General features: G+C 34.3%; 22 protein-coding genes and 3 non-coding genes across 35 annotated transcripts; 14 read left to right on the top strand and 11 right to left on the bottom strand.

The window, feature by feature from the left end:
• Positions 1–8,447: 8,447 nt before the first annotated feature.
• On the top strand, positions 8,448–9,517 carry LOC131667873 (uncharacterized). The gene is made up of 4 exons (XM_058941614.1): positions 8,448–8,558; positions 8,897–9,064; positions 9,133–9,232; positions 9,314–9,517. Exons 1-4 carry the CDS (start codon positions 8,508–8,510, stop codon positions 9,370–9,372), a joined length of 378 nt encoding a protein of 125 aa, XP_058797597.1. The 5' UTR covers positions 8,448–8,507; the 3' UTR covers positions 9,373–9,517.
• Positions 9,518–14,618: 5,101 nt separating this feature from the next.
• On the bottom strand, positions 14,619–14,690 carry Trnah-gug (transfer RNA histidin (anticodon GUG)). The gene has a single exon. It is a non-coding gene; the product is annotated as a tRNA-His (tRNA).
• Positions 14,691–15,594: 904 nt separating this feature from the next.
• On the top strand, positions 15,595–22,679 carry LOC131667872 (hepatic leukemia factor). The gene is made up of 5 exons (XM_058941613.1): positions 15,595–15,633; positions 16,423–16,620; positions 19,340–19,555; positions 21,437–21,624; positions 22,087–22,679. Exons 2-5 carry the CDS (start codon positions 16,512–16,514, stop codon positions 22,315–22,317), a joined length of 744 nt encoding a protein of 247 aa, XP_058797596.1. The 5' UTR covers positions 15,595–15,633; positions 16,423–16,511; the 3' UTR covers positions 22,318–22,679.
• On the top strand, positions 17,389–17,460 carry Trnah-gug (transfer RNA histidin (anticodon GUG)). Its single transcript has one exon. It is a non-coding gene; the product is annotated as a tRNA-His (tRNA).
• On the top strand, positions 21,034–21,106 carry Trnam-cau (transfer RNA methionine (anticodon CAU)). The gene has a single exon. It is a non-coding gene; the product is annotated as a tRNA-Met (tRNA).
• Positions 22,680–22,940: 261 nt separating the features above from the next.
• On the top strand, positions 22,941–27,434 carry LOC131667846 (uncharacterized). Of its 3 annotated transcripts, none has more exons than XM_058941567.1 (4): positions 22,941–23,317; positions 23,753–23,985; positions 24,907–25,042; positions 25,109–27,434. In XM_058941567.1, the coding sequence occupies exons 2-4, from the start codon at positions 23,813–23,815 to the stop codon at positions 25,166–25,168; spliced, it is 369 nt and encodes a 122-aa protein (XP_058797550.1). In that variant the 5' UTR covers positions 22,941–23,317; positions 23,753–23,812; the 3' UTR covers positions 25,169–27,434. The 3 variants fall into 3 exon arrangements, with proteins under 3 accessions (XP_058797550.1, XP_058797549.1, XP_058797551.1); XM_058941566.1 differs by having other exon boundaries at positions 22,943–23,317; positions 23,750–23,985; positions 25,109–27,433; XM_058941568.1 differs by having other exon boundaries at positions 23,303–23,426; positions 23,750–23,985.
• A 5,732-nt stretch (positions 27,435–33,166) lies between these two features.
• Positions 33,167–39,717, top strand: LOC131667794 (uncharacterized). Its single transcript, XM_058941500.1, has 5 exons — positions 33,167–33,961; positions 34,815–34,949; positions 35,591–35,776; positions 37,010–37,356; positions 39,049–39,717. Exons 1-5 carry the CDS (start codon positions 33,862–33,864, stop codon positions 39,511–39,513), a joined length of 1,233 nt encoding a protein of 410 aa, XP_058797483.1. The 5' UTR covers positions 33,167–33,861; the 3' UTR covers positions 39,514–39,717.
• Positions 39,718–39,886: 169 nt separating this feature from the next.
• Positions 39,887–46,590, bottom strand: LOC131667795 (adipose-secreted signaling protein). Its single transcript, XM_058941501.1, has 4 exons — positions 46,424–46,590; positions 42,507–42,621; positions 42,294–42,434; positions 39,887–42,091 (listed from the first exon to the last, which is right to left on the bottom strand). The coding sequence occupies exons 1-4, from the start codon at positions 46,434–46,436 to the stop codon at positions 41,848–41,850; spliced, it is 513 nt and encodes a 170-aa protein (XP_058797484.1). The 5' UTR covers positions 46,437–46,590; the 3' UTR covers positions 39,887–41,847.
• Positions 46,591–47,228: 638 nt separating this feature from the next.
• On the bottom strand, positions 47,229–50,242 carry LOC131667824 (lysozyme-like). The gene is made up of 4 exons (XM_058941531.1): positions 50,144–50,242; positions 48,902–49,093; positions 48,511–48,584; positions 47,229–48,401 (listed from the first exon to the last, which is right to left on the bottom strand). The coding sequence occupies exons 1-4, from the start codon at positions 50,193–50,195 to the stop codon at positions 48,261–48,263; spliced, it is 459 nt and encodes a 152-aa protein (XP_058797514.1). The 5' UTR covers positions 50,196–50,242; the 3' UTR covers positions 47,229–48,260.
• Positions 50,243–52,365: 2,123 nt separating this feature from the next.
• LOC131667865 (general odorant-binding protein 56d-like) lies at positions 52,366–53,789 on the bottom strand. The gene is made up of 4 exons (XM_058941604.1): positions 53,643–53,789; positions 53,394–53,579; positions 53,166–53,271; positions 52,366–53,098 (listed from the first exon to the last, which is right to left on the bottom strand). The coding sequence occupies exons 1-4, from the start codon at positions 53,739–53,741 to the stop codon at positions 53,025–53,027; spliced, it is 465 nt and encodes a 154-aa protein (XP_058797587.1). The 5' UTR covers positions 53,742–53,789; the 3' UTR covers positions 52,366–53,024.
• A 609-nt stretch (positions 53,790–54,398) lies between these two features.
• LOC131667866 (uncharacterized) lies at positions 54,399–56,519 on the bottom strand. Of its 2 annotated transcripts, XR_009302220.1 has the most exons (5): positions 56,246–56,519; positions 56,021–56,176; positions 55,690–55,801; positions 55,100–55,626; positions 54,399–54,842 (listed from the first exon to the last, which is right to left on the bottom strand). XR_009302220.1 is itself a non-coding variant. In XM_058941605.1 (4 exons), the coding sequence occupies exons 1-4, from the start codon at positions 56,294–56,296 to the stop codon at positions 55,526–55,528; spliced, it is 420 nt and encodes a 139-aa protein (XP_058797588.1). In that variant the 5' UTR covers positions 56,297–56,519; the 3' UTR covers positions 54,399–55,525. The 2 variants fall into 2 exon arrangements, 1 of the variants encoding a protein (XP_058797588.1); XM_058941605.1 differs by having other exon boundaries at positions 54,399–55,626.
• A 171-nt stretch (positions 56,520–56,690) lies between these two features.
• LOC131667867 (uncharacterized) lies at positions 56,691–64,382 on the bottom strand. Of its 4 annotated transcripts, XM_058941606.1 has the most exons (6): positions 57,733–57,782; positions 57,544–57,623; positions 57,396–57,477; positions 57,149–57,322; positions 56,964–57,069; positions 56,691–56,888 (listed from the first exon to the last, which is right to left on the bottom strand). In XM_058941606.1, exons 3-6 carry the CDS (start codon positions 57,450–57,452, stop codon positions 56,818–56,820), a joined length of 408 nt encoding a protein of 135 aa, XP_058797589.1. In that variant the 5' UTR covers positions 57,453–57,477; positions 57,544–57,623; positions 57,733–57,782; the 3' UTR covers positions 56,691–56,817. The 4 variants fall into 4 exon arrangements, 3 of the variants coding, with proteins under 3 accessions (XP_058797589.1, XP_058797590.1, XP_058797591.1); XM_058941607.1 differs by having other exon boundaries at positions 57,396–57,480; positions 57,544–57,774; XR_009302221.1 differs by lacking the exons at positions 56,691–56,888; positions 56,964–57,069; positions 57,149–57,322; positions 57,396–57,477 and adding exons at positions 63,479–63,593; positions 63,904–64,077; positions 64,136–64,382 and having other exon boundaries at positions 57,542–57,623; positions 57,733–57,858.
• LOC131667863 (sialin-like) lies at positions 57,894–63,461 on the bottom strand. The gene is made up of 2 exons (XM_058941603.1): positions 60,335–63,461; positions 57,894–59,764 (listed from the first exon to the last, which is right to left on the bottom strand). The coding sequence occupies exons 1-2, from the start codon at positions 60,626–60,628 to the stop codon at positions 58,547–58,549; spliced, it is 1,512 nt and encodes a 503-aa protein (XP_058797586.1). The 5' UTR covers positions 60,629–63,461; the 3' UTR covers positions 57,894–58,546.
• A 2,975-nt stretch (positions 64,383–67,357) lies between the features above and the next one.
• On the top strand, positions 67,358–68,585 carry LOC131667826 (general odorant-binding protein 56d-like). The gene is made up of 5 exons (XM_058941535.1): positions 67,358–67,511; positions 67,841–67,916; positions 67,984–68,075; positions 68,189–68,294; positions 68,391–68,585. The coding sequence occupies exons 1-5, from the start codon at positions 67,461–67,463 to the stop codon at positions 68,468–68,470; spliced, it is 405 nt and encodes a 134-aa protein (XP_058797518.1). The 5' UTR covers positions 67,358–67,460; the 3' UTR covers positions 68,471–68,585.
• Positions 68,586–69,563: 978 nt separating this feature from the next.
• LOC131667827 (general odorant-binding protein 56a-like) lies at positions 69,564–71,138 on the bottom strand. The gene is made up of 5 exons (XM_058941536.1): positions 70,989–71,138; positions 70,713–70,788; positions 70,539–70,630; positions 70,316–70,421; positions 69,564–70,251 (listed from the first exon to the last, which is right to left on the bottom strand). Exons 1-5 carry the CDS (start codon positions 71,037–71,039, stop codon positions 70,172–70,174), a joined length of 405 nt encoding a protein of 134 aa, XP_058797519.1. The 5' UTR covers positions 71,040–71,138; the 3' UTR covers positions 69,564–70,171.
• Positions 71,139–73,522: 2,384 nt separating this feature from the next.
• Positions 73,523–74,813, top strand: LOC131667828 (general odorant-binding protein 56d-like). Its single transcript, XM_058941537.1, has 5 exons — positions 73,523–73,617; positions 73,857–73,932; positions 74,020–74,111; positions 74,235–74,340; positions 74,543–74,813. Exons 1-5 carry the CDS (start codon positions 73,567–73,569, stop codon positions 74,620–74,622), a joined length of 405 nt encoding a protein of 134 aa, XP_058797520.1. The 5' UTR covers positions 73,523–73,566; the 3' UTR covers positions 74,623–74,813.
• Positions 74,814–75,997: 1,184 nt separating this feature from the next.
• LOC131667845 (uncharacterized) lies at positions 75,998–77,042 on the top strand. Its single transcript, XM_058941565.1, has 5 exons — positions 75,998–76,081; positions 76,369–76,459; positions 76,560–76,669; positions 76,754–76,850; positions 76,938–77,042. Exons 1-5 carry the CDS (start codon positions 76,004–76,006, stop codon positions 76,988–76,990), a joined length of 429 nt encoding a protein of 142 aa, XP_058797548.1. The 5' UTR covers positions 75,998–76,003; the 3' UTR covers positions 76,991–77,042.
• Positions 76,717–80,658, bottom strand: LOC131667844 (F-box only protein 21-like). 2 transcript variants are annotated; one of them, XM_058941563.1, is made up of 9 exons: positions 80,359–80,658; positions 79,838–80,107; positions 78,989–79,421; positions 78,798–78,928; positions 78,569–78,725; positions 78,290–78,499; positions 78,128–78,208; positions 77,826–78,054; positions 76,717–77,753 (listed from the first exon to the last, which is right to left on the bottom strand). In XM_058941563.1, the coding sequence occupies exons 1-9, from the start codon at positions 80,526–80,528 to the stop codon at positions 77,590–77,592; spliced, it is 1,845 nt and encodes a 614-aa protein (XP_058797546.1). In that variant the 5' UTR covers positions 80,529–80,658; the 3' UTR covers positions 76,717–77,589. The 2 variants fall into 2 exon arrangements, with proteins under 2 accessions (XP_058797546.1, XP_058797547.1); XM_058941564.1 differs by having other exon boundaries at positions 78,317–78,499.
• Positions 80,659–82,365: 1,707 nt separating this feature from the next.
• On the bottom strand, positions 82,366–87,186 carry LOC131667813 (nose resistant to fluoxetine protein 6-like). The gene is made up of 10 exons (XM_058941520.1): positions 86,904–87,186; positions 85,754–86,096; positions 85,405–85,687; positions 84,904–85,064; positions 84,548–84,716; positions 84,289–84,485; positions 84,100–84,223; positions 83,789–83,978; positions 83,569–83,711; positions 82,366–82,834 (listed from the first exon to the last, which is right to left on the bottom strand). The coding sequence occupies exons 1-10, from the start codon at positions 87,184–87,186 to the stop codon at positions 82,652–82,654; spliced, it is 2,076 nt and encodes a 691-aa protein (XP_058797503.1). The 3' UTR covers positions 82,366–82,651.
• A 7,214-nt stretch (positions 87,187–94,400) lies between these two features.
• On the top strand, positions 94,401–96,605 carry LOC131667812 (glucose dehydrogenase [FAD, quinone]-like; the record flags this gene model as incomplete). The annotated part of the gene is made up of 4 exons (XM_058941519.1): positions 94,401–94,731; positions 94,835–96,111; positions 96,171–96,371; positions 96,453–96,605. Coding segments are annotated over 3 exons (1,749 nt in total), but the record flags the coding sequence as incomplete, so codon positions are not given.
• Positions 96,606–96,932: 327 nt separating this feature from the next.
• Positions 96,933–103,028, bottom strand: LOC131667810 (ankyrin repeat domain-containing protein 50-like). Its single transcript, XM_058941518.1, has 3 exons — positions 102,656–103,028; positions 101,156–102,583; positions 96,933–99,507 (listed from the first exon to the last, which is right to left on the bottom strand). Exons 2-3 carry the CDS (start codon positions 102,514–102,516, stop codon positions 98,103–98,105), a joined length of 2,766 nt encoding a protein of 921 aa, XP_058797501.1. The 5' UTR covers positions 102,517–102,583; positions 102,656–103,028; the 3' UTR covers positions 96,933–98,102.
• A 2,360-nt stretch (positions 103,029–105,388) lies between these two features.
• Positions 105,389–106,150, top strand: LOC131667809 (serine/threonine-protein phosphatase 6 regulatory ankyrin repeat subunit B-like). Its single transcript, XM_058941517.1, has one exon. The coding sequence runs from the start codon at positions 105,389–105,391 to the stop codon at positions 106,148–106,150; it is 762 nt and encodes a 253-aa protein (XP_058797500.1).
• Positions 106,151–107,276: 1,126 nt separating this feature from the next.
• Positions 107,277–109,408, top strand: LOC131667898 (ankyrin-1-like). Its single transcript, XM_058941658.1, has one exon. The coding sequence runs from the start codon at positions 107,558–107,560 to the stop codon at positions 108,932–108,934; it is 1,377 nt and encodes a 458-aa protein (XP_058797641.1). The 5' UTR covers positions 107,277–107,557; the 3' UTR covers positions 108,935–109,408.
• A 1,234-nt stretch (positions 109,409–110,642) lies between these two features.
• On the top strand, positions 110,643–113,468 carry LOC131667897 (ankyrin-2-like). The gene is made up of 2 exons (XM_058941657.1): positions 110,643–110,798; positions 110,976–113,468. The coding sequence occupies exon 2, from the start codon at positions 110,982–110,984 to the stop codon at positions 112,416–112,418; it is 1,437 nt and encodes a 478-aa protein (XP_058797640.1). The 5' UTR covers positions 110,643–110,798; positions 110,976–110,981; the 3' UTR covers positions 112,419–113,468.
• Positions 113,469–116,544: 3,076 nt separating this feature from the next.
• Positions 116,545–122,173, top strand: LOC131667891 (probable RNA helicase armi). Of its 4 annotated transcripts, XM_058941644.1 has the most exons (9): positions 116,612–116,683; positions 116,782–116,807; positions 116,911–116,969; positions 117,143–118,220; positions 118,305–119,193; positions 119,276–119,910; positions 120,108–120,680; positions 120,802–121,047; positions 121,379–122,173. In XM_058941644.1, exons 4-9 carry the CDS (start codon positions 117,291–117,293, stop codon positions 121,700–121,702), a joined length of 3,597 nt encoding a protein of 1,198 aa, XP_058797627.1. In that variant the 5' UTR covers positions 116,612–116,683; positions 116,782–116,807; positions 116,911–116,969; positions 117,143–117,290; the 3' UTR covers positions 121,703–122,173. The 4 variants fall into 4 exon arrangements, with proteins under 4 accessions (XP_058797629.1, XP_058797626.1, XP_058797627.1 ...); XM_058941646.1 differs by lacking the exons at positions 116,782–116,807; positions 116,911–116,969 and having other exon boundaries at positions 116,545–116,683; positions 117,143–117,729; positions 117,790–118,220; XM_058941645.1 differs by lacking the exon at positions 116,911–116,969 and having other exon boundaries at positions 116,662–116,683.
• Positions 122,174–125,900: the final 3,727 nt, after the last annotated feature.

The raw sequence follows: 125,900 nt of genomic DNA, 5'->3' as shown, positions 1-125,900 counted from the left end.
CTAAAAACAAATTTCTTTTTTTCATTTTTCTTCCAACATATCCAGAAAATTTGAAAAAAATTTGTTTTCTCTTATACTTGAGTTTGATTTAATTTTTATATGATTTATTAATTATTGTATTTATAACGACGAAATATTCATAAAATTATTCAAATATACATGTACATCGAATATTCATATATTGCAGAGTAAAGCTATGTAAAAAAGGAAAAACAAAAAAGCTATTATGTAAAGTTTTCTATGAAAAGTTGTTTTGCTATATACAGCAAACTTCACGTTTGTTTTTTTTCTTTGTATCTTGTTGTTTCAAAAAAAAAAATGACGCGACCAAATTGAAAAGTTCATCTAAAACTTGCATGTAACAAGACAAATAATCAAAGTTTGAGAAATGGGTTTCCGCACTCGAGACAGAAAAAACGTAAGGATACAATCCGGACATCAGGAGAGAATTATCGAGAGACGAGGTCAACGAAGTAGTCGGCTATCTTCTCGAAAAGCTTCCGCGGTAAATTATCCACTGAATTGTTATGTTTTTTTTTTTTAAATCGGTTATAATTGAGGATTGTGGTTATTACATAACCGTATTGATTGATTGTATTCAACGCAAATATAGCTTCTAAAGAATTCTATTTAATATAAGAACAAGTTGACAAAATTAGTAAACTCAGTTAAATGATCAAATTTGTAATACATATATAGAACAGAAGAATGCGAAAAATGCGAAGTGCCTTGCGACGATCGCAAAAACAACCTCACTGGTATTGCAAAACTCATCGGCCAACAGTAGCTGAAGTAGTTTACCAATTTTTGGAGCGCGCGTCAAATCGCGGTACTACCAAGAGGCAGAAGAGCAACGCAACCAATCAATTTCGTCAACTTCAGCGACGCAAACGACTTAATCGCGATGTACCGAAGAGGATCAAACCTAAGGCCGAGACTTTGAAAATTTCCAAGGAGGGATATAATTTTCCGTATTCGAAGGTGCCTTCGGATGAAGGTACGTGTCAAAACAGCGTTCACACAGGGTTATGAACTGACCGGCAATTTCCCTTTCGATTGCAGGACAAAAGAGTATAGAGAAATGTATATACGAAGTACTCTCGTTTGGAACAGTCCTGGGTTTACTGATACCAGCTGACAAAAAAGGATTGACTTTCCGCGTATCGTCGGACATTGCGCTTTTCAAAGACGAGCACAGGAAGAAACTGTCACGAGGGCGACATTTCAATAATCGCGATCAGTTGGGAGGAAAGTATAATTGATGTCTTTGCGCGAAAATCTGTTTTGTTACCAACGCAAAGTCAATAAAACGCAAGTGCATTGTACACTATGAAATTTTTTGTATTTCTACGTTTTATCTACGAACTATACACAAAAAGCGTACACATTTGATAAAACAAAAAATGCAATTTCGAACTCAGCGGGTCGTCTAATCCGGTATCACCTTAAACTTACGCCTGAAATTTTTCCTTGGCGCACTCCTTTCTGCAATTTCTAATCCAGCGTTTCAATTCGCGATCTCGGTCGACATCTCCGCCACGACCCCTGAGCTCATGCAACGCACTATCGTTCGATGCAGCATCGTCCTCGTCGTCGTCCCTATCGGCGTTTTGCGGCTGCTGCTCGTCGGGTGCCTCGTACGATTCGCTGTCGTCGTCTGCGAAGTCGATATCGAGGTTGCGCGTCGCATCCAGTAGCTGGTCTTCTTCTCTTGCTGGACTAGGTCGAATAAATACGATTTTAGTTGATGGACTGGTGTCTGGAAGATCGTTATTGGTACGCATTGAAATGGAAATATATCAAGTCGATCACATATTGAGGAAGAAGAATCTTTTCCGTTTGCAACAGTATTCCTTTGTTTTCAATTAAAGTTTTATTGCGAGTTAATTCATTAATTTTTCCATATAATTGCCGAGAGCACTATTCTTAATGGTTTGTCTAGAATTTCATGAAAAATTCAATATTGTAGCGTTGGTCAGGATCTCAATTCCACGTGTCGAAACCCATTGAAAAACAATATTTTGGTGGATTGAGTCAAAATATATTATTTTTATTGGCCTTCCGAATTTGGAGCCTTCCGAATCCTCGATAAAAAAAATGGGTAAAGCATTGATTCATTTAATTCAATGAGTGTAAATTAAACTACAGTAATTTGCTCGAATTAATTAGTCGAGAGAATGTATAACGACCTATTGTTCGCGTCGATGATTCAATAAATTTGAAATTAGAATTCGCGCATTCGCTAGAGTATCGTACTGAACATGATACGGCTTATCTAATAAATTATTGTTTATAAATATTCAAGTTGAACCTTTGTTTCCTTGGTGTACTCCGGTCCGATTTAACGCATTTTCGCTGCCGATCGGCGACAGCGCCCCCATCGAAATTCAGATCGTCTCTCATGCAAGGACTTGGTGCACATTGCTCTCTACTCATATCGAAAGTTCCGTTCGCTGGAGCCTCGTCTGTATCTCGCTGGGTTCGCTCGCGACCGATGGCCTCTTCGACGCTGGTCGGTATCGAGAGCGCTGTTTCGGAACTGTCCTGGCTCGCGCGAACGACAAATGCAAGCTTGGTTGAACGGTTGCCGTGCAATTGTTGACGCGTAGTGCGCGTAAGATTGTGGAAACCTTCGTGTCGGTGAGATTTTCGGAATGGCAAACCGGCGACCTACGACGTGAGCTGCACTCTCGTTTGGCATCGCAACGGGACGCGTTGGGCATCGATTTGTTGGCGTTAGCTTTTTGAGTTTTCCTTAGCTGACAGGCCAACGGGCCGACCAAGCTGTACACGTCTCTTCCCTCGTTTTTCACGAATCTGCCGACGCAACATGGCAAATCAATCGGCTCCGTGCGGGAGTTTGCACTCGGAATGCTCACCCTTGGCAACAAGTTCGCTTGAGAGCAGTGCGAACTTGCGCCTCGACGTCGCCGCCACTCTCGAAATTGTCTTTCACGTAATCGACGACCTCGCAGGCTGTCGCGCAGTTGGTTTGGTTTTGTCGGCCGACCGCGCGCACCGCTTCCATCACGCGTATGGAGAATCGCTTCGAGTGGTTGACTCCGACGTGCCGCGAGCTGCTGTTGCACGGGTTCGGACGGTTTCGTTTTCGATTATCACGCTGTGAGGATCGAAATAACGTTAAGCACACGAGTCACTTGATTTTTACCGGTGTACACTCTCTGCTTAAGAAAAAAGAAAAAAAACCACTTGTTTGTTCATTTGATCGTGACCACACAATTTATTCGAATTAAAGTTTCGACAAAGCAAGAATGAAGTAATTTGAAATTTAATTGCATGATAATACGTCACGTTCTTGAGGTTCCTGGTAGCGTTGCCGATCGTACAGTTTACGTTTCCTCTCTCTGGCTAGTTTCTCTTGACGATCTTCCTCGAGAATGTTGTCGATGGCCGTGTTGATTTCTTCAGAAGTTGTACTCTCCTGATCACGACATTGCATCTTATTTATTCACTATGAATTTGACCATTTCATCGCTTCGCCTGACTCGCTGATGCAGTCGAAGAGGAGAAAAAAATTGTTGTTGGTATTGTAACCTAGTTTTTGTTACTGCCAAAATAAACGTGAAGTGAGGTAGTTAATGAAATTGGTAATCTGACACTATATATTGACTGTAGATCAGTGCTTAGGCAATCGATGTTTTATATTGAGTTGCGACATTATCCTCGAATTAGTTTTATACAAAAAATGATGATTACTGGATCATATATTAAATTTACGAATTGATGTATTTTAGTACACAAGGTTATAGGTATATATACATATATTATTCGATCCTACGCATAAGTATAGTTACTATGGCAGTACTGCTGTGGTGTAGTGACTATAATGAAAGTTACATAATCGTATTTCAAGCGAATTCGAAAAATGTAGAGAAAATTATTGTATTTTTCCAGGTGACTTCTTTTATCGAATTATACATTTGAGACATTCAAAGTGCAATCCTCGAATTTAACTTCAAAAAAGTAAAATTTCATAAGCAAATCGAACTCAACGTGCTCGAGCTCAAACCAAATAACTAGCAGAATGAAAAGCCCTTGGTGCTGCACACTCGACACACGTACGTGCTTTTGCGACGCGCTGAAGCATCGATCATCCGTGAGCGCAGTTTTCCCTTATCAGATCGCCGTCGCGGGCGATCGTTCCATTTTCGCGCGAGCTTCGGGGAAGGTCCGCTGCCGGCCGTAAAAAAAAGAGAGAGAGAGAGAAAGAGAGGGCGCATGATGCACGGCCGTCGGCTCGTTACAAATTGCGCGGCGCGTTACGAGCTTGACGCGCATCGATTTGCAATTTCCGCCTCGCGAGCGCGCCGCAAAACATATTTATACGGATTATAGTGTTCCGCTGGAAGAACGAGAGAGAGAGAGAGAGAGAGAGAGAAGCTACGCGCGCGGCACAAGCTTCGTTAAAATTTCAGCTGCGTGTATACCTGGAAAAATATGTCGAGAAACTACGCGTATGTCTAGTAATAATTTCTGCGCTAATTAAAGTGTGGGTGATCTTTCGACTCGTTCTTTAACCCCTTTTAACGAGTTGTAAGTGGTGGCTCTGCACGCCGAGGGATCGGTTATTATTGACGCTAATGATAGATTCGTTGAGAAAGAGCTACGCCGAGTTTCATTTCATCCTTGTTAGCTACATTTAAACGGTCCGCGCTCTATGAATGCCTATCTATGATTGATAGGCAACGAGTATGGGTTAAGGCATTTGGTAATTAGTCATGTACGGCTGCGCTGCATATTTTATCCACTCGATTGATCGCCATTTTTATCGCCTACGTATCTAATGAAAATTAGTTAATGATGGATTCTCGAAAACTGCATTCTTCAGACAATTAAGGAAAAAACGATTTCTTCAATCGAGAACAAGAATATTCAATCTAAAAATAAAATTCTTATTTTAACAATAATGTTCTAAAATTAGAACCAAATTTCAGTAATACTGCCGCACACTTTTGAGCGAAATACTTTTTGGGAATCGAAAATGAGCTATCATTTTCTATTCTCCAATTATTACAATTCCAAATATATTTTAGAACGCAGATCCAGCAACCACGATACAATCGCATATGTTGGTTCGAATCATCTTAAACGACGTAACAGCCGGTTAAAAATTCGCCGAAACAAAAAGGAAATATAAGATGAACGCAAGCGATAAGAATCTTGGAAAAGGTGCGAGATTTCGTAGAGGGGTCTAATTGCGTTCGCATGCAAAAGCAGCTATTGTGTATATGTATATATACCTGTGTGTTCGGGGGGAGCGAAGACGAGTTAACTTACATGCACGACAGTGTCGCGTGCGTAAAAGCAGACTTGGCCCCGAAGTTATCTCATCAAGTCGTCACGAGGACTACGCCAAAGTTTGCCCTTCTCGTGATTATATTTCTCCCCTACCGCGTTCAAACGACCTCATTCTGATGTTGCTCTGTTGCGGGCGCTATAAATACCTTTTTTTATGGTCTTATCGCTGTTACTTCTCTCTTTTTTTTTCATTTTTCGTTTGCCTTTAGAGTAGAACAACAACTCTAAATCTGAAAACAAACGAAATTCATGAAAATACTTTGCGACGTATTAGACTTTCAGTGGAAAAGCTGAAAGTACCGCGATGGAATGTTCCTTTGTCAATAACGTCACAAAAAATCTGCGATATAGCCATAACAAAATTGATTGACTTTAATATTTCCACTGTTGATTTCACGGCCACCACGGATAAATTTAATTGCAGATGATTTTTCCCGAAGCCCGCGATTGCTTATAATGTGCGTCACATTAAAGTGACGTGTAGACACTGTGATTATTGTTATTAATGTATTAACATGCGTTGCTTCGTAATGAAAATATAAATAATAATGCATCTTTAATATTTCAAACCGACTCACTTACGGGATTTTCTTGTTACTTTTGAATTTTTTATGTCAATTATTGTTGAGAGTGTGATCAATGGAATCCAAGAACTAAAACAACAACAAAAATATTCCACGCTCATGTCGGTACTTTAGAATTCATCCGGAAACGAATTAATTCGGAGCGCGCTCCTGAGCAGCAAGCGGCATAATGGCAGCTGAGATATTCGTCTACAGCAAGCAGGGCTTAGTGCGAAATAATAAGTTGAGTGGCTGTTACTTAACTGCACATCTGACGGTGTTTTCTACCTACGGCAACTTACATTCGTCAATGGCTTATTCTTTCTGCAGCTTAAAAATGCTCTCGACAATCTCTTTCTTCACGAACATCTCGAAGCCCGATTGCTTGGATTTTTGCATAACTTATTTTATTGCTATCGTTTCAGATTACTCGTTAATTGGAACACACGATGTTTACGCTAATATTCGATATAAAAGACACGATGTTTCCCTCATTCCATAATTCATCGATATTCTGAACGATTGCCGTCGAAAGCTGCATAGAGATTGCGAAAGTGTCAATACCAATAATTTGATCCAAATCACAAAAGGGTGCAATGAAATAGGTCCACCAAGCTCAAGCCGCTTCGGGTTTAGTTATAATTTATGAAAACTAGTTTTTCAACGAGTTTCAATTACATCGACCTCCTGTTGTACACACGCGTGTTTTCGATTGCAAATTTATTTGCCGTGACAAAGTACTTTGATCGAGAAGTCGCGGTGCCCTTTTTTTGTGAGTGTCCATTGAGCTCGTTCAGCTATGTATACGATCCTTTAACGAATCGCCTGATGCTGTTTTTCATCGCGGAAAGTTTTATCAGAATAAATTCAGCCGGCACTTATACGTTTGAATGAATATACTATCAAAGAATATGCAATTACACATTTCGAGAATGTGCAAATGCTTCTCAAACATCTTTTAGTATTTTTAACATATTTGTTTTATGAATATAAATAAGATTACATTTTTATCGTATTGTGAATTTGTTTTGAAATACGAAAATACTGCCAGTAATGTAGTTTTTTGCAACTCGCACTGATGAAGTTGTTCTTTCATACATCTACATAATATTTTTGAAATCGCCGATCTTTCGTTCTTGTTCATTTGATATTCATGTCGAAATCGAAATTCCAAAAGAACCTTGATGATAGCAAACACGTAGAATATTTTTAAAATTCTTTAAAAGCAATCATTTCCAATATAAAAAATAATTATTAATTTTTCTTTGCATTTCTTCAAAAAACTTTCTTAAATAAAAAAATGTTTCATTAAATAAAAAGTTAGTTTGATGACTTATCCAACACTTACTGAATCGAATTAAAAGTATTTTCACTCTATATAATAAGTGATTTACATATAATATATTCAATATATAATTTAAGAAAATTAAAATTCTCTAGAAATACTGACAGTATCGTAATTTATAATCTACGTCACGAATCAACGAATTTTCGTGGATAACTGATTAATACAATAATTCATACAATGTTTTTTTCACAGAAACACGTAAGCAAAAAATTATCACGAAATGGATTTATTCCAAATGAAAAACTGAAATATTATGAACAATTCTTGAACAATAGATATATATATCATACAATGAGGAATCGATAAACTTTTACGTAAAATTCTAATTGGTATCAAAATTGGTATCAAAATAATCAAAATACGCTATCAATTGCATTGGTAGTACGCTTCTTTGAAAAGCAAAAATGATATGCGTATGCAAGTTGATGCAAGTAACAGTTTCCAATCGTTTAGCTAAGAAAAAAAATTTAATGCCAGATGCCAACGTCATACGAACGAATATTTTGATATTATAATTTTTTCTGCAACACATACAATTACGGTATTTTATAGCCACTACCGTGTTAATATAACCACTACCTAGACCCACTTTAATGGTCGTTTCTGAAAAATTAGGGAAATGTCAGGTGCTAACGTCAAAACAGACAAAAATGGACACCGGACTTTTCAAGTTTTAAAAGACTCTGAAAATAGTAACTTTAACAAAAATATGATTATTATTAGAGAGAATACTTCGAGATGTACGAGCATAAAGAAAGAGATTAGCAAAAAATGTGAAATCAAAAAAGTTGCTACAAAAGAAAATGTAAAAAAGGCAAAATCACTGTTTCAAAGCTTCCCTGTCAAGAAAGCAACATTGTAATCACTGCGAATTTCAAGCATCGGATAAATAAATCAGCAGCAATTAGGGTCTGTCAAAAAACTTTCTTGGCGCTCGACATACGGTCAAACAAGCTTCAATCTTAGTATTAGGCTAAAGTGAGTACGGAAACTTTTATTTTTTTTATTTACGCGATTACACGCCCTGATGCGGCTTTGTCAGTTGCTGTTTATCAATCTGTGTGTGTCGTTGTCACAACGGTGGGGGAGTCGTGCCGTAGCTTCACTTTCAGGTCAACACCACAATTTATCAATTGAAAAATATTAAAGCCAACGATTATCTCTAGTATATATAAAGAGTCGGGCGTACTACCGTACTTCATTCAGTTACTTGCAGTGCTTGCAATACTGAAGTACACAATTCTTGCTCAGTGATCATAAGCAACGTTTCTGTCAATATGAAGACTATCGCCATTGTGCTTGCCGTCTGCCTTGCCGTCGCCTATGCTGTAAGTTTAGTTTAATTATTTTTTTCTCAAATTTTCTTCGTTGAACTATAATTTTACTTTGATTATTTTTAAAATATTTTCCAAATACAATTGTATTTTGTTTCAAATACGGGACTAATTTTTAGAAAAATATGTCTGTTAGGAAAAACTTAGATTTTTTAAATAAAGTAGTTTTGCAATAATAAATATCTTAAAACGCAATATATATATATATATATATATATATAACAAATTCTATAATGAATTATCGCTTTGAAAACAATTACAGAATAATTTGTTTGATAAATTATAACACATTATGCATTTTCCCAAGTACATGTGATATCTTTTAACTGCAGGACGATCCACTGAAAGACATCCCTAAGGACTTTATCAGAACTTGCTTGATCGAGAATGGGTTCGACGAGGCCCAATACTCCAACGGCTTGAGAAACGTCAAGATCCCTGACAACCAAGAGAAGAACAGAGACTGCTACTACGCATGTATGATGAAGAAGATGAATCTGGTAAAAATTTTTACTAAAATAAATTTCTAGTACCCTTTCTGATATCTTTTCTCACTTGTGATGTATAGATGAGGCCCGACGGTATGCTCATGGAGGACAATCTTAAGACCAAATTCAACATGAACCTCGAGACTCTCCAAAAGGCCATGAATACTTGCAAATCCCAGGGTAAATATATTTATATACATCACAGTTCATTTTCTTCAGAGCCTGTGAATAATCTCGTATCTTTCGTTTTTGGTTCTGCAGTTAAGGGAAACGACAGTTGCAAGCTGGCTGCCTGTCTTATGGCCAACCGAGGAATCTAAGTACTCAATTCAAACTGTCTTTCTTTATTTCTTTTTAAGACTGTCTATCCCACTTGCGCCTTGAAAAATAAATAGTCGATTAAGTTATGTCGATTATTTTCATGTATTGTCATCGAGTGTCAAAAATAAACCCGCTTTTATTATAAGATCGCATACATTGTTTTTCTCACTTGTTTCGATTCTCCAAATAACTCCTACATACGTATATCATTTCCTTAATCTGTATTTGTTAGTATGTATACGCAAGGCTATGAACTTATGGAAATTGCATTCGAACTCAAATCATCAGAATGGACAAAATCTTATTTTCTACTGCAATCGGTTAATTATTCACCAAAAAATGTACTTAAGCGACTGTCAAGAATAAGTGATCATCATATCCATCGCTCAAAAACATAACCACGGAATCACATGTCCCTTCCGCATTCGATCACATTGCATTACAGGTCGACGCTCACGACAGTTAAGGGGGTTCAACGTACACATAACGCGTTCGTTACCAACTATGCGCCGGTTAATTTGCATAATATATGCGAGGATATCGCACGCGGTCTACTCGCGAATCTTTCCATTATATTCGCTTACACGCGCGGGATTCGCACTCGCGCTTATTAAACTCACGAGCCAATTTTCCAATCAAGCGAAGATTGACGGGATACCATCGCTATGGGGGTCGACGAGCAATCTTTACTTTTTGCTGTTTTATTATTGCTTTGTTTTCTCATCTCGCCTGATGCACATTCCCATTGTGTTTGCGAATTGATCTAACTATACATTATTAGATTCGATGGAAAAATTTTGCACAACGGCAAAAACTTCCATGCTTTCTTCAATGAAAAAGCTACCGAGGTATGAATATCAAACCTCAGCAGGATCAAAAGATGAGAAAGGAAAATTTCAAGATAATTTTAGTTATTACGCATTTAAACGATCTCCAGTACAAAGCGAAAAGTAGCAGACTATCGTCGCGTTGCATTCATACGAAATGTGTCAATTGCAAGCGCACCAAACACGCAACTTCATATAACGACGATAGAACCGTCGACCGACGTGAGAGGGGATTTCAATGCGGCGTCAGAATATGACATAATATAGCGTACACAGACGCAGCGAAAAGTTCACTTCGCGTAAAGTTCCGCCGACGATGCAACGCTAGCCAACATTTTATTTTTTTTTACTTTCAAGTCGATCAAGGGCCATTTGTTATGCACTTATCTTCTCTCTATACGTTATTAATTAGCTCGAATTAATAAAACTTACTTCAGAATCTTGATCGTTCTATATCGTCATGTCATTCTCGTCGATGCAATTGAATAATTAATGTTTAGTTATATATTCGTTAGTATACACTCTTCCAATAGATTAATAAATTATTGATAACATTCAAACTATGAAAATCTCGCGTCTCGAGATTTCCAGTAACAGCCGTGAATTTTCGCGGCAATAGCTCATTAGCCCGAATTAATCATTCACGCGTCGTGGCAAGTGGTCCGTTTACCTCATCCGTTTCGTTTAACCCTTCACTGTAGTTTTCGCAATCGGAATAATTCACGAGTCGGCAGGTTACACACGCAATCAACAAAAGCTCGTCCCCTTCTTATAATCGGTTTGCAAGCTTCGTTGCTAATTTGGCATTTCGTTTCGTCTGTGCGCGGGCCTTGCGGATGAAAAACGGAAATGAGAATGCTGATAAGATCATTATTGTTTAATGTTTTGAATTAATGTTTTTTTTTTTATTTTCGATGCTGAATTGATTGTAAATTTTAAAGCGATGTGTCTTCGTAGGATAGAAAGCTTTGTTTTCGCTATTTCGTTAGACACTATAGAATCTTACACTGCGTACAATTGATAAACAGCTTTACTCTATATTATTCATTAGAAGTTGTACGAAGACGTTAAATTAACGTGCTTAATTTGATGTCTGTCCTCGGAGATGTGTGAATAAACGTATATTTAAGAATAATAATTAATAGGAAAAAAAATCCATAGCCATTTTTTTAAGAAATCGTCAAGAAAATTTTCTTCAACAATCGTCAAGAACATCTTCATTCTTTCCATATCATTTTGCGATTGAAAGTTACGAACAGATGAAAAACATCTCCTAGTCTCTAAGTAAGCATTTCGCCACAACAGCTATGCAACGTTATTTTTTTTATATGCTCGTAAAGAAAGTGAAAAACCTTTCGTTTTAAACAATCCGCGATCTACGTCAACCACAGTTGATTTTACTATTCGACATCAAACTTAGCGCAAACTTCAAGCGCGCAATTACAGCCAAATCACATATCACGCAACAATCTAATTTCGCATCGCGCAAGTCAGAGCTGCTAGTAGATCTCAAGGCTCTATGTAGGTAAGTTCGAAGGAACTGATCGCAAAAGGGGTATATATAAGGTATATATGTGCCATCAATCGTATTCGTGTAATTGGCCGTAGGGATGATGCTTTCGCGACGTTTCTATGTCGGTTTATACGTTCGACCCTTAATTGTTCGCGACCGAGTAATTCACCTCATAATAATTATCGTACAGCAACGCGGCACGAGTTGCGTGCCCGAATGAGTTATGATGCCTCATACTACGCAGTTGGATTATAATTCTTATTTTTTACCGTTATAATATTTATCGACGCTTATCCGTGATGGCACAGGATAACAGAGCTTTTAAAGTGGATTTTTTTGTCTAATTGATGGTGATCAGTCTGCGCTTGCAGGACTACCATCGGATCATGAATTCGTTATGAACTCGTAATGCTTCATGTTTGTCTATTCGTTTACCGAAGCCCCGTCATTTGTTTTTTTTATTTTTTGTTTAACCAAACTGTAGCACACGCTCATTGCTTTATTTCGTCAATCAGTTAACGATTCATTATTCATGCATCAAAAAAGAATGCATATCGGTGAAAAAAACATTTAGTTTTAGACCCGAACGGCGCTTGCTCATCGTATCATTAGTCAACCAGTCGCGCACGTGTAAGCGCGTAAGTGTGACAATTAGGGGATCTATCGCGTGTATTGTTGTAGCAGAGCGCACATCCGACGTCAGTGTTGTCTTTTCCAACCGACAGGTGTGCACATCCGGGGTGGTATACATACATACATGTATACGGAGCTTGTTATTTAACCTTCCGAAATGCTTTAATATTTGAGGAGTTATGAGGGGGTGATACGACCCTGTAGACCACGTATGATTTATTTGCAGAATTAAGAAGGGAGAGAACGTAACTGCGATGTTTGAACCAGTAAACGGGTACACAAAGGTCGATTATGCTATGGCGGTTGATTTACCCTTTTGATCGGTTATTTGGACGATGTTTACTAATCTGCTCAAGATACGAGAGAATTGTCGAAGTGTTTTGCGCTGAAATGTTTTGAAGAGATTCTAATAATTATTTTTAATTGTGAAGCTGTGTTTAATTTTGATATACTACGTGTTTTTAGCATAATTTATAAGGTTCTTTTAACACACTAAAAAAGAATCGTTGAATTGTACTACATCAACATTCTGGGTGACTTACAAAAATGCAACCACACAATTGAAAATTATTGAATTATTTACCGGTTTATCAATAATGAACGTTGTAATATTAGTTATTATAGAGACATTATAAGTTCGTTATCTTTTAATTTAATGAAACTCGCTATCGATGTATATGATTTTACAGTGATATCTTCGAACATTAATTATTTCTATCTATCAATAGGAAGATTACAGTCAGGCTATAATATTATGTTAATGTGGCCTTCAGTTCATTTTAATGAATTCGTAAAAATTTTACTCATCAGTACTTCCAGTAAACTATATTCAATGATACTCTTGGTTATTCCTGCAAGCTGAAAAGAGTAAAATTACATTTTACTATAGAAACTGTCTCTGAAGCATACTTGTGATTCGATCATTATACATGCAAACTAAAAAGTTCGTTCACGCGACAATCCAATAAAAGATGCATAAATGAACACTTCAATCAAGTGGAAATGCGGAGTCGTGATAAGCAGTAGAATATAAAAAAAATAGTGTATGACAAATGACCTAGAATAAAATCAGAATTACCCGTCAGCGATGAAGATGACATCGCGCCCTCGCAATCCATTGCGCGAGGCTTTCGTTTATATCACGATCGTCAACGCCCCTTGCCTTCCCCCTCCGCGGCATATCACATACGCGATGACGAGTCGGACCTCGTTAATTATTCAACCGCCAAATCACTCTCAATCGCTTTTTTGTGTTTTTTCTTTGTGCGACAATAAAATTTCTTATCTAGATGCTCGTTTGTTAATTTCGAAGACTTTGTCCATCTCTTGTTTATTCTTATCTGAATGTAATGGTATGTTATGATTCTTTTTATTTTTGCGAATGCTTCTATTTTTATGTTAGTAGTGAATCTTATGATATATGCCCACTTGAGATTATTACGAACGTCTAAATCAATATTATGTATTAATTTTAATCTACAATTAATTATAGAAATTCAGCAACTGTTTGAAATTTTGTATGAAGGTAATTAATTATTCACTCTACTAAGTTTTGCAATGGTTATTACAACTTCCTAATAGCTACAATAATCGAAGTTCAATTGCTTATTTCATGTGACATTATCAGTGACTGAATTTAATCAGTAATAAACGTTTTCAAAACACTTTATACTGTTCATTGAATCATTTGCGTTCGCATAAAAATTCTATAAATACGAAAAGTTGATACCGAGATTCATCTTTTTTTTTGGAGCGTAACTATCATTCAATAATGTTATCGGTTGCAGAACTTTCAATTTCAGCCAAGCTTTTACATGTGGAATTTTAACTGTCGAAACTTTGCCTGTATTATCATTTGAGAGATTCCAAATAAGGTCTACTGCGCGCTGTGTCGAGTGTCCGCTTTTTATCCTCTTCAAAAGTTGAATTTTTTGGCACACTTCTGGATAATAAGATTACCATACCATACTCAAAAACTGCAAATTCTCACAAACAACTATCTTTACTGAAAAAAATGAAACATTAGTTTTTGCATATGATTCGTAGTTAAGCTTCGTGATTCACGCGTTTAACAAATAATTTATAAGAAGTCAACAATTGACAAACATAATGATTATGTTAAAAGAAAATTTTTTTTACAAAAATAATGTCGATTTGCACAAAACTCAGCCGCATACATTTGGCAAAATCTCACAATTACTTGTAAAAAATTATCATACCCGATAGGAAAATAAAAAAAGCTCCACCGTGACAATGTTCTCGAGGAAGACATTGCCGTGACCAGGATTCGAACCTGGGTTACTACGGCCACAACGTAGGGTCCTAACCACTAGACGATCACGGCTATCGGAGCAGATGAAAGTTATTACAAACTTTCACAAATATCTCGCAAAAGTAGTGCACTTAACTAGGTCAATTTATAATACATTTATTATTGTACATTATGCCGTCTATCACTTGTGCAGAGTGCCGCTGAATCAATCGAAACATAAAAAAATAACTTCTAATAATTTTTATAAAAATTGGTCTATCAGTCAGGAATGAATTGATTTCGATGACGGTACAGGTGAAAGTCCGAAATTCCGCGCTCCGTTCGTTGCACTTCCACCAGCACCTTCACTTCCAGCTTCGATTGATACCGATGATCGCTGTATTGAATGTATTGTTGAAATTTACGCACATTCTTACTGCTTTTAAACCAATAGATATGTTTTTACATATATACTGTACGATAGTAATGTGTATAATTATAACAAGTGTTTTGTTTAGATATTTTAAAAAGATATTTATTAGGCTATTACATATAAAAACTAAATTTTAGTTTTTCTCATTCTTTTCGTGGCTTAGACACTATCTTCCTCACAAAGACAAATTTGATAATGAGCAAAACTTTTATTTGAGCCTTTATACAAATCAATGATGATTTACTAATTCTGATTTTTATTTTAATATTCATTTGCGTCTGTAAGCGGAAATAATTTTAACGCATATAGTGAAGATGCATATCAGTAACAATAACCAATTATATAATATCTCTTTCATTTTTATTTTAGCAAAAATAAGGAAAAAAAACAATATTACTTGTTAATTCCTCTTTACCTTTACGTGTATCGTCAAAAGGGTCGTGGCCTGTGACGGGCGGGGCGTTACGTTTTCAAAGTGCGCATGCACGGGGGTGGATCGTGTCTGGACGTTGGGGGCGAGTGTATGGAAATTAGTCGCTCCAACTCGCACGCACGTGCTACTCGCTCGTCTGTCAAAGGACTCTCGAGTTGTCGGTGTCAATGGTGAGTTTTTTTTTTCTTATTCAGTGTAATAGCGCGAATTTGCCGAAAAACATTTGAGATTATTTTGAATGTGGAAAAACTCATTCTCGCGGTAAAATTGAGTGAATAACAGCAAATAGATAAAGTTTACGGCTTTTGTCAAACTTCTATTCATCGTCGTGAAACTTTTTTATAAGGCATGTTTTGTGCGAAGTAAAGGTAAAATAATTGTTCCATTCTTATAGTTCAGCGCGCCAATTCAACTTCTAACGTGACACTTTTAAACGGTTTCTGCACTCAAACATATTTTCGTTATACTTATGATAATAAAAATCAATTTTCCAATTCTTTACGAATTGTAATTGTCTTGAAAAAAATTTATACGTTTTGAAAAATCTATTTACTGATACGTACACAAAACAATGCCGTTTCATCGAATAAAACTTTTACAGCGGTGTATCGAATGCTGACACTTGTTTCAACGTTCAATTAACGCGATAAAAATTTTGTTTAAGAAAATTGGTTTTCGCGATACATTCATACATATTAATAACCGCTGTAACTGTAGTAACCTAGGCTCGAATCCTGGTCACGACAATGTTTCTCTCGGAAACATTATCACGATGAAGTATTATTTATGATACCATAAGACTACAGATGATTCGAGAATTGCTTGAATTGAAAAGTGATGAGACTACATCGACTAATATTAATTATTTATAAAATATATATATGTCATTTCGTAAATGTGAATCATAATAAGAAATGAATCTCATAAGAAGAATATTCGTGAACATATTTAATTTTTAGTAAATGCGTATTGGCATCAAATCAATCCATGTACGGAAGCGTAATAAGTTTCCAGTGATCATAAGAACTCTTAAGCAAAAGTAGTTCTTATGGGATCTCACGCCAACAGCGAAACAATTTCGGAGGGTAATATCTCGAACGCGTTCTCCGCTCTTCATCTGCTAAGAAGTTATAATAGCCTTATATCACCAAATTCAGGTATGTCAAGTAGCTGAAAACGTTTTTTTACATTGCGTTCATCAATAATTTTTTATTCACGTGAAATTCACGATAGTTTTATTTTTTAGAGTACTTGTTGAATGTCAATGTTTTTCTTTTCATTCTTTTCGTTCATTTAATACTTAAAGATTTTGTTGCCCTTGATTGTTCGAAAATTGTTGTATTATCTACACATTGAAAAATTTTCTAGATAATATTTTGTTTCAACTTACTTTAGTTTTCGAATGCACGCTGCGCCTTTCGCTCTGAAAATATTCATCGACAAATATCGTGACAACAATATATTCAAAGGAAGACTATTGTTTTTAAACGTTTAGGTAATTATTAAAACTTGGATAAGTTTTGACTTACGTTTATATTTCTTTATATAAGTGTTTTCTTGTGCTAATCTACCGTCATACATTGGATCGTATATCTAATATCAACAAAATCATTTAACCACTAACTTGTTCTCCGTGATCACTCGTGGGTTTTAGTTACATATATGTTCAAAACGAGGATCTTCAAATATATCATAGGAATAAAATATTACGAAATTATCATCAGCCGCGTAAATCAACTGCGAAGTCTACCTTACCACCACCGAAAATCTACGATAGAAAGAAAGTGATAATACAAGTCGGTTGCAGCAGCGCTGCAGTCTAATAAAATAAGAAACACGATACCGGTCACGCACGAACGGATAACTCGGGCGCTCTCGTTCTCCAACGTTCTCCAAGAAAGTGATTGTTCACAAGACCTCCGATAGCCGTGATCGTCTAGTGGTTAGGACCCTACGTTGTGGCCGTAGTAACCCAGGTTCGAATCCTGGTCACGGCAATGTCCCCTCGATCCCGGGACATTGTCACGGTGGAGGTAATTTTTTTTACTTGCTTCCGCGGAACAGAGTGGTGTTTTTCAATGACATTGACATGCTTTTCCAGGTGGAAGTGGCTGATTTTCGCGGATGTTCGGAGTCATTTTCGAACAAATATTTTCATACATCTTCAATTTTCTCCTCGTTCATTGATTAGTTGCAAATTATTTGATACTCAATTGTTCGATATGTGATTTGCGGTATACGCACCTCGACAACTATACCAATAATTTGACGAATCAATTTATTCCTTGTCAATTAAATGGAGATATGATAATTCCAGTTTCACACAACTTCTTTTTAAGCACGATAAGACTCGCGTTATTGACATACATATATAGAAATTTGACTTCCGAAGAAAGATAAAAAACATATTCTGAGTATATTGTCACACTAAAGTTTTTTTTACATTTTTAGTAATAGTAATTCATGAAGTATTCGTCATATACAACTTATTTGCGCAAAAGTTATGTAATTACAAACTTTATTTTTGCTGGAGCAATATATTCAGTCGACGATTATAGTACTCTAGTTGTAGTTGATTTCGATTGGATCCAATAGCGCTCTGTAAAAGAGTGAACTGAAACAAAAATTGCAGGAATTGTTAATGGCTTTTACATTTGAAGATCGTTTGCGTCGCACATGACATTTTACGAGTACGTGGATACTAAAAAGACTTGCTATGAATAACATTTCTTGTGACATGAAATGTGATTACTAACGAATAATACCTCATCTATTTTACGTAGATCGTAACTGTAGCAATAAGGCTCCTATTCATGCTTACCTTGAAAATAGTTGTCAAAAAATACATCAATCGCGCAACGAAACATTTTTTAAAGGGGCTGATAAAACTTACATTTTCATAGACGAACTTATGTGAAGTTCCCACGCGAAGTAAGAATTGCACGAGTTTACTTGCTGTTGCATATGATTTAGTTCTCTTCTCTCTCTCTCTCTCTCTCTCTCTCTCTCTCTCTCTCTCTCTTTCGCGTGTTTCGTTTCTTTTATCGTAGTTTCATTAGTCGATGTGCACGTTACTTTGAAGTTTACGAGCTTAATTTTTCACGCTGCACTTTTTATTTTCTGCATTACCAAGTTTGTTTGGCAGTTCTTACGTTATTTTCGTCACGGAGCACCGTAAAGGTGCGATTACAAAGTTTTGATGTCTGTTGATATCGGATTTCTTGTTGTCTGTTTAGTATCGTACTCTGTAAGCAGCACATCTACGTAAATGTTATTAAACAAATGTTTGACATTTATTTTTCACAAAATTTTAAACAATACGCCACTTTTATTTCGTATTATCGTTTAGAACTAAAAAATCTGAGAAATCGCCAATTGTTATAGAAACATGAAGATTTCTTGATTCGTTGAAATCGAATTACATATAAGATTTGGCATGCTCATAGTTTATTCGCTATTTCAACTTCTATCTTGACATATGAATTATAGTTTTGCTTGTAAGATATTACATTGTATTAATGATATAATATAATCTTCATATATCTATTTTTAAATGTTATCATTTCACATTATTTAGCTTTAGTTGTGGCCGTTTACTATAATAATGAAAATATTTAATATATTTTCTTTGTGAAAAACCAAAAAAACCATGAAAAAACTTTCATGTAAAAGCAGCACTGGTAATATAAAATAAAAAAAGACTTTGTTATTACGTCTACAAAGGTGTAATTATTGAACAACTATCGAGATAGAATTTTATTTTTTCCTCGAAGTCTACGAAATCTTGAAAAATTTTGAATTAAGTTTTTTTTTATTACAAACACACGTAGCATACCTATACATAAATCATTAGGATGCAATTTTTCATCGTTTCAGAGGTGTGCCGCTACGACACTTTTGGCCGAGCAGACTACCCGTCACAAGAATCAGAGTCGGGGCGCGCCATGCTGACGGGACCTTTGTCACCATTAGCCCCCTCGGCAGCGCCGTTCTCCCTTGCGGGTCTTTTGCAACCACCACTTCTCGCTGCCACGGTACCGCCGCTTGTCCCGCCCGTCGGCATCTCCCATCCCTTTGCTAACAGCAGCGCAGGTCAGTTTCGATTTTTTTCTAATTGGGGTGTTTTTTCTTTTCATGAGCGTGTTATTTTACGAGGGGAAAGGAATCGATATATCTATAAGATGAAGTTGATATTTTTCAGTGTTATTAATAACAAAAAATTGAAATGTACAGATGGTTTCCGCGTGTAATATTTGGAACAGTGAAAAGAAAATATTAATTTTTTGCTATTGCTGTTCTGCATACTGTTAATAGATTACTTGGATAAAACGAAATTTACGTAGTGCTCGATGCGATTGGGTTATTACAAAGAGTTCTTGTTATTAAACCAACCGAAATAATAAATAACAATTTTGTATCTATATTATATATGAATTAGAATTACAAAAAGCTCTTGATTATATAAAATATTACAATATTGTGGTAGTTATTCTGATGCTAGATAGTTGAATTTATTAATTACATGCGATAATGACAAACAATTTAAAATTATTATGAAATAAATTTTACATAAAAACATTCAACCTTTTTATGTGTTGTGTAAAGTGGTAATATTTGGTAATATTTTTATTCAAGACAGCAACAAATATGAACTGTATATGCCTATTAATTCTTAATTAATTAGCTTTTATAAATATAATATACTATAGCAGGTCTTGTGAATTAAAATTTGTATAATTATGACGCCTGTGCCATACTTAGATAAAAAGCTTTTACAAATTCATTTATTTCGTTATTCTGATTTTTATGTAAGTCATAATATAAGAATAAATTAAAGGATTCGCAAATAAATTCAGTAGACAATCCTTCGTAGGTTCGTATAGTGCTTAAATATATCAAACCTCTTATTATAGATTTGCATGCAATATGAGTAAATGGATTTGATACGCGTTGAATAACGACTAGCTATATATTGAAAAAAATATTTTGATAGCTTAATAATATAAAAATATGAAAATCGTAGATAATAACAAAAAAATTTGTGAAGAGAAAATTTGCTCTCATACTTACTTGTGTATAAGTATCCGCTTATACAATTGCAGGACTTTACTATGTAGTTATAGCAAAGTTGGTTAATTAACATTTAATATACATCTAATGTAGTTACCAATATTATAGTAGACGATAACTGACCTCAAAATTCAATGAGTATATAGTCAAAAAACGAATGGTTCTAATAATTCATTATTGTAATACTGCTCATTTAGTACATTTTGAAGTCTGCTTTATTTTTTGATTATTATTCATCATAAATAAAATTATTTAAATAATTTAATTCATATAAAAATTATAAATAGGTTCTGTAATGGAGGCTTATTAAAGCACTGTTGTGTACAATATGATCAAAATTTAAATTAAACTACCTTTTTTCCTGACACTGATATCAATTCTCAATAAATATATATTGTCTACAGTTTTTTTAAACGTATTAAATTTAACTGTACTAAAAGGGATATCTGTACATAGACGTCTACCAATGAAATAGGCTTAAAAGTAACACGAGCACATTGGCCTCGGTAGCGCAGTAGGCAGCGCGTAAGTCTCATAATCTTAAGGTCGTGAGTTCGATCCTCACCCGGGGCAATTCTTTTGTTTTGGTTATGTTAACGATAAAAGTATGAATTACTTATAATTTTAAGGTCGTGCATTCGATCCTCACCCGGGGCAATTCTTTTGTTTTGGTTACGTTAACGATAAAAGTATGAATTACTTATAATCTTAAGGTCGTGAGTTCGATCCTCACCCGGGGCAATTCTTTTGTTTTGGTTACGTTAACGATAAAAGTATGAATTACTCATTGTGCAATTATTTACAGGCTAAGCTTAATATTTTCGACGTTTCGTTCGCGATTTATGCTGACCATTAAAGAAAAACCGCAAGTTAACCCATTATTTTTTGAAACTGCTCTCTTAGTGGCTGCCGTGAGCCGAAATATTCTTGAAAGCGCTGTAATATCGAATATGCATCACTCCCGAAGGCCTCGAAGCGAGAAAAAGCCGATACCTGATGAACAAAAGGACGAAAAGTATTACGAAAGGCGAAAGCGAAACAATCAAGCTGCTAAGAAATCACGAGATGCGCGGAAAATAAGAGAAGATCATGTAAGGAAATGTTTGGGAATAATTATTTTCGCATTAACCATCCTTAATAACGCGTTTGAAAATTGTCTAGTCAAAGTCGAACGCCGGAAATACGCTATTTCTAGCAGTTTATTTATTTATGCATGTGAAAAGTTTGAATAATTTAAAAGTAAATCTCTAAGTATTAACTGAGGTCAATCGTAGTCTCATTAATTAATTTCCATAACACGATAAATAAATATATCAACATTATACATAGCGTGTTAATCGCTTTTTCTGAAACAATATGCGAATACACGCATGAATAATAATTTTGGAGCAGAAACGTCATCAGTGAGCTTGAATTGATAATAAAATTTTTGAAAGCATGCAAGACGGTAATTCGTTAGCATTCTATTTATATGACCATCACTTATTCATTAAAAAACCAACAACAATCCATGAATAAGTATACCATCCTTATCGAAAGGGCATTTGATTTAGATAGCGCTGAAGGCAACAGTACTGGAGCACGAGAACGCGCTGCTGCGCGCACAAGTGCTGACACTGCGGGAGGAATGTCAATCGCTACGCCAGCTGTTGATCAAGCAGCGGATGCCGGTGATGCAGTCGCTAGATCAGCTGAGCACTGGACCTACCGCCAGCGCCGTGTCATCGTCGGTTATGACGTTAACCGCGTCGGCTAACTCGATTGCCACAGCTTGCCAACTTTGAGACCTTCGCGCGTTTCTTTTTCTAATTGCATAACAACAAAGGCTGCTGCTTAATTCCGCGTTCTTACGATTGATCTGTGATTTATTTATACTTATTTGTTATCACGATTCGTTTACATAGTTTCCATTGTTGATATTGATGAATTACTTTGCGCAGAGTGCCTCGATGTGATGATACGCATATATAACAGATAGTTAATGATTTACTTAACACATTTAATAAAAACTGTTGATTGTGTGTCAATGTGCTACTTTTTGCACCAATATATAACAACCTAATTGGTATAATTGTCATTTTATGTTGTGTTTGGTTATTTATAAGATGTAAGAAATGATTATTATTCAAATGTATGCTATAGTAGCGAGCACACGCGAATGTTAAATTTACATTGTTTATTTACTGTAAATACATATGCATTGTTGTCTAATGAATAAATTATTCGTATTTATAACAGATTTTCTTATTCAATGTATGTGCTAATCTTTCGAAAATTGCAAGTGAAGAAAAATGCGTTTGAATTTAGCGCCAAAGAATGCTGATGTCACCCAACGATTAGCGTCACCGAGTATCGTGACGGTATTCAAGAGTAACTACAGAGAAACATGTCGGACTTGGCGGTGGTCCTGCCGCGGCGAGGCAAGAAAGAGTGTAGCTGGCGTTGCGCGTCGGTGCAGCTGTTATTTGTGTTTCCATATCAAGCCACCGCAGACAAGCGCAGAATCTTCTCTCTCTCTCTCTCTCTCTCTCTCTCTCGCTCGCTCTCCCTCTCCCTCTCTCTCTCTCTCTCTCTCTTTTTCTTTGTCTCTTTCGCTGATACACCGTTTTTTGGCGCATATACAGACGTTGCTGAAGGTTAATCATCTGTCGCGCAGCAGGGCAATGCCACCAACAACAGCATAAATCTACGAGTAGTGCGAAGAAGTGTGCGTTAATTTCTCGGCAGGCAAGTGTATCTTCGTCCGGCCGAGTCGAAGAGAGAGAGAGAGAAAGAGAGAAATTAGTGAGTACGACTTATTTCTGTTTGCAATGGATAAATATACACGTATACTTACATGCCAGTAGACTTGCGTTATGCTTTGAATACATTAGCTCCCATATAAGTCGGTAAGGTATGTATATGTATGTGTACCAAAGGGTTATTTATTAACTGATTGGATATGATTCTTATATTTCCATTAATTGGAATTTATTGATTCGCGTCGTGATTTTTCTTATAGTAAAATTGATGTTCAAGTATATTTACGTATATATTGGACTGATCCACTCTATTTTAAAAAGGATTGCATACAGGGGTCATGAACTATGATGAAAATAAATTAGATAAATTATTATGCTTGGACTGACTCATGAAAGTTTCGCGAGAATCTAAAGAAATGAAAAATTGCTTTTTTCGCGAATTATCAAATGAAAAGAAAATATGTATAACATTTAGCAGACTCAACGAGCGGCTCGCCGAGGTGTTATCTTGGATTTGTTCTCGAGGATCAGCCGTAGAATGACACATCCAGGAATAGCAGTGATGCTGATGGTTGGGGTTGGTCTTGGTGCTGTTCTTTATTACTTTTTCGCCAGCACCGATGAAAGAATGGGACAGAGTAATTGCCGGACCCGTTGCCGACCTGACAACAATAATCGTTCTAGTAGTTGTTGGAACCCGCCGAATAGCGAGTAAGTTGATTGTATAAAAAGAAAAAAAAGTAGTCATTAGTGGTTAATGTTGTGGTTACATTTTAACAACATTAATATATATACAAAATGAGAGATTTCTTTGTTATGAAAGGAATTTAAAAATATTCCGTACATTCTTACGTATATAAATTTACTCGTTTTTTAATACTAAACATAAGCTATTATATTTAAACACTGAAAAAATGTTATTTTTTCAAATCAAATAAAAATGCGGTTCTGATTAGGGACTTTTCGAAAAATCTTAGAGTAAATAAAGTTATAATTGCGCTCTTCACGTGATAGTAATTTTTGTGTAAAAAAATAGACGAAATATATACGAGAAAAATAGAATAGTCGATAAATATAATAAAAGAATTATGATTAGATATGACTTAAGTTGAATGCGATTAGATTAAATCACTACATAGAATATCTAAAAGCTTTTTTGGCTGTTTCCGTCAAATATAAACTTTTACGTTTATTGAATTTTAAATCATGAAATCATTTATCACAACATATTTGGATGTATTTTTAGATTTTTTGCCAATAGTTTAAAATGTTTTTGTCAGAGTTTACGTATATAATCATTATAGAACGCAACTATTTATAGTTGTTCAAGAAATCGTGAATTGGTAGAAGATACAATTGATCAGTAGAAATCATCTTTATCGACTCTTGTTATCTCTGTCTCATACAAACTTTAATTCCGGGTGACATTCGCAATGACAACAATAATTAAGCATATTTATATCTATAACTTGTACTTGTAAAATTGCAAAATCTCCGATACAATAATTTTTATGTCATACTTTAGGCGGCATTTAACAAATGAAAAACATTACAAAATTAAATATCTTGCTAATATCAACCTTTTTGTACATCTCTAAATATTTAAAATATAATTCACAAATACATTTTCAGTTTGCGAAATAGAAGACCAGACCAAAGTTGTCCAATTTGTTTTGAAGATGTGGTGAAGGATACAGTTCGAGTGATTCAGTGTATGCACGCTTTCCACAAGAGTTGCATTGAAAAATGGAAGAATGATGGATCAGGAGTAAGTTAATTATTTAATTTTTTTCAAACATTTCTATGAATAAATATTGAAAAAACCTTTTTTCAGAATGCTTGCAATCAATGTCCAATCTGCAGGAAAAAAATTGAGGGTCTGGAGGAATTCTGATAAGTCTGTACCATATTTTATATGACATATAACTTTTTTTTGTATTCTTTTAATATTAAGCTACGTTAAACTTATCTATTGATTAAGTTACTCGTGTCCATTGAACAACAATATTTGTTCTTAATTTGTGTATAATGGTTATAATAGGTCGATTAACGAACGACGATATAGTTTTTTGCTATTTAGGTTAAGTTTTTTTGTTATTCAATAGATTTTTACTGAAAAAATTTTAGATTTAAAGTATAAATAAATTTTTGTGAGTAACAAGTTTCAGTAGACTACTTAGAAGATATACTATTGAATCTCGCATATGAATATAACAAAAATTATCCACATTTGCTTGGTGCCATTGTTAAACCGATTTCAAAAAATTTAAGTAGTGTTTTCCATGCAAGATCATAATAAATAATTTTATTTAAACTATTCGTAATTCAGTTGCTACACATGTAAGAAATCCCGATTAATAAAGATTATATATTAAAATTGAATGTTTAGTCTATTGATATGAGTTACGCAAGTAAACTAGGTCACGAGCAAGTCAAACAATCTGTGTATATCGATTTTGCGAATTCTTCAAAAAATTACACAGGTCGACAAAATTTCAAAACTGAAAAAACCCAGAAAGCAGATACTATATTCCCGAAGGTTTCTGATACGCTAATTTCAAATCTGACCTCAGAATAGATCTATTACGTTAGGTTTCTAAAATATTTTAATCTAAAATGTGAAAAACACAATTTTAAGCACTTTAAGGTTACATGAAAAACAGAATAAATTGTTTTTTTAAAAACCAATTACATGACTGAAAAGTATAATCCTTATCTTATCTTTAAAAATCCTTCTTTTGAATTGAAAAAATATTCATTTTTCAAGATAAAGTTAATTGAAAATTACTAATTCAGGTAATTTCGTATATCATAGTTAAATTGAAAAAATTTGGTAGCAGTTATAGCGTAAATCTACATTTTTAAGAATAAAAAATTCGAATATAACCTTAATATTTAGCAATGGCCTCTTTTTTTAATATTTTCTAACCCAAAAATTCAAGATGTACGAATTACATTTCAACTCAGTTTACGAAACGTTATACCTTATAATCGACAGGCACTGTAATTTCCGAAGGTTAACCTTAGTTCAAAGTTATAGCATATTATGACAAAATACATTCTGCTAAAACTTCAACAAGACAAACTTAAGTCGTAAACCTCAAGTACTCTGGAAGCTGTAGATCCACGATAGGTTAGCCTCAAATGCTGAATAAAAATTTGTTTCTTATCATATAACCTTGAAAAGTGTTAAAAACCGTGTTTTTCATACTTTTCGATAAGAATGTCTCGGAATCCTAGGGTAATGGATCAATTCTAACGCCAGATTCAGAATCAGTGCATCAAAAATCATCGGGAACGTAGTGTCTGCTTTCTGGATTTTTTTCTTGTCGGCCTGTGTTATAATATCTGTGTACGATGTTTGCGAATATCACAGTACGTGACTTATAAATTAAAAAAGATGAAAGAATGTGATCACAGAGGATATTTTCTTAGCACAGCAATAAGTTTACGTTGACGTTATTAAGCTACTGTAGTTTAATAAATTGTATACAATGTAGGCTTTCACGATACTCGATAATTTATTATTAATTATTTGAATTGTGAAAGTGTATTACCCTCGTAGTGATTAGATTTTATAATGAGTGCGATTTAAAGATAAAAAACAATAGTAGTGAGGTTGCTTATGCGATAATTTTTCAATGTTTAATCGTGTAAGGCAACAACGAAATTTTTGGCTTTGAAGCTTATTTTAATCGTGTTAGATTTTATTGATAAGTTTAAAGTTATCACAGTTAGAAATCACGTAAGCTTTGTCGAAAGAACATAAACTGCCTTCAATTATTTGATATTTTAGAAAACAAATTTATTCATCGTATTTTTAAGGCGCTTAAGTCATCGATATGCGCTCTACTTTGCAATCTGTATAAAAAAATACATGTACTGATTACTTGGATCAATTTACATAAGTCGAAAGTAATATTAGCCCTTGGTTAGTATTGTAGCAAATATAATGAGTTTGTAATCGAAATTTATTTCCAAAAAATAAATCTTTTATACTCAAATTGGTAAATGGTAAATTGGTATATTTCTTTTCCTAAAACTTAAGAAACCTATGAAAGGACATCGATTTTCAACGATTGAGGAAATAAAAACTGAATCAATGAAAGAACTCAAGGCTATACCTCAAAAGGATTATCAAAAGTGCTTTGATGATTGGAAAAAGCGCTGGCACAAGTGTATTCTATTTAACGGGGACTACTTTGAAGGAGACAACATAAAGCTTGACCAATAAATAAATATTTTTTGAGAAAACCATAAAGTCACCTTACTTGTTGAACACCCCTTGTACTTCAATATATAGACCAATCAAATATAAATACAATACCATATTACCTAAATGATTCAACAATCTACTTTATTTTGTGATCTATCAAATATCATATTCTGAAATTCTCCGATATATGACATTACTATATACATATACTTATACTAGGATTGAATAGTAGTGTCATATATCGGAGAATTTCCGAATATGATATTTGATTATTATATTAATTAAAAAACTTCAATGAATGTAATATTTTGAGAGTCAACCCTTAGTATTCTTTCCATAAATCAAACATTCATATTGTTCTATGTGGCTGTTTGATTTATTGTATCCTAGTATAAATTATATTTATTATTTTATGAATTTACAAAAATTCAATTAACGCAATATTTTCAGTTAATCCTTAGGATTATTTCAATAAATTAAACGATCATTATTCGAATAACGTTTAACTGTTTGTAGCCTCCTCAGATTCAAGTTATTCAAATAAAAATATAGTTTGAAATATTTTCATTTTGTATTTATCTATATGAAGTTTTTAATGTCGAGAGTGTCTAATATTTTGAATAATTACACATTTTCTCACAGATAATGTTAGTTTCTAGTATTTTTCGTATACAATATAATCACGTTGGAAAAACTAGTTACAATATTTTTATTAGTAAATCTAAAGGGCCTATAAATGAAGACGGCAAAACGTTATTTGAAAAGCATAGTTATTTGATTTGTTGGGAAAATCCTGAGAGCTGGCTCTCAAAACATTACGTCGATTGAATTAATTTTTTTAAATGTGAAAAGCGGAAGAAATTTTTATTTTATATTCATTATCATTTTACATAATTAACAACATGTATAATTAGGTTAATTTTATTTTGATGTTTCTTCATGAAGTATTTTTCTACTTTTAATAACAGTAAATGAATATTAAATAATATTAGGCATATATTTTTTCAAAATAATTTTAAGTTTTAAGATTTTCTAACATTTATGAAAAACTGTTTATACTGCATAGTTCAACGCTTTTTCTAACTATCCTAAAAACCCTCATTAATAGAAAAAAACGACACTAACACACAACTTTAAAAGAAAGATTTTCTAATTTAAAAATGTATACGTATTCCATCATTTTGTCCGACAATCTGTGCTCTCACGAAAGTGTCAGTGGCGTTTCAAATTCACAGCATGAAATCAGAAGCTGTTCTTTTACAATATCTTCATTGTTTACGTACAGTTCCATTTTTAATATATAATTCACAACACAATTAAACATACATTGATCATTAAATTGTATACCTCATAATTTGTATAATTTGTATACCTCAATAAATAATCTTTACCTTGAATGAATTCTACAATACGACAGTAGGCATTCTGCTCTCTGAAAGGAACTGGCGGTAAATAGTCGTCTTGCTGATACCAGGAGTCGTTCCATGGTATAAAAAAATTCACCTGATAACTAAAGGTTGATATTTCATTATCGAACTTATAGATAGATGCTTACCAAGATTTATCTATGATGTATCTTCAACTGCTACAGTTGTTTTTACTTTTCCACTTGTGAGTGTGTATCAATGAAGGGACGTCTGCGTGATATAATACAAGTCTAACCATTAGGGTGATTTTAGGGATAATAGGTCAGTTGAGCTTTTGTCCGTAATAACGTCTTTTTACGAATTTCTGATGATTGTTTGTAGATTCTTGTACACAAATGAAAAATAATGTGAAGGGTGAAGTACTTGACATTGATATGTCACCGCGTTGATTCGTCTTTGGAAATAATTCTTTGTAATGAATTTGTTAAACAAAGGCATTTTGCAACTTCCAATAAAAGAATTAAATCTTTAGATCACGGATATGCCTGTATCAATGGGAAATCTCTTTATACGTAGAAATATATAAGTGAGTGTAACTGTACCATTTACATAAGAACATGCTGTTTTTGTCAAATTGCTAAAACGTATGACAATTTTGTAACGAATGTAGCGTCTAATCTAAGCATTAACCCTGATAAGAATAATATGAAAAATTCATTAAATGTGTCGTCATTGACTGGATTATACGTAATCTTTTTGCAAGTTTGCTAACTAAGAAGAAGCTCTTACAAGACTACTTTTACACAAATAACATAAAAATCTGAACTTCAACAGCAACAGGAAAATATATGTAGTTTACAAAAAAATGGAAAAAAGTGAAGATACAAGCAAGTGTAAAGACAATTAATAATAATAAAAACCACAGGACCTATCAAATTTTCAATCTCTAATGAGCAATAAAGAAGAAAGACAGCTACATATGAGCTACCTATGAGGAGCAGAGATCGTTGCACCATACAGTCGTCGTCGACGACGCGTCGGTGTGTGCGTGTACATCATAAGCCCATGATTTTATCATGCTGTATATATGCAACACACGAAGGTCGTGATGATATGTAACTTTCACGGCAGCTTGCACACCGGCATTCGCGGGTCATAGTGAATATCACGCTGTGGGTTTCACTTTCGCTCGCGCGATCTCATATATATATATATGAGAGAGAGAACCATGGCTATTAAATTGTCATGCTTTGGCTCTCGCTTCCTTCCGGTCTAGACGTGGGTTAGAGACGTTTATTTTTCAAGCGCGGATCATCATTTTTTAATTTCACATTACTTCGGATCTTGCATTCGGTATTCTGCCCCGCGCGAAAATTGAGCGAGCGTATGACGAAACGATAAGAGCTCGAACAAACGGTTGATCCGTATCAGTGTCCAAACGCGTAAACCTCAATTCCTCGCGAGCAGAACAGCATCGTCTTTCACTTTCTACCGTCCTTTCGAAAAAGAACAAAGAAAAAAAAAAACAAACAAACAAACAAGATCCAAACGAAACGAGAGATCCCTCATCGCGCACCGCCGACGCTCATCATCCGAGCGAATCTTAGTAGCAACGCGAGAGAGCTGCCCCGTAACGATCTCGCGATCTCTTTCTCTCGCGGGCTCGCGCGTCGTTACGCAACGCGCGCGCATGCTCGTTAAACAATCTCGCGCGGTGCAACGACTTCCTAGGTCCTTCTCTTTCCTCCACGCCGTAAATCACCGCGGCGCGCCGGCACACAATGAGATAATGACGCGTTATGCCGCGGCGCGCGCTCGTTTCTGTAATTCTCGCCACCTTCCCGTTTACGTGGACGATGCACGAGGAAGTTCAGCTCTGGTTATTAGTTGAACATATTTTTTTTTCCTTTCTTTTTTCAATTGGCCGTTCGTCGTGTCTTTGACATTCGTACCGTTATTAATTACCTCGCATGGAGTGCGACCGTTATTTATATATGACTAAACAACTAGTGCACACGTGCTTCAAGTAAAACTTACCATTACGCATTTGTTGCAAATCTGTTTATTTTTTCATCTTGAAACGTGGAAGTATAAGGAGAGAAATTCTTATACGCAGATATATTCCCAAAAGGTATATCGATATCAGTTTAATGAGTTCAGTAAAGCAAATAAGAATAAAAAGTGTATAAGGTATCGTTTCATTAACGGAAGGTATGTCAGGGTCGGAAACCATTTGTAATCATACCCACGCAAGGTAATTATTTCGGAGCGTATGTGTACGTATGCGCGAAACGTTTGCCTCTCGGCTTGTTTGGAGTGGAAGTATAATGAGCCGTTACGCAGGTATGACAAAATATTGTCGCATCCCATTGCGAGCAAACGCAGTTAGTTACGAGACTGTCGTGAGAGGAGACATTTTTGTTTAAAAAAGAAGCTCTGATGCTTTCATTTTGCAGAGTACGATTACGTGAGATTTTTACGAAACTTTGATCGCGGCTCGCAGAACTTTTCCCCCGTGTACGGCAGTTTTACGATTGAATTTACAACCGCAATTCCATTTCGATTAGCGCTCCGTCATTAGCGCTGCCAAAAAGTACATTCATCGCGCGCCCGAACCCACGGCCGGCGAGAAGTGAAATTTACACGTGGACAATCGCAGCTCGCGGCTTTGAAGTAAAAGCGAGTAAAAATATCGTACACCTCGGCGCGGTCGACCCGCGCGCACACGTGTACAAGCGGAAGTCCACGAAATTCAAGTCCAAGTGCGCGTATGCAGACTTTCCTTTTCGCCGTGTAGCCTTTCGGAAATCGTGACTGCGATGCAATCGTCGCGAGTTTTCCTTTATGCAATCGTCCCAATTAGAGTCCCCCTCCCCCTCTCCAAAAGAAAGAGAGGCGCGTGCACACATGATTGCCATCATTGTCGGGAAGAGAAACTTTCAGCGAGCTTTTTTCTTTCTCCTTGGCTCTGTAGCTTTTCATTAATTCTTTGCTTCACCGAATTGATGATAATTGTTCATTATTGCTTATCGCTTACAAGCCAAATCGATGACTGTGTCGCGAATCAATGTATACGCTTCGGTTGCTTTAGCTTTTTACATTACAAAAGATTATTGAATTCAACTATTATTATTAAGTAATACTTATCATTTAGTATTGTTCAAGTAGCCCAATTTTAAACGTCAAAAATATAATACGATGTGTGGCACGATTCCTTAAATTATCTATAAATAATTTTTTTAAAAAAGTTGCGTGATCAACAAAAGCACACGATTGAATTGATTAAATTACCTGTTGTCGGTTCCTTTATATCGGAAGCAGTAACAATCAATTTGCTTACATTTTGATTCAAATTGAACAAAATAGCTTTAAAGTATTTTACATAAATCATTACAAAAATGAATCGCAAGCGAAGCAATCTAGATTTTCTAATTCGATCGACGAAACGGAAGTGATTTTGAAAGAGTTTTCATTATTTACTGTATGGCAATCGAATTTCACTTGTCCAAAAACAGTAAGTACAATTGAAATCGATTTATCGTCATGCCTTTGTCTCGGCAAATCTTCCTTTATTGTGCTCGCGTCGTAAATTAAAATAGCTGGATCTTTATAGAAACGTAAGTTTAACAATAGACATAGGCGCGCAAAAGATTTGTCACGCGATGGACATTTGAAAAAACACGTTAGACAGTCAATAATTCAAATTCGCGTTTTTGTCCTTTTTCCGTGCCTCATTTACAATAAATTGTTCAAATACATTGTTACAACGAGTGCTAAAATTGCTGGAAGACAATCGTAGAATATCATTGGTTCCACAAAACGCCGCGTACACCTCCTTATCGCGAGAGAGCTCGTTAATTTTTGCGATCGCACTTTTCTCAATTGACGGCGATTCCCATGTCGCGTGATTTTCCACGGGACCAGCCTCAAAACGGGTTCTCGTATATTTGGATGAAACCGTGGGCCGGGAAGTAGCTTTCGCGTACCGATCATCGGCCGCGCGCGAGACACTTTTCGCGTCGTAGGTGATCACAGCCGAACTTCTCACGGTGCTGTCGATCTTTGATCTTGGTTCCGGTGCGCGTATATCGAACGTTCGCTCGCACGCGGAAAAGGCAGCTCGTAGTTTTTCAAAGTTACGTATCGGCGCGCCGATCGTTTCCGCATTATTCGCTAATACATTGGTCCAGCTCCGCGGTCTTGAGCTGCGAAACGCGCCCTGTAATTTTTAACATATCTGCGATTAGCGCGAATTCGTTCACTCGTAATAACTCAATATCTCGGCAACGTCGTAAGTGTACCACGGCGCTCGCTGTAGGTCTTGGGCGGCGCTCGTTATTAACTCGCGGACAAAGAGAGAGAGAGAGAGAGAGAGAGATGGAAGAATCGTACGACTGCTACACACTTACTTACTTACCGAGTTTGTTTCTTACATATACGTCGCACGGCGCACGAGGAGCACGCACGCACGCGAAGTCTTGGGAGAGATGGAAAACTGGGCCCGATGTGGAATATACTGCATAGTAGGGGGGACCCGATCCAGTCGCCGACTTGACATCAAACGGTTAACAGGTGCCCCGTGCACGGCGAACTTGTACATTGTTTACTTCCGTGTTCGTTGAACCGAGTGCTGCTGCGCTCTTAACTGTTTCATCGATTGACTTTTCGTCGAGCTTCACTGCACGCGCGAAGTAGTCAGTTTTCGGTCTAATTCCAACATACAGACGCACGGCTCAGGGTGATTTCGAATGAACGATCTCCGTGCGTAATTTCTTTGCTTTAAGTCGAGGAAAACGGCTCCGAAACGTCAGTGCGCGCACGACATACCTCACTGAATAAATCATGCCTATGATTGATCTCATACCTGCTTGGCGTGAAAGACGGAAGTGCCAGTAACCACGAATAATCCATTTGGAAATACTTCGTCTGCGATCACAATGAGTAGAAGATAAGAGTGAGAAGCGAAAACGGCCAGCAAAATGCAACAAAAGTGGCCGTTTGAGGATGCATCACCCTCTGATAATGTTCTCTGTCGTCGGTGTTTTTCTCATTCTCTTGTGCTTTGTTTGTGCTTCTGTTGCGAACGACCCGGAGGACTTGCGAGGTCAGCGTTGCTTTTAATTTCAGATTCATTTTTATAATAGTTACAAATCGAGTTTTTTTTCTCACTTTAATAAGTATGATTATCTTATCAAAAGCCTTTGGTAGTATCTGAAGTGTAGTGTAAAAACACACGACAAACCTAAAAGTTTATAAATTTTTTGCATGCTTGTGCGAATCTACATCTCGAACTAATTAGCTGTACCTCAATCTGTATACTAATAATCACTTCATGAAAAAAAATCGGTGAAAACTAAGACGGACGATCATCTTCTCATAATCAAGCTTTAAATTTTCTATCGATTCAGATTCCTAACCGGGCGCTGAAAAAAATTCGAGTTTTTCACAAGTTACAGAGCGCGCACGCGCGACAAAACCTTGACCCGAATAAGAGCAGTCGTACTAACCCAAATCCTGTGTCCCGTAACGCGCGCGAGGAACGAAAGAAGATAAAAAGTAGAAGTGTAACAACTGTAACCGGCTTTTGTACGCTATTCGGCAGTGTCGTTTAGCGACATTATTCTAAAATGGCATTGTCCTCGTTTTTTTGTTTCTTTTTTAATTATCACGTTTGGAAGCTCAATATCGCATCTCGCTTGAAATTATTTGCGTATACGTCGATTGAAAAGTCAAATTACACGACCCGATTAATTGGAAAGGTTTGCGGTCGCGTGAGCCGCCGATTGGTATAAAGTCGGAACTGTATACGTTGAGCGTGAATTACAGGATGTACGTTTACTCGAGAATGCCGCATGTTTGCGGAAACTTGGTGCCGATCGCGGTCAAATCAAAATGCATTCGGGTAAAAGAAACATAAATGCTCGTAAATACTGAAAAATCATGTCTTTAAACACCAGTGAAACGACTGATCCACGATTGGGCACCTATGGTATGGTTAGCACCAGGCGAGCGCTTTCTACCACTTGGTGTACCTGAATTCTTGGCCAACGTGGAATCCGATGACAATTATCTTCGCACACGTCTCAGTTTGCGTAAGTGATAAAATCTGTTTTTATATTCATTCCTACTAATCTATAAAAGCTATTTAATGAAGAGCTTATCTCTCGAGCAATCAATTAGAAGATAATTGACGAGATTGAGAGAGACGAATTGAGAGAGTGGCACTGGATGTACCACAGACACACACGTGCGCGTGCTACTTTGACGTGAGAGACTCTCGCGGTTGTTGCATTAACTGACCTGCAAGTCGCCCAGCTCGCGTACATGACCCTTTTCACTGATCGATTCCGCTGGGGAATTCTCTTGTTTACGTGGGGAAATTTATTTGCTGTTGGGATCGCGAGGACGAGAAAATATAGAACGAAAACTTTTCACGGTTTTCTTTTGTTAAAAGAAATGTAAAATTTATATTTTTTTTTCACAAATCAAAATTTTTTTTTTTTTCGTTGTAAGTATCTTTGCGTTTATCCTAATTATTTTATAAAATATATATCCGATTTCCAACTGAAAAATTCACGCGAATTTCTCCATTTTAAAGACGAAAAAAAAATTCTTCGTTGAGTATACAATCGAAGTCAGGTCATATACGTTTTTCCCTTTAACATCGATGATACATTTTAACTTTCCTTTCTTTAAAACCAGCACATATCACACGCGTGTTTCTTATTTCCAGAGTTGCTGCTACAGAATCGCTCGTCCTTCTTACACGGACGTAAGCCGGCCGGCGATGTACCTATTTATGCCTTAGTCAAGAATTGCCTGCACGACGACTTTGATAGACCTGCTACTGGTGCTGCGGCTAACCCTAATGTGCTTGTCGACGATTTTGTTAACCCCATTGAAACTAATAATGTGCCTGGTAAGTTTATTTATTTTTTATGATACTATTATTGAATTAAAATTTGCAATTAAACGTAAGAATGTTGCAAACAACTTTTTCAATACAGTAAATTTACTGCGTATTTTATATTTCGCTAGAATGATATAAATATTCTATAAATTATCTCGTGAAATATTCTATGCTGCATTTCCTTCGTTTTATTATTTAATCTTTTGTCCAATACAATTAATTTTATTATCAAATAATGATTATTTTATTAGAAAAAATTTCAAAATTTTACAAATAAGTATGTTAGTAGGTTGTATAATTAAGAAGCAACGTATCAATTTTAAAACGAACAGAAAAAACAAAATTTAGTCTTATTGCTAACCACTTATGTAAAGAGATTGTGAAAGTCGTGCAAGTACGTATGTATATTTGAAATCCGGATAATATTAAATAAAATAATTAAGATAATATTTTGATGTAAAGAATAAATCAGATTTTTGTAAATATTTTCACTTTAATATAGGATTTTCCACTTTAGATTATATATAGAGTTTCCTTGTAGAGGAATAGTCATAAATTGCTCACTATAAGTGAACAAATGATATTCAATTTGATTGACTTTCAATTGAGAGAGCGTGCAATGTGTCCGTAAAACTCAGTAGACGCAATTTTAAGCCAAATATAAAAAATTTGGGAAAATGCGATCGTGTTAAAGAAAAACAATTCAATAGGATTATTAGGAAATCAATTATATGTATATACTTAATGAATCTAACTTAAATGAATTTTATTGAAAAACCTATTGATTATTGAAAAATCAAAAGATCGAGTTATATTGTTTATTTCAAAGTTCGAATCTACATTTTACATAGTAAAAAAACTTTATTTCATCAAATTATTACTTATTTATACAAAATTTTTCTTCATCTTTTCTATTTTAACGTTCTAATTCTGTTTCAACTTACATTCAATCTGAATAAAATATTTGGAATGATGAAATCACTCAAATTCATTCATATTTCCAATTCGAGTTACAGCGTTTCACCATAGATTGCGACAATTTTACATAGGTGCTGATTTATGTTCCGATATAAATTTTAAATGTTCCAATTAGTGATCAAATTGAAACGTTATCAATTGATTTATAATGTTATTTCCCGCATTCTTCAATTCACTTTACAAGCTATTCGGTATTTTATTAAAAATAAAAATGTGTTAAATCTTGAGAATGTTTTTGGATAAAGAAAACACCCGTAATTATAGGTAGCAGTGCTGAGTTCCTGGACTCGTTGCCACCACCAATAGCCATGGCACGGGGATTCTCACGCAACCGTTTCAGCCAAGACGTGAATATGCAAACTTCGCTAAAACTCGATGCACATAAACGGAAGAAGCTCAAGTTGCAGGCGTTGCGAGCACAGCCACCATTGCATTTCCACGTGACCTACTGGATGTTCTATCCGTTCAGTGAAGGCAAAGCCGTGTGCGTTTTGGATCTTGGCTTTTTAGGTAGTTGGCCTATACCGAATATTGGCGGAATGTGTCTTGGCAAGCAAAAGGAATATGGTAGTCACGTTGGTGATTGGGAACACGTCAGTTTGTATTTTAAGGTATCGTGAAAATTTTTTGGATCAAATTAACTCGACAGATATTATTTTATCATATCACAGATCTCCCATAAACGAGGCGACTTGAGTTAAGTCATTTTAAAAAGTTCTCGACTTAATCGAATGCTAATATTGACAAAACGATCGCAATATTTTCTGATCATTCTACGATTTCCTCAAATAATCTGTACCATAGAATACAAAAATTCATCAATATAAGAAGTATGGTATTCTATTTTATTAACTTTTATTCTATTTAGGAAATATATCAATGAATATTCTACATTGAATGACAACTTTTTTTTATATTTCTTAATAAGCTTGCTTTACGTTCCCGTGACAAGTAAGTGTATCTCAGCTTTTTCAAAAAATGGATCCAAACCTTCTCTCGCTATACAGATTCAACTTAACATTGACTCAATATAATAATAATCCTCTCGGTGGATGAATTGTCCGAGCGTCGCATAAGTAATGGATACGTAATCTCCTCTTCACGCGTTTGCGCAATCAATAAGGATCGCATTTATTTTAAATCGGCGCTGCCCTGACACTGATGAGTCGAAAATAAATGCCCTATAAGAAAATAAAGCCTCCTTGCGTAAATCATCGTCGTGTACTTGATGGCTTTCCGATACATTTGCTTATAGCGTAAATCGATCCCGCGATGCTTCTGGTCACGAGCTCAGCTTTTGTCGCTCGCAAAAGAGCGCCATGCTCGACGATAATTTTGATTACATGTCACACGCTTCTTATGAAAATTGCGCGCTACTTGCAATCAAATCGTCCAATAGCCATTTGACCTGTATTGACTTACGATGTGCTTCTCCCAAGTTTCTCTGACGTCGTGTGAGCGTGCCCGACTTTCGATAAAAGCTCGCCTTCAATTTTGTGCTTTTCAGCGTCGAGCGACTCCCCCTTTTTCTGCTCGTTCCGCGGAACGAGAAGCAGATACATAATAATAAGACGGGACGATGACGACGGCGGATATTACTTCTTTCTTTCTATCGCTTTTTTCTCGCCTGAGATGCTGCGATGCAGCAGACGTTTCCCGGGAGAATAGTTTTTTTTCTCTAGTGTTGTAACGACGAGCGCAGATACCGTAAAGTTCAAAAGACGGTCATTGTTTTTTTTCAACACAACAGAAGAGTTCAATTTTAACGAGAACATTCCAAGGAAATATCGGTCTACGCAGTCTTAAAATATTTTTTAGATGATTATAAAACTGTTTTATACGCTAGTGTTGAGAGAATGAAATTCAATACGGTAACAGAAACTCAGTTTTCAATTTTTGCGATTACAAAATTTCTTTATTGATCTTAAAAAAACATATATTCACGCACAAATTAACAAATTTATTTTTCGTAACCGACCTGTTTTAATGTTACGGAATAACCAGAAACAAGAAAAGTTGAAGTGAGATTTATAATTCTTGAAATTCCTTGAAAAACAGAGAACGCCAAAGTGAAAAAAATCCTGCTTATCTCTAATTTAGAATGTTTTTTCGAAAAAATACTATTAAAAAGAAAAAAAAAAATTTCATTCCTTTCTTATTCTTCAAAGTCTAGACTTGTTATCGAATTAAATAATTATAAAATTGACAAAACGTTTTGTGTACATACACATTACGACACCGTAGCGATTGATTTTAGAACATTAAAAAAAGAAAAGCAAAAATGACAATGATTTACATTCTAGGGCAAGGATCATCCGGCAGCGATGTACGTATCAGCCCACGATGCAGGCGCATTCTATCGCTACGAGTCACGCAGCAACACCTTCGTCTACGAGTCGCAAGAGACGCGTAAAGGTATCTTTCAGAAGCCCATTTTCCCGGAGCGAGTGCACACGTCCGAAGGTTCGCATCCCGTGCTGTTCAGCGCGCGTGGCTCGCACGGGCTATGGACGGCACCAGGTAAACACAAATTCGTACGGTTACCAAGGCTGTACGACGAGAGCGGTTTCGGCACGCCATGGCCAACTTGGCGAAAAGTCGAGATGCTATCCGATGAGAGCGCGCTGCCGACTTGGATGACGTTTACCGGCAAGTGGGGCAATAAGAAGAGCAATTGTCATCCTCTTGCCAAACTTGGTATTAATATCTGTGAGTTTGTCGACGGACCTACGGGCATTCCTACAAAAAAGATGAATTTCCGATGCTGAGTGCGTGACTACGTGTTAATGGGAATTTTATTGTTTATTTATTGTAGCTGAAATTGAGAGGACGCGAAACGTCGGGATTTCCTTACGTACTGTCGATGAATGGAGTTCCGACCTTTGGTAAAATGTCAAAAAAGTATATTCTTTGCAGCCCATTTAATGTAATCTGTTTGCCATATATCGATATTCGATCCTACAATCTGATTATCTTTGAAATTCAACGTTTATTTATTTGGAAATTTTATTAGTTGCTGAATCTAGTTAATCGCTGATCTTTATATAACCATATTCGTAGGTACAAAATAGACAAGACTGAAGAGTGGTAAAATAAAACAATCAACGTGATTTGTTCAATGAAGAAAGAACCATTTATTCTTATTTTTCAGTAGTGTTAGCGAGGATGAAGAAATTTTCGATTATTGCTCGTAAGCTCAATGATACTATCTGTGTCATATACAATTTTGGAACGGAATACACGTGTACAATCGTGCGTAGACGTTTTTCTTAATAGCGATTTTTTTGCCATTCAATGTAAAATATCGGTAAGACAAATACATTTTCACAGACGTAATTAGAGTTTTTTGATAGTGCAATAAATGAGAATTTGGCTTTCGCGAAACAATTGCTGTTTAATATACTGTTCAGGCTACTTTGACCAAGGCCCTTTGATTTATTGTTGAAATATGAATGATGTAATTAGCATACCGATTAAACCTAAAATTGTTTCTCATTTTAATTTGTAAAAAAGTTACTGTGAATCAATAAAGTTTTAATTTCGATTCCGATTTTCAGCTGCTTTATGTTTATTATCTTATTCAAGCCTTACTCTACATTTTTTCAAAAAATATTTACGTTTTTCTCTCTGTATTTATATTTGTACTAGGGAGAGCATGACGATTACATTATAGTCCTGCTCGTAAGTCATTTACATGCCTTGGCCAGGACAAGCACCAGTACGATATCGACACGTTTGCACGGAAGGATGTTTTTACAAGGTTCTGCAATCGCGCTACAAATATCCTTCCCATACCATACTGGCGCTTGATTCGCTCAAGGTACGTAAATAACTAGAACATTGTTCTTTTATCTACGTTAAATTACTAATAATAATTGAAAAATTAACTCGTTATTTAGGTTTCTATATCTTCACTGTACCTAAGGAAGGGAATTCTATTGTTTTCCATTGCTTTGTCGGACTTTGGTAGACATTACAACGTTGCGTAACATATTAATTTCTAACAATGTTTTTTTTTCAGTAGCTAACTGTTTTAAATCGATTACAAATATTTTCAAGGTAAGTATTATGAAAATGTAAGATTGAAATTCCTTGGCGACCAATTAGAAAGAGTATTGAAATCGATTTTAAGAAGAAATTTTTTTAGCGAAACAGTATAGAAACTCTTTTTATTATAATAGGTATGAAGATAGAAGAGTATAGGCTAAATTTTTCTTAACTATTATTGATATACAATTATTCAGTATGTTTTCTGTCTTTACTGGTTATCTTATAGTATATTTATTTACTGGCCAACAAAAATGATCCCGTAAAGTACGTTTTTCTTTTAGGTAAAACAATTTATTGTTTATCTACGTTAACATCAAACAGAACACAATTTATCAACTTCACATATCCTTTTCCATAAAAATAATGATAAAAAGCTCAATATATTCAAAAAGGATCACAATGGGACGAATAGAGTTTCAAGATAAATGCGGAAAAAATGCATTTTTCTTTAGAAAAAGCGATGTTTACGTACCAATCATATATGTTTTTTATCAAACATTTGCAGTGATGGTTCGAGATTAATTTTAAAAGGCATTCATTTTCAACACAAACTATATCATGTAAAAAATATACAATATCGTCAAATACTGAAGCTTCGGTCGTATTTTTTTATAAACTCTCAAAAATGAACTATATACGAAATGTATCGTACAATCTAATATATTTATTTATCTATATATTATCGAAACGCATTTAGGCATCACTACTTTGTTAATTATGTTTACTGGATTATTATAATCATCGCAAACTCGAGATGTGAGTCTAACTACTTGACTATTTATTTATTATATAGGCGATCATGAAATATTGTTTTATGTATTAAAGAAACATTTTTACATGATACAGCCACAACAGGGAACGCGCGCGAGGAATGCCCCTTCATTTTTTTGCTTATTGTTTTTATAACGAATATACCGCGTGATATACGATTAACGGCACTTTCATTGCTAACCTACTATGTATAAGTGTAAAGATGGGTGTGCAAGTTGGCAAAAAGAAATTGTCATTTCTCTTTGGGAACTTTACATCGAGGTTTCGAGAGGCGGAGGACGTCAGTCGGGTTTATTAATGTCAGCCGATGCTGCGTCCGCATCGTCACTTTCATCTTCGGCCTCGTCATCTTCTTCCTCGATCGCAATACTACGTATGCCATTGCGCAATATTGGCGTACCCTGATCCTTGCCGAACACTCGGGCATTAAGGTAGATTGTCAGTGGGGCACCTTCATCGCAACACGTTATCTGAAATGGCTCCTTGAGGAAACGCTCCTTGTGTACTGCCAGCTCGACTTTCATTCTGTAATTTTGATGTTTATTGCTTTGCATTGCGAATGAAATCATCGTTTTTCATTTCGATATGTCTCTAAATTTTCAAAAACAACTATTTCTTTTTTTTAACAAAAAAACACGTACAATTCATTGTTTCCATTAACATCGCGCCATGAAGCATTCGAACGACATCGTGCCTAAGAAAATCGTTAGCAAAGTTTTCAAAATACCTAAGATCATCTCTGTCCAGAGAGAAGTCGAAGACGCGGCAGTTGGGGTTCGGCTCGCCGACCATTACAGCCGGCCCCTTTGGATTGCCTTCCGGATGCACCAAACATACGTTCCATGGCACCGTGAATTCCACGTGGTACCTCAAAAAGGAATAAATCCATCAGAATTGCATCAGTACATTCGACATCTTTCGTTACACAATAATGTCTAACCTATGATGTATTTGCAAAAAGCCAAGATGTACGTTCAAGTGTCCGTGACGTAATGGCTGGACGACGATATTGTTATATCCAGCGCCACTCGCACTACTGAAGTGGACATAATGTTCTGAAAAGCCCAGTAGCATATATATACACATACATACATGCGTACGCACAGACACACGCGCGCTCACATACACACACACATCCCTTGCGGTCCACTTCAATTGTCGCTGCCGCGTGTAAACCGATATTCAGAGGGACATATATCCGATAAACTGCCGGGTTATACGCGGGGAGAGACCAACTGTTCACTTTATTGGATTGCTAACAACACTCATTTAAAAAGTTTCTTGCTTTCGCGTTTAATTTGACTTTGTATTCTCGGTGTTTATTTGTACTATACGTTATTACAGAACAATGCAAGAATGAAAAAATTATGATGTTTTGAAAATGTTCACAAAAAAATGAATTACAATCTAGATACTAATATGAGAAAATACAAATAAAAAATTCTTTATTTGAAAAAAAAGACACAAATAAAAATAATCTTTCATATCATTTCATCAAGGTATAATCTTCCATATCATTTCAAAAACCAAATTAATTTTAATCGTGCTCATCGCAATGAGAAAACTTTTACTTAATTTGACAGAGGAAATGACATAAACATTTAAAAGCTTGAAGAACACTTTTTGGTCTCTTATTTATAGCAACCTCTTGTACTCATTTGTGTTGCACCATATTTTAAGAACGAATGTCTTTCAAATGGCTGCGACGTACAAACACCAGACAGAAAAATAAATAAAAACCGAAGGTCGTGCAGCCAAATGACCATTCCTCGTTACAAAAATGGAAAGCATCGCTGCGTCGATTTCATTTCGGAATGGCTTCATAATTTTTCCTCGGGCGCAAAAAGTGCATTTGAATCCCGTCGATCGCCGCCTACCTGTGAAAACTCAAATCTTCTGCCGCTACAAGATCTCGCATATATGAAATCGTAAAGGCGAGGTAGTAAATTCCGAGCTCGCAAGTGATAAATCGCTCGTCGTACATGGAAAAGTGTATCGAGGAGGCAGAAAGCGAAAAGTTCGCGTGTACAGACGATGTCAACCGGGGAAATGTACGCAGAAGCGAATCCATAATCAACGCGACCGATCCAATAAATTTCCTTTCTTCTTCTCTACTTTTATTTGCGAGAAAATTCAAAAGTAGGAAGTCATAGCGAACATCATCGAGAGAGTGTCGTGTGCAGGCCGAGCGTGCAAAATTATACGCCTTCAATGCCTCTCTCCCTTTCTCTATCTCTTCGTATATCCCTTGTGGTGTTATTCGCTTCGCGTACATGTATAGATATAATTAATAGCGTTACGCGAGTTTACCGTCCGCAGCAACTTTTGCGCTCTCTCCTGGCCTGTTGTGCGTAGCACACTTTGTTAGCGGTAGCCACGATCCTTTATATACAACGGATAATTCGATTATGGAGTTTTTGTCGGAATCCTCTAGGATCAAAATTACATTCTAATTGTTTTTCTGCCATGTCACGGATTATCTTCAGCGCAAAAAATTTCTGTCGTCGTGGAAATCAAAGCCACACATCGAAAGTTACATGTTTGATTTACTACGAGCCGTCTGTGAATTAACTGAATTGTTAGTTCCGTGACATGATCAAGTTAACTTTTACAACGTGCACCTATGATATAGCTGACGAAATATTAAAAATAATTCAAATAACAATCAAAATTACCAGTTCTACTTTTAAATAAATTTGATTAAAAAACAGGTAAAATAGAATCATGTGATGGCAAATAAAGCAGTCTATATTCAATTAAATACAGCAACAGACGCAATAGGAAAATTTCGGGATGAAAATCATTTAATTGCCCGTGAACCTTTCATGGCAAACGCTAATATACTGGCCTTCGCAACAGAGAATGCAATTACGTTTGATAAGCATTTTACGTTAGTCAACTGCTGATCGGTATTAACCCATTTGGTAAAAGACTCGTGACCAACGGTTCTCGCTTTATCTTTATTGTCCATAAAACTTTACGAAACGCGATGAACTTGTCTCAAATACGATATAACGATGCGCTATATCGATGAGTTCGAGTTGAAAGCTTTTGGGAAATTTATTGTCTAGCGGTGTCGGTGGGAAAGTTGGAAACTAATAAATTTAAAGAAATTATTGTTTTTATTTCTGTATCGGAATGGAATCACTGTTGATACACATTTTTTTAAAGTGATTTATTTACGTAAAAACTATCGGTAATTTCTTTTAAATGGAAGTAATGTAAAGTAATTCAATATAATTGTCTATACATGCGTTAAGAAATATCGTCAACGATCATTGTTTATTGGATTAAATTGTTCCGAACAATTTGAGATAGAATATGGCGGAAATCCAAATTCTTAAAATGACACAAGGGTTTTTGGAATAAAAAATAAATGTTATTTTCAGTTGAAGATTTTTAACATTTATACATAATTTACTTTAAAAAATTTATATTAAGAGGCGTATATTTTTATTTGAGAAGGTTTCCACTATTTTTACGAAATATCTCATTTAAAATGAGAATAATTGATTATATTTTCTCATTTTTTTTCTTGAAAATTTCATTGATATGAAAGTAAAAACTCCAACAATGCGAAAAAGATTTCTAAAATTTATTGCTTTTTTAACACATTTTCTCAAAAAAAGAATTCCTATAAAAAGAAAATGTCTTCAATCTGAGAAAATAGTTAGTTACTCTAAGATGCATTAGCAAATTTAAGAACATTTCTTTAAAAATGCAACAAATTTGATAACTTTTTACTGTGTTCAAAACTGCAGTATATACTTTGTCATTTTAACAAAGAAAGAATCATAAAAATATCTAATAGAAGATGTACGAAAAAATTAGTAGAAACGTAAACCTCAGCAATCCTTTTTACATGCAGCTTTAATACAAAATAATAAATACAAACGTTAGAGTAGTAAAATATTAAAAAGTAAAACTTCTAGTTTTTCACAACTTCGAATAATCCTGAAACTTACAGTCTCTCCGGCGCGTTTGTTTTCCAACTTTTCAAGAAAATAATTCAATATCTCAAATTCCCAAGGAATATATTTCTAAATATGCACATTACAAGTAAGTTAAAAAGGAAGTGGCGATTTAAGGCGTCTCAAAAACGCGACGCGACACGCGCATACAATGGGCGAAATATAGGACGTGCTAGTTTAAATGTCGCTAATGATCCTATTTATTCCTCGTTCTTTGTTAAACTGTCGTCCAACGTAATATTATACCATCTATTCACCTTGACTTGCATAGAAATATACGAAATTAGCACGCAAAACTAGAAGTTTTAATGTTAAAACAGAAAGAGAGAAGAGAAAAAAAATGTTATTCTATCTAGTCTTATGAAATGTATAACTCGTTCAAGGAATTATTCTTTTCAAAAATCACTATAAATCTCCATGAGTAGAATCTTTAAGAATTTTTTTAAGAAAAAAAAAATTGTCATATTTGACCGCTTTACTTTATCTGACTGATTTACCAGACTGAAATCGACCGAGCTAATATACAAATTTTCCTCCTCTCTGTCTCCTCTTTTTCGTCGCATTTCCCGCAAGCTTCGCTATCTATATACATCTAATGCGAATGCATCAGCTGCTTCATAATCTCGCGCTGCGACACTTTATCATACATAAATGAGATGTCAAATTACTTGAATTCTCATCGTGTTGCAATTTTGTTTTTTGAGAGGCGAGTCGGTGAAAGAAGGTAAAAAGAGTGAAAGACGACAGTTGCAAAAACTATAACCTAACCTCACTTTCGTTACCAACACAAAACAAAATCCCTCGTCTGAATGAAAACATCGAACCACTGTCGAAAAGCACAATGAACAAACAAAGCAAAACAGGCGGTGATGTGTTTGCCGTGTACCTTTTTCTCCCATGCTACGTTAGGGCTGCGACACTGTGGCACCAGCACATGCTAGTATAAAAAAAACGTGCTGCCCTGATCCTCGTCTGCGCGCAGACCAACAACTGGCGTTTTGCTTACCAGAGAGCCTACTGATCTAGGCTCGCTTTTCGAGAGAACGCGCGCGACCGGAACGCCGCCCGCCTACGCGTGCGTAACTGTGTGCATCGTACCTGTGTGTCAAAGCAACGAATATATAGAATATAGGCCTGTGCGGCTGTGCATAAGATTTTCCACTTAAAAATTGACCGAGGGATGGCGCTTCGATGCGTCGAGGAGATATTTCGCGATCGAGAGAAGAGCGAAAAGTAAAGGCTCTCGATGAAAAGTAGAGGAGGTAGCGTAAGCCAACGAATCTTCGTAGCTCGATTTTTCAGTTTTATCGGCTTTATTCACCGGCCAGATTTATAGCGTTAGACTGCTACGAAACATACAAATGTTTCGCGTGTTAGAAAATATTGTTTACTTTTTTAAATTTTTTTTTTATGTTTACGTTTCATGTGTAGGTATAGAATACAAATGTATTCCTTTTTAATATAGTTTCCTTTTTAATATAGTTTTATGATTATTTTTTTCTATTATATATTGTAGTTTATATAATTTCCAATAAATGAAACAAAAATTTTAATATTCTCCTTTAATAGTATCAATAAATTTTAATCTAGGATTATTTTATACTAAAAATGTTCACTAGTCACTTTAAACAGAACTTTTAAAAATATTGATAATTGTTAAAACTATCGCGAAATTTGGCCTCACATCTTTTACACCACATTTCGTTTAAAGTTTTGTAACGAATTGAAGATGAATACATTTAAAATTAAATTAGTTTTAATGGCGATATCGAAGTATTTGAAGCTTTCGTTCATAAAGTTTGAATGGAACACATTTGGATTGATGAATCTATCGACAACTTTTGATACTGTCACCGTGAAACTGAAACTTTACCTAACTAATAAAGTAACCGCAAAAGGTAAAGTAGCAAGCAAATTGATGCTGGAAACTTTCATCATTAAAAGTTTTATTTCCACATAGAATTGTTTCTCTAAATTTTTTTTTATTGAATTAACTACCCTTATCATATTTTGAACTTGAATAAATCAATTGTGCAGTATTGAATAGCTGAATATTTATAAGCACTCTCCAATTTTCGTAATGTTATACAGTAAAATAAAATAAATTTAAATACATCGTAAATCATTTAGAACAACAGTTTTTTTGTTTTTCATAATTATTTTTTTTGGAATAATTAGTTAATTTACTTTGTCAAATCAAGAAAAATATTCTTTTATTTGAAAAATATATATAATAGGTTAACAGTTCTTAATAAGTTTAAGAAATATTTGTACTCAAAATGAGAAATGTCTTGAAATAAGAAATGTGTACTCGTTACGTGATTCAAGAACATCAATGTTTTACAATACAACGGAAATAGGATTTTTTATGTAGTGAAATTAGGATATTTTTACCAGAGAACGTGAATCGCAATACAAAATGAATCGTTACGAATACACGAAAAGTAAAAATTCAACTATTGTTTGCAATCGAAACGGAAATAAAAAGAATATATGGAAAGAATTTGTTTTTACTTTCAAGATTTATTAAGTACTTGATAATCATAAGACAATATAAAAACGCTAAAAAATACGAAGATATATATAATGAATCTCTATTGTATCGTCCAATAAAAAATCATGCTGTCTGAATAAATTACATATGCGAAAATAAATAACGGCAAGATCTATCTAATAGGGCGAGAGAGGAAAACATAAAAGATGATGGAATGGTGAAGATGCGATTACTGAGATGGAAAGCTGTTTCGACAATTGACGTAACCAGCTTCGTACTTCTTCTCCAGTTGTCCAGAACATCCATAGCCACCAAGATAATGAATGCGCGCATAATCGTCGCAGTTGATCTGACCATCAGCATTGCAGTCCTAATAAAACAAAGGAAGAAAAATCCAATAATTAGAGACAAATCGCTCATTTATTCACACTTTATCGTTGGAGAGTATCTGATATTGTGATGCAATATTTATTATTCACCTGGGAGTATTTTTCCATGTAGCCCGTCACTGCCTTGGCTGCGCAGAATGGATCGTTAACGCAATTAGCGTAGGCTGAAGCAAAGTATTTAATAATCAATTAATTGTCCACTATTAACTATTGAGATTCCGCAATATCTACGGATTTTGCAATCATTACAAATAGTTTGCATGACCGATCAGTCACGGACAATTCGAAAACTTCGGAAATTTCATGCGATTAGAGTGAATCTGATAATGAAGAGTAATAATTTTTCATACCGTCGTTAGAATTAAAAGAATTTTGTAAGGAAAATCGAGAAGCTGTAATCTTTTTACAATCAATATCGACATAACCATTTAGAAGGAAAACATATCTATACATCCTTTTTTGAAACAAAATGTAAATATACCATTATTGTCAGTGTTAGGTTGACCATTCAGAGTTGGCTTGCCGCCATCAGCCCAATAACCCCACGTGATGTGGAAAGGTCCGCAGATGTCACCTTGGCAACCTATTGTGGTATTACATCCGGATGCGGCTTCACAGATGCAGCCAAGGCATACTTGAGACAATTCTAGTTTATTTTTTGGAGTTTCTTCACCTTGAAACAGAATAGCAGAGAAAGATAAAAATGGTCTTTACTTCAACTTTTAAGTAAGCGGACATACCCATGTTAAGAATAATATTGATTATTTATAACATCTAATAAAAAATAACTAAGAAGACGTATAGATGACCACATACTCGTAAATGCTCAATCCTGTCTCAAATGAGTATCGTCAACTTTTGAAATTCCCATTAAGTTTCAGTTGCTTTAAGTAGCACAAAAAATAAATTATAATCCATCAATTTTATGATAATCAGAAATAAAGTAAACAAACGGATCGAACTATCGACACATTATTCTTGGTAATCATCCATAGGCATTGATTTGAAATAAAAGCTTGGTAACGTTTAGAACCACGCGAAACCGGTGTAAACAATCTTATGCAACATAGATACCAGATAAATCTTGCGATATGAAAAATTGTGTGTAGACGAACACTGAAGGATAGATTATACGATTAAAAATTAAATCGTAGTTTTCAAGATCAGCATCGATTCTAACATTAACGAACTACGTCTGCGAAAATCCGTTGAATACGTCGATATTGTTCTATTTTCAAATTATTATTTAAAGCTATTTAGTAATAATGTTGCATAAAGTTGGATTTATCGTATAAGTATCATAAAAGTGGCGTGATTTTTCCCCGATGGAATATTTTATTAATTTAAAATGTCGAGTCATTTTTCAAATTGTACGAATGTAATAAAAGTAAAATTCAACAATGGATCCAATGTCAATTTTATGTAAAATTACTGACACTGCTTGCCGAACTCAATAACAAGTCTCGATTTTCAAGTTCAACTCATTGAATATATTATAAACCACATGCTTGTTCAATGTCTCACCACAAAACTAAATCTAACCCACTACTTATTCAAATGACCATCTAGTTAATAGTGTAACTGTAAACTTCACGAATAAATTTCGTTCGATCCCAGGGTCACTGAAATTATTACGTATCCGTCCTTGATAGTCAAGGAAAATTTGTAGCAAAAATAATTGCGATAAATAATAATAAAAAATGGGAGAAAGCGAAGTACTCACTGTTAACGAACGCAATGCAAAGAACAGTGAGGGCCAAATACTTGACTGCCATGGTCAGAAGAATTGATATACAGCGTTGAGCGTCGAGCACCTTGATCACCAAAGACTCACACTCGCGTGGTTCGGTGCGTTTTATACCGGCTAGAAGCCTTCGAGCGTTTCGGTGGGGATTTTATATGTGGTATACGTAAGCATATTTCCGAGAATTAAAAAAAAAGAAAAAGAAGCGATATACGTATGTATGTATTTACAATTATAAAGTGAAGATTCATTCGACGAATCGATACATAAATATCGCGAATTGTTTAAATAAGTTTATGCATAACGATACTGAGGAACGACATACTAAAAATATCATCTCTCGATCGCTTTTCGACTAGGTTTTGATGGATGAGCTAGGATTGTTTGTATGATGTGTTCGAAAATTAGATAATCTAGACTAAAGGATTCTTGATTCGCTCAGTGAATAGAGATAGAAATAATGGTTTACCAATGAAAATGACACTTCAATACAGATGATGTTTGATCCATGTCTTTGACATTTACGTGTTAAATACATTTTTCGACGACAAAAATCTATCAATTAACGTTCTTATCTTACGATACTTGCGTAGGTGACGACTTGTGCGGAAACTATAAATGTGACAGGAACGAAATTGTACACGAAAATAAATTCAAAAACTTAACCTCCCAGTAAAGATATAGACATTTAATATCAGGAATGAAAAATATACGCTATTTACAATTTTTAATTTTTGTGATTAGCGATTAGGATCAACGTTTCGCATAATTAATTAAAAATTACAAAAGATTTTATAACTAAACCGACTGAATTACCAAAGTATACAGTAACGCGTAATTATTCAAGTTACTGTAGGAAAATGTGTATTTAGCATAATATTATCAAGTAACTTTTAAAGTTAATCAATGTTGAGCCAATGACCGATTGTATAATTTACAATCGGTTGATTTTGAAAAAAATTCCTTCGTTTGACATTTTCTTTCGCGAATCAAAATTTATTCTCAATTATACGTCAAAGACTATAACATTCTTTGTTCCAATAAAACTTTGAAGAAGTCAATATCAGATTACAACGTCACGAATATCAAAGTTGGTCCTCCGATCACCAATACGAATTTTAGTTACGACAGGTACGAAAAGTGTATATCATTTAAAAGAAAAGACAAGAAAAAAAAAATATTCGGGGAACGTCATCAGGTCGCGAAAGGATGCGAATGACACGTGTGCGCTCATAAACAGTAACATAAACAACGATACTTACACAAGATCTTGGAATTTCATTTGGATGATCACATCAAACCTAAAGTTTAGGGCGAAGAGTAGCTATTGCAACGATAAAAAGGACGTTGCCTTGTACAAGACATGTGTTAAGAAATTACACGATAAAATCTTTCAGCGCTTTGACGTCAACTAATTCAAAAAGCTTTTAGTTTCAATGCAATTTTCTCGTTACTCGTGGATGAGTTCGGATGTTAAATTTTATGAAACTAGTCTTAAAATTTTGAAGAAAAAGACTATTGTATATGTGCGACTTTATTTTTTCGTATTACTCATTCTTAAAGCAGGAAAGGCATGGACGCAGCAAGGACAAGTTTTCTTAGCAAAAATCGCACGTGAGAAAGAAAGCCATTGTCAGTTAGGAAGTAACTTTTGCAAACTTTTCTGCGAAATACCATTTCGGTATGCTGCATAAGCAAATAAAAATCAAATAGCTACCTGGTGGAAAATAAAGACAAAAAATCATCCGACTTCTAAATGTAGGATGAATAAATATGTTATTTTTGTCTCACCTAAGATGGGGTAAAAACAATAAATGAGACAGTGGCCGGCAATTTGGGCTTCTTTTATATTCATTTGACGAAGGTAAACCGGCTTTGACTGTTGAACTATATGGATCCTAGAGAGTGAATGCACCGTGAGGATGCATGCACGTGCATGTTGACCATATACACGATCGTATAGTTGAGTATGTGCGTTTAAATATTTTTACCATTTTTATCAGATGGGTCCCTTGGAAATATAAAATTTATGCTTATCGAAACGTTTTTCTCGAGTTTTATCATTCTTTCGGTGCCGCGTTTCTGGAGTATGAGTTGTGCACATGTTAGAAAATTAATTTTATAAAAACTGAAGGAATTTGTCTAGTATGTGTATGTGTGTGTGTGTGTGTGTGAATAAATTAAAACTAATATATCTTTAATACTCATCATTTATTTAATTATTTGGCAAGATAAATATTTTCGACTTGCAGAAATCTGCATTTTTTAAATATTGAAAAGGATACTGAATAACATTCGTCGATTAAAGACACGAATAAAGATTTGGCAACCGATAACTCAGATGGTAACCGGAGCTGGCTTTGCCAAAGCTCTCGGCAGTCAGTAACAAAGTTGAATTTGTAAATGTGAAATGTTGTTATCGATCTGATGAAATAATATTCCATCGACACTGTGAAGACTGACCATTCGCAGATATGTATATCATAAACTTACAAACGTATGATGAAATAAATATACATAGATATTAAAATTTATTATACGTACAAAACGCCAATTAAACATCAAAATTTTTGAAACTATTACAAAGGCGAGATTACTTACAATTGTTGATCGAGAAATATAATTTTATAAAGAAAGTGGATAGAAGAATACATTTTTAGGATATACGCTTATAAGACTGAATAATTTTTATGATTTATAAATTCTATAAAGATTTTCATAGGCTTATGGTGACTTTACTATTGAATGATATCGTATCAAAGCGTCACTGTTGATTTTGAAAATTAAAAAAAATTATGTCCGATGCATGATTGTTATGATTATTGCATATCATAATATCATCAAATTATGTGTATTGTTATCAGCACGCACTTAATACAGAGCACATGCATGATTCTAATTTGTGAGCTATATCACAATGATTACTTCCATCACCTGAAATCAACGTAATAAATTGAAAATAGTTCGTTTCAATAAATATAATATTAAAAAACTTTCTTACGAGCGTTTGCAATACATTTCTGAACGGCCACTTTTAAAGAATCAAGTTTGTCACCATGATAGAATTTTATAGCTGCATTTTCATCGATTTTTTCACTGTCCGTTATCTATAAAATCAACACCTTTTTGTACATTTTCAGTAAATTTACTTTTTAATTATTCTTCTATTTGCATTTTCAATATTACGAGAATCTAATATAAAACCTTATTTTTAATTAGAAAAACTTACAACTTTGTAAGCTTTCATAAGGCATCCTCTGAAACATTTAACTTTGTCATCGGCATTTTTGTCATAATTTGTCAACGCAGTGTTAAGCTGTTCCTTAGTAAATCCCGCTTCTTTTGCGCAATTATCCACTGAAGCTTTAATTTCTAAAATTGTTTCTTTAGCCGACGTAGTAGCCCCAGATGCAGTCTAAAATAGTACATAAAATTTTAACGGCTTTCGTAAATATTGAAATATATATTAAAAACTTACTTGCACATTTTTTACGACAATCGCCCCAAAAATTGAAAATAATAGTAAGAAGTTCATCGCAAGCCTTTTAGTTACCAACTGCCTTGGACAGTTATTCATAAATTCTAGAGTAGGAAATTGTTCTGGCAAAGCGGCAATTCGACCAATGTGGTTTTATTGGATAACAAGTTTTAGTACCTCCTCGCACAATATTGCTTCAAATACATTGAACGATATGGAAGAAAAACATTTATCCGATTCATAATTTTTTTTTACCAAAAAATCTTTTGATTCAGAAGTCCTATGCAGTATATAATTTTTTGTAAAATCAAAACGAAGCACTTTCAGTTTAATTAATTTAGATATATTCAATGTGCATACATAGTAAATATTTCAATTAGTGTAATAAATAATAAGTAATTTAATATAATGTACTCATTTCCAGTTGCGATACAATATTCATTTCATATTATTAATAATACGAAGTGAATGTTGACTTTTTAAACAACTACGATTAAAAAAAAGTACGAATAAATTTTATGTACAGTAGTTTCAAAATCTTTAATCTGAATCCTGTGCCATAAAGAAGAATCGCTTAAACGGTAACACAGCCACCGTCTCGATTACCACGTAAGGTCGCCGAGATTCTTAATGCAAATTTGCAATAACAGATGTCAGCTGAGTCTGTAACTATTGTAATATTGTAAAATTAAGTAATAAAAATTTAGATTTTGATATTATTCGTTGATTGTAATAATAAATGCGTCTGAGATTTTTTCAAGAAGTTTGATTGTATGTACTGAATAATTGATTTTATCAATCATAATATAGCATTGAATTCTTATGGTATAAAAAATATAAATTATGAATAAGATAACTACTATTGATTTAAAATCTTTCTTTTTAGTATAAAAGTTAAAAGATTTTGCATCAATATAAAGTGGTTTTACTAATCAAACTTGTTCAACGTGAAAAGTGAAAAAAGTTATTATTTGAAGTAATTTTAAACTGAATATTTCTAATAATGTGTTTCACATTGCCTAACAATTTCAATACCTATATCACGTAATATAATCTCCATTGAAAACATTGTTGAATACACAGCGGAAATACTGTTGTCTTTACTGAAAACCCACAGGAACAAATGTACGAATTGTCATTGAATAAGATCCCATTGATGCGATTGAAAACCTTGATACAATGAGGGCTCTGACCATCGACCTACAAAGTTTTCATCTTTTTAAAATTTATTGCAACCGGAGATTTTGAATTTTCGATATAATTCATTGACTTCGAAAAATATCCTTTTCAAATTTTCAAACGTTCATATTGATGTTAATTTTAAATTACGATGTATTCTGAATCCGGGGTAGAAAATCCAGAATAAAATCTTTATCAATTTTCAATTATTATTTAGCATTCAATGGTAAAATTAATTCATATTAAATGGAAATATTATATTTGTTGTTATAACTCACATTTGTTTGTTTATAAATAATTAGACTGCATATTATCTCGGCCTTGAATAAACGTATGCTACTTTGTAGACTCATTGGTTTACTCCACAGTAATGTGTATATAATGATATTGTAGATCATGGCATCAACTTCAATAGATAACTTATATTTTTCTTGTTATTTAATTCTTTAGAAAAATTTTTAGTAATGTGCGCGAAACAAAATATAACAGTTATATAACAGTTAAAATTATATTAATAGAATGAAATAAGCATATTTAGATAATTAAAATTTATAAATATTCCGAGAGGATTTACACTTTTTATGAATTTGAATAAGGTACACGTTCGTACTGTGCATAGAATACGTGAATTGTATATAACACTGACAAGTGAAAAATGTGCGCGTGCAAAGCTTATTTGGTAAAGTTGTATTATTCTTGTAAGATCAATTCATAGTATTTGAATAGATAGTCAATTGCATTTTTTTCATTCCCTCTACCATGCATTCTCGATGCATTTCCGCTGTATCACAATCATTTATTCCCACTGAAAAATTGTTACAGATTATTAGTTGAAAAGTTATAACTCCTTTGGGTTAACTAAACTTACAAGTATTACTGCATCTTTCTGCTATCTCCATTATATCTTCATTTTTGTATTCCGGATTAATTGATATCAACTTTATTATTTCATTTTTATCAAGACTCCCGTCACCTCGCATCTGTAATATCACGTAAAAATTTTTTACGCGCACTTTTATAAGAAAGTCTCTGATTTTCTTCCGTTTAACTGATACTTTTCAAACAAAATTAACATAGTTGTGAATAGTTCTGTATTTCATAAAAAATAAAACACTCATAAATATTCCGTGCACTAATTTTTGGCAATATAAGGACTAACAATTTTTCGAATTACTAAAAAGTTAATCTAGAATACTCACCGTCTTAGTCTTTTGGTAATAACAAGCGAGAGTGCACTTTTTCATCTCCTCAATTCTATCATCGGTAAGCTTCGAGAGATTTTCAGCTGTAGGCTCAAATGAAATTCCATACTTTTTGTAGCACTTTTCTGTTTGATCTCTAAGAGCTTCATCAGCCTACGAGTAAAGATGTATGTACATTCTAAGCAAAGTAAATATACGTTTTTTTCACGCAAAAATACTTACATTGATTTCACTTATTATGCTAAAAAGCACTATTGGTATAACCAGCTTCATTTTGTATTTTTTTAACAATATTCGATTCGATTTTTATACGTCTGCACGATTTATATACCTTATTCCAACTTAATTGAATTTGATATTGTGTGTGCAAAAATGTTCCCTTATTATTTTCCATTGAAGAATACAATATAAAGTAATTTTCTAGAAAAGTATTCTAAGAGAATAATAGTTACATTTTAATAGTTAAAAATCATGAAAGTTCTATAGAACCTTTCCACATATACAATGAGGCATCAAAAGTGAACAGTAGTCAATTGACAATTATTTATATTTTTCAAACATAAAAAAACTAGAATTAATTATGCATACAATTACTTAAACTTTAATATTATTTCTTTTCAATTGACTTTTAATGTAGTAGGTTTTCTTTTTGAATGCATCAAAATGAAATATATGTTATTAGATTTGCAATCATAGTTATAATTCAAAGTAAAGGAGAGGTAAATTCCATACAATAGTTCTATTATAATATATTAGATACAAATCTTACATTTTTATAATATATAATGAACATTTTAATTTTCAATATCAGATGCACGAAAGCAAGATTCCACGTCTTGAGCTACGTCACAATAGTCATTTCCAGCTGAAATGCCAATAAAATAATTAATTTCGTAGTGTATAAAGCTACGCAAAAGTAATAGATGTGATATCTTCTTACTAGTGCTTGCACTACATTTCAGAATGAGCTTTTTTAAAGGTTCGACATTTTCAACGTGATAATATTTGACCGCTGCATCGCCGTCAATTCTATTATCATCTTTTATCTTTTAAACATAAAAATAAGTGCAAAATTTTAAAGCATCACGCTATGTACATCGAATAAAATGTTTATATAAAACTTACGACTTGATGTGTTTTGAGGAGACAACCTCTAAAACACTTCACTTTTCTATCCGCATTCTTATCAAAATTTCGAACGGCAGAGTTAACCTCTTCTTTCGTAAGTCCTCCGTCTTTTATACATTTTTTAAATATTTCTCTGTCCTCTTCCGTCAATTCAACATTATAAGAGTCTGTCTGGAATATTATCAAATGATTGTTGTGTATGGACTTAACAAAAATTACTTTGACAAATATTTTTCACGCTTACTAGCGCATTTCGGATGAAAAGTGCGCAAAAGATCAATATTACTGTAAAGGAATGCATTGCCAGACTTCACGTTCCACACAACCTACTTTCAACTATTCACTTATTTGATCGTAGAAAATTGTTATAGAGAAACGGATATTTTACTTACGAATTTGATTGAATAATAAGCTCGGCGTTTAACCGCAAGCTCACACGTAGTAAAATGTTCCTTTTACTCCTGTATTTGATCTTTAAAATATCCAGAGAATTTCAAATAGATTATACAAAATAATAAAAATAAATACACGAATGATTTGATAAAATATTTTAATAAAGTGAAGATTTTAAAATAAATTACAAGCTGCGTGCAGACTGCACTAGTGTGCACTAGTTATCCACATTGCATTCGTTTCGGACAAACGCTAGTACGTCCCTACTGCGCACATCATCATATTATGAGCGGTATCGCAATCGTTGTCTTCTTCTAAAAAGAGAGCAAAAAATATTCAGGTTAATTTATGAAAGTTTCTGTTTCTTCTTCTAAAAATATATCGTGCAAATTGCAAAAGAAATTTTTTAAACTACTAGTCTAAAACAAACGAAATTTAATTTTGATGTTACGGACAATTATAATTGGCTTGTCAATCAGAATGCGAAAAAGAATTGGACGTTATTAAAAAAAATTGATAATGTATTTATACTTTGTTGAAAAAAAATTATAAGTTAGATATATTATTTACATTTGCATTATTACATGGTTGAGGTATAAGGTGAGATCGAATGAAGTAATTCGTCAAATTATAAATAAAATTAATAGTTTATTAACGACAATTACAAAATTGAATACTCCATTTCATTTATACAATTTGATCATTCATACATTGGTACACGCATTCCATGAAATACTGTTTCGAAAAGAAAAATGGGAAACTTTAAAATGTCTGCGCTCAATTGGAGAATATATAATACACAAGAAGAAAGACTTAATACTCCTATCGAACGCGAGACTTCTAACTACATTTATATACAGTCGTCGCGCATTAAATATTAAAGTCTAATTTAAAATCAACTTTTAAATTAATATTTGTACAATTGCAGAAAATAGTTATTTTAGTCACTATTCCGAAAAAAATTAAGTAATTGGTCTATAAATCAGTTGTTTTCATCATCACTCAAACTTTTTGTTGAATTGCAGCCTTTTCACTTGCAGCAGTTGTCTTCTGTCTCTTAAGGAATTCGGGATCGTTCCATTCTTGAACTTTGGCACTCCCAAAGATCAAGTAATTCAGATTACTAATCGCCGCGACAATGAACACAATCCAAAAGACCAAGCGCCATTCCATGATGGTTTGATTAGGTGTCAATATTCCAACGATATAAGGAGTGAGAACACCACCAATAGCAGCCACCCCATTGCCGAAAGCACTCAGTGTACCCGAATAATTTGGACTGAGATCGATGTTATTTAACACGACACTTGGATACGAGCACCCCATCAGCATCATTCCAATCATAATCATCGCGATGACCCAAAGTCGATGGCAGTCGGAATACGATGCTGCCATGATGAAGAATGCTGGTCCAGTCATCGAAATAGTCGTGAATAGCTTTCTGACATTGGTCAACGACATCCACTGCTTCTCGGTGATCTTGTTTATTAGCCACGAGCTGACGATAGAATTTATCCACATACACAGGTACGGCAAGGACGACAAGTAGCCGTTCTCTTCGATCGACAATTTCATAATGCTATTCATGTACTTTGGCAAATCACTGGCCATCGTGTAGTATGCCCAGTCGAGGCCAAACATCGCCAGAACGAACGCCCACACCTGTTTCGAGGTAAGTATGTATGACCAAGGAGCTGGAGGTATCTTCTTCTGTTTCCTGTTAAGCGTACTATTCTGAAAGTATTCTAACTCAGGCTCGGAGATGAATGGATGTACGTCTGGACTCTCGTAGCACAGCAACATCCAAAGTGGAAACCAAATGATACCAATCGCACCGAAAATGTAAAATACGCCTTGCCAGCCGACACTCGTGTAATGTATTATCACTGCAGGCAGAGTGAGACCGAAGATTGTACCAACGACTGATCCAGCGAATACTATGCAACCGATTTTCGTTCTCTCAGCTGGCGTTGCCCATTGCGCTATCATTGTACTCATAGCCGGGTACATTGAGCTACTGATTACTCCCATAGCTACTCTCAAGGTTATCAATGCCGATGAGTCACCCAGTTCTATAGCCGATGGTATTAAGATTGTCAAGATACTCGGTAGTAGGTTACCGAAGGCTAGAAGGTGCTTGCCGCCAAAGCGCTCGGACAGGGAGCCGAAGGGAAAGTGCGTCGCTGCGTAACCCCAGAAGTACGATGACAAGATCAAACCCTGTAAAAAAACGAGAAGAATAAATGTTACGTGTTATTAAACGTGCAATCGTCGAGCTAATTGTTCTATAATTGCCAATGAATAAAACTGAATTTTATCGGATTCGTCATCCTCATTCGAAAGCGATTAATAATTGCAAGACAGACAAAAAGAGAAAAGTTGAAACATATTGTTTGCTCAGGCACGTCTACGGATTTTCGGTTCTTGATTCGTAGTTTTTAGTTGGGCGATGAATCGGCTGGGTAGGACCGAAGAAAATTAAACGGATAATACAACCCCCCATGTCGCTTTGTGTCAATAGGGATAATAAATTGTGTGCTCGTGATTGTCAAGCGTCATAAGACTTTATTTGATTGAGATAAGAAGTTCGTATATGGTTCGTTGCCTTTATTGATTTTTAATTTGTTAGCCAAGGCTACACAATTATTATTTCAGTTCAAACTTTCATTTCGCTTACGTAATAACGTCTGTTCCACGACAAACGAACGTTTTTGTAAAAGACATATCATGCGTACCGCGTTGCTTTGATCTTAATTTCAACCACGTTTTATGAAATTGAAGAAACCTCACCTGCGTGTACTCGTCCCAATTGTAGACTTTGCTATTTGACGATGTAACATTTCTAACCAATTTCTCCTCGACCTCAACGCAACTGTCAGCTGCATAATCTGAAGATTCTGTCGGTGGCGGCACCATTTCTGTTATTAAGATCGATAAAATCACACGGATGGCGTGCGTTATCCAAATGCCGAAGAAGGCCATTATGGTGAAGATGCATCTTTGTGAAATTCCTGTAACTATAAATAGAAACGATACGTGATAAACTAAAAAAGGTTTAATTTCATCGTTTTTGAATAGTAACATTTAAAAAAAATGGCATAAGCTTTAAGAAAGAAAATACTTACAGTAACTCTTGCATACTATCAGCATTTTTACACCTGCAGTCTGAAACTTAACTTGCCGCAACACCGACGATTTCGCAAAGTACCAAATCTGCAGATGGCAGATAGGGCGAACAAAGAAAACTTTCCCCCTGTCAAGCCGCTCGTATCATTTCTTTTAGAAAACGAAAGGAAAAGAGAAGACTAGAGCGCGCTGCCAATCCGTAAAGGCACCGGCAAATCGAGTGTGTGCTTGCACACGGTGGCTACTGAGCCCCGTAGAGCCGGGAAAAGCGATCGGTATTGCTCGGCGGTAGGGCCCCGAGGCGGATTTTATACAGGCGACCGACGAGACGCCGCGCGGGCATAAATTAATTTTCCGTAGCGCATTATCAGCGTGAAAGAACACCTCCGTTTGGCCAGAGACAGAGAGCGCGCGTCGCGCGCTTGTTTGTCGTGGCGCTCCAGCGCAAACAGCGACATTTCACGCTGATTGCAGCCGCAGATACGCCGATCGCGTGGTTAGACGTCTCGACAAACGACCAACTAGGTGCGCTAATCCGCTTTCAATTAGACCCTCTTCTCCTCAACGGTACAATATCGTTGTTTGCCCAACAAACAGCCGTCCGTCTGACGTTTCATAAATTCTTCTTAGCAATATGACTTCCCCTTTATCTTTATTAGCTAAATCGAAGGCAAATAACTCAGCCTTCTAATCAAGCTGGACTCTGTCATCTCGAAATTTCGCACCGTCGGTTTTTCATGTGACATTGCAAATAAAACCATTTCATAGTTTTTACTTGACGACGTAGTGTTATAATGTGTCATGTGCCGCGTTGCGCGTGAAAAAACGCTGATGTCTAACGGCTTTTCCAAAGCCAACTTAACTATCTCTGTGTCTTACATGACCCGAACACACACGTTCAATTCAAGAAGATGAGATCAATTGAGTGAAATTATATTGAACGTTAACTTTTGCTTTCGTCCACATATTTTTGAATGAATTATTATCTAAATAGAAATGGTCTATCTACTATAGCAATGGGCTATTTGCGAAGGTATCTTCGTAACGCACATTAAATGATAAATGACTTTACGAACCCCTGCAGATTTCTATAAATCAGTAAGTCATTTAGCTACGTAATTGTGTGCGAAATAACATGTACGTCACAGCATATATATTTGCTCTGATAAGAGTTACGAAATTTTAGTACCTCTGTGTTCTCTCTAATTTGTACGCATTGGATTATTAACTCTTAATTAACCACCGTACATCTGATATTCACGTGATTGGTAAATAGAGTTGAATCTCTTTTAGGCGCCGAATTTCAAGATAAAAAAAATGTTAATCGTTTGCTAAAAAATATCGATAGTGAACGTATTATTTGCGCCGTATATGGATTTGAATTCTCACGATTTTCGGTTCGTGCTATTTTCGATAATAACATGCTCGACAATGAAATAAAATAAAAGTATATCAATGGATTACAGGGTTGGTATTTTTTTCAGTGGGATCCAAGCGACAAAGGCAAATTTCTCAAATTAAAAACTTACTATTTTTGAGACAAACAAACCAAATAGTTGAATGTCATAAATAAGCTGAGGGAAGAGATTCGGAATACGTGACGACGCAGTCTTCATTCGTATTTTCACCGCGTCAATACAGACTGACGATACGTATCATGCGGAATTAAATAGGTCGACTTTTTGAATCAGTCAGTTGAGCCAATTACATGAGTGAGAAAGCTTTTACTGGATAATTGCGTTTCACTGAAAAGTCAACTTCTACAAAATTAAGATAATTATCAGCAAATTAAGCAAATGTGCGATATTTGAGTTTTTATTTGAGATAATGAAAAAGGACAAACGTATAAACAGTAGTCAAAGCAAAAACAGCTAATAATATATCAAGAGTTCAAACTAGAGATAAAAATTGTTTACCTAATTATAATACTTTGTGAAAAATTTCGAAATAGACGAATCATACAGCAGTAAATTCAAAAGTTTGGTAAGATAAATATTTTTCACAGATTCAAGTTTGTTTTATTCCTGTGATTTACAAATGAGATTGTTTCTGTAAAAGCTGACAATAATACTACCACGAATTAAGAATCATATGAAACATTCATGGAAATTGAGTTTTATAGTAATCAAAGGTATTTATGAAAATGAAAAAAGAAATATAGCATTAAAAACCGAAGATTAGAATTTTAAAGAGTTTGTGATTTCTTAGAAATTAGTTATGGATGGACAAACAACACAACTGATAATCATTAACACTAATATCCAGCAAATATCTTTTATTTAATGCCTTAAAGTGAAAAAGACTTTTCGATTATTCAATCAAATATTTAAGTGACACTGGCCAAAAGTTAAGTCAAAACGAGGGGTTTATATGCCAGGAGAATCAGCTCATCTATAAAATACACAGTTATCGTTTTTTTTTTTACGTGAACACGTGGATCGATATCAGCTTGAGTGCTATCATAAAGTTAAGAAAACGATACTTTCAACTGTACATTAATTCGATATCGAATGTCTTTGTCAAACCAAACTTCTATTTTACATTTCAAAATTTAATAATGTGCATTTTTTAACGATACATTATGGAAATTACGTTCGGTCAAGGAGATTACCTCTAAACATTGTGCCATAACAAACTTTAGCGCATAAATTTTTGAATAAAAATGTAATAATTTAGATGGATTTACAAGAAAAAAAATTGTTTTTGAACTAACTGCCAATGGAGAAAAAAGCTCATTCATGCAAATTTCGGATACTTGCAAAAACAGATAATCTATGTGCAAAAATCAAAAGCGTTATTTTTACTTACTCTTCTTACTACACTTTTCGATATTGGTTCGCATAATATCTCGTTGGACCCCTGGTTCTCCAGACAATAAATGTTCTAAAGCCTTTTCAAGATCAATGTATCCATCAGATTTGATCTACAGCAATAATGAAACGAAGCGATTAATAGTATGCCATCGCATAATATTAGCATAATCGATTGAAAGGAAGAGGAGATTAAGGCTACAACGTAACGAATCATATTTGTATGGCTTTAGTTCGTTAATTGGATCCATTCGGAAGGTCAGAGACCAGTATTATATAATATATTATATTATATTAGATAATTATTCACGATTTCAACCGGTAAAAGGTTTTCTTTTCTCTCTTCGTGTTCGGCACATGCCGATAATCCAAATAAATGAAAACATAATTTTTTAAAATCAGTTCATTCCCATCGAGACTTACTATTTTCAGTGACTTGAACATACACAAATCCGCACATTTAGCTTTGTCGTATGCGCCGTCCGTGTTGTTGGTTGCGGATGCGTACGCGTAAATCTCTTCTGTCAGTCCGTGTTCTTTCAAGCAGTTTTTCAAAACTGCTACGTAACTATCATACCGTTGCTCGTTAGATAGGGCCTAGAACGAGAAAAATGTTGACTCGGGATGGAGTCGTTTACAATTTGACAAAACTTACGCTGACGATCGCAGTGATGCCAAGGATGAAAACATGACCGTAGAGCCGCATTTCAAGCTTTTGACCAAGCGTTTCACTGCCTGTATGTCACGCGCTCCCGTTTGCCCGGCGTACAGGCAGAGTTATCCAATTTATCTGCTTTGAAAGCTTCGTCTTAAGTAGAAGATTACTGTTTTGTGAGACAATAGATGCATGTGATCACTGCAATTTGTTCTTTTTTACGAGAGATTTCAAGATACATTCTGTTTTTATTGTTCATTGGAAACGGGTTGATAATTTGTTATATATAACCGTATAGATATTGAAAAATGATAGTACCCTTGCAAGGGCAACGAAAGCTGTTATGTAGCTCGTATATATGCTATTCAGCTAAAATGTTATATATTTTTTATAAAAATGTTCTGTATGCATAACTAAATATTTCACTTTTACAACTCATAAGCGCAATCGTGCATAAAATACACGTAAAAATTTTCTCGCAAATTCGTAAATTCATGAAAAATTTGTTACTATACTTTATGAATAAATGTTTGAAGGATAAGCGTAATTACGACCATTACAAAATTTATACAAGATAGCGATATTTTAATTCACTAAATAATCCGAAAGTCAACGATCTCACCAGTACAACAACCAACGCCCGAACAAACGAGCAAAGTTACCAAACAACTTGCACGTTTGAGAGTTCAAAGAAAAAAAAATAAGCCGCGATGCGGGTCGATAGATAAACCTTTCATTGGCGCGCGTGATTCGTAGCGTATAGACAAACAGAGGCCTCGCCGCGTGAGTCACATCCTGCGAGCGTGAACCAAGCCTACGGAAAGAAGAAGAGAAAAAAAATAAATTAAATCATTTACCAGCAGGTGATGCCTATTCTCACTCACCGGTTACATAAGCTCACTCCATTTTTTTTTTTGCGGACAAAAGCAGTTCGTAAAATCCTTCAGATTTTGTTATGCTACAATAAATTCATCCAATATACGAATATCTTTATTCGAGCAAATCATCTGCGTCAGCTTTTAATAACAGTCGTTGCTTTTTTTTAACTTAACTCACAGAAAGTGCAGTATACTATGGTATTATTATTATTGCAGATCGATTTTTATGCTAAAATCGTTTCGATCATTTGTTTTCTTTTTTCAAGACTCGGGTAATGGATAATGAGATTTCGCACGAAAACTTCTAGAAGTTGAATTATTTTCTACTATATTGCACGCCGTGCATTGTTTTCAGTTTTATTTTACACACGTGATTAACTAAATTATTTTAATCAAGCGTGAATGTAAACAAATTAGCTGCACGATTTCCTCGTGAGATCGGCTATTTTTAAATGCAGAGATCTATAAAATATATTTTAATTGATCGTGTATGTATTTTTTGAGTTTTAAATTAGTAATAAAACGGAGCATTAAGGAAAGCCATTAGATGAAACATTTACGGAAGTTATATTATCAAAATATTAATTGACACTGAATTTCTGTGGCCGATAATAGCTTGACTGATGGTTTTGACTGATGTTTGTTCTCGTTTTGAATTATCCATTATTATTTCGCCTAACGTAATGCATTTTACATTACTGTATTGTTTTTGAAAAATTCAAAACGTTAAGCTATTCATTTTTGCATATAAATCAATTCTTCTCTTTTTTAGTATCACTATATCTTATTTTCAACAGTTGTCTCCCAATGTGTATGATCGTATCTCTTTCTTCCTTGAAAGATTTATATAAATGTCTTTTCGTTCAGTAATCTACGTTAACGCTGATGGCAATTTTTTTTTCAATTCATTAAACCTATATTCTTAAGATAAAGGTATATACTAGATGAGAATCATTCGGTTTGTTGATTGCATTTAGTTTTTCAGTAATAACATCGAACGCGAGACATTTTTACTTGAAGAGAAATCTGCAGAAGAAAGAAAGGAGAACTGAAAAATAATTAGGGAAACGCGTGTAAATGTGAAAACGAGATCGATGAAGGTAAATTTCAGTTTGAATGTCAATGTTGATTAATAGACACTTCTGCATAATACATACGTTTTGAAAGTTATTATATCAAGTATAAATTACCTCTTAAATAAATAAACGTCAGTAACTCTTTGGTACAACTTCAGTCATCATACACAAAGTAAAAAATGAAGATGAATATTTTAACCAAAAATAGAAATGCTACACGGTTTATCTTTTCAGAAATATTGGAATTGCACGTAACATCTTTTTGTCTCTAAAACTTGCAATGGTCCCGATGACAATACGTTGTAAACGTAAAAAACCACAAAAATACGGCAGTAGAGGAAATTTTTAGCGCCGGCTGATTGCTGGAGCAGAATTATAAAGCCGTGATTCCTCGAGTAAAATAAATAATACATTAAATTTGCATTTCCAATTGGCGATGTTAAAATGTTAACATATATCACTGTTTTGTGTATAGTAATTTTCACATTTTTCATTATTATTTTTAAAGCGATGTTTGGTACGTTTGGAAATGACAGACGAATGAAATCCGATAATGTTAAGTAAATAGCCATTCTTCATAGAAAGATCGATCAATGACACTTTTTCTATCCAAAAAATATAGCTAAGTTTAGTCTATTCTTACGGAAAAGTATAATTCATTGCGTCTTCTTATTAGACGAATGCCGATGTGCTATTTAACGAAATCGCTGTTCGTTCAGCGCACGTGACTAAAGTGTGCCTCACGTTTTAGCTGAGGGCGAAACGACTGGAAAAATAATACAACGTTTTGTTTAATCAGCGACAGTGCCTATTTTCAAATGAAGATTTAATTCTCCAATAATCACAACCGTGCAACATTTTTCTAACATAGGCCTTTATAAAATGCCGTATAAAAATGTAATAAAAACAAAACATTAAACATCGCTAATTTATTATTATTTTACGATAAAATACAGAGTTTAAGTTTTCAACCTTATCAAACATAAAAATCCATCCAGCGCTCAAGTATGAGCGCAATTATTATGCATTAGACAGCAATCACAAATGACTATCAGAAACCTTGTTCTCTGTCCAAACTTTGGTCACCTTGGCGGAAGCTAATTTTACGGTGCGGTCACAACGTCCTTAATAATGCTAATTGACATGCTGGTCGTGGCCGGCAAAGCCCCACCGCCGTTGTTTTTCCTATAGGCGTAATGCTGGTCTGCTGATCGAAGAGAAAAGAAAAAAAAACGGCGACCACCGCTCGCGCGGGGGCATCAGCGAATCTGCTGCATAAAAAGGATCGCAATTTAGTTACCGTGTATTCAGTCTTCCGTAAAGCTGTTGCGAGTGCTCGACTCTATTCTGCCTATACGCGCACTCTTCGATATGAAATACTTCGTTGTCGTCTTCGCTATCTGCATCCCCAGCGCTCTCGCTGTAAGTTGTACTTTCGGCTGAGCGAACTTTTTAATTCGTTTTTCGTTAAATCTTTCGTGGCAGGTTCTCATAAAACTACTTCTTTATAATTTCAAACGTCGTTTTGTGTTGTGCTCAATTTAATTAATTTTATTCCAATTATTTTATTCATTGATGACGTCAGATTTGTAAGTATGTATTGTATGAAAAAATCTAATTAAATGCAGTTATCTGAAATTATCATTCAATACATTATGAAGTGTTCACGTTGAATTTTAACTTGAAATTTCTGTTAGATAGAAGTTATTTTTTTGTTTGGAATCTATTAAAATTATGTGTTTGATTTGCAGGGAATCACCGATGAGCAAAGAGCTAAACTCGTAGAGCACAAAGTTGCCTGCGTGGCTGAAACTGGAGTATCCGAAGGTAATATGGCTAGACACATCGATTCATTACCTATCCACTATAAATTTTAATTTTTTTTTAATTTCAGACATGGTCGCTAAGCTTAAGGGAGGAGAGCCTGTGGTGTTCGATGACAAACTCAACTGCTTCTCCGCTTGTATGCTGAAAAAAATTGGAATCGTGAGTAAAATTTGGCATTAAAATGTTATTCATTAAAAATTTAATTTTATCATTTACAACTGAGCAAAGATGAGTTCTACATACGCGATTTATTTGTTACTTCGGTGTTCCAGATGAAAGCTGACAACAGCATTGATGAACAAGTCGCTCGTGCTAAAGTCCCCCAGGATTTGCCTCAAGACAAAGTTGACCAAGTTATAAACTCTTGCAAGACTCAAGGTATGGCATAATTGTTGTTTATACTGAGAAAACTAAACGAAGCTTTTGGATTAATTGGTGAACAATCGGGTGACTAACCATTCAAACGTTTTGCAGTTGGAAAGGATAGCTGCGAGACCGGCGGAAAGGTTTTGGACTGCCTCGCAAAGTCCAAGGCCGTCACCCTTCTCCAGTAAGCTCATTCGTCCCCGATGAAACTCAAATCTAAACGATTGTGATCGCATTTGTATTTTTAAGATGTATTTGTAAATAAATTTAGTTTGTGCACGTAATTATCAGGCGTATCCATTCAATTAACTAAACTAAAATTAACTAAAAGCATTACGTTTTCCTCGATAATTTTCGAGCCGAAAACAATAATTTGGTCGAAGGAAACATTAGTAAAATGTCACATTAAATAGAACGTGTACCCACTAATCGTAAGAGGTGTCATTTTTCCTGAGATTATTTATATAACGAAAGGCAGCTATAAAAATTTATTACACTCTGCCAGTCGCATCAACGACTACTCACGTAAATTTATGAGCATGTATGAAAATAGCATACACTATCAATAGGTATATAAATCAAATCTGTCATTGTAGAAACCAACTCTGTTGATTCAAGTTCGTTTAAGAAAAGAATAGTGTTTTTTTATATTAAAACAGACATTTTTCAAAAAATGAAAACGAAAAAATTTGTGCACAGCTTTAAGTTATTAAAAATATTCTGAAAAGCCAGCTATTACTAAAGAAACAAATGTTTTATTAATTTTTCAATTATATATTTGTTTCTACGCTTTCACGACAACAAATATAATGGTAACAGAAATTAAAAACATTTAACGCCATTCTTCGACCATCATCCGTAGACGAGTATAATTTGTTATATTTTATAATAAACAAAAAAAAGAATATTTTGTTAAATTTATTTTGAAATTATCAAAGTCGATTTTTGGTAATTGACTAAATCAAAATTACACACACTGTACAGCTGTGTACACGGTGCCCAAAAATAGAGGCTGATTGTCATTATCATTTAATATTCAGAAAGATGTCGGGTCAACTCGAAGAATTACAATCAATATTGGAATCTTTCTATACTAGCCACTAAAAGAAATGAAAACTGAAAGTTTAATGTGAATGTATCAATTGTGACTTTAAATTGATCGTTCTAAAAAAATGGTAAATCAGGTATACTTCCAAATAATTAAATGACTGATTTTGCAAAAAATTCTAGTAATGACTGAATTATGTTATTCACAAATTGAAAATCCTTTATTAGATATTCGTAATACATTAAATTATACAATTCATTGATTTATTACTATACAGCGAGTCTAACAAATAGAACATCGATGAACGCATATTTAACATTAATCCTGCATCAAGATTTATCCTGAACAAATGTTTGCATATTTAATTTTATCAGCTCCATAATTACTGACATTTTGTTTTCATTTTGAAACATTAACATATTGAAATAATCGATTCAATGATTATGGCTGATAATAATTCTGATTTTATTGATGCGTACGTGCCGATGTACAAGATGATAAGCGACGAATGTGTTCATTGAAGTTTGCACTGTCTTGCAAGACAGTGTAACTTATTTCGAATTCACGAAAAAGTGCAACATCAGGTATTCTAAAAGATTTATAAAGACCAACGGATTTTTTCAAATATCAATTGGAAAATTGTTAAATAATAATTTTTATACTGACTAGCTTGAGTCAAAAACTTTGTCCCCGACTGAACATTTATTTTTTTCAGAATGAGTCAAATAATAGGTATAAATAGGTATAATTTTTATAAGACAGGTTTATTAACAAATAAACATTAATAGTACAAATATCACAATAATTGTTTTCTTTTGACTATTGTCAACTATGAATGAATTTACTGAACAAGAGCGACGGCCTTGGTCTTTGAAAGGCAGCTTAAAACTTTTCCGCCGGTCTCACAAGTGTCCTTTCCAACTGTGAAACAATAATCGTATTGTTTTTAGTTTCAAATTTCGACATGGAAACTGTTATACAATACCTTGAACTTTACAAGCGTCGATCACTTGGTCAACTTTATCTTGCGGCAAATCTTTGGGGATCTTAGCACGAGCGACTTGTTCGTCGATGCTACCGTCAGGTCTCATCTGGAACGTTGAAATAAATAATATGTCGAAATGCTTGCAGATACGTGTTCGTAAAGTTCAATGAAATCTTCAGCAAAATGCAATGAAAAGTGACACTGGTAAGCAAATGTTACTCACGATTCCAATTCTCTTCAACATGCAAGCGGAGAAGCAGTTAAGTTTGTCATCAAATACCACAGGCTCTCCTCCCTTGAGCTTAGCAATCACCTCTGAAATCAAGTAAATTACATTTCAAAGTAGAGACGTAAGAAGTTTACTCGAAAATATCATCTATATATCTAGCCATATTACCTTCGGTTACTCCAGTTTCAGCTACGCAGGCAACTTTGTGCTCTCTGAGTTTAGCTTTTTGCTCGTCGGTAATTCCCTGCGAATAGAACACGTTCATGATTTTCGTCAAACGTAGCTTACATAAAAAATCTTAAACTCATTGCATCGTGAAAAAAATACACATACAGGATTAGTTTTTATACGATTTAAGTTTTGAATTTTCGTAAGATGGCAATGAACAAAAGAATATTTAAAAAAAATGGAATAATAAGTAGAGATACTGATAGGATAGCTTACAGCGAGAGCGCCGGCGATACAGATAGCAAAAACAACAATGAAGGATTTCATCTTGAGAAGTGTATATAATTATATATATTTATAGAAAAAAAGAGCAGAGTCAACACTTGCGAGAGCTTTCAAAGACTGGATACATCTCTTCAAGATCGCCTGCCTTTTTATATGGAAGATTAGCTTATGCTTAACATCGTGTGGGTCACCTTTCTTTGTCCGACCAGAAGATCAACATCACGTCAATAGAAAAAAATTACAGTGGTGGGGCTAGATCGTCGGCGACCAGCATGTCAATTACTGATATTAAGAACGTCGTAAATATCAAACGTAAAATTCACTTCCGCGAGGATGAAGTTTTGCCAGCAAACAAGACTTCTTTTTACAGTAGCGTGGAGTGGTTTTTTATTATATAACATTCAGGCTTTCGATTTACAAATTAAAATAAGACGGTTGTATATTCAGGAAAGATAAAGAGTTTTACAAAGTATTAACGTATTGACATTCGGTTACAAATGACACCAATAAGTCATGATAAATATTTCAGAAAAATTAGGATATCGAATGAAATATATAGATCATGTGTATTAATACACAAAGGCTTCATTCAAAAAGAGACAGTATCTTCTGAATAAGTATAACTACAATATTTTTCAATTAGTCAAGTGCTTTTATACCATTCATATACCGTTTATTACTACAGTCATATAAGTGTTTTTATAGAAGACAGTTGAAAAGATCATCTATTCGTAAAATAATTATTCTGAAAATAATTGAAATTTTTATTGCTTTTTTTATAGCAGATATCTTATATATTTAAAAACATAACTGACATTTATCTACTTCAATGAATACAACAAAAATGTTAAAATTTATTTTATAAATGAATAATACAAACCATATTAAATGATAATATTGCGTGATCGTGAATTGGAATTGCAAATTGAAATGGATTTTTTTGAAATGATAAATGTTTTACTTTTGCCTTATTTTTGCCGAATAATTATGTCTTAATAATCATAATAGTCTTCATTAAAAACTTCTCGATATACCATTTTTTTATGATTTATGTACGTTTGTATATATTATCACAAAGAAAATGTAAACTCAATTACAATTATTGTTTGAAAAACGTAGTAAAATTGAGTGAATTTTCAATTTTTTCTTCATATTTTTCTATTCTTGAAAATACAATTTGACTTTACTTTTAATTTTGCACTCTTATTCAAAATTTACATGATTCTACCTTTTTTATTATTTGAATAATTTTGTAATATAATTGAACAAAAGGTAGAATTAAAAATAAAATTAACGCAGGTTTTGATTCCTAAAAAGGGTAAAAAGAACATTTATATATTCTTAAAGTACCAACCAATAATTCAATAACCTAATAACATAAAAGATAGTAATAATTATCTAAAGAAACTTTTAGAAATTTAATGTCAAACTACATGATTATCGTCTATTGTTTAAATTATTGCATCTCAAAAAAATTATTACAATAATATTCTTCGGGAAACCATATGAATTTAATGATCAAATACGTACTGATGGGTAATAATTATCACCTTTTTATGGATGTTTTGACACGACGCATTCGAGAAACGTTTCAACTTTTGGTTCAACAAAGTCGAAACGCGTATACAGAATTGTGGGTAGGCAGGACAGAATGACGACATCGAAGGCCAGCTCTCAAGCATGAAAAATAGATTGTTTGTCATTTAAACGTTGCTGTGTTGGGTAAACTTTCATTTCAATGTGATTTTCCATTACAATTTTTAAAAGTTCTTCGTTAGCAATTTGCTTGACAAAATGATAAATACAATAATGATTTTAGGTTTTAATAAGAGGATTTAGTTATTTACTTTGTATTTTATTGCTTACTGATCGCATGAGTTATTACAAGAAGTAAATGATGACCTCGAAGCGTTTGCAAATGTAGAGAATTTCTTAATCCCGAGCCTTTAAAGAACATCGTAAGAATTGATATCTTGTTTTCTATTATTCGCACAAGATCGCTAAACAAAATTCTGAAACTGATAAAATAACAATTAAATTTCAAGGAAAACAATTCATATATCGTCCACACATGTCAATTAATATTTAATAATTTCTTGGATTTACAGTGAATTCATATATGAGGATAAGAAAAATCTCACAGTTTATTTAAAAAACAGTTAAACTCGTGTGTGTGTGTGTGTGTGTGTGTGTGTGTGTGTGTGTGTGTGTGTGTGTGTGTGTGTGTGTGTGTGGATTTAACACTTTTAGTGTGAAGAAGTTCTTTCAAAAATAAATTATAAATTATTTACGCGCGGATTAATAAAATCAAGAACGATCACTTATCATAAAACTGACACGGCAATCATTTTTTTCGTCATTCCGACAAATCCCATCTTCTTTCATTCAGGATTCATCTCCTTGCTCGAGTAGTTCAACAAAAAAGAAAAAAAAAATAGTGACCAGCGCTCGCGTGGGGCTTGGACCAGACATTCATATAAAAAGGTTCACCGTTTCATTAAGATGCATTCAATCTTCCACAGCTTTTGTGAATATCGGACTCAGTTCTCTTATAAACAAACTCACCGAAATGAAATCCTTCGTTGTAGTTTTCGCCATCTGTATTACCGGCGCTCTTGCTGTAAGCTATTCCTTTGGTAGATTTATTTTTATTTTTATTTTAGCAGATTAATTTTTTCCATGATTCAATTCCTCTTAAACACGACGTTTGTTCACTTTCTTCTTTGTTCATAACTATGCCTAAAATCACTGCAGTCTGTCTGGTTACTATTGAAATTAATGAATATCTAAAAGTATACTCAAAATCTTTGTTTCCCGAAAGATCATTGCTTTTGTGTTACACGTACGTTTTATTCCTAGGGAATCACTGATGAACAAAAAGCTAAGCTCGTACAACACAAAGTCGCTTGTATTTCTGAAACTGGAGTTTCTGAAGGTAATATATTCCATTAAAGATATGAAAAAAAATAAAATAAAAGTATTAAGCGAACGTAAGATTTTACATTTGATCATCGATTTCCAGATGTGGTCAATAAGCTTAAGGAAGGAGAGCCTGTAGTTTTCGACGACAAAGTTAATTGCTTCTCTGCTTGCATGTTGAAGAGAGTTGGAATCGTGAGTAAAATTTTAAGCTTATATTACTGTAATTTTAATATAAAAAAATGAATTTCCAGTTTTAAGAACAAACAACGATAAGCTTCACGATATCCTAACGTATTTTCCATTTTAATGTTTCAGATGAAACCTGATGGCAGCATTGACGAACAAGTTGCTCGTGCCAAGATACCCAAGGATTTGCCTCAAGACAAAGTTGACCAAGTGATCAACTCGTGTAAAGTTCAAGGTACGTGCCATGTAGATTTTCATTGTTTTCCTTTAAAGGATGGTTTAGTGTGACTCGCATACAAATTAATTGAGTCTGTGATGATTCCTATTATTTTGATTGAGCGTAAATTGCTTGAGTATTTCGTAGCATTTTATTTATTTTTTTTTTTAATTTATACATAGTATGTAATGATACGTAAACCATAATTGTTTTTCTATAGTTGGAAAGGACAACTGCGAAACCGGTGGTAAAGTCTTGGCCTGCCTTGCGAAAACCAAAGCCGTCAATCTTCTTCACTAATTATTCTTGTTTATACATTAAAAATACTTGTTCGAAAACAATTATAGTAACATGAGTACTTATAAATAAATATGCTTCGTGCACGATCATGAAAATTAGTATGCTTGTTTATTCCGAACGGCCGCCAAGGTGTTTCTGCACGTACAACTTCGACTGTAACCTTGAGCCTCCACCTATTTTAAGTAATGATAATAAAAAGACGCTACTATAATAGGTTGTTATTCCCTCGTATCTTCAAAGCAGTCAACTTGATAATTTAGGATGAACATTTTTGTTATCAAGAAAACAATTATCCTGTTAAAAAATGAAGCACCCGATAAAAAGCTAATATCATTCTTTCGGTCCCTTGATTTAGTTGAGCACAAGTTAATCGATGCAATTTAGCGTTATTTGAAGTGAGGCGATTACTTAACTGACCAATTCGGTAAGCTCCAAGTTAGAAGACTAAACTTTAAAAGATGAAAAGACTCTTGCAATTCTTTTTCTTCTATCTCAATTCCCTTCATTTCACTAAAATTATCCCTGCTTCATTATTTATACTAATACTGCCATTATATTTTTGTATCGTAGTCTTTTTGTCTGAGAACCGAAGGCAGACATGGGCAATGAAATACGGTACACATTTTTTATTAATCATCATAACGTTGTTACTCGGATTTTCTGTAAACGTCGTCATACGTTCAAACAATATAATATACAAAATAAATTACATATGATATATATATATTGGAGTCATCAAATACTTATATGAGTCTATACATTAGTCTTGAATTTTCATTTAATTATAAATGAGAAAGTAAATCAAAATGTTCGTACAAAAAATTATAGGAATCCACACTGTTATTTTTTTAAGTATATATATAACTTTAATTTTAGTTCTGAAACTAGTTTCTTTCAACAGAAGTCTTTGCAAACGTATATCACTAAAATTTTTGTATATTCCAGGTGATATATTCTTTATTTATTTTATAGAACCTTATCAATTATATAATTAATATTGGTATAGTATTATTATGCTGTAAATAATAGATCTATTTAATTACTATAATAAAAGGTGTACAAAATCAGTACGAACTATTGATTATATAACATGCAATGGATACTGAAAATTGTAAATAAAAAGCAATCAAGAGCTTCTAAGGTAAATTTCAAAGCGGCAAATAATAATTTTATACTTGGAATCATCAAATTGCTCTGAGTCAGATAAACGATGCCTATCTGAGCTTCTGAATTACGAAACTGTTTTATAGTGAAACATTCATTGCAAACAATCCGCAGCAGCTAATCTGCTGTGTATCACTACGATAAATTGAGAGGGATAAAGTCAAAGTTTAGTAGTTCAGTTCAAGCTTGACCGTAATAATTGCTCCAATCGGCAACTATGAAATTTTTCAGTGCCATTATGCAGTGGTCGTACTTTGGAATTTTGAATTTTTTCCTGTCTATTGGAGTCTTACAGGTATTTCATTAATTTATTATTTATATACAATTATAAAAATAAGAAAAAGCAGAAATCATGAAATCGTTAATCAATAGTTTTCAAATTTTTCATTTTAAAAATATTAATTATAAAGTATAAATATTAATTTCTTAAAATTAAAGTATTCGACAGGTGAAGTGTATCAATTTGTTTAGTTTTTCTAGTAAGTTAATAATTATAATGTTTTCATTGTATTAACTGTAATTTACTATCATAATCCATTTACTGAAGATTCAATGAGTTGAAATTTGTTGATGGTAAAATAGGCCATTAAGAAAATACATGACCCAGATAACAATATTCGTGAACATGTAGAAGATTGTCTTGCTGACAACGGACTCAACATAAGCATTTTGGGTAAGAAAAAGTATTATCAGAAAACAAAATTTTAAATCACTACAGGAAAACTAAATTTATAATTATCTATTCTAAAGCTAAACTGTTAAAATCTTTACAGGCATCGATAAAATCGAGGATCTCAATGAAAAATCATTCGAAAATCTTAAAGATATAGCCAAGGACATTCGAAATTGTTTTGTAGCTTGCGTTTATAAAAAAAAAGGAATTGTAAGCATGAAATACATCGGAACAATTTGATATAAATTACACTTTTTTATTGCAATTTTAATATTATTGTGTTTTACAATTCAGATAACACCGGAAGGAACTCTCGCGGAGCCTGTTTTTCGAGCAGACCCAAACAAGAAATTTACAACGACTTTCGATGATGCAATTAACGCGTGTAGAGGTGAATAATAAATATACAATTGATAATTTAGTAGAATATATATAAAGTGTACATTAATAATAACGTAAGGTTCGAACATATTTGCAGGTGAAAAGAACTTTTGTAGACTAGGAGGCTGCTTGTATGGAGTATACTTTTAACTGTAACTCATTTAGTTGCTAAACGAACAATAGTAAAATTAGACTATTCATGATCAACAATCTTTTCACGTTAGCATCTAAATGAAATTCTTTTGTAACAAATAATATAATTAGATCCATCTCGTAAAAAGTATCAGTACTAAAGTTTTTTTTTGTGTCTATTCGGTTATTACATATAAAAATTGTCAATTTAATCATTTTTTCTAAGTTTAATTATAAACTGTGAACTCTAAGAACTGGAATATTAGCAATCGTTTCAAACACATGTCAATAATCTGACATTGACTTAAAAACAAATTATCGAAGAGTATTTTACATGGTGATTCTTATTTTCATAGAAAATACTCATTATGTAATCCACGAATAACGTAGTTCTGTTAAATATCAATTTTCATAAGACTATAATACTCTTTTTAAGATGAATATAGAATTTTAGCATTCTATATTACAATAATGAAAAAACCTCTATTTTTAATATGTTCAATTAAATTAGTAGAAATACAAACTTTACAGAAATCAATAATGGCGTTATCGCTTCGTACAATTAACGCAATTATGTATAAATAGTTTTTGTATTAAAAAAAAAACTTCAGTAATCTTTAAAAGTATCTTGTTATAAGTTCGTCTCTAACATTGACATCCTCCGGATATTCTTTTGCTTTTTCATCGTTAGGGACATAGTGCGTTCCTTTGAATTGACAAAAGTACCTTCCAGTTTCATAATGATCAATCCACACGGGATTTACAGCCATAACTAAATTTTCTAAAATAACAAGGAAATGAAACCTAAAATTTTTTATCGATTCGGTATTGCCATTGAAAATAATTCACATACCTTGTGCCGCATATCGTGATGATCCATCATGTGCAAAAACATTATAAAACGGTTGGTTAGCACCATGACTCAATTCGTCGACACCCATTTCGGTTATCCATTCTGGCGATGCTTCGCATTTTAAATCCCAGCCAGTTATAACACATAAGTAATCGTACTTCTGGTGCTCCATTATCATACCTATAGCAAATTTTACATTAGCGGTTCGTTTTTTGACTTCAATTATTTCCTGTAGAAAAAATGGTATAATTATTCATTCTATATCACCAAACGATTTTCATTTTATACGCGTTATTACATACGTCATTCACCACACGTTTCTCGTAATCCTGGAGCATTTGTAGTATATGATTTGCTGGTCCCCTCGATGTTAGCTCAGCATCCTAAGTTTTGACAGACGTATATATGAGTTGATGAAATATTTTATGTAAATAGAAAGGGATATTAATAACACTTATGAATACCCTTTTCAAGTAAGTCAGTACATCTACCAGTTGAGTCAAATCCATTTGATACAACATGTAGAATCGCGCCAAGTGCAGAATCACTCCAGTGTCATGTGGTCGGACCATATATAACAGTTCGAGTGCTGAACGTAATCTCGCTGCTCTACCATTTAAATGGGTACGCTGCCTGCCTGCTACCTCTAAATTGTTCGCCATTCTTTCTACAACCTTTAACACAGATTTATTAAATAATATAATGAAGAATACTTTATAATTAAATATTCATATGAATTATACTTCTATTGCAGTTGCTGGACGATGAATATTGTATCGTTCTATTGGACACTTTGATACTCCACCAAGACGTGGACAATTTTGTCGAGTTAAAAATTGACCGCCGTTAAATACATCGATATAAAAATTTTCAATGCTATCTGTGTCACTATTTCCCGTACTATAATTTAATAATAACCATTAGCTTTATATCGATGTCGAATCAAGATAATATATATAAAGTTTCACATACTATTTCTCTTTCCATCGCAGCAAAAAGTGTGCTGGAAAACTAATCGGCTCACACTTTACCCCGACTCGCCGACAAATACTTTCAAACACAATAGCCAATGTAATAGGAATACCACGTTTAAGCTCAAGTACCTAAAATAATAATTTTGATTATAAGTAAAGTTCAAATGAACATATTTATTATGAACTTACTCTATCGATAAATGAGTTTTCAGCTGAATAATACATCTCGCTATTTCCGTGAAAATCTAATTTATTAAACATCACTTCACATAAAGCAGCCATTATTTGTTTTGTCTCAGCAGGTGCCCACTGATTGTCGTCGATATTATTATTTTTCCAGTATTCTAATGTCTCTGGTGGTGTTGCAAATATAGGATGTGAAGAGTATCGTTCTTTAAGCACTTCTTTAGCTTGTTCTACGATATCATCTAGCATACCCCTTATATAGCTATATCTTACATGTTTTTCTGGTTGACTCCATTGTGCTACCAGAGTAGCTCCTTGCTCTAAAAGTTGTTTCTCGGATGGTAATGTAATAAATCTATGCCATTCGTCTGTCAAATAACTTTGTTTCAAATGTCTCACTATTTTATAAGCATAATACTTATCAGTAAGATTTTGCCTGCAAAAAAAATTAAAATGTTACATATTTTAAAAAGCTAACATGTATAAATTGAAATATTGTAAACAGTAAATAAAATCAATTTTATGAGGATCTTGAAGCACATCACTATTTAGATTTGTTTACTCTTATTTACGTTTAAACTTTTGGTAAATATCTGATCCAGTGACTATTTAAAATTATTTAATGAAGAGGTGGCTGAGTCAGATATTTACAAGAAAGTCAAAATTAAAAGAGATGATGAAATATATAAAAATGTCAATAATCATACAATTCTATGTATTTCTACATATTTCATATAGTCTTCTTCGACTATGTCATCTTTTTTAGTTATTAGCTATTTTCTATGAAAATATTACAAATATATACATTTTACAAAAATTCACAATAAATTATAAAGAAAATTAAGTACTTACATTGTTGGATGCTCAATCAAAGTAATTAGTTCATCTACAAGAAAATGATATGCTAATGGATGAGACCCCTTATCTGGACGGAACAATGGGTCAAAGTCCTCAAATTCAGAATGTGAAAGCTCTTGCTTTTTATAATATTTTGCTGACATTTTGGTTAATTTTTGCATGAGTTTTTTTCTACTCTCATAGCTAGCTTGAACCTCAAGCAACCAATTTTTTATTTTGTTGTGTTTCTCATATTCACAATATGTTTCTTTAAGAAGAGGCCATCTAAAATAAAAATATACTTAATCTAGGATTTTAAAGCAAGTGATACTTGTCTACATAAGTTAATTGTAACTGCGAGATGTAATATTTATTATAAAATGATAAGGAAAGTGATAAGTAAGATAAGGTGTATTTTCCTTGATAAAATTCCATTACTCATCATGCTATTACATAGCTACATAGTAAGTCTCTGGGTATTTGATGAAACATTTATAGTAAAAACAATAACTAGGATGTAAAATGTACAAATTTACCTCATAAAGAACTTTGTCCTCCACAATTTGTTACTACCAAAAACAATCCTGTGTAAATGTTTGCAACTGAGAGAAAAATTGACAGTATCTTGTATGCTTAATTCGTCATTTTCCATGATCAATTCAATAACCTCGTTGGGCATAAAAGTTATTAGAACATCTTCAGCCATTGTTAATTATTATTGTCGCGGTATTGTTCTTAAGATATTATTTGTTGCCGTAGCTGTATTGTATAAAAAACTTCCGAGAGCAATTGAGAAAAAAACACTTGCGCGTTGAGTTGTGCTTGTGACGCAGGAAAATTACAAATACTATAAAGAGAACTGATGAGTAGCGAATGCCGAGCTGGCGAGTGGCGACACTGTGTAGTGTACATATGTAACATTGCAGCGCGTGCTTATGTTATATGCGCGTCTCCACTGTCAGAATAGATGTGTAATTTACTTTATCTACAGTTGCTTACTTTCCATGTTGTGTTATTCTACATTAAATTTTAATAATTTTAATAATAAAAAATAGTAAAAATAATATGTCGAGAAATGAATTCGAGATCCGCGATTCAAAATTTACATTAGTATTGACGATTAGGTATCGATAACATCAAACAAGGTTAAGTCAAGGGCATTCTTTGGTAAATTATGCCTCTATAACTTGCCAGAAAGAAAAAAATCATTTAATACCATCGATGCTTAATAGTCAAAAATAATTTGGATTTTGAATTTGATGGATCATAAAATAACGTTTGAGCAGTGTATACACATATACACGCCCGCGCCCGCGCGTATACACGTATATACCCTGCTAAAACAAGGCATTCAACCAAATTAAAAATCCAATCCGCTTTGAGTCTATTTTTCTGAATCCTACAAATGACAATTGAAATTTATTAAAGTAGAACGAATCTTAATTCACTTTAATATTTTTTTATCCCGAAATTAATTTTACATATTATAATAATTAATTTCAGGATAGAAAAATATTAATTCTCTTTGATTTCTCTCTCTCTCTCTAAGGAATCCGCGGAACGTGGTGGTTTATTTACATTGCGACGAGAGGCGCTAATCTCTCGGTCAGAGCGACGCATGTATATATTGATAATATATCGCAATCAACCTGATCTTTCCATTTTTAATTAAAACGATGTAATAAAGATTTTTTAAATCTTATAACTCGTGCTAACTTTTTTTTTATTGTTCCAGCAAAGGTTATTTTTTTGTATTACGGTACTGTTTGAAAAGTACAAAACTTGAAAAATAGTGTACTTCATTCTAAGAAGATTGTATTTCTTCTGTATTTTCACAAATAAAAATTATTCAAAATTTTTATTGTAAGTCAGAAATTTGAAATAATCAACACAATAGTTTTTAGTAAGCGTATGTTCATTTAGCTATGCCTCGACATCGACTGGCCCATGAGCATTCTCCTCGTAACATTTAACCCCAGCCTATATGTTTTGGCTACAACCCTATAGCCTGTTGCCACCTTATCGCTAAAGTATAAATAAAAGCATACTACATGCCGCTAACTGTCGCCTCAATGTATAAGCTCTTACAAGGGAACGTTCCCAACCCTCCGCCTCCGATTTCGCTGTAATTTAGATATGGTATAGCTTATTGAAAAATAAAAGATACATGTTTTTTTTATCGGCGGAAAAGGCTTTCTAAGGGGTGAAAGCCACCCTCGAAAATCACTCCTCAGAGCAGTTTTCTATCGAAATTACAGCAAAATCGGTGCAGGTATGCAGGTGTTTCTGACGTATCTACTGCACAAGGTACCATGTATAATACTTTCACCTGTATATATCTGTACTTTTAAAAATACATGTAAGCTGTAGATAATCTGAATTATTAAATTGTATTTATCAACATTAATTTTCTGTAAGCTTGACAATGAATGATAACCGCATTTTATTTCTACGAGTGTAATATATTTACGTGAATGATACAGCAATTTGATAAAGAAAAATAATAATATTATTTAGACTCAATGTTGTGCTATGGCATGATTTTAAATATCAAGTCTCAAAATTTGAAATAGTAGTTTCAACATAAAAATTACACTAATAAAATATATTTAACACACGTTTGTCTATCAGACATAGAAGTACGAAATTGCAATTCAAATTGCAGATATTAATCAATTATCCATATAACATTTTAAAAATAATTTTCATTTTTTAATTTCTTAATTACAGTATTATCTAGATTTTTCTAGGTTTTTAGTTCAACGTAAAATAACTTAATATTAAGATGAAGTTTAAAAACAGTCATATCGAGGTTCGAAAGTTCAGTCTTTATTTTTCAGCTTTTAAATCTTCCTCATCGTTAGGTATCAGTTCTCTTTGTGACTCAAATCGAGATTTCCGGTATCTTTGTTTTAGCATTTTTTCCAAAACTATTATTGGCGATTCGAATAACAGACTGAACAAAAAAGCAATCACAATAGAAATCACTAGCGTACTGAAAAAAGAGCGCCACTGCAAAGAAAAAAATGTCAAATTTAAGAATGACTCGTGTTCAAATTTTGTAAGAATGATTATCTATTATTTAAATAAGCCATAAAAAAATGCATTAATTCGAGAAAGTTTTTACGATTTTTCGTGCGCACTTCATTTTTCGGTGTTATCACATCTTGAAGTGCGATCGATCAAAGAATTTGACATATTGCCGCGTATGCTTATGATAACCATTTTTGGTCATGAAAGTCTTAAGATCACTAAAAATAGAAACGTCAATTTTTATAATTTCTTTTTGATTTAATAAAAAAACAAAAATTGATAACGTAAGTTTTGCTTCAAATTTTAATTTTACTGGTTATAAATATAGCATAAACTATTTACTGGTTAATTGAAACATCAATTTCACTTAAACGTTTCACATATACATTTTTATTAGCTTTCAATACTTTATGCATTGCTACGTTTTTATAGACTTTGTAAGAGTCAAAATTGTGAAAGAGCATTTGACTGTTGCAAAGTCACAATTTTTATTAAGATTACGACTATTCTCTACAGTTTATCTTATTAAATTTGGAAAAACTACAAAGAAGCATACAAAATCACATTTTTGTTTTTATTAATGTCAGGACTGTTATGGGTAAAAGAGAGCGTTGAAGGTACGCGTGGTGATATTTCGTGAAAACGTTACTTGAACGATCAGAAAATCTTTCTGAAATCGAAGCATTTTTTCAAGGAGTTATTTATATACTCACTATATAATAAGCTGAAAAATACAAAGACGTCCTCAGCGAAGCAACGTGCACTGTTTGTAATACAAAATGAACTAAATAAATACAATATGAAAGCCTGCTAAGAGGTAGGAATATTCTGAATGACAGAAGACTTGACAGAGGCCCTAAAAATAATATGGAATTATTAAACCTATTTGGATAAAAATGGCTGTTAGTTGGCGATATTTCGCTTTTAAATCACCTGCGCAATTTTTTGTACTGGCATAAATAATCCAGCAAACTCCAAAGGCCCAGAGTGGCCGACTTACTACTGAGAAGAAAGTTTCCCATGCTGCGTTGTATTCGTAATGAGGATCCATAAAAGATCTCGTGCCAAACGCGCAGAAAGCAAACGATACAATCGCCGTCAACCAGCCGGCAACGACGTTCCACTACTTAGTGAAAATACCATCATCAGTTATGTTATCGCGATGTACATATTCATTTAAGTAGTTTAATTTATGTAATGATTGTAATGGTAAAAAAGAATGAACGCTCTATTAAGTTACTCACTCTATTAAGTTGGCGGTCGTGTATTGCTACTTCATAACCCCAGAAAATGCCAACTAACCATGCTGTTGCTCGATGGTAAGGGATTTCATAAATATCATGAAAAATTTCCATCACGATAGTCGTACTGAAATTTAATTATTACTGTAAGGGGCCAGGAAGCATAATTGGCAAGAAAAGAATGACACTTACTTAAGAGAGTGGGTAAATGAAACGATGGGTAGCTTCTTGATACCAATAACCGTCGCCGGAATCACCAGAGAAGCAAAAAACAGCGCAGAAAGTAATATCAAACCGAACTTTGGTGCTCTGTAGAGAGGATATAATATCAGCGGCGATACCCAAAAGAGTTGCATGTCCACGGCCAAGTACCACAAGTGTGCCAAGCACTGCATTTCAAAGAATAATTTTGTAAACCTTGATCGTTCGGTCGAACATTCGAAACTCATACCATTTTATCCTTCTCTACGAAATTCTGCAAATACACCAGCTGAGGCCACCATTTAGTTCGACAACTGCCCAAAATGAAGTTCAGCGTTGCGTCCCATTGAGCTCCCGACCCAAGTTTTGGCACAAATACTATTGCAAAAACTACCAAAGCTATCACAGGGGGAGTCAACCTGTAGCGAGTAATATTTATATCGTCAGTCGTTAAGAAATAACGGGAAAATGTCACACACACACACACACACACACACACACACACACACACACACACACACACACACACACACACACACACACACACACGCGCGCGCGCGCGCGCGCACGCACGCACGCATACATATAGGTAAATATAGGAATTACCTAACGTATCGATGCAAATAGTACATTGGAACGTTAAATCTCTTTTTCTTTGGCATTTCCTTGAAGAATAAATAAGTCATCAAGAAACCGCTCATTGCGAAAAAGGTATCGACGGCGAACGGAGCGATGAAAATGTATAAGGAATTCCAGGATTGAACCCACTGAGAAAAAAACATTCATCAGTATGCTTAAAATAAAATTCACGTACATACTTAGAGATAATAAAGTTCATTTTGAAATATAAAAGTCGTATCGGCTCAGTTATCATTCTCTCTCTCTCTCTCTCTCTCTCTCTCTCTCTCTGTCACTCGCAGTGCAGTAATAGATTAACAAACATCAATATTCTTTTTTATTTTGCAAATTAATTATCACCGAATATCGAATGATAACGATTAACTTAGTTACATGGCCAATAAAATCTAGTTTGAAAAAGTTATTGATCTAAAAATGACATTACTTCTAGCGATGATTACTCAAACTAATTAAGACAAATACGCTTACTTTCAATATATCGAGTGCATTAACATTGGCGGCCCCAATCGAGAGCACATATTCGTGGCCGAGAACGATCCAAGCCATACTGAGAACGCGTATCCCGTGTAGAGCAGGTAGCGTTCCATTCTTTACGTCCATATCGAGAATTGACGCAGCGCTCTTTTTCAATGAAAACGCGGCTAGAGCACCGATCAAGGGATGCCTTCGCTCGCCAGCGACCAAGTTCTTCTGGGTCAGCTCTATTGCCGTACAAGCGGTCAGAAAAGTTAGGAATCCCACCAGAATAGCCCTGCAGATAACGTATGCGTACTGGAAAAATGACAGATGAAAGCCGCTTGCGCGAAATTGGGCTTACAGGCAGACGTTGAATTCTGGGTCCCACACAACCGTGTCGACAGCCGAGCACGTGGCCGAGGCGATCTCGCGCTTGAGATCCGTTATCTCGTTGATCCACGAGATGGTCGTGTTGAAGAACGCAATTATGTTGTCGGCTGAGCACGTTGCAGGAAGGCAGATCGACAGCGTTGGGTTTATTGGTATCGTAGAGTTGCCCTGAGTCGCGCTAATCGAATACATGCAGTGACGTCCACGGATGCCGTTATTCGATGAGTGGACAGCCGAGCACTCGTCGTATTGGCCAAGATCGACGAGATTGCCTTGCAGCAGACCCGATTGCAGCTTCGACGAAGCATCCAACACTGTTCAATTCGCTTAATTAGATCAGTTAGAAAAGCCTTTGTTTACAATAAAAATTCAATTCGTTTTAAAATGGAAATCAAACGTTCATCAACACCATGGCGAATTCCCCTCCAAAACGCTTGAATTCGACGTGGTTTTGCAAAATTTTAAAATTGAGTCAAAGTACGTCGACAACCATATTATTTATTGTTTGCTCGAAATTTCACTGTAGCAGTTACATGAAAACATTTACCACTACAATGAAACTGCAAAATTGACACATTTACGCAAAATTAGTGTTACGGAAGGTCTGCAAGGGAAAATAAGTTGGAAGAACAGGTAAATTAATACTTGCTTAAAATAAATTAATAATAATAAATTAATAATAATAAAATAATTATTAATAGTATCTTAAAATAAATTAATAATAATCGCTTCCACCCGTAGAGCTCGATTTTTCATTCATGTTAACGTTAGATCTTTCGATTGAGAAGAAATATTTGAACGGATTACTGATTAAATCATTATTAATAACAGGCTTTTCTGTGGGTTTTCAACCAATTTCAAAAGAAAACCATAAACAAGAAAATAATAAAAAACACGATTTCGCTTTAATTATTTGTGTCGGAATTTTAGAGTCGAGTTTACATTTTCACAGGCAAACGGAAGATTGACACAAAATAGGAAATAGGACTAACTACAGTGCGTGATGTTAAAATCATAACGTTGAGTTAGAATATTAAAAAAAAATCGGCAACGATGTGAAACATGAACCTACCGATGAAAGAAGTAAGAAGACTTCAACTTCCACGATTATATCCACTTACTCGTAAGCGCCCAAACTTCACGACGTGCGACCGCCTCTGCCAAGGTGAGTAAATCGCGACGGCAGGTAGATTTTTCCCAGTCTTCACTACTATCTGCATAAATAGGGAAGCTGTCGCCGTTATTTGTTAACATCCTATCCGGGGCAAGTAAGCTCCACGTAGATCCGTAGTCCGGATTCTCCAGAACCGGAGCATAATTTTTGTATTTGGCGTTCGCACTGCGACCAGTGAATAACACCAGCAGCGCAACGCTAAAAGCGACGAATTCGACGCGTCGGTACATTACGCTAGACTGACGGCATCTGCCGCTGGGCTTGTTCAATTTAAACGCTCACGATGACCAGCATTTTTCTCATTTTATCTGCACCGCGTTGCGCTTTTCCTCCCGGTCTATGAATCACATCGTATTCATGACTTTTACTTCTGTTAGAGTCGCAGCGCGGCCGGGACATCGTGTGGAAAGCGGCGCTGATTACTGGTATCGTTTATAGGGTCCAACTTTGTTGTGATGACTTGGGGAATTTCAGCGCTCCAGACAATGACAAAGTCCGGCTGAACTATTTCATCGGTTCTGCATCGCAGATTAGTACGTGTTTTTTGTTATCTTTTTCATTACGAACGAATATCTTTAATTGACATTTCATTATTGTTTCACTTTATCTTCAGAAGAATGTAAATTCAGCTAGGTGTACTTAACTCTACGTCGGCAATAAAGAGTTTGTTCTAATTTTTCCATTAATTGTTTAAACATTTGGTAAACGAATCATAACTATTATACTTTCCAGCTAATTCTTAGTATCATAATTCACATATGATGCACTATCACTTTTATTTTGCATGATCATTGTTGCCGAAGCTGTATTGATTTCCGAGGCATTAGCGATAACACACATGATACTGTATGCTGTGGGTAAAGCCTGACAGAAACTGTATACGCCTGAACAGGTAATACTCGTATTGACTGGACCATGGTCGACAATATAAATTATAATAATTCCTTACTGCATGCAGTTATTCCTTTCAAATTGGTCGGACACGCAAGAAGAAATTTAGAAATGTATACTGTTGTATGTCAATGCTTAATATAGAAGGTATGTGCATTAAATCGATGAATTATTTTAGTGACAAATAGCAAGTACAATCATTATTTCTGCTAACAATTTATTCATTCAAATTATAAAAACAGAATGTGTTATTAAGGAAAATTACTAAGATCTTTTAGTAATCTCTGAGAACGGCAAAATGACGTGTTTCAAGGAGTTGCCTGAATATGCCGGATATATACGTACGTCAAGTTCTTTTCCGTGTCAGTAAATATTCACGTGAAATACTTGTTAGCCTTGAAAACGCCTTCCTTGAGTTTACCTAGTTCTATTCGACCCTCGATCCAGTGTTCGATAGTTTTGCTCTGCCCTCGTTCCCTCGGATCATTTGCCACTTTCGTCGTGCTAGCAGCGAGGTTCCAAGCACGTCTCGGCGAGAGACGCCATACGTACGCGCTCGTGAAAACTATTTCCAGCTTCGGCTGGGGAGGTGTTTGCGTCTCGCGAGGCGTGGTTTGCCAAGCAGTGGCTGTCACGCGAATGCTCATACAACGTGGACTAGTGAGACATATATTGTCGAATATTGAATATTACTTGAAGATTAAACATCAGAATTGTTAGTCTTAAATTGTTAACGTCATTTGTATCGCCATGTGTCTTAAGGTCAACACCTTTATTCAATTCATTATTTTTTTAAACCTTCCAGTCACAGGAACCGATATAGCGACTACCTATTTTATTTCCTTTTTCTATCATTAATTTTTGAAATCACGTATAAATTTAAAATTATTTTCATTTTTAGTTATTGAAATACTTCAATATCATTATAATCAATATGCTTTATGAATTTATGCAAACTAATTACTGTTATAAATAAATGTTTACAGAGAAAAGGATGTTTCCGTGAATTTTATTCGTTACTAGTAAATTTTCATTATAAACATATTAAAAATACTTGTAACTTTTTGGCTTATTATCCAATATAATATTACTGCTATTTGATTTACAAAAATATATCTCTGAATTTCAGTTAGTGTGTATGATATTTAATGTAAAAATTTTATTTGACAGATGAAATTCAATATAGTGAATCCAATAAACGGAAATAACTATGAAAAATGACATTTTGTTCAAAACCATAAATTTAAAAAAAAAGCTACACTAAAAAATATTACCAGAAAAAAACGATACAAGAAATAAAATTACCATAACCAGTTCCCGTGTATCGAAAGTGAAGGGTATTTAGAAATATCTGTCTTCATATTCGTAATCAGCGAATCCAAAAAAAGAATATTTAGTTCACATTTGACCAAATTAAAAAAAATTTTGTCTGCGATATTGAATTTACCATTTTGAATTTGTAAGATCTTAACTTGATATTCGTAATCAGCGATCCTAAAAACTTTAAAGTAGTATCTTAAATTGAAAATTAGGCTTGAAAATCATATTGCTTACGTGACTAAAAAGTTTAAACTATGATTCGAATGAAAAATATGTCGAAATTCGGAAATGCACCTTATAACGAATACTTTGTTTCTTTCGGAATTGAATAATGTTGGACAGATATCGCGACAATGAGATTCGAATAATAACTATCATCCCTAGCTAGTGAAGCTAATACCTTTTCAACTTTTTTGTCAACTACGTTGCTAACATTTACTCGTCTTGACTCCGGAAACTTTTGTTTATTGATAAAATTATCCAACGCGTCTTCTACGCAATATAAGCAAAGATCGCGAGATTAACACAAAGTCGTATGCGCTCAGTCTGTTACACGTTGAAGTCTTATGTCACCGCAAATTTCATATATTGAAATTTGCATTGAAAGCTTGGAACTGAGGTTGTTCTGTCGATTGAACGCGTACTATGGTGCATTATGGTATGCTGTATTAAAATATTTGCGCTTTATGCCACTGTAAAATTTCTTAAATTATATAGATAAAAACGGAAAGAGTATAAGAGTAAGTCAATACGACTAACCTCCGTCGCGCGACACATACACGAATAAAATGTGTGCGTACGCGCAAGTGTTACGGGACGTACGCACGTGTGTATTGAGTGATGCAAAGATTGCGAGCAATAATGAAAATACTTATCTTTTCCAACGATTTTCCAACAGCACCTTTTTGCATTTACAATAAATTTTGACGAAGACACGCTAGATATTCACTCCTGTATTTCACGTGCTATATGCACGCACATTTTATACATATATTGCAAAAAGAAATTTGTTTCATGGAATATTACGCAAATTATCTCAATGCCTACGCTCGTGTATTAGGTGTGATATTTTCATCCACGCTGAATCCTCTGCGTTATCTCACGAGGTTTAATCGCAGTTGCTCTGTAATTGTCGTTTCCTCTCTTTCTTTTTCTCGTCTCCGCAGACACGTGACTTCGCCATCACAAAATATCAACGTATCAATATTCAAGTCAGCGCGAGTATCTCACGTACGCTTACAAGTGTAAGAGACGAATAGAGAGAGAAAGAGAGAGAGAGAGAGAGAGAGAGAGACGTGGCGAAGTGATATTCGAATCCGCCGGAAATTAGGCCACGTTGATAGCAGCGAATGAGTCGCGAAGATCGCGCGACAGCATCGTAAAGGTCGCCAAGCTATCCCGGCCGGATAACATGACAGCGCCCTATGGATCTCAGACGCAGGCACAGCGCTGCCCCGCGTTCTCAGGGGCGAAACGAAAAATCGCAGCTGAAACGAATCTGAATCGCCCACGCAGATAACAGCGTCGACTCGCACACGTCTTCTCTTGCAGCGACGTATCTTTTAATTAGTCTTTTGTTCTTGAATATGTTACTCGTGAATTTTCAAGACAGATCTGGACCAGAGTCCGGATCGCGTGCCGTCATCGTTCCCAATCTTGTTGTCTCGCGTCAACGCGGGCGACCTCGATACATAATATAAAGCAAACAAAAAAACAAACAGATACGGAAACAACGAGCGCTTAGCTCGCATAATCGACTAGTTTGCTGTGCGCTCGTAATACTTGACGGCGTCGATGACCCGTGTATACGTGAGCGCGCACACGTTGATCCAAAAGAGATCGGTAGACGATAAGCATCGAGACGTCTATCCTTGAACCCGTAAGCTATTATGGAAATTCGCCGGTATACCGTTTTTATTTTTATTCGTGCAAAGAACGTCGACTTATACTTGTATACTTGTCATCTAACGATCTACGTGATTTGTATTTTGTTTAAAAAATTTTATATAACAAGTCGATGAAGTTGAACAGCAAGCTCAGATGTTTTCCACGAGTTGCTTCAAGATTCAAAATCGAGCAATAAATGCTATAAATCAGTTGTGCCGTATGACGGTGGGTTGCGAAACGCAGGGGAGGATCACGCGACGACGGCAAATCGTTCCGTAGATTGGATGCTTTTCTAAGTAAACAAACAAACAACAAAATAAGACGTAGATATTTACAAGCGTTACAGCACGTGCATGTTGATGATATCGTTCATCGCCATGGTAATTATGAATTATAACGATTTTCATAAAGCTAACCGATTAACAGCCAAAGCACAAGTAATATAATTATTATGACAAAAGATAGCCGTATGTAGATGTGAAACCATCTCATAGATGTAAAACCCAGGACAAACGAAACTAACTATTTTTATTATAATCAATAACAATTAAAAAAAAGATTAATAAAAACCAAATGTTGCTTTTATGGTAAAAATGGTAATTATATTTCATATGTTCCTGTATTAGGTCGATAGCGATCTATCGACACCAAAACTGATCATAAATAAGAAAGACAACGGACAACTCAGAAAGAAAATCAAACCGGTTTGATGACTTCTCACGAAATCCTATAAAGCGGTACTTTATAATAATGTTTCTAACCAGACGCAGGATGGTTATTATATAATGCGATAGAAATAAAATCGATCTAATGCAATTTAAATGGTAAATAAGATAATGGCTAAGAGAGAAAGATTATTTAATACGCACTCTTTCAAGACTTTCTGTTAAAAAAAGGAAAAAGCTCATATGTATCACCGTCGCTTAAAAATTTGAAAGACACGCAATAACGTGAATCAGCAAATCGTAAGAAATTTACATTTGGATACAGCAACAAATGGAAATTCCTTGAAATATCGAAGAAATGTTCACAGAGGTTTAACTGAAAAATTGCAGGCAAAGTAGGGTCAAATTGGAACGTCGCCCGCTCATATAAAAAGTGCGATAGGAGTAGAGCATTAGGCGAGCGCTGGAGCCACCAGAGGGGGGAAGCCCGATCGCAGGATCACAGACGCTGCCTTCGCGAGGTCGCTCTCTACGCTAGAACGGAGAAGTGCGAGATCCAGTGATCTTTCTGCGCGATTATCGACCGCGAGGGCAATTACGCGACTGCCAGTGTCCGCGCGCGAGAAGCCGAGCGACGATCCAACTTCGGGCTGCTCCAACATCTAATTTTGAGGTACCTCGAGCTTGTCACCGTAGTGCGCAAGACGTTTTTCTTCTCCTATTTATACTTCTTTTCCTCTCGTGCTCTTTGTTCATCATTTTATGTGAACTCCCGTTACTCGTAGGTCATCGAACCCCTCGGGTTCCTGGATCTAAAGTACTAAGTTCACCCGCATTGGAACTTCGCGTTCTTTCATACTTTATTCTACAAGTTCTTTTAAGATTATTAAGTCAGTCTAAATACATAAACACAAATACGATTTAGAGCAAAACTTGCATTGTATATCTATATAAACTGAATATATATATGTTACAGTTTAAGTAGATCATTGATTTATTTGGGAACTTAGCGAATTTCATGTATCAATGAGCAAGAGAAAAACTTCATGTGTACTGTATAATTACTGTATAGTTTCTACTAAAAAAGAAGAAAAGATAAAACGATAAATAAAAGAGATACGATCGATTCTTCGGACAGCTAAAGAGTGGGTACAGTGGGCATCTGTGCTTTGCGAGTGTGCATGTTTATCAGTGTTTCAAATCTTCATTCTTGATTTTATCCGGAGTTTGGACGTAGTTCTTGAAGTCACAGTAACTGCGCGCGCGCGTGTATGTAACTGTGACAAATTGCAACAAATTTTGAAATTGGACTGTTTTCGTATAATTAAAGTCGTCATTGACTGGTTTTGTAACTCTTAATGGTCTTATTGAATTTATCATAAAGTCTACATTAGAAGCGCTAAGAAAAAAAAACAGATTTATAAGCGGTATTTTAGTGTGTTTTCTTAGTGGCTTTTCATTCCCGGCATTTCTAAAGTAAGCTTTACTATAAATCGTCATTAAATTCTGTGCTAAAAATCCATTGGAAACATGCATCATATCTTTGAAAATAATTTACGATATCCTTAATATACTAGATAAATGAAATAATATCCTACGCCGGTTAATTCAAGCAGATGTAAAAGTTAATTAAACTGAAATTGATATATATACTTTTTAAAAGTAGAAACATTTGTCTCTAAATCTTTAATCTTAAATTTTAGTGAAAAAGCTAAAATTTAAGTATAAAGACAATCCTAGTTCGACCGTGAATAATAAATTTGTACAATTCAACCGAAAAAGTATAAAACTCACTAGTTAGTAATTTGTTAATAACTTTTTTACTAGATGATTTTTTAAATAAAAGTTTATTGAAGTGTTATTGGTAATTCAATTAAAATTTTTATTTCTTTTTTTAGATGAAACCCTTGGTCTTGATTGAAAATTTACAATAAAAAAGTATATGCAGGAAAGTGTTACAGTATTAGATGTTTTATTCGGCAAAGGTTTATGATATTAATAAAAAAACAATTATGAAAATAATGATTGATATGATTCTACGGAACGTTTCATAAAAATTTTGTTACAGATCAAGGTATGTTAATTAAGTAATTGTAATGTTAAGCAGTGCAATTTTGATTTCATGCATGTATGCTTCAGACATTGTAATACTTTTCGAGTTACTATTGTTCTGCCTTGTTTTCTTATACAATTGTAAATAAAATTTTAAAGTTTTATGTATTGCATATTTTTCTGCTATGAAGATGAAACATAATTTCAGTCACTATATTATTAATTCCTTGTTTTTCAGCAGACTGCTTAGACAAAAGAATTTCAACAATCATTTATATTTTTTATTACCTTCGAAGTAAAACTAATTACTTTGGCTTGTAATACTTATAAGAGGCAAACAATCTATAAACAAGGTGAAAAAGACTGAAGAATTGATGAGATGGGACTTACTCCTGTGAGGAAATTTTCACTTTGAATAGAAAACGTAAAATCACTTACAAAAAAATTTTAATGAATAAAACATGATGACTGTACGGTTAATAGCACCTTGCCTCGCTATTTTCTTAGTACTCTGCGTTCAGGTGAATTCTTTTGGGATAATAAACAATATCGCAAAAGGGATACACGATTTCATTCGATTTACTACTGGTGGTATAAATTTCAAAATTGATGCTATCGACTTTAAAAGAAATGGCCTTGATGATATTACGCCGTCAAATAGGCAAGAATATGACTTTATTGTTGTTGGAGCAGGGAGTGCGGGAGCCACCATCGCCAACAGATTAACTGAAATCAATGACGCAAAAGTACTTCTAATCGAAGCAGGTAGCCGTGAAAATTTATTTATGGATGTTCCTTTATTTGCCTTATATTCAACACTTCACAAGGACAAGAAATGGGGTTATTCAACAGAAGCTTCAGATCAATATTGTCTGGGATCATTGAATAATCAATGCCAAGTTCTGTTTGGTAAAGTGATGGGAGGATCGAGTTCTGTTAATGCTATGCTGGCTGTTCGAGGTAAGAGTGCAATACTTTTTTTCTTTTTGTCGGATGAGATATTGATTTAGCATTTGCGGTAATGTTATTAGAAAATCGTTTAAACAGACATACGTAATTCTAGGCAACAAAAGGAATTATGATACTTGGGCTGAATTAACTGGCGATAATGATTGGTCTTGGGACGGAATGCTTAAATACTTTAAAAAAATGGAAAAATATGACGTCACTCGAGCAAATACAAAAAATGAAGCACATGGCTATAGCGGACCAGTACGTATTGCAAATGCACCTTATCAATCTCCGCTTGCACGTGCCTTTGTTGAATCGGGTAAAGAATTTGGATTGCCGACTATGATTGACTACAACAGTGGTCAACAAACGGGTTTTGGTTATCTGCAAACAAATCAAATCAATGGAGAAAGAGTGAGTACAAATCGAGCATACCTGCACCCCATCAAATATAGAAGAAACTTATTTGTTAGTATGAATAGTCACGTGAACAAAGTTCTAATCGATCCGGAAACAAAAACTGCTTATGGTGTAGAGTTCACAAAGGGATATCGGAAAATAGAAGTGGTAGCGAGAAAAGAAGTAATTATATGCGCTGGAGCAATAGGTTCGCCAAAAATCCTCATGTTTTCTGGAATCGGCCCAGCGGAGCATTTACGTAGTTTCAATATCTCTGTTTTAAAAGACGCGCCTGTTGGTGAAAATTTGATGGATCACATTAGTTACGGAGGATTGTCTTTTATGACCAATGAAACGGATAGTTTTCTAATTACAGATATTTTAAGACCATCAAATCATGCTTTTTCCGAATATCTAACAAAGAGAACTGGCCCATTGACGGTGCCTTTTGGTGTTGAAGCTCTAGGATTTATGAATGTTGATAACTTGAGTCCAGACGATGAAGACCCAAATTTAGAAATCATATTTGCAAATATACATTTTGGATCTGAATTATTAGGTCATACCATTTTCGGATTCAAAGATAGTTATTTTTATAAATTTTTTGCCAAGACAATATTCCACCACGGATATATACTTTTCCCGATACTTATGCAGCCTAAAAGTCGTGGAAGAGTATTTCTACGAAGCTCAAATCCTAAAGATAATCCAAAAATATTAGCAAATTATCTTTCCGATGCTGATGATGTACGGGTGGGAGTAAAAATGATCAGACAAACGATTGAAATCGCAAAAGTTAAAGCACTACAAAAATATGGATCAAGAATAAACGACGTAATTGTTCCTGGGTGTGAAACTCACGAACCAAATTCAGATTCATATTGGGAATGTGCATTCAGAACATTTACCATAACTTTTTGGCATCACTGTGGAACATGCAAAATGGGTGCAGAAAATGATCCATCAGCGGTTGTTAATACAAAATTACAAGTAAGCTTCGTTATGTTTTTAGGTTCTGATATACAATATTCATCAATGTCATATTACAGGTTCAAGGAATAAACAATTTGAGAGTAGTAGATGCTTCAATAATGCCAATGATACCAACTGGTCATCTGAATATCCCGACAATCGCAATTGCCGAAAAAGCGGCTGATTTAATAAAATCATATTGGGGTCATATTGACTAGTCTAATAAAAATTTGGACTTTTCTCTGTCTAGTTTCCTTAGTTGAAAATTAAAAAGAATGGTAAGTTCGATTTTACTTTTATGGTGTGATGTGATAATAAAAAAACTACTGAATTTTTAATCGCATAAAACAATAATTAAGGAAAGAGAAGCTTATCTTACCGTTACGTTTACACGTTGGAGGAAAGCAAATTGACATGATTGGATATCACAAGATCTTCTAGGTAGCAATAATTGAATATCTATACATGCAGTGACCTTCACGGAGATAATTATCCGATAATTTACAATGGACAACCAGGCATTCATAATATTCAATAAAATCAATAAGATTTTCTTGCAAAAGACTATTGTAGCTTCAATGAAGCATCAAATAACTATGTATAATTTATATAACTAGATTAATTATAATATTTATTATGTACAATATTGTGTATAAAAAACTAAAAAGATAAATAAAGAATAAATAAAATTGAAAGATATTTTTTTTTGTAAAAATATAAGAAGCGGATTAACCGTGTAAGAAAATAAATTTGATGAATGTTAGTGACCTTTTATAATAAACTTATAGTGATAACTGTTTAGATAGCTTTTTACACTCTATAAGATATGCTTTCATTATTGTTTATTACGTGTGATCTTTACAATAAAAAGTTTATCAATTTTTTTTCGGTTAAAAGACAATAAGACATGTCTAGTATTTATGATACAGAGTTTATTCACTAATTTTAATTCTATTAGGATTTCCACAATGTTGACTCTTTTTTATGAGATGAATTAATTCACTATTTATTAGACATGTTATGCACTGTATCTAACAATCGATATTAATTTGCTACTTTTTCAAGAGAAAATTGATAACAATTTGAAAGTTAAAACCAGAGAGCGATGAACGAGTTGCTTAGATTGATTAACATCGAAAAGGAAACTTTTCGCATTAAATAATAAATTTATTCAAGAATTAATACAACAAGCTGCCAGTCATTCAGCTACGGGTGGTGACGCCGTATCGCTCCAAAAGGCGTTAGACTACTTGATTTCCATAGTTTTTCGGAAATTTTAATTCGATAATTTATGTACGTTATAGTCCGGAAACTAGGTATGATCTAGTATGCAATGAAAATGCCCCAGATGGTAATTTCTTATTCTTATGTACTTTGCTTATCTGAATTCAAATTCGCCATTAGATTTTTCAAGAAATATGTAGAAAATTGTTCAAATTGCCGAACATTTAAACAAATTATGATGAAGCGATTTTTTCGAACTGGAAAATATTTTTTAATGTGGCTTATTTTAAGATGAAAAAGTTTTTTATAATTTTTCCCTAAACTATATATTTCAAAAAATATAAATTTTCGAAAGTTTAAATTTGACATTTTTTACCAAATTTGAGTGTATATGTGGTCAACTCTTATGGATGCGTATTATTGTTTCCACTCGGCAGATTTATCTTCAATGTTCTTCAATGAACTTTACTCTTAAGAAACTAGTGAATCAACTGTGGGCAAATGTACCAAAAGAGTAAAGAAAATTTCTTATAAAAAATATGTTGTCAATTGAACAACAGTATTTTATTAATGTATAGAATATAGGTAATTCAGATGGTAATGATTACCTATAATATTGTCATTATTCTATAGAACACGTATTTGTTACGGAGATTCCTCTCCGTAAACTGTCTTGTAAAATTTATCGGCGTCGTCAACATCTGGGATACACGTTACGTTGATTTATACTCAAAAATATTTGTCCACCACTAATGTACGTTTATACGTACAAGCTGGAGACGTGCCTATAAAATGTGAAATCCATGGACTAACTTCTTGAGGTCCTTGTCATTCAGATACTCAATAACTTTGCATGCGACTGCGTAAAATAGGTTCTGATTGCTGTTCATAATGATACTGACAATCGAAATCGCCTTGTTTTCCAGTGACACGAAATATTTGGCTTTAGAGACTCGCTTTGCAATTGTACTGCAGTAATAAGGAAATAGTTTCTTATTTTCATCATTCGAAAGGAGCTGCTGAATGTGCGAAACAAAATTATGATTGCGCACGTGCCTTCTCATATTGCTGTCGCCATTCATCAACAATTTAAGAATTGAAGAGTTTTTGAAAACCGCGGTCTTCAAAAATTTCCGACAAGAGTCAACCAACTCTAGAATGGTTAAGCGGAATTTTTCACTGTGGCATTGTAATTTCGAGTCGGGTATCGGTTTGCCAACTTCCTGGAGCATCGTCAAGTAATTAACCAATATATTAATTTTTTTCGGCTGGTTTAAAGCTACGCCCATTCGAAATAAGTCGCTGCTATTCTCGATAATGACGCCGTATTGAAAGAGAAGCTCTAGGCATTCATCCGAGTCTTCATTTGGCAAATCTGCATCGTCCATGAAGAGTATAAACACAGGTGAAAAGTCATATTTGCCATTGGGATCGGCACCTGCCTCCAATACGAGTCTCAATATATCCTTATGTCTATTTTGAACGGCAATTATGAAAGGCGTACGCTCGGTGTCATCGCTAACATTTACGTCGGCACCATGGTCTATCAGTATTTTAGCCAATTCCATTTCGTTGCGCATTGCGACAACGTGTAGCGCTGTCCGTCCGCAATAACCCTTCGAGTTGACGTCGAATCCGCGTTGTAGCATGCATCGCATTACCTGGAAATCTCCCAAGTGTACGGCATGGTAAAAACTACATCCTGCGGTCACCAATTCGTCGACGAACTTCTCGGTGTTCTTAATCTCACCTCGTAGCTTTCTGAGAATCAATTCGAGAATTTCGAAATATGGATAACTCGGATCACAGACCGTCTGCAGCACACTTCTTCCTTGATGATCAGTTTTGTAGATATCGGCGTTGGCTTCTAACAACACTTTGACGATTGAGGACCTGACGTTTTTCCGTACCGCTAGCATGAGACAAGTTTCGCCAGCCTTATTTAAGTAGTCGACCTCAGCCCCACACTCTATCAGGTGCTTGACAATTACTCGATTACTGCAGGTAGTTGCATAATGCAACAATGTGCCGTTGTCATCGCATGCGTTGACTAAATCGTTATTCAGCATCAATTTCGCCTCGTCATTAGAATGAAATCTAATGTGATTCAGCAAGCCTACGTCAAAGTGAATCTCATTTTTGTCAGTCATGTTGAAAGAAGAGAATTGAAAAGTGCGTTCTCGATGGTATCTCGATCACCGGCAGCTTCAAGATCTACCGCTCTCAGTCTGTAATGATCGAATGTAACTAAGGTGATGAGTAGAGCTACTCGTGTCTTCGAATGCCAATTTTTCAACTTACGGTAGGACTGAAGATCGATGGCTTTGGGTAATCAATGGAGGTGTTAATTATTAGTCGAAACTGTTCACCCTACTCAAAGCTGTAATACAAACTGTTCGATGCAACACTACTAACATCGTATATAACCTGATTTTGAGGAGACAAAACTACTTAGGGCTACAACTAGTCACCACTGTCAATTAAATGCGTAAATTGATGAAAAGTAGGATTAGGAGACAACGGTCTAAGTAGATCATAAATATTTTTCGTAAATATTATTACCGATGAAATGTACAAAATAATCAATGAATAACCATATAAAATTCAATATCACTATTTATTTTGAAAAACCCGTTGCAACCCGTGAACACGATAAAATTACAAAACTGATATTTTAATTGTAAAACTTATTGAATAGCAAGCCGATTACAGATCTTAAAATAATAAGGCTAACAATTATTTATTAAACAATACACTTTTCAATATCTTGTCGTGGAATTTTTTAGTAGACTGGTAGGTGTGTCCTATACAATTCACCGTCCTCGTACAAGGAAACGAAATTAACGATTTCCAAAATATTTCAATAAAGCAAATAGCACTTTTTGCTGTCGGACATGCGGATAGCAGTAGCGGGAGGATATACGCGAAACGCATTGTAACAAGAGAGAGAGAGGGAGAGAACTAGTCGAAGTAACCCGACCATAACCAGCTGCGGTACCGCTGAGATTGGCTTGAATTAAAGGATTGTAAAAGTGTACAATATTAATTATGTGAGGTCCAGACGTGGATGTGATAATAACAGTCAAATAATTCTTTACTTTTTTTTAAATACAACTAATAATAAGTGATAATATAATACACTTATTTCAAATAAATTATACCTTTTTAAAATTAAACTTTTAATATTTCTCGTCAAATAACTTTGAATAAAATTGTAAAAGAAACAGCCATTGAAAACTTCAAAATATCAATGTTTATCGTCTCAAATTACCAATCATTACTATAATTCTTCAAGCGTATTATTACACACTAATTTGTTAGCAGTACAATAAACCTTCAAGGCAGTTGAGATTTTCTTTTTTAATTAGTACAAAGTTATTTCAGTTTTGACATTGAAATCCATTTACAACTTTGGGACTGATTATTAAAACTGTGTTTAGCTAAAATCTTTATGTCATGAATTTAAAAATAAAAAGTTATGATTGTAGTACAAGTTGTAATCGATAAATGATCTTTGCATCGTTTCAATTTTTTAATTATTCAAAATGATAATAGATAAAATGATTGGGCAAATAATACCAAGTCAAAAGTTATCATTGTTAAACTTTTGTTTTCGAGGGATAACACTAAAGAATCTGAGTTAAAACTGATTTTCATTCGATTGCGCTTTAAACAACAATAAAGCTTTCTAATTGCATATATCAAGCTCTGACTGCGCAACTTCGATAGCAGATATGCAGGTATAAAAAGACGATTCAGACAGAGCTCTGAATTATAATATTTCAAAAGAATTTCGAACTTAGATGTATATCTTGTATACCGAATATACAATTAGAATATCCGAGTCAAGCGAAGTAAATCGTCATCGTTTAGATAGCTAACAATTATGCGGACAACTATGTAGAACTGATTCAGACTGCCATTCATCATTTCACTGATGATGAACATCGCTTTGTTTTCCAATTCCAGCGAACGCCTGGCTTTCGAAAGTCGCATGGCGAGTGTGTTGCAATAATAGGGAAACAGTTTCTTATTCTCGTCATCCGAAAGCAGCTCATCTAGTTTCGACATTAAATAACTATCGCGCATGCGAGCTTTCATTCTGTCGTCGTTGTTGGTCAAGAGATTGAGCATCGACAGGCCGCCAGACACCGCCATCCTAAGGAATTTCTGGCAGGACTCAACTGACGCTTGAAGAACGGTGAGCAAGTCTTTTCGATTGCAATGCAAGAGCGAGTCGACAGTTGGGTTCCCGAGCTCTTTGAGCAGCGCCAAGTAATTGATCAGCACGACGTAGTGCTCGGACTTGATGTCGTCGTGGGCCATGTCGAACAGCACGCCAGCATTCTCAGGTATGACGTCGCGATGAAAAAGAAGCTCTAAGCACGCGGATACCTGTTTGCACGACGCGCTTCTGCGATTGCGGGCCGCCAGGAACAAAGCTGTGGTTAGCGTGAAGTGAATACTACTGGCATTGGGATCGGCGCCTGCGTCCAGCAGACATTTGATCGTCTCTTTGTCCGCGACGAATCCGGCCTCCATAATTGGGCTGTAGCCTTCCATGTCCAAAGAGTTTACGTCGGCACCGTGCTCTACCAGAAACTTCACCAATTTTATCTCGTTGATTTGGCAGGCGACGTGCAGTGCTGTCCTGTTCCAAGGATCTCTCGAGTTCACGTCGAGTCCGCGTCGCAGCATGCACTGAATGACCCGGGTATCATTTAGATAGGCGGCGCGAATCAGACTGCAATCAGCATCTAGCAGTCTATCGACCAAATGCTCGGTGTCAGCCGCTTCATCTTTCATCTTGCCCAGAAACAATTGAAGTATCTTGGTATTGTCGTATCGCCAATGGAGTACCATCTGCAGAGCACTTTGACATCCGGCGCTGGCGATGTGAATATCGGCATTAGCTTCCAATAGTTCCCTCGCTACAGCTACTTGCTCGTACTTCACAGCAATCACGAGAGCAGTTCTGCCATATCGATCCAGGCAGTCGATATCCGCACCCAATTTGATCAAATGTCCAACAATCACCTCGTTACCCCCTTCGGCTGCGTAATGCAGCAGACTGCCCTCATCGTCGCATGCGTTGATCAAGTCTTTGCTGAGCCTCGCTTTAGCTTCGTCGTGTCGACGGGACTGTATGTGATCCAATAGCTTGTTATCAAAGCGAATCTTTTTGTCGGGTTCGGTCATATTGAGACGTCGCGTTTACGCACTGATGCCGCTAATACTCGCAGAGGACAGACATCGATTTAAGCGGCTGTAACAATAGCAACGTATAAAGCACTTATTGCTTCCGAGGACCTTTCATAATAGCAATTCGCGAACTTACGCTACGCCGAATGTGGTTGTCGTCAATTAGCGAAGGTGCTATTTTTAATTGGACTTACTAAACTTGTTTCTCAAAGCCACGAGCTAAACTGTTCTGTATGCGCCATTTTTGGTGTCTCATGTAGTCTGAATCGAAGGAGAGTTTAATCTACTTAGAACTGCAGCTAAGACCAATAAATCGATAACGCATCTGCGTGGCTTTGCTCGCCATTAGTTACGAGAGAATGTCTGGGCAACATAGCTGGAACGGCATGCTTTTCCAAGCTGGCGCTCAGAGATGCGTTCGAGGCTCCTGACTTTTTCATAGACAAATACAATGCGTACTAGTACTTCCGATAATATCTGACTTACGTTTTCTCTCTCTCTCTCTCTTTAGCCCTCTCATTCTGCTTTTTCATCAGCATTATACTTGGGAACATTGATTGAGCAAAGCACAAGTGTAAATAACATGTCGCTATAATGCATAAAATTACAAACAGCTATCAACTTTACTATAGTATTTTACATCAATTGTATGAAATTTTATAGTAATTGGTGATTTTTAATATTTATCAACAAAAAATAATTTTCAAAGTACATACATTTGTTTCTGTGCTATTTTTGACCTTGTAATGTAAAAATACGTTAAATTATTCATTTAAAGTTTGTTTCGATATTGGCTTTTTAGCCAATATTGAAACAATAACAATTAACAAGGTAATGACGAAATTTGAGTCATTGAATTTTTCCTTTCTATTATCCATCCTTTCCACTTTTTTATTTATCAAAGTATCGATCATTCGGAAAACATCGAAATCATCGATTTCTTGGATTTACTGATAAACTCAAGACTTGGAGTCTTAAAGATTTTGGATTATAATTATTTGTTAGTGCCAAACACTACATCAATTTTTGGAATATCACAATTACTGGAAATAACGACGTCATCTGTTGTTTGCGAAGTAGGGATACATTGCGTAGGGAATGCCAAGGTGTACGATTGCGAGTATCTGTGGCATTATAAGTCGATTATAATATCGATATCGGTGCATAAGCATTAGTTTTCCGTCGTTAGTTGCGATCGTTTCAATTGAAATCAGGCTGCACGACGATTGAGACCTGTATTCTGTCACATGGACATTTAACAATATTATTTACGCAGCGCCAAGTATAGCGACAATCATTTTCAGCAGCCTCGCTTGGAAACATTACGTGTTTGTTGAGTTACGTTAGAAGCAGTCTACTCGTTACTGTAAGCTGAAAAGAAAACAACGTTACAGACTGTGAATAGACTCCGATATACGCAGACATTATGGCTTAGAGTTTGGTGTTTTACGTTGTTGCGGGGACTGTTAATCAACGACACGCCTAAAGAGTATGAAAATCACTTCGTCAATCAGCTATTTTATCTTGTCAACACGAGACGAGGTAATTGTGAGTGATATTTATCCTGACACCGGTGCTGGCCAAGGAAAACTCTAGGATTTTGGTACACTGATGCCCGCCAGCAATGAGGCGATCGCTCGTGAACTGATCGAATTTGGCAGTAATGTTGATTCGCTCAACTTCAAGTCCCGAGCGCCACGTATGATAGCTGCAAATATAGACAACTCTTCGAGAACTGTCGATACTCTACCGAAAGCCAATGCTGATAACCACATCGTCGACCAAGGAAAGAGATTTGTGAAAGGATACTTGTCGAAAAGTGTCATCAAAACGATATTTTAACCAAGATCAGTAAATGTTAGTCACTTTCACTTGTATTGAAATAGAAAATCTTCGAAAGACTCTGTCCTATATAGATCTCACATTAGAACCTATGGGATCTTGCACCTAATATTCTAGAAAATTTTTACATTAAAACCAAAATAAATTAGTGTCACTGTAAGAAAACTGATGTCATCTCGACTTGAAAAAAATTACGAAACAAAATATTTTATTTATATATAATATAAAAATAAGATAAAAATGTCTCAATTTAAAAGAAACATTTTCATCCAATTTGTCGTAAATTATAATTAAATAATGGTAGCATACCTCTTCAAGCTCGTACTGCATTTTTATTCCGCAGGGTTTAATAAAAAGAATTGAAATAAGATAAATTATTCTCTCTTTGGATCCTGATCATTGGATCTCTTTGGATTCAGTAGATTAATTACGAAAATATTTTATAATTTTGTCTGAACATAAATCTTAATGTGATTATATTTCGATCTGTTTCTTAACGGACATGAAATAATATTGACGGTACTGGTAGGGTTGAGTATAATCTTATTCATCTATTACATAATTTGTGAAAGAATATGCGTCGATAAGTGTCATCGTAAAGATAGTTCCTCATGCGAAAAACAGAGTACCGAGCGTCGAGAAGTTGTTTGACAAACTGTGCCATCCATAAGACAAGTGGGAGTTAATTAAATGGCTCCTGATGCTCAGCAGACTGCATAAAAAGAAGTCACTAAGACGTTCTCATTAACTTTTGTACCATAGCTGCATAAAGGACGACTATGGTATTGTTGTTATTACTTACTTGTTATTGTTATTACAGTTATTGTTACTGTGACAAATGACGTAGGTAATTTTTCAATAAGCTTGCTTAAAAATAATAATAATTTAATGCTTAAAACCGTTAATGTACAGCTGGTTGAAAGGCGCATTGAGTTTGATTATTTTCCAAGATGTCGGGAAAAGTATCCCAATTTGACGGAGAATTACTGTATTATATCAACTTTGCCATGTGAACAAGGCAAAAGAGATGCTGAATGAATATCTTGCCAAATCGTTCGATGAATCGATGAATACATTGTTACATTATGCGGTTTTAGGAAAGAGCGATGAGATCGTGCAATATTTAATAGAGCTCGGAGCTGAAGTTAATTCATTGGGGAAAAATGGCAATACACCTTTCAAGCTAGCTGTTGACCGAATCAAAAAACCGTTTATAGAATTACTGAACGAAAATGACATCGATTTCAGTCTAGAAAGTATACGGGAGGCCTTTGAATTGAAAAATTTGAGTACCAAAATATTTGAACATCTCCTTCGCAGACTACAGACTAAGATACTTGATACTGAATTGTTGGTCGATGAATTGGTGATCGTGGGCTTTGACATAATGCTTTGTGCCAAGTATTTGAGGAATGTCATCGTAATTCGATGCATGTTGCAACGAGGATTCGATGTCAACTCGAAAGATTGTTTTGGAAAGTCAGCATTACAAATTGCATGTACATACGAAGAAGCAGAATTTGTGAAGTTACTAATAGACCACGGAGCCGATGTAAATACTTTGGACCGATGTGGACATGGACCTTTATGGGTTGCCGCGTGTCACAGAAAGAAGAACACAATGATATTTTTGCTGGAAGCCGGCGCCAATCCCAATGTCATAGATGACTTCAACTTGACTGCGATGGCAATGATTTTCAGCCACTTGAATAGTTTACCGATTGCAATGGCGGACGAATGCCTCGGCGTTCTTTTTCATTATGGTACTATTCCTCAACGTATCGACTAACTGTTTCGTATCGGCGTGCTAAATAAAGACTACAAGAAAATCCATATGCTGGTTAATTACTTGGCGATGCTCCGGGAACTTGACAGACCAATAGATGATTCGGATTTATATTACGTTCAAGAACACGTGGCTATTCTAGCATTGGTAGATTCCAGCCACGAATTCCTCAAGAGCGTAGTTTTTAGAAATCTGACGATGTTCAACTTACTCACAGATAGTGTGCACAAGATGAAAATTCACGTGCGTAATAATGGCTTGATGTTAACACTGCAGAAACTTCTTTCTGACGGTGATAAGAACAAGGCTTATCCGTATTTCTACAGTACGCTGAATAGCCGCATTTCAAAAGCCAGACGTGTAGTGGAACTGGAAGATGCGGCGATCCCTGTTCTGAGCAAACTTTTCAATTGTAATTATAATCAGTGCTACTACTTCGCGCGGGACGTTGTTGAGCATTTGAACGAGAAGGATCTCGAACAATTGTGTCGGGTGTAATATTATTTTTATATATACACAATTTGCTCTTTTTCGATGTGACGTTTAATTATTGATATATTCAATAAAATTTTTAATATAGAAATAATTTATATGTCATTTTTGTATTTGTCGGCTCAATTCGTATATACCATTACATTCTTTTGAAATAATCATTGCCATTTGAATTTTAAGACCTACAAAATAAATACCATTGTTGACGTCTTTATTTTTGGTGAGATGTTGTTTGCCTACAAAATTTCTTTCTCATTTTTAATTAAAAAATGATGTCGATTAATCACGTAAGGACTGCATTAAGCGGTAGAATTTATTAAATAGAAACATACGTTAAGTAGCGTGTAAAAATTTGATAAATAGTTAAAGTTGAAAAAAATACGCTGCCTCGGCAAAAATAACCTGATATCAAGTGAGTTGAATTAAAAATAAAATGCGCTTTTTCCGGAAAAATATATCAATCTTTCGTGTAATGAAATGACTGAAGAGCAAGCAAGGTAGAACCGTAAGTAACTTAATCGATTCAAATGAGGTTAATAGTTGTGCAAGGGATAGCTGGTAGAGCCGATGAGGATACGGTAGATTAGTGTTATGCAAACAGATTAGCAACAATCCCATTGGTGAAGTTGGAAGCTGCATAGTCTATATATCGAGTTATAGAGGATGGCCTGATGAGGCAATCAGTAATACTTGAATGAGCGTTGAGTGTTGAGCGTTGAGTATCTTCCAAAGCTTCAAAATGTCAATAGGCCAGTGACAAGTTTATTCATGACTAACATCAAAATCTTGTTTTCTCGATACAGCAACTGTATCTGACTTGAATCGGTGTGTTCTCACTGACAGTTTAGTAGCAATTACTAATTAAATAGACATCGAAATTGACGTTTTTAGACAGCTATTGAAAGTTATACTTTAAAAATGGCCGGAAAAGTGAAGCTGCACTTCGACGATCTGCTGTTAAGATTCATACGAACGGCTCAGAACGAGCAATTCAAAACGCTAAGTAAAGTCCTGATCAGGAATTCGGTTCATTGGAAAACATTGTTACATCACGCTGCACTCTGCGACAATCACGTGATCGCTCGGTATCTGATCGACATGGGACTCGACGTTAATGGATTGGACTCCGACAGCAAAACCCCCCTGATGGTTGCCGTACAAATGTGCAATGCGACAGTTGTCGAGGTTCTATTGGAAGCCAACGCTGACATTCACATTACCAATGCCGCTGGTGAAAGTGTTTTGCGGATGATCTTTCATTCAGAATACTTCAGTACTAAGATCCTCAAAGTGATTCTTCAACGATTAATACTCGATTGTTTTAGTATCAATGAACTGCTGGATAGATTGATTGGCTCGGGATGTTCGATGTACCATGTCACTTTCTTGAGGAATATTGAAATAATGCAGATGCTGATGGACCGCGGCATCGACATCAATTCGAAAGGTTATTTCAAAGATACAGCATTGCATGCCGCTGTCGAGATGAATGATCTAAATATACTCGAGTGGATTCTCGACAAAGGAGGGGACGTCGAGGCTGCCAATGAGTACAGTAAAGTCGCATTATACGACGCCGCGACTGATGGGAAAGTGGATTTGGTGCGCCTGTTGCTGGAGCATGGTGCAAATCCCAATACCAGAAACGCCTATACCGGATATACCCCTCTATTCGCTGTATTTTTATCATCGCTGCACGTACCCAATCAAGACAGTTACGACGAATGTGCTGAACTTCTTCTTCAGCACGGTGCCATTCCCGACAATAACAACGTCGATCACAATACACTTTTCGATTATGCATTGCTAAACTGTGCTTTGAATAAGAAAACCAAGTCCATGGTGTGTCAACTAGCGGTTCTAGACAAACTTGGCAAATGCAGCGCTAAATCCGTTATGGTCTTTAGGTTCAAGGAACATAGCTCGATACTTCTTGAATTAATAGAATTTTACGAATCTTGCAGAAATTTACTCGGGTTTATCGTGTATGGCCACTTGTCGCTATTTAATTTGCTGACTCACAACGAGAGCAAAATGAGGACTTACGCGCGTAACAAACAAATACTCTCGAAAATAGATACCCTATATCCAGTGATTGACGAGGTTTGTCCTTATTACTCCAGATTTCTGAAGAAGCGTTTATTGAAAGCAGTCGATGTGGTGAAACTCGAGGACGCAGCGATCCCCGTTTTTTCCAAACTTGTCAATGCTAATTACAATTTATACTACGATTTGGTAAGAGAAATCATTGGGAATTTGTCTGAACGCGATCTCAAGCAACTATGTCAAGTTTGAGACTCGATATATCTGCGATATAATGTTCGTACATTATACATGTTTTTTTTTCGTATAGTACTTACGAATTTGGAAATAATAAAGAACTACAGTTATTAACTAACAGACAAAATATATAGCTAGATAAATTCGTTTGTTACTTCGATTTATATTGTCGCTGTATGAAAAAGACAATTTGGTGTATTTTAGACGAATCTGTTTGTACTTTTTAATCAAACGAACCGCGTAAAAAACTGTATAGTTTTTGTTTCTCACGATTGTTTGTTAATGTGATCAACAATATCAACAGAAAAATATAAGCTTGATGTTTTTTAATCGATTTTCTTTTGCGAATAGTTGATGGCGAAAGAATTATGATTTCCTTCAACTGGATCTGGTATTTTGTCCGTTTAATTGAAAAAAAAAATTTTTTTATATCTTCTCTTTTTGTGCTCCAGTTTTTATATTAAATTACATATCTGAATTATTATTCATAGTGCAATAATAAATAAGCATCCTATTTCTTAATCCCTTCACAAACCATTATGCTAAGAGTAATCCTATATGAATTTCTTTAATGCAACTCTGCTAAAATATGTCCATCATTGATCTGGAAAATGCTTTAAAAATGAAATGATTGTTTAATAATTCTCAGATGGAAGATGTTTATTTTTTAGTAGCAATTCATTGGCACTTTCAGTTTATTGCATATTTTGATTGTCCTTAATAATGACAATATTCTAATATACATCTTCATTCCAATATTATGGTATACATCTAATATGTAATAAGAATAATCTATTTTATTATTTTTTACATCTATTGAAAGATTCTACAAAACTGAATTACAATACCAAAAATATTCTTAAATATTTTTAAATTCATTGGACCAATTTAAAAACGAAACACGTCTTTTTAACGCATCAAACTAATTACAATGCTCGATGTCGGTGACATTTAATTTTTTTTAAAGTCTAGTGCACTTCATTCCCTCATTACTTTCGTTTCGTTATTCTTTTAATATATTCAGTTTAATGGATAACTAATTCTAAATTTTTATTCGCAAAATGCAGAATTCTACATTATATATATATATACCCTGGATCTCTGAAATACGCTTTAGCTGATCAAATAGATTATCGGTAAATAAAATAAATATCTGTTGAAAAATTATGAAATAATTTCAAAAAGCACGGACTGTTTCGTCGTAATAACTTTCGGATTTTGTTTACGTTCCGCTCCCGAATAAGCTGAAATTACTTCATAACATTTTATCAAAATAACCTATGGAATTATATTTTCTTCGTCATTGTCGATTTCGTTTATTCGAATTAGCTACGCTTCCGTGCAAAATAATAATTTTCAATTAATATTTATATCTAAATATCAGCATTGTTCTTCTCGTAATCCCGCATAAAAATTATCAACTTATATTCAGCTTTACTGATTAATCAATTTATAATAAATTCATGCCAACTAGACTAATACGAACACTTGTCGAACTATTAATTGCCTTCATTTACTTTATATACATTCTACAGTCATGTTTTGAGCTAAGGCTTAGCCCCAGAATTAAAATTAGCATTTTTCTCCACGGCGACGCACAAAAAAATCACCCGATGAACTGTTTATTAATTAAGAGACACGGAATCGATTTTTGGGGATATTTGGGGAATAACTTGAACGATCTGCTCCGAGTAGAGTTGATATCGTAAACACTTTCTCTTATTCTCTCCTATTATTCGGCTGTATACGTACACAGCTGGTAGCAGCACAACACCATTCAGTTCGCCTTTAGAACTTTAACTTGTAAGTCGTCGTTAGTATTTCCGAGCAGCAACCGTGAATTTGTGGTACGTCGCAACAATACCGTCAATACAACATCGTAAGTTGAGAATATTTAATTGAAATACTTTTTTATAACGGGCTTTGCAATACTTTAAAGTGATAGAATTGATGATAGCCAGAGTGTACATTGTATCGATGCAAATTAATTTTTGTAAAAAGCTACGAGGAAGACAGATATTGCAGACGATGTAAACAGCTACATATTTACTTTCAGTCAACAATGGTCCAAGTACAGTCAGTGATATTCGACGCTAAACTACTCGATCACATTCAATGCGGTCGAACTGACAAGGCCAAAGCAATAATCAATGAAGATCTGGCCAAAGCATCCGACAGTTCGAGAACTTTGCTACATTATGCGGTTGAAAGTATTCATGACAACGAAGCAATAGTTCGACATTTGTTGGCGCTAGGCTGCGCAGTCGATCCCTCGGAGAAGGATACGGGTGATACTCCTCTCATGATGGCCGTTCGAAAAGGCAATGCAGCAGTAGTTAATGTTTTGTTGGAAGCCAATGCCAACATTGACGTTGTCAATATCGATAATAGGAGTGCTTTGGAGATGTGTTTTGATACAGATGAACACGGCGATATTATAGCAGCCTTTTTTCGTCAAATCCGGAAGAACGTCACTTCGACGGAGCAGCTGGTTGATAGATTACTCAAAGTTAGGTGTACTTTGGTCCAAGCCACATATTCGGGGGACGTTCGAGTGTTGAATTGTATGTTGAAACGCGGAATCGATATCGATTCTCGAGGACATAGTCAGCAGACAGCATTACAGGTTGCTGCTAAACTGAACGATTTGACTTTGGTAAAGTGGCTCGTCGACAATGGTGCCGACGTTAATACTTCTAATGAAGTTGGTTGTAATGCATTGTTCGAAGCCACGTGGAATAGGAACACTGACATGGTAAGGTATTTACTGGAGCACGGTGCTGAAAGTACCTGCGCGAACGGTTTGAGCGAGAATTTCATACCACTGCGCGCAGTTTTTTATACCGTGGGCTGGGAAGCAGAAAAGATACGGGAAGAAGATCAATTGGACGAGTGTACTATCCTTCTCCTCCAGCACGGTGGCGTTCCAGAACGTGGGGAAGTGGGGTATAATCACGTTAAACCGTTTGATTTGACTTCTGACAGTCGCAGCGACAATCGGAAGAGAATGGTGGTCGCTCACTTGGCACTGATCGACATGCTCGGTATGCCTGTGGCCAAGTCACTAGAGCACATCGGCGATGAAGTCGGTCCCCAGATATTCGCCGATGTTCAACAATATTATCATCTGTGCCAGGAGATGCTCAAGATCCGCATTTTTCGGTCTTCGACGCTGTTCGACTTGCTAAACGTCAGCGATTACAAGATGGGAATGTATGCGCGCAACGAGCAGTTCGTTATCGAGGTGGAAGAGGCTTGTTCAAAACATAATATGAGTAAATTGTACTCGTACTACTATACTATACTAATGAAACGCATTGCCAAAGCCTCTCGTCTAGTCCAACTAGAAAACAGAGCCATTGGAGTGCTCAGCGATATTTTTCAGAAAAATTACAACGAATCTTACATCGCTGCGAGAACAGTCACCAATTATTTAAATGAGTCTGATCTCGAGGATTTGGGGCGAGTGACTCGCGACCGTTTCGACGTTCGGATCTGAAGAAAATAAATATGAATAATAAAATATAATCCATGTTTATATTTATGAATAAGAGTGATTTCAAGTTTAGATTTGTTTATGTATCAACTTTCTTTATAATCTTATTTAATTTTTATGTACACTTCATTAATTTTAATAAAATTTAGGACAAAAAATACCAATTGTATTACTATTTTATCATGTGTGCGCACAACTGAGAAATACATAGGTAGAATAATCTGTGTTCTGTATTTTTAGCATAGTGTTGCCTCCTTACGTCAGAAAGATCCCCATGTGTGACACAAGGGAAGGTGAAAATATGAGAAACTTCTCTTGAATCACACGTTAGTCGTCAATAACTGAATCATATCACATTTGATCAAGTTGATGCACCAATGGACGCTGGATCTTGACAAACACCTTGCCAAAGCATTCGCGATGACTCAGATGCGCTGCTGTATCACGTAGTTACGTGAAACAATCGCTCGTCAATTGGTTAAATTGGAAGAAGAAGAAGAAAGGAACAAGTGCTTTTATATTTGAGCAATTCCATTATTCGAAAGCATTGTTCATAGCGTTACTCGAGAATGTAAAAGCGAAAAGTATTACAGTAGAAAAAGTGGTTATAAATTTGATCTCGTTGATTGCAAGGTACATCATGTCGTATTGTTATGAAGTTTTGAAGCTCTTACTCGAGCATTCGTCGATTAACGTGAATTGGAGAAAGTCCTGGTAGACGAACGGCATTTACATATACTTGTTAAATTGAACAAATTGTAATTATCGAAGCTGTTAACGGGGGAAAAAAATTCAATACTGTAAAATCCTAGTATAAATGTTACGCGCAAAGAACGAATATAACTTAATAAATTATTATCATTAAGCTCACATGTCAGGTGCTGTTATTCTCACGCATTTATCCACTCTAAATGTGTACAATAAGTATATATTTAGGTAAAAAGTCGTAGGACCAAATTCTTTTCTATACAGTATTGTGTAAATGTACGTGAAAACCTGATCCAATATTCATATTTATATTTTATGTAAGAAATTTTCGATTAAGTTTTATCGCTTTACAATAAAAACGTTTTTAATATCCAAAATATTTTGCAAAATCTCATGTTTAAACTACCTTTATCAATTTGTAAATCTAACACTAGTATAAACATTTTTAATCATTGGTTTCATATTATTATAAGTTGAAAGATGAAAAAATAAATAAAAGAATTCAAGCAAAGTCTACTTAAAATTCACACTTTAGCTTATTTAAACAATACAATACATATTTTTAATTATTTATTATACTGTGTATACAGATGAAAAAAATAAATTACTTTTAAAAATTGAATAATTATAATATTTATTTTCAAAATGTCGAATTCAAATAAGATTAATACAATAACATTTCTTACATTATTTGTGACTTTTCTTTTAATTTATATCTCAATAATATTGTTTTACTCAAAGTATCAAAAACAAATAGAACTAGATAATTGAATAAATTTTCTATGAACCACTATTGTATTAGAGGAAGTAATAAAAAATCTTACAATCTACGAGACCTCGCATATAACCTTCGTTTTCCTAAGTGTAAAAGGTTCATAAGTTTATTGTATTCTTTTTTTTGTTCAGAATTATTAAATCGGAATTTTCTTTGGAATTATTCGCTCCGGATAGTATTTATAGTTGTTGATTCAGATTCTTGTTTACTGTTATTATCATTTTTTGAAACAAGTAGTTTTTTGAATCGATGGTAGTAGTTCAAAGTGTACCATATATTTTTGTATTTGTATTATCAAAGGTTCTGGAACATATAGAGTTCCGTTACCAAGTTTGTTTTAGAGAATCAACATTCTTTTAGTTGGTAATAAGTATTTAAAAAATTTCAAATTATCTTAATCTTTTAAATAACTTTATAATAGCTACATTCCAAATCCATTCTACCAAATCAATTAAATAAATTAATCATAAAAATCAAAGTTGATATTTATCAAATAAATTAATTAATTTGAATAAATTAATAAATTAGATATTTATTAATTCATACGATAAAACGTCCTTATAAATAGATTTATTCATAATTTTTTTTCATCAGTTTTGCGGTAAAAGCATTAATTATTACGGAAGTTCTATTTCAGTAACACATGCATTTTTTATCTCGTTTATGCAAAATGTGTTTATAATTATGTCGTTATACTACGAAAAAAGTCAATTTAGTCCCTTCTCTAAGGTTCTCTTCTTCAATAAGTTAACTAATGCTTGATAACACAAAAAAGTAATTTTTAAACTAATTTTGTAAATTTAGTCATTAAGTTTGACATTACTAAAATATATTTGTCATCTTATAATATCACTGTTTATTGATATTCTTACCAAATCACCCTAGAGACATAATGTTGGGATTAAACGGTCGGGGATTATGGTAAGATAAGTAAATTTGACTGTCCACTAATCCGGTCCATGTAAGCTGGCAATATGTACCATCAGTATGAAATATCAAACAAAAGTTCTTTAAGTTTCTAATAGTGACTTTTGTTCCGAGTAAAAATTCACGTCTCTTTGAATCTACAAAAAAATATTTACAGCTATAAGCTATAAGTGTGATCGATGAAAAATCGATTATGTTAGATATATTCTTTAATGCACAAGTTACATAGATCAAAATAGCTAGAGCCAACAACACATGCATAAATGAGATTATTTTTTGCATTAAGCCATTAAACTTTAAAACATTTTGTAATAATATCAATGATTATGCATTGCAATTACTTTACTTTACATTTGGGATCATTTTTAATAAGGGATAATTCGGAGAGAAATGATCGTATATAAAAAAAGGAAATTATAGTTTCAAATTTCTAGTTAACTCTATGCTGTAAAATTTTTTAGCATAGTCGGTTTTCCAGTAGTCATCGAAAAACCAACGAAAAAAATTTTTTTTAACTTTTTTTATCTTTAAAATGGTCTGTGAACTTCAAAAAAATTTTTTCTATCGTGCCACTTTGAAATTTTTTTAGGTAATTGAATCAGCTTTGATATGCTTCTCTAAAGAGCTCCGTATGATGGTTTGGTTTAGAGTTATGGTCGATCAAAGCAAAAAAATCCATTGCGATTTTGATCGACAATCCAACCGAAAATTTAATTTCGAATATATAATTTTTTTGGAAACATTGTTTTTGCATTTTTTACTACAGGTGAAAACAGTAAAAATTATGGTAATAAAGTATTACATACATGAAAAAAAAAATTTTTTTTTCTGAAACATTTTTTACGTATACTTTTTTCCCGGTAGTTTTTGTCTTTAAGTATAGAATTTACTTATTATTGATATTAAAAAAAAAAAATATTTTAAAGTTGAAAAAATTAAGAAAAATTAAAAAATTGCTTTTTACGGTGATTTTTGCGTGTTGCGCAAATTTGAAGCTTTTTTCCGATCTAAACTAGGTATTTGTTATTTCATTCAGTCTTATATAATTAAATTAGCTTATTCTTGTACCATGCGAATTCGTTTTACAGTCATAAATAATTAACTTTCGTTGTATGTACTGATATAACTAGAGCGGATGTGATGAACAGCGGATGTGCGGAGCGGGAGCGAAATTAGACGACCGAAAGGCTCTATTCTGTGGTTTATGATCGAGCGCTCTTTTTCTTTCGTTGATCGACTTGGGGACCCTGATCGTTACTCGTATTTTGGAATCCTAACAATGCCCATTATTGTCCATCGCGCCAAGTATTCTATGAACTTAGCCACCACCATTCGCTAGACTTTTTCTTTTTGCTCTCTCTCTTCAGAATTCAGAATTTTCGTAAAGCGAGAACGAAAATTATGAGGTCTGAAGTCAACTGCTAAAAACTTTTTGACAATATTGCTCAACCATTGAACCATGGAGACTACATAGTCTCCATACTTTCTATGCGCCCAACCCTGGTAACATCCGCTGAACAATGGACGACAATATGCAGCGCTAGCAGCGGTGAATAGTAAAAACTTATAGCAGCATGCTTAAGAGTGCCGGCCGGCAAAAAAACCTTTTTTCACGCACACACTGGAAGGTATACACATATATGTATATGTGTATACATACCTTGCGGCCTTTCCTTTGTTTGATTCAATTATAATAATATGTATATATAATATGATTCAGTACGTTTTCTTTCTATTTTTGGAGTAATATACGGTGGTCGGACGTAACGGAGCCATTAACACGTGGTTGCAACTGATTAATATTCTATTAATTAGCAGAATTAAAAGTCATATAATATCAGCATAAATAAACTCCAAGGTAATGTCATTTCATAAAAATCATTCTTTTTAAAGAATATTATTTACCGAATTTTATTTTAGCTTAATTTAATGTTTATTCTTCATACTTCTTTGTAGGTTATTTCTTTTTTATCACTTTTAAGGTTAGCTAGTTTTACATTTTCAAATTGCTCCTAAAGGCTAAAGTCAATATTATTAAAATTTTTATTTAACTTTTATTTAACTATAAAATTTATACATTTATAGTCTTCAAATATATCCTGAACTAACTGAATAAACGAATTCTTTGAAAGAAACAAAAAGAGGTCAGTGATAAGTGTTAAATTACAAAAGTTTCTAACTAAAAAATTAAAAATGATATGGAAATTAAATATTAGTGATTATTATTGAAATTTGTAGCGATAGCATAAATATTGTTATATTTTTCATTAAAAATTTTAATATTTCATACAACAATATTAATTACCATAATTTTCAGGTTCTGATTCTGATAATTCTGATTATACATTTTAAAAAAATGTATATTTTGATAAAACACTATTGATTGCAGTTTATAATCTAAGTGTATTATGAAATAATACTTAGAAAAGTATATTGTAAATCAGTTACAAAGTCATAGAATAAAAATGATTTCTCTTATCGAGTATGTCTCGAATAAATTATTCAACAACGAAAATTCCTGTGATAACATTGTAGTACCAGATAAGCTAGAAGAATTGTTAGCAAAAATAGATGATGCTAAGCAGATTAATGAAGAAATTGATGAGCCTCAACTAAATAATATTGAAGATGAAGAAGGATGTTTCTACAAGACTGGTACTGTAACTGTATTGAAACAAGATTATGTACTTATAGATGATGATCATATCTGTGAAACAAAATATGTGATTCCTACTGATCTTAAAGAAGGAGATCAAGTTTATTATATGGCTTACAAAAAGGACAAAAATGATGACTTGAAAGTACGTAAAATTATTTACAAAATTGAATCAGTCTGGGAAGATGAGGAAAAGCCAGTGCATAATATTCCTAAGTCAGATTTGAACCACGAATTAAACAATACAGGTGATGAGATTGATTTTGAAGTACCACCTTACACTATAACTAAAAATAATCAAATTTTAGAAAAGAAGGGAATGAATAAAAGGATAATTGTTGGCAAAGTTAATGAAAGAAAAGGCAGAGAAATTTCCTTAGAAGATAATACTTGTATTAATTTGGACAATGTCAGTGCTGAGTTTGTACCTGTAATTGGTGATTGGGTAAAATTAGAATGTTTAGTTGAAGTCAATGAAGATGTTCCTAATTTCCAAGGGGAAATATTAGAAATTGAAGAGATGAAACCATTAAGATCACTGCAAAAATTGGGGAAAGTGACAGAATATGATGAAGAAACATCATCTGGATTGATTGAAAATACTATTGTTTTTGTAAAAACTGTTTGTTTAGCTGGTTACATACCATGTATAGGAGATAAAGTTGTAGTCCATTGTATTGAAAGTGATCAAAGAATAGGCAAACATTGGAGAGCTTTGGAAGTAGTTCCTATGGAAGATGTAAGTAATAAATTTATTATCTTTAAATTTGATAGTGATTTTGGTAAAAAAATATTTTATATAATAATTTTATGCCATTTGTAGGTATCAACTAGATATGAAACTTCAACTGTAAAACATAAACCACAATTACCAGCAGATGAGCTTGATGAATTAATCAGAGATAAAGAAAGTATAGAAATAACTAACAATATTAAAATTACTTTGGATGCTAAAACAGAACAAGAAGTTACTGTTACTGTAAAAAACAATGGAAATTTTAAACAAATAATAAACAGGTGTTCTTTCCTGTGTAAGAAATCAGAATCTCAATTGACCTTATTGTTTCCTAGTGACAATGAAATTCAAGAATTGAAACCTTCGGATTCAACAACTTACAGATTCAAGTGTAAAGCGCGATTTGTAGGAGTTTCTGAAGAGCTGGTTATTTTTAAATTCAAAAACTTCAAAATCGGTCGTATTTTTTCTATCACTGTTAACAGCATAAATCCAAACAAAGTCATCTCACCAGAATCAAGTAGTGCTTATGCTAACAACAACAATCAAAGATCAGTAATACCTCGAGTATTTGAAGATGGCATGTATATTAGAGGCATGAAACCATACAGGACAGCCAAGTTTATAACAATGCGACCCACAACTTGGAAAATACCTGAAATCCTTTGGACAGCTATAAATAAAATAATTCAAGAAAGGAAAACACATTCAGAGGCAGAATTCATCTTGGCAGACAGAGTACCATGCCTTTATCAGCATTTAAATATAGACAATTATAAGCAACGCTTTGACTATTTACTTTATCTGGAAGAAATAGCACAAATTCTTGACATGAGGAGGTTTGATATGGCTACTGCTGTCATGCATAGAAGTGGAGAATTTCTCGTCTTGAACGTACCTGGACTTGCAGAAAAGCGACCTTCATTGATTATTGGAGATAGAGTTATTGTATCTTTCAAATGGGATGAAACTAACGGTTAGTACAAAAAATTCACATAAATGATTTGTTCATGAATAATGAGTAAATCGATTTTTACACCTATAATAAATTTTTATAGGTCAAAAATGTTATGAAGGTTACATTCACAAGATTAAAAGTTCAGATGTATTTTTAAAATTCAATCAAACTTTCCATGAAAGTTATCACGGAGAAGATTGTCAAGTAAGCTTCAAAGGCTCAACAACAGTACTTCAAAGATGTCATACTGCTATTGGTATGGCAATGAATAGATTAGGTCCAGATTTTCTGTTTCCAAAAAAAGTCGTTCAAAAAGAACCACAATTCAATTTTGTTGAAGCAGAAGAAGATACCACTGATATTGAGAATAATGAAGCTCAAAACATGCAGAAAATTCAAGAAATCCATGCAGATACCTCACTGGATAATGATGAGCGGGTCAAAGCAGTGGAAGCAATTCTTAGTCGTAAAAGAATAGACTGGTTCACGGAAAATTTAAATGTTTATCAAAAATTGGCTGTGAAAAATATTCTAAAAGGTGTTGCTCGTCCACTACCTTATGTGATATTTGGACCTCCAGGAACTGGGAAAACTATTACTGTTTGTGAATCAATTTTGCAAATTCTATTTACTATGAATGATAGTAGAATCTTAGTTGCTACTCCTTCAAACAGCTCAGCTAATCTTATTGCTGAGCGATTACTGAAGAGTAAAAGGCTTCAGCCTGGTGATTTGGTTAGTGAATTTCATTTAACGAAAATGAATTATTATGAATCTATATGAAAAAAACTATAATGATTTTTCTTATTAAACCTTGAGCAAGAGTGTTAGAAACAAAAATACAATTAAAAGCAGTTTTATAAAAATAAAATAATATTAATATTAATATTTTTACTAGTCAAAACAAAAAAATTCATTTTGTATTTTTGTAGGTTCGTCTAGTTGCTCATCATTATCTTGAAAGTGACCAAATACCCGAAAATTTGATACCATACTGTGCGACCGCTGATATTGCAGCAGAAGGCAGCAGAGCGGACGTCAATCTACGTGATTATCGCGGTTACCAAAAGAACGTAACTTTGAGCGTTCTCTGTCGATCTCGTATCATAGTAGGCACATGTTCAGCCATAGGTATTCTTTACAACATGGGATGTAAACCAGGACACTTCACTCATGTGATCATAGACGAAGCTGGTCAAGCCACGGAGCCCGAGATCATGATTCCGTTGATTCTTGCACATACAAGTACGACGCAAATCATATTAGCTGGTGATCCCAAACAATTGGGTCCAGTTAATCAAAGTCGATTGGCTGGTTACTTTGGCTTAAATGATAGCTTCCTTGTTAGATTGCTGCAACAGTTTCCTTATCAGAGAGATCCTGTAGGTTTTGAAACTGGATACGATCCGCGACTAATTACCAAGCTGCTCATGAATTATAGAAGCTTGCCTGAATTGCTAGATCTACCTAACAAACTTTTTTACGAGGCTGAATTAATACCTCAGGTATTCATTTTGATTTTTAAGCCGAACATTTTACATTCAAATCCTTTACCCTTAAATTAATAATTCGTGTGTCTATAACTTTATGTCATTCTAAGCTGATCATTCTTCTGTTTTATAAAAGGTCCATGAAACTGAAAGCGCAGAAGCTGAACTGTTGGAAACTTTATCAGACATGCTACCTAAAAGATTAGGAACTCCATTGCCAATAGTATTCCATGCAGTTGATGGAAAAAATATGCAAGACCAAGACAGTCCCAGCTGGTACAATCCTGAAGAAGCTACTCAAGTCTACATCTATTTATTAGATTTGTACAATCGTGGCCTTTCGCCCAATGACATTGGAATTATCACACCCTACTCAAAACAGGTACATATAATCTTAGACTGTATACTTTAAAAAATACCACGTTCATTTTATACTAAAAATGTTTAAATTTATCTTTTATGTTATGGTGATAATAACGTATTGATTTGAAAAAATTAAATTTTGGTATAGAAAATAATTTTAGTTCAAATATTTTTTGGAGTTTTAAGTTCTTGATCTTTGAATAAATGATATTTATATTATAGATTTAGATATACTTATATTATAAATATAATTTATAAAAGAAAAAGTGTTTTCATGTAAATATAATATCTAAAAAAATTCGATTGTAAATAATTGACGATATATGTTACCAATACTTTAATATTTATAGGTCTTCAGAATCAAAAGTCTACTCGCAGAACTGGATCTTGAGATTCCAAAAGTTGGGAGCGTTGAAGAATTCCAGGGCCAAGAAAGAAAAGTGATAATCTTATCAACCGTTAGGACCGCAGAAGATAAAATCCGAGATGATATCCGACACGCTCTCGGATTTGTTGCAGCTCGAGAACGTTTAAATGTTGCTATCACACGTGCACGTTCTTTACTCATTATTGTTGGTAATCCAAACTTATTACAGCAAGACGTCTACTGGCGAAGTGTCTTGGAATACTGTAAATCACGGAATGCGTATGTTACTAATAAGATTGCTAAATAACTTAGTAAATCTTTACTTTTCGTGATCTCAATAATGTGCACAGAGATTAGTATTACAAATTGATATTTTTATTATTATTAATATCATTAATTTCAGTTGAGCAAATTGTTTTTGTACTTTATTCAAAATCGTACTTTTGGTTTTAATTTTAATTTTTTATGAATCACGTTATCTTTTTATTGATTATTAGATTTTTTTATTACGTTATCTTTTTGTTTATTATATTTTTTACTAGGCTCTATAGATTTTTTTCATTGAGCTGATAACATTATTGATTTAGTTAATTTTAATATGCAATTAAACGATTTATACATATTTACTTGATATGACGCATGACAGTAATCGTTCGAAAAAAATTTTACAAAATACTTAACCAAAACATAACTTTTTAAGTTTACGTTAACCAAATATTATTTAGGAGTACAATTTATGTTCCTTATAAACGGGCACATAGAAAATGAAATTCACATTTTTATTTAAAGTATTATTAGCATGAAAACATTATTTATAAAACATTTATTTAGTTTATTAAGAGGAATATTTCCTTGTACCTTTATGCTTGTTGAACTTTATTTATTTTTTTATATGGAAAGATGATTATACTCAAATAAAGAATATTTATTCAAATAATTATTAAGTATTGTTATTTTTACAAATAAAATAAGACGTCTATTTTTTAATAAATATAGACGCAAACTAAAACATATTCAAGAATCTAATTATAATTTAATTATTTTATAGAGAATATTTATTCCATGATTATATTTTCTTTCGAGTTTCTAAAATGCAAAGATATACAGTTTATTTAGATAAATTTTGTACATGCATGAAAATAGTAATATTGTTTAAATTTCTTTGATGTTCACGGAAGTCATACGATTGCATCCGTTTTATTGCATAGCGATTGATCGCAACCGTTTAATTTCAAAAATTAACTCAAAGAATATTCCCTATAAATAACTTTTGGTTGATTTGATTGATACAATTATCGTGAATCGTATACTTTTTTATCACAAGGTAAATTATGTTTATTAATAAAACCTTCATAAGATAAAAAAAATATTATGCAAGATAGTGTTATTTAGGTTGATAACAACATTGTGATAACAACGTTGTGAAGAATTGCGAGAGCTATATGTCGATTTTTTTCTCATAGGTAAATATGGCGCTTGTGATATATAATATACGCGATTTAGGTGAATACGGACTTTTTACATAAGAAGCATTATGAACAGAATAGTTAATTAAGAATAAGACAAACATGTAGATGCAAGCCCTAATTTAAATTATTCGCTTCCTTTTTTTCTTTGTTTTTCTTCATTCTCTTGAAAATTATGGATTCAGAATCGCAAACCATATACGATCGGATTTGATCTTTCTCGTTTAATTTTTACTTATAAATTATTCTATTTTAATCTTATATGTACCAATTGTATAAAAGATATCGCAATATAGGCCAATCAGAGTTAAGCATTTTTTTAACTATACTAACATGTAAACAAAATATAAATAGTACACGTAATTATCAATTTGAATTACTTTTTTTATACTTAGGACATCTTTGACTTCATGTTAATTTTTCATCCTGAAATATAACTAATAACCGTTTAGCTGGAAACAAAAAAAATCAACTTTATTTTCCAACTAAGCTATTTATATACGTATATAGGATTATATTTTGTTTCATTCGTTAATACACAGGTTAGAAAATGTAGCTTCTAACTTTTACATTTTTTGCTGCCCTTATTACGTCGAGAAACTTCACGTTTCTTAGATTTATTTCATTATGAACGAAACTATTTCTATTATCATTGACAATAAAATATAAATAAAAAGATATTTGTTCAAAGAAAGTTGACATAAGAAAATAAAAATTAATTTAAGATATTTATTTTTTGCATTTCAATTTTACAAATTTTTATTTTTTTTGACTTCTTAATGATAGTTGAATTTCTATTGCAAATGTTGAATTCACGAGAACAACACAATTTTTTATTTTAAACAAACAAATACCATAGTTTGTGAAAAACAAATATTAGGTTGATTTATTTTTCAATCATAACAAACAGACATTTTCACAACAAAACTAAACATTTTAAGTCTTAATCTTGGTCTTTTTTCCGCTGACTGCCAACGCCACATGCGCATAGTATCCACGATCTGTCGATCTCGATCTCATACCAGTGCTCAGGCCCTCGCCACATATGCGCATACGCGCTCGTACATACGAGGGCGTACAAACGCGTACAAATCGCTAAAAATTTTGATAGTGCCAACAACAGAAAGTTACTACTATTCCTCGCATGCCCCAAACGAACACACTTACTCCTGGAACAAACGTATCATCACGCTATATTATTGAAGGTTATGATTCGTTTGTTCCGGGAGCAAGTGTGTTCGTTTGGGGCATGCGAAGAATAATAGTAACTTTCTGTTGTTGGCACTATCAAAATTTTTAGCGATTTGTACGCATTTGAATTGTGGCGCATCGGAGTCCTTAGGTACCCACAGCCATTAAAACGAAACGAAACGAAACGATTTGTACGCAATTGTACGCCCTTGTACGCGCGCGTATGCGCATATGTGGCGAGGGCCTCATATAATACTAAATTTGGCATAATGCATAAAGATACAGCCACATGTGCGTGTTCAGAGGCGTTCAAACGCGTACAACAGCGTAAAAATCACTAAAAGTGCTTAGTTATATTTTATAATGCCAACTCATATAAAAAAAGTCTCTATATTAGTTTTGAGTCAAATTATAAAAACGAATATATTGCTTTGATTGAATATAACCTAATACGACCTTCTCAAATGAATAAAATGACTATTTACATCGGAGTTGATCTTAAAACTGCTTTGCAATATAATTAGTAGTCATTTTATTAATTTTAGAGGGTCGTATCAGGTTATATTAAATTAAAGCGGTATATTCGTTTTGATTATTCGAGACAAAACTGACATAGTGACTTTTCTATATAAGGCATGGAGATATAAGGTGACATAAGATATAACTAAGCACTGCTAGTGATTTTTACGCGCATAAGTAGCCGTACTTTAAGAGAGAGAATAAGGCACGCTGCCCGGTGGAAGTCCCGTAGCGATTGTAGCGAATAAAGTAGTGTGTGCTATATTACCTACCCTATGAGCTGCCGTCGCAGTTGCCGCCGCCGACCACCGGTTGCACGTGTTTTTCTGTTGTGCTCCCTCTTTTGATTCGGTCTCTCAAGTAAACAACGCTAACTCCTTTTTCATCGAATACGAAGTGATTTATGTGGAAATCTTATTTCGTCTCTCTTTTTATTTTGACAGTGTGACGTGTGGAAGGCGCGACCGGCAGCTAATCTATTTAATCGCACGTGGTTTAACTCAATGACACACGGTATTCGTATTAAAAGAAAGCTAGACCGAGGTAAGGTATAATTTCAAATATGTATAAATGAATTTATATCTAACAAAAGACAGCTATCGTAGTTTTTGTATAATAATAAGTATTCATAAACTTTTATGGAGGTTAGTTTTCTCCAATGTTTTCATTCAAGCTACAATTCTTACGTTTGATAAGACAGAGTGTCAAATTGAATATTTATCTTTGCTTTATGTTACGATAGGGTCATTTTAGAATTCGATTTGATTGGCTTATATCACAAAACAATGTAGACACTTTTTAGAATGGCCTATCAATATTTTCTTCAAAACATATATTGAATGAACTGATAATAGAACTGATAATATGTATGTGAAATGAACGCAATCGAATTTCAAATTTTGTTCATAGTTTGAACAATTAGATTTTATGCATGAAACTAGCAACTGTGTCAATATTCACAAAATTTCCTTGAATTTCCGGTAGTATAATTTATTTCCTATTTAACATTTGTTTATGAGTGAGGGACAACAAATTTTTAAAAAGTTTGAGGGAAAAAGGCCTCATTAAGCCTATCATAAAAATTGTCACTGAGGGGGGAGGATAGTTCAATAAATCAACCCCCAGCAGTCGAGAAAATGAAGGAAAGCGCGGACGAGATAAGTTTGAAGATCGAGGATCATGTTAGTTTCAGTTTTCGAGATGCTACTGACAAAGTGCACTCGCAGTAGTTACTATCAAATTGTATTTTAATGAACCAAAAGATTTTTCAAATTAATACATCAGTGTTCTTGTATTATAGTTGCTAAAGAAGATTAAAATTTTTGAAAA

Source organism: Phymastichus coffea, unplaced genomic scaffold (assembly GCF_024137745.1).
Source record: "Phymastichus coffea isolate CEN01 unplaced genomic scaffold, Cenicafe_Pcof_1.1 PCOF00071, whole genome shotgun sequence".
NCBI classification, from domain to species: Eukaryota; Metazoa; Arthropoda; class Insecta; order Hymenoptera; family Eulophidae; genus Phymastichus; species Phymastichus coffea.
The sequence above is the reverse complement of the archived record's forward strand: the minus strand, read 5'-3'. Positions and strand labels throughout refer to the sequence as shown.

Excerpts from the sequence above, each read along its gene's own strand:
- LOC131667873 (XM_058941614.1), top strand. The coding sequence starts at position 8,508 with ATGAAGACTATCGCCATTGTGCTTGCCGTCTGCCTTGCCGTCGCCTAT. Across the intron at positions 8,559-8,896 it reads GCCTTGCCGTCGCCTATGCT|GACGATCCACTGAAAGACAT; the intron begins GTAAGTTTAGTT and ends TTTTAACTGCAG. Across the intron at positions 9,233-9,313 it reads GAATACTTGCAAATCCCAGG|TTAAGGGAAACGACAGTTGC; the intron begins GTAAATATATTT and ends TTGGTTCTGCAG.
- LOC131667872 (XM_058941613.1), top strand. The coding sequence starts at position 16,512 with ATGGGATCTCACGCCAACAGCGAAACAATTTCGGAGGGTAATATCTCG. Across the intron at positions 19,556-21,436 it reads CTTTGCTAACAGCAGCGCAG|TGGCTGCCGTGAGCCGAAAT; the intron begins GTCAGTTTCGAT and ends CTGCTCTCTTAG. Across the intron at positions 21,625-22,086 it reads GGAAAATAAGAGAAGATCAT|ATAGCGCTGAAGGCAACAGT; the intron begins GTAAGGAAATGT and ends CATTTGATTTAG.
- LOC131667844 (XM_058941563.1), bottom strand. The coding sequence starts at position 80,528 with ATGGCTGAAGATGTTCTAATAACTTTTATGCCCAACGAGGTTATTGAA. Across the intron at positions 78,929-78,988 it reads AAAACTCATTTATCGATAGA|GTACTTGAGCTTAAACGTGG; the intron begins GTAAGTTCATAA and ends TTATTATTTTAG. Across the intron at positions 78,500-78,568 it reads GTCCAGCAACTGCAATAGAA|GTTGTAGAAAGAATGGCGAA; the intron begins GTATAATTCATA and ends TCTGTGTTAAAG.
- LOC131667867 (XM_058941606.1), bottom strand. The coding sequence starts at position 57,452 with ATGCATTCCTTTACAGTAATATTGATCTTTTGCGCACTTTTCATCCGA. Across the intron at positions 57,070-57,148 it reads TCCTCAAAACACATCAAGTC|ATAAAAGATGATAATAGAAT; the intron begins GTAAGTTTTATA and ends TATGTTTAAAAG. Across the intron at positions 56,889-56,963 it reads GAAATGTAGTGCAAGCACTA|CTGGAAATGACTATTGTGAC; the intron begins GTAAGAAGATAT and ends TTGGCATTTCAG.
- LOC131667810 (XM_058941518.1), bottom strand. The coding sequence starts at position 102,516 with ATGACCGAACCCGACAAAAAGATTCGCTTTGATAACAAGCTATTGGAT. Across the intron at positions 99,508-101,155 it reads TTACTTCGCTTGACTCGGAT|ATACCATCGAGAACGCACTT; the intron begins ATTCTAATTGTA and ends CCGGTGATCGAG.
- LOC131667865 (XM_058941604.1), bottom strand. The coding sequence starts at position 53,741 with ATGAATAACTGTCCAAGGCAGTTGGTAACTAAAAGGCTTGCGATGAAC. Across the intron at positions 53,580-53,642 it reads TTGTCGTAAAAAATGTGCAA|ACTGCATCTGGGGCTACTAC; the intron begins GTAAGTTTTTAA and ends GTACTATTTTAG. Across the intron at positions 53,272-53,393 it reads TTATGAAAGCTTACAAAGTT|ATAACGGACAGTGAAAAAAT; the intron begins GTAAGTTTTTCT and ends TTGATTTTATAG.
- LOC131667845 (XM_058941565.1), top strand. The coding sequence starts at position 76,004 with ATGAAATTTTTCAGTGCCATTATGCAGTGGTCGTACTTTGGAATTTTG. Across the intron at positions 76,460-76,559 it reads ACTCAACATAAGCATTTTGG|GCATCGATAAAATCGAGGAT; the intron begins GTAAGAAAAAGT and ends AAATCTTTACAG. Across the intron at positions 76,670-76,753 it reads TTTATAAAAAAAAAGGAATT|ATAACACCGGAAGGAACTCT; the intron begins GTAAGCATGAAA and ends TTTACAATTCAG.
- LOC131667828 (XM_058941537.1), top strand. The coding sequence starts at position 73,567 with ATGAAATCCTTCGTTGTAGTTTTCGCCATCTGTATTACCGGCGCTCTT. Across the intron at positions 73,618-73,856 it reads GTATTACCGGCGCTCTTGCT|GGAATCACTGATGAACAAAA; the intron begins GTAAGCTATTCC and ends TTTTATTCCTAG. Across the intron at positions 74,112-74,234 it reads TGTTGAAGAGAGTTGGAATC|ATGAAACCTGATGGCAGCAT; the intron begins GTGAGTAAAATT and ends TTAATGTTTCAG.
- LOC131667891 (XM_058941643.1), top strand. The coding sequence starts at position 117,291 with ATGATTTCTCTTATCGAGTATGTCTCGAATAAATTATTCAACAACGAA. Across the intron at positions 119,194-119,275 it reads CAAATGGGATGAAACTAACG|GTCAAAAATGTTATGAAGGT; the intron begins GTTAGTACAAAA and ends AAATTTTTATAG. Across the intron at positions 120,681-120,801 it reads AGGCTGAATTAATACCTCAG|GTCCATGAAACTGAAAGCGC; the intron begins GTATTCATTTTG and ends GTTTTATAAAAG.
- LOC131667826 (XM_058941535.1), top strand. The coding sequence starts at position 67,461 with ATGAAATACTTCGTTGTCGTCTTCGCTATCTGCATCCCCAGCGCTCTC. Across the intron at positions 67,917-67,983 it reads TGAAACTGGAGTATCCGAAG|ACATGGTCGCTAAGCTTAAG; the intron begins GTAATATGGCTA and ends TTTTAATTTCAG. Across the intron at positions 68,076-68,188 it reads TGCTGAAAAAAATTGGAATC|ATGAAAGCTGACAACAGCAT; the intron begins GTGAGTAAAATT and ends TCGGTGTTCCAG.
- LOC131667809 (XM_058941517.1), top strand. The coding sequence starts at position 105,389 with ATGCTGAATGAATATCTTGCCAAATCGTTCGATGAATCGATGAATACA.
- LOC131667866 (XM_058941605.1), bottom strand. The coding sequence starts at position 56,296 with ATGAAGCTGGTTATACCAATAGTGCTTTTTAGCATAATAAGTGAAATC. Across the intron at positions 55,802-56,020 it reads ATTACCAAAAGACTAAGACG|ATGCGAGGTGACGGGAGTCT; the intron begins GTGAGTATTCTA and ends GTGATATTACAG. Across the intron at positions 55,627-55,689 it reads AGAAAGATGCAGTAATACTT|TGGGAATAAATGATTGTGAT; the intron begins GTAAGTTTAGTT and ends ACAATTTTTCAG.
- LOC131667897 (XM_058941657.1), top strand. The coding sequence starts at position 110,982 with ATGGTCCAAGTACAGTCAGTGATATTCGACGCTAAACTACTCGATCAC.
- LOC131667827 (XM_058941536.1), bottom strand. The coding sequence starts at position 71,039 with ATGAAATCCTTCATTGTTGTTTTTGCTATCTGTATCGCCGGCGCTCTC. Across the intron at positions 70,422-70,538 it reads TGTTGAAGAGAATTGGAATC|ATGAGACCTGACGGTAGCAT; the intron begins GTGAGTAACATT and ends TCAACGTTCCAG. Across the intron at positions 70,252-70,315 it reads CGACGCTTGTAAAGTTCAAG|TTGGAAAGGACACTTGTGAG; the intron begins GTATTGTATAAC and ends ATTGTTTCACAG.
- LOC131667846 (XM_058941567.1), top strand. The coding sequence starts at position 23,813 with ATGACACATCCAGGAATAGCAGTGATGCTGATGGTTGGGGTTGGTCTT. Across the intron at positions 23,986-24,906 it reads TGGAACCCGCCGAATAGCGA|TTTGCGAAATAGAAGACCAG; the intron begins GTAAGTTGATTG and ends ATACATTTTCAG. Across the intron at positions 25,043-25,108 it reads GGAAGAATGATGGATCAGGA|AATGCTTGCAATCAATGTCC; the intron begins GTAAGTTAATTA and ends ACCTTTTTTCAG.
- LOC131667795 (XM_058941501.1), bottom strand. Across the intron at positions 42,435-42,506 it reads TTTTTGCAAATACATCATAG|GTACCACGTGGAATTCACGG; the intron begins GTTAGACATTAT and ends TTCCTTTTTGAG. Across the intron at positions 42,092-42,293 it reads CTGGACAGAGATGATCTTAG|AATGAAAGTCGAGCTGGCAG; the intron begins GTATTTTGAAAA and ends TCAAAATTACAG.
- LOC131667898 (XM_058941658.1), top strand. The coding sequence starts at position 107,558 with ATGGCCGGAAAAGTGAAGCTGCACTTCGACGATCTGCTGTTAAGATTC.
- LOC131667813 (XM_058941520.1), bottom strand. The coding sequence starts at position 87,186 with ATGTACCGACGCGTCGAATTCGTCGCTTTTAGCGTTGCGCTGCTGGTG. Across the intron at positions 86,097-86,903 it reads TGAAGTTTGGGCGCTTACGA|TGTTGGATGCTTCGTCGAAG; the intron begins GTAAGTGGATAT and ends CGAATTGAACAG. Across the intron at positions 85,688-85,753 it reads CCAGAATTCAACGTCTGCCT|GGCTATTCTGGTGGGATTCC; the intron begins GTAAGCCCAATT and ends CGTTATCTGCAG.
- LOC131667824 (XM_058941531.1), bottom strand. The coding sequence starts at position 50,195 with ATGGCAGTCAAGTATTTGGCCCTCACTGTTCTTTGCATTGCGTTCGTT. Across the intron at positions 48,585-48,901 it reads ACCTAACACTGACAATAATG|CCTACGCTAATTGCGTTAAC; the intron begins GTATATTTACAT and ends ACTTTGCTTCAG. Across the intron at positions 48,402-48,510 it reads ACATGGAAAAATACTCCCAG|GACTGCAATGCTGATGGTCA; the intron begins GTGAATAATAAA and ends TTGTTTTATTAG.
- LOC131667863 (XM_058941603.1), bottom strand. The coding sequence starts at position 60,628 with ATGTTACTATTCAAAAACGATGAAATTAAACCTTTTTTAGTTTATCAC. Across the intron at positions 59,765-60,334 it reads ATTGGGACGAGTACACGCAG|GGTTTGATCTTGTCATCGTA; the intron begins GTGAGGTTTCTT and ends GTTTTTTTACAG.
- LOC131667794 (XM_058941500.1), top strand. The coding sequence starts at position 33,862 with ATGCATCACCCTCTGATAATGTTCTCTGTCGTCGGTGTTTTTCTCATT. Across the intron at positions 33,962-34,814 it reads CGACCCGGAGGACTTGCGAG|TGAAACGACTGATCCACGAT; the intron begins GTCAGCGTTGCT and ends TTTAAACACCAG. Across the intron at positions 35,777-37,009 it reads TGAAACTAATAATGTGCCTG|GTAGCAGTGCTGAGTTCCTG; the intron begins GTAAGTTTATTT and ends CCGTAATTATAG.